The 122,766-nt window shown below is 41.9% G+C and overlaps 2 protein-coding genes across 3 annotated transcripts; one reads left to right on the forward strand and one right to left on the reverse strand.

The window, feature by feature from the left end:
- Window positions 1-43,257: 43,257 nt before the first annotated feature.
- Window positions 43,258-58,833, forward strand: CSRP2 (cysteine and glycine rich protein 2). 2 transcript variants are annotated; one of them, XM_083463120.1, is made up of 6 exons: window positions 43,258-43,707; window positions 51,719-51,837; window positions 54,471-54,639; window positions 56,086-56,215; window positions 56,561-56,654; window positions 57,090-58,833. In XM_083463120.1, the coding sequence occupies exons 2-6, from the start codon at window positions 51,726-51,728 to the stop codon at window positions 57,164-57,166; spliced, it is 582 nt and encodes a 193-aa protein (XP_083319246.1). In that variant the 5' UTR covers window positions 43,258-43,707; window positions 51,719-51,725; the 3' UTR covers window positions 57,167-58,833. The 2 variants fall into 2 exon arrangements, with proteins under 2 accessions (XP_083319246.1, XP_083319247.1); XM_083463121.1 differs by having other exon boundaries at window positions 43,553-43,691; window positions 51,705-51,837.
- A 761-nt stretch (window positions 58,834-59,594) lies between these two features.
- ZDHHC17 (zDHHC palmitoyltransferase 17) lies at window positions 59,595-110,982 on the reverse strand. Its single transcript, XM_083463100.1, has 17 exons — window positions 110,841-110,982; window positions 99,105-99,208; window positions 96,606-96,728; window positions 94,507-94,584; window positions 92,778-92,922; window positions 90,900-90,964; window positions 89,280-89,442; window positions 79,828-79,953; window positions 79,327-79,469; window positions 77,661-77,763; window positions 71,142-71,264; window positions 69,906-69,968; window positions 67,980-68,073; window positions 67,002-67,085; window positions 66,596-66,753; window positions 64,480-64,574; window positions 59,595-62,688 (listed from the first exon to the last, which is right to left on the reverse strand). The coding sequence occupies exons 1-17, from the start codon at window positions 110,901-110,903 to the stop codon at window positions 62,550-62,552; spliced, it is 1,869 nt and encodes a 622-aa protein (XP_083319226.1). The 5' UTR covers window positions 110,904-110,982; the 3' UTR covers window positions 59,595-62,549.
- Between the last annotated feature and the right edge of the window lie 11,784 nt (window positions 110,983-122,766).

The following is a 122,766-nucleotide window of genomic DNA, read 5'->3' on the forward strand; positions in this document are numbered from 1 at the left end:
TTCTGACCTTAACATGGACTGGAGCTTGGGTCGCCTCAGTCCTAATTCAACTATCCAACCGCTATACCACGCTAACACTTCTTAGCATAATTGCAAGGTCCTCATCACCTCCTATCTCTGGTCACCTAGCCCACTAGGAGTCTTACTTATTCTGGAAATTCTTCAGTGTCGAAGGGCCTTCAGTCTGTTGAGAGCAGGGCTTGCTTTGAGCACCACAAGCATGTGAGTGTCTTCTGCTCACTTCCTTTAGCACAAATGCAATCATAGTCTTGCTCATTGAGCTTAGGGAGTATGAAACAATAGCTCTCAACAAGATTTCAATAGCTCTCAACGATATTTCTTATTGCTTCCTTGTGCTGAAACAGTCTACTAGCAGCATATTAAACTAAATCATGCTGAAACGTCAAGGCCAAAGTCCAACAGCTGACTTTTAAAACAATTCTTGCCAATATTCTCACAGATTCAGCACTAGATAAAGGCACACATTTTAAACTTACTTTGTTTTAATGGTTGTTCCTGGTTCTAAATGGGATTTTGCTGCTAGCCAGGGAAATTAAATGCTGCAGGATGCATGAATCATTCCTTATAGAAATGATTTCTAGCAAATCATGTTGAAGCTTGGGGAAGATGACTATTCCCTTGTGCCCTGTATTTTTCTTTTAAAAGATCCAGGTAATTGATTGTTTTAATTAATGGCTGCAATTACTAACGGAATTAGGATAACATATGGGAACATGCAACAGATTGGTGGAGCAAGTAGCATAAAGCGCAGAGGTGCAACTGACCCAGAGCCAATGGTGCCCTTCTGCGTTCTGAGGGTTTTCTGCTTGGTGCAGCCTGCGTGAGCTTCATTAACTACGAACCCCAAAACTTGGGATCCCCTCCAAACCTGTGCCAAAGTTTTATTGTTGTTTTGCAGCAAAACTAACCCCCGGCATTTTGCAGTGCCCTCAAACTGAGTAATTGATACTCAAGATATGGATCATAGGTATCAGCCAAAAACCCAACCTTGTCCAATTCACTCCAAAAACTTTGGCACAGGTTTGGAGTGGGAACCCAAATTTTGGGGTCTCGGCCTTCCCTGCCAGTATAGAGTCATTCTCAGCTTATCCTATGCCCCTCCTATGGCTTGGAGGCTAGGAATTGCACTGTAACTAGCCTCCAGGCCATAGAAGGGGTATGGAGATATCTACTCACACCTAATCAGCACATCTCCCTTGCTAAGAAAAAGCATGACTGGTTGACCACCATAACTTTGCCTGGACATTTTTAAGGTTATCACCCACACCTTGAATTGTGCCTAAAAGCTGACATCCGCATTTCTCTACAGATAAGGGGCAGGTGGGAACTTTCCAATATATATTTTATATAGCTTGTGAAAGTTCATATGGAGAGAAGTGCTAGCTAAATTATCCTGGAGCCAGGCCATAAAGGGCTTTATAAATCAAAACTAGCACCACAAATCGTGCCGAGCAGATAATCAGTAACCACTGCAGTTGCCACAAAGGTGGCCTTTCACAGCAGCCCTGACCTAAAAACATAAAGCACCTGAAACATTTCCAATTGCTTTTTCTCCCTGGGGGGCAAGGGGGAAGGGAAAGAATTCTTCATGCCTTTGGATTATGCCTTTGCTGTAATCACAAAAGCAAAGTCAGAACGAAGGTGGCAGCAGGCTGGATATGTTATCACTGTCTCCTTACCTGTTACTGTAGATGATGATGATGACGATGACGATGACGATGATGATGATTTCTATACCACCCTATACCTGTACATACCAGGGGAGTTAACAATGTAAAACTTCAATATAAAAAAACACAAAATACACAATAAAAATATGAACAAAAACAAACCAACACAGTAGTACCTTGGTTCTCAAACTTAATCTGTTCCGGAAGTCTGTTCTAAAACCAAAGCGTTCCAAAACCAAGGTGTGCTTTCCCATAGAAAGTAATGCAAAATGGATTAATCCGTTCCAGACTTTTAAAAACAATCCCTAAAACAGCAATTTAACATGAATTTTACTATTTAACAAGACCATTGATCCATAAAATGAAAGCAATAATCAATGTACTGTACTATAAAATAAATAAGACAGTATTGTAGATGATAAAAATTAAAATTATATTTTCCGTACCTGCACTGATGATAGTCATTGTTTGGATGGTGGCTTTTATCCATTTCTGCAGTCACACAATCAATCAATCAATCAGTAGCTGAACTGGGTTCCACACAGTCACAGAAACAAATTAACCGAAAAAGCCTCAAAAAGAAACACACAAATAGCAAAAACAAAAGCGCCAAACTAAATCCGTTCCAGAAGTCCGTTTGACTTCCAAAATGTTCGGAAACCAAGGCGCAGCTTCTGATTGGTGCAGGCACCCCAGAAACAATAGCTGAAAGCTGCATCAGACATTCCGCTTCCGAAAAACGTTCAAAAACCAGAACACTTACTTCCGGGTTTTCAGCGTTTGGGAACCAAGGCGTTTGAGTACCAAGGCATTTGAGAACCAAGGTACCGCTCTAATCCCTCCTTCTACAACCAGTGCTATTCTTCTAGAAAAAGAGGTATCACCATGAATGCATCCCTTGCTTTCTTATAATGACAATGGCAGCCCCTGTGAGGAGCCAGAACTGAGTTCTGATGAACTCCAGCTGAAAAAATGCCCTGTCCACAACCCATTTAAAAGGGCATTGGGTGTCAGTAGCCAAAGGTAAAGGGACCCCTGACCATTAGAGCCAGTCGTGACTGACTCTGGGGTTGTGGCGCTCATCTCGCTTTATTGGTCAAGGGAGCCAGTGTACAGCTTCCAGGTCATGTGGCCAGCATGACTAAGCCGCTTCTGGCAAACCAGAGCAGCACACGGAAACACTGCTTACCTTCCCGCCGGAGTGGTACCTATTTATCTACTTGCACTTTGACCTGCTTTCGAACTGCTAGGTTGGCAGGAGCAGGAACTGAGCAACGAGAGCTCACTCAGTCGCGGGGATTCAAACTGCCAGCCTTCTGATCAGCAAGTCCTAGGCTCTGTGGTTTAACCCACAGCGCCTGTTAAAGGATGCATGTCTTTGCTTAGCACTTAAAGGTGTATAATAAAGGTGCCGGCCGAACCTCTCTGGGGGAGCCACTGCAGAAAAGCCGCTTTTGAACCAACTTCCATCACCCAAATAATGTTCAGTCTCATATTGCTGGGCTTAGCAGACAGAGAGATCCTCAGTAGCTAGAGCAGTTCACACTGGGTAAAAAGGCATGAATGATGGCAGCAAGACCCCTGGCACAACCTGTAAATGATGGTACCCTGTATCCATCTCTTGCAGGATGTGGCCAAAACCTTCCACACCAAACCAGTTATGAAAACCAAAGTCTGCTGATGAGCTGAGCGACAGAAGAGACAAAAGAAGTCACCAACTGGAATCAGGCTTTTGCTTTTTTCCCCTGGTGTTGCAGCCTCCTAAATGCAGACTGTTCCTGGAACTTTAATCACAAAGCGTATAAAATCAAAACAAGCTCTTTTGTCACCAGGAGGATATTCATCAGCATTACTTTGTTATGTAAAGTGCCTCAGGCAGTGGTGAAGATTGATCTGGCTGCATTTATGTGGCTGTTAACTGTGGTGTTCTTCCCCCTGCTGTCAGGCAAAACAAACAGGGGCTTAAAAAAATAATGAACCACACACAGAGAGAGAAAGGCCGGTAAAACAAGCCTCTGGTGTCATTGGGAGCCACTGGCATGGATAGTTACAACAAAGAGTTACACTGCTTAAGCTCTGCTTCTCTGACAGGCTTCTGACATAATAATCCATCCTTAATTCATGGATGTTGAGCACAACCACCCTTTTGCCACCGGAGCTACAGGCAAACACATCCTACAAACGCATTTTTTTTCCTTGGTGGCCTTGTCCTCTGGGTCCTTGTAGCACCACCAGGGGGCTGAACGTGGCACTCACTTGCTGGGCAGCTTTGCTTGTGCGCTAGCAGAGAAGTTAAATGTCTTTTCTTTATCATTCAGAGGAAATGTGTATTACAGTGAGGGGAGCAGCCTTGCAAACCTGATCCTTTAAAATGGCTTCGGCATGGCGAGAAGACAAATTAAAGTTTGTTATTTTGTACTTCTTATAGCACATATTTTTGGATGCTCAAGGTAGCAAACACCGGTCTTCCCACCTCCATTTTATCCTGGCCACAACTCTATGAGGCACATTGGACTGAGTAGCAGTGAGTGGTGCAAGGTCATGGGAGCTGAAGCCTGGGTCTCTGTGATCCAAATCCAGCATTCGTCAAGGGCTTTTTTTCAGCAGAAACTCACCAGAACTCAGTTCCTCTCAGGTGGGCGCTATTGCCATTACAGTCAAACCTCGGCTCCTGAATGGCTCCATTTCAGCTCCTGAACGACGAAAACCCAGAAGTAAATGATCCGGTTTTCAAAAAAAAATTGGAAAACGAACATCCGACGCAGCTTCCACTTTAGTGCAGGAGGCTCCTGCAGCCAATCAGAAGCTGCACCTCGGCTGTCGAACATTTTAGAAGCCAAACAGGCTTCCGGAACAGATTAAATTTGACAACAGAAGTTTGACATATAAGAGAATAAGGAGGCATTTGTGGTGAGTTCCAGCACCTTTTTCTAGAAGAATAGCACTGGTTATACCAAAAGCCGGGCATGTTGGTAGCAGGTGGCCCAGGTCCCCCAAGTGGCCTACATGCCAATAATAAGAATTTTTTTTAAAAAAACTTTAAATCATGTACACAAAAAGTCAGTGGGGAAAGGCCAGAGCTCAGTGGTAAAGCATCTGCTATCCATGCACATAGGCTCCCAATTTCAATCCTCAGCATCTCCAGGTAGGGAGAGACACTGGCAGTCAGTTTGACCAAAAGTCTGCCTCTCTATTAGGCAGCTTCCTCTGTTCCTAAAAAGCCTCTCGGTGAGTTAAAATGAATATACAGCATATAACGCCTTCAAGTACAAACACTAACATATAAAACAAATACAGTGGTACCTTGGGTTACAAACACCTCAGGTTACAGACTCCGCTAACCCGGAAGTAGTACCTGGGGTTAAGAACTTTACCTCAGGATAAGAACAGAAATTGTGCAGTGGCGGCACAGCAGCAGCAGGAGGCCACATTAGCTAAAGTGGTACCTCAGGTTAAGAACGGTTTCAGGTTAAGAACGGACCTCCGGAACGAATTAAGTACGTAACCAGAGGTACCACTGTATTCAAAAATCAGCAGATAACTGCATGATATGCAAGACAAATCCCTGCCTGAGATTTAACAAACTTTATAAATTATAAACTAAAATGATGGCTGACAAAAGACTCTAAACTGGCAAAAATGCTCAAATCTGTTTAAAAGCTGGGGAGAAAATAAGTCTATCACTGTAAAAATAGCAAAGTTCTCCAGAGGAACTTCCCTGGGAAGAGCTTCTTGCAGCTGGGGGGGTCATCACTGGAAAAGCCCTCTCCATGTATGCAACAAGAGGGGATTCTCAGAGGAGGGACTCTGCAGATGAAATTAATGCCACGACTATGAAATTAACTATCTGAAATATACTCGGAGTTGAGAGTGGATTTCATGCTCTTCATTCAGCTCATTTGTGGTGAGGAGGAATGTCTGCTTTATATACATTATTTACACAATTGGCCCCATGAGATTGGCTAATTCCGGGATTCACCTGTAGGCCAATCAGGTTGCGGATTCACTTCCACCTGGAGCTGGATTGGGTGGCTCCTGTGGACCAATCAGACTGCTGCATTCTGTATCCTATTGTTCTAGGACCAATCAGACTGCTGCATTCTGAATCCTATTGTTCTAGGACCAATCAGACTGCTGCCTTTTGGATCCTATTCAACTCAGTACATAACACTATCCATTTTCCTTAAGTTTAGACTCAGTACATAACACTATCCATTTTCCTTAAGTTTAGATTTTTACTCTCTTGTGGTGGTTATATTTTTGGAGAAACGAACCTTCTTGATCATCTATCAAGTCATGTGAAAAACTATCTAGCAATACTAACACAGTTACCAAAAACATATGCATTAATTAGATAATCATGTATTGCAGTGTAAATCTATATCTATGGCTATTGATGTTTTTATATTTTTTTAAACAAAATACTTTCTAAACGTCATAGATAAAGAATTCTTAGCTATAAATAATATACCAGGCACCTGATTTTAAACAACATGGTGCTGAGTTTCCATTTGACAGAAAACATTATTGAATTTTAAATGTATCACACTTCGCTGAAACGCAATTCAATTTTAAAATGTAATCTAAAACATCTCAATTACATTAGACATTGGCATGGAGGCAAATTCTGTCTCCTAAGAATATTTAATTATAGTAAATCACATTCCACCTCAGAAATGGAACAAAAACACACCTGGGGAATGGAGGAGACTGTTTCATGAGAGATACAGGAGAAGGAAGTGAGAAGGCAGAAGTAGCTATCAATGGCTACTATTCATAGAATCATAGAATCATAGAGTTGGAATAGACCACAAGGGCCATCGAGTCCAACCCCCTGCCAAGCAGGAAACACCATCAGAGCACTCCTGACATATGGTTGTCAAGCCTCTGCTTAAAGACCTCCAAAAAAGGAGACTCCACCACACTCCTTGGCAGCAAATTCCACTGTCGAACAGCTCTTACTGTCAGGAAGTTCTTCCTAATGTTTAGGTGGAATCTTCTTTCTTGTAGTTTGGATCCATTGCTCCGTGTCCGCTTCTCTGCAGCAGCAGAAAACAACCTTTCTCCCTCCTCTATATGACATCCTTTTATATATTTGAACATGGCTATCATATCCCCCCTTAACCTCCTCTTCTCCAGGCTAAACATGCCCAGCTCCCTTAGCCGTTCCTCATAAGGCATCGTTTCCAGGCCTTTGACCATTTTGGTGGCCCTCCTCTGGACACGTTCCAGTTTGTCAGTGTCCTTCTTGAACTGTGGTGCCCAGAACCGGACACAGTACTCCAGGTGAGGTCTATGGTTTCCCTCAGTTCTCAGAGACCCTTTGACTTTGAATACCAATTGCTGGGTATCACAAGGGGAGCAAGTACTATTAAACTCAAGTCCTTCTGGACTTCCAATAAGCATCTGGTTGGCCACTGTGAAAACAGGATGCTGGGGCTTGGTGAGTCTCTAGCTTGATCCAGCAGAATTATTCGTATGTTCTTATCTCTTTAAAGCATCAGATGCTCTTATATGTGTCGATTTCTAAGTGAGAAGGCTTTCTCTGTTGTGATACGACCTCGGAGAGACTCGCTGGGCATTCCAGCGCCGGATGAACACTTTTTTAATCTCCCAGGTTTAAAAACAATAAGCTGTGAGTTTACTGTTTTGAACCTCTCTTTATTTTTCTCTCTGCTGGGAATGTTTAGGCTGCAGGCTGTTTTATTATATTAGTGGGGGGGGGTTAATTGTATTTTATCATGTTATGCTTCTGAGCTGTTATTGAGCGGCCTTCTATAAATATAGTGAATGATATAATGAAATAAATAAATCATGACCATTTTCTGATATCTGTTGAAAGCTGCTTGGGGGATAAATCCCGGAACTGAATATATATATACGGTATATTAAGCCCAAAGAGATACAGTTAAGGATTTGATATCAAGACACATTAATTACATGTGTGCCATGAGATTTAAATACATCATGGCATCCAATGATACAGTACAAGCAAAACACTGAACATAGTTTGTAGAAAGGCAAGGAGAGCGTTAAAAGGAAGAAAAGTGTTATTTTTCAATAGTTTTTCAAGACTTCACAAGCTAGTTAAACAAACAGATAAAAGAGACCTAGAAAGGAAGCATATCCTATCACCAAAGAGCCATTTTAAATAGTAAAAATATACATCTGGTAAGAAAAGAAGGAAATGCGTATTTTGTACATTCTGTAAACTTCTGGGCTAGTGTGAAAGTTGATATCAGAACAGAGAAGTCCCATATATCCTGCAAATGATAACAATTCAAACAAACAATCTGAAAGCCACCCGCACGCTCCTCCCTACTCTTATGAACACTGACATCAATGCCTTCAAAAATGTAGAAGTGGTTTGTCTTTGGAGGGTTATAGAGTGGGTCTGTATTATATTTATATTATGTAATTTCTTCTGTAACAACCAATCTGTATTGCGAATGCACATAATTTGCATAGGCGAATTTACAACTCTGTTGTCTCTTGCAAGCTCTGCTCACTTTGTTCTTTAAATGCATGGTTCAAACATTTTTTATTTCATTTCTATCCCACCATTCCTTCAATCAGGTAGCTAACATGGCGTCCATATTGCTGAACCAGAACTCCCATCAGCCCCCATATGACCCGAGTAAGTCAGCGATTTGGGGAGTTGTAGTCCCACAACATGTTTTAGATTATGTTTGCAATTTTTTAAGTGATAACATTATCTTTTTATCTTTTTTGAAAAGCGCTTTGAGGTTCTCTATAATCAAGCGGTATATAAATTTTATGAAACAAACAAACAAACAAACCGCAGCTGTAGGGCACCGTGTTGGCTGTCCCTGCACTACCTTCTGACAATGTTGTAGCTGTGGGAGAGACCAAAGAATGCAGTGCACATTCTCAAACCAATATATGCGTAGGTTTTCTATCTGTGCTGCAGATCAAACTAGTCATGTGAAAGCAACTTTGGCCTGTGGGTGGTGTCTTAATGGACTATGCATTATAGTAATGCTACAGTGTGCTGCGAAAAGAACCAGTGGGAATGCAGGAGAGAAATAAACAGAAGCTAGGATTTATTTCAGAGACAGGAGGAAGCAAGAAGGACAACTCAGGTAGGTATACAATGTAAAGTTAAGCCACAGTACAGGAATGAACAGGATCCAGTAATGGCATTAGACTTAGTAACAGCATTAAAAGTCTCTTTGATGTGCCTCTCACTACACTGTCCTGGGATGTGCAGTTCTATGCCTCAGGCTCTGTCACACAAACCCTGGTTGTATACAGCTGTGAGGAAGCAGAAGGTGACTGCTGTTCTCTCCATGGTTCCTTTCTACTGCCCTTTCTTTCTGTAATCTCCTTATTCTCTCTGTCTATGCTAATATTCAACTCTCCTGGGAATCACCTTCCAGTCTCCTCAGACCAATCCCTTCCGGGCAGCTGCAAAAGGGTGGGAAAGGTTTCTGTTATAGTTATCCCACAGAGAGGCTGCACCAAACAGGATTACACTTACAAGTGAGCTATGCTAATTTGAAATAGATGAGTTCTATGTGCTGATATCTCAGATATCACCACCGTTTTGTATACGTGTGGGGAATGAGAAAGCAAGGTAGGATTTCAGGGAGATGTAACTGTGGAATGAAATTCACACACCCACACACACACATTCAGGACAAGTGTGTTTGTGTACACACACACTTATCCTAAATTCCACTGAAATCAATGTGAGTTTCATCAAGATAAGTTTAGAATTGTGGTGCTATGCTACTTTTCAAGCAAGGGGTAGGAACAGTAATGTCAAAAGCAGTTTTGTCAGAATATAGGCATTGGGGGAAAATATTCTGCAATTGCAAATCAAGGCTCACAATCTGCCCAGTGGGGCATATACAGTATCATGTGTGCATTTCTCGAGAGTAACCCACCATTAATACCACCACATGGCAAAGCACTTTTGAAACTGAGGGGGAATTTAAAACTTATTGTGGGTGGTGGGGCTGCTGTTCAAGGAATCAAGCCTAAATCCCACTGAGTGCTCTCAGGCTTTTCGACTGCTGCTAAAGCAGCTCCCTGGATTGTGGCCATGGAGTTTTACAAGACTGAAAGCCTGCTTCGGGTCTCTTTCCGCCACTTGTTCCATTTTTATTTTGGAAGAAAGGACAAACCCTCCTTTTTGTCTTGTCTGCCTCACAGAGCTCCACTCAGTAAGTCAGAAACCTGTTACCATCATATGTAATGCTTCCTGCAGCTTGAAAGGTTTTTAAGGCCTCCTTCCTGCCTTTTATATCTGGCAGCATGATTTTAACAGAGCTGCCTTTGTTGGCTTCTTTCCTTATCTTACTCACACACAGGTATTCTCTGCCTCCATCAACAGAACTGGGTGTTTCTTGTACCAAAAAGAATGCTGGCGTTCCCTTCACCTCCACTTGCCTTCTGCCACACAGTTCAAGGAATCTTTTCAGTCAGGCTGGCACCTGAGCAATTCCGCTCACACCTGTCTCCCTGGATGCTCTGGCCTCACTTTAACCAGAAGGCTTGTTTTTCAAAAGAGTTTCCATCTTAATCACCTTGCTGGTATTTTTATTTTACCACTGCAATAAAAAACAAAACAGCCATGTAAATAAGCCCACAGGGGCTAACAGCCCAATTCACACAATTACTCTAATGCCCCCTTATAGCCATACACATACAGAGAAAGGTTTAAGAAAGGAGCAGAGGAGGGAGAAGGAGGCATCTGAGAGTCACAACTTTCAGCTTCTCGATGAGGACTAAGGGAGAGAGAAGAGTCCCAATTTCTAAATTGGCTAGTAGCATTTTTATGGGCAAATCTGAACTTAATAATCAGCACAACAGGAATATGTTATTGCCGTCTGATAGCTGTTGGGGTACTGAAAGTTTTCAAGGTTGTGATAGCAAGAGAGAATTTGTTATCTAAAATGTGGATCTTCTTCCTGCTATCCTTCCTGCAGGTAAGTGAGGAGAGAGATTAGCCTGTCTTTGGGGCCTCTCTCTGGCAGGAGCCCCAAGGCATTCCAATTCGTTGTCTGGTCGCTGTAGGGAGGGAAGAGAAGGCAGGAGAGATGTTTCATTAACATTTTATTTCCTGGCTTTCAAAAGAAGTCCTCTGTCTGGTGCTTTTTGTTTGTTTGATTAAGTATAAATTCAAAAAGTAATAACAGGAAAGAACGACAAAGTTGTGCAGTGCACATTTTACACAAATGAGACAGCATTCAATGGATTTAGCAAGAGCTGGCTTCCTGGCTTCCATAACAGAGGCCTCTTTTTTTTGCCTCTTCAACCTGAAATGGACCTTCCTTCTTAGGTGTAGGCTACCATTCGTACCTGGTGCCTTTGTTACATATCTTTATGTAACATTCCTCAACTCCCAGGCCTTTGGCTAATTAAACAACCTATGGACTTTTGAACTGGGGGAAGGAGAGAGAGAGAGAGTATCTTTTTTATTTGTTGCAATAGTCTGTATTTCTGTGTGTTTGTATCGTAAACAGCCCTGAAATCCTCAGATAAAGAGCAGTATAGAAATTTAACAATAAATATAGCAAAAGCTGCCTTTTAGGGTACAATCTCCTCACTCCTGCTGTATCTGTGGATCCTCATGAAGATGCCGACAGGACATGGAAGTACAAGAACCATGGCACGTGAAGGTTGTTTTGCACTTACAGTGATCCTTGGATAAGGATTAGGCCAGGCCTGTAGAGCAAGGATGTGGCACCTGCCTTTCTCAAGCTGTTGTTGGACTACAACTCCCATAGGCCATGCTAGCTGAGCCTGAGAGGACCTGGAGTCCAAGAACATCTGGACAGCCACATGTTTCTCATTACTGCTATCCAGAACCCTGTACTAGCCAGAAACAGACTTAGGAACTCATTTGCACCAATGTTGCAGTTCGTTATGGCTCAGGATTTGAATATAGTGATTTAAAGTCATGTCTGAAGCCCATGGCATAAACAACACACATAAATCATAAATCAGTCACATAAATCTGAGCAGGATTGCAGCTGGAATTATTTTTACACAGAAAACAATAATATTTCCAAGATGTACACTTTAATATGAATCAAACTTATTTCAACTAAAATATGATGTACTAGGATACATGTATATGCACATATAGGCATATACATGCACACAAATACAGAGTTCAGTATGTTATATGACAATGAACTTGCTAGACTGATAAGTGAAAATCACTTCCAGGATTGTGTCAGTTTGTAATTCTGCATGATTGATGACCCAGTTATAAAGAGGACTTCTCTACTTTACGCTGATCAGTCAGCACAGCACAGCTTCAACTCATTCAGTTTTATTTTAAGCACAGTGAAATGCCCTCTTAAAGAAAAGCTCATAGGGAGCTGTTTCATGGTTATATACTTTTGACATTTATTAACTTGAAGCCAATTCATAGGTCACTTTTTTCCAACGCTGAGATTAACGTTCACCTCATTAAAAGCACCATGTGAAATGTTCCTTGAGAAAAGCCCCATAATCATCTGTTTCACTCCCACCATGCACTGGGAATCCAATATGGATATTGATTTCTCAAGGTGTATATTGAGAACAGCCAGCCATACAGCTAAGTAGAGCTTAAGATTTCATTTCTGAAAAAATACTTTCCTCTATCAGAAAAAACACGAAATTTTCAGAGCATTTCACAAAACAAGCAAACTTCATTTTAAGATTTATTACAAGTATCAAATCAGAACAAAGCCCATAATTAGAAAGACCCTAAAATGAAAAAACATGAAAATAAATAGGGTGTTTTACCGCAACTTTATAAAGAGCCAAACTTAATGGCAGTACTGCTTGTTAAAATTGCTGAAGGATAAGTACTGATGATACTGTCTCCAGTGATAACATTTTATTTAAAAGAGGGTAGCTTTTTTTTTATCTTGCTCCCATATCTTTAACAGCACCCTAACATACAAAAATTAAGAAGAGAATGAAACTATGCAGAAAGCTTCATCAACTAACTTTCTCTGTTTCTGGCCGCTATTAAATGCCCAGGAACAGGGCCAGTAAAAACCTGGCAAATATAGTTAAATTGCAGTTGCTGTTAAGATAAAAAATAAATCCTTTCATTATCTAGTCTATAGTCTGAATACATAAAGATTGCTTCCTACATGAAAAGTTTATGGGTCCAAGCAAAATATTCCAAATGTTTGGATAATGGGTGTTATAATCCCACTATATATTCCCTATCATGGTTTTTAATATGTTGTGGGAATCTATGTTAATCAAAACTTCTACCTGTTTCACCATGTTTACTATTATAAAGTTAAAGAGATGTTTGGGGAGATGGAGGATTCAGTTAGTCAGTTCGGTTAATTGTGTCTAGCAAACAGCCATTACACACATAAAAATAGTAAGAACAATGCTACTACTACTCACAGTGATTTACATTCCTACTCCTCGATCTTTAGTAGGAGATGGAGAATTGCGTATTACACATTACACATGAACGGCATATTAGTATGTACATTACCGAGCTAACTAGTATAACATATTCAATATGTTTCACATATCTAACAGGACTCGAAAAGTTCAACACTGGAGGCAAGTACCCTGGAAAAATATGGCATAATTCAACCCCCTTGGCTGGTGCATGGTAAAAACAGTTCTCCAGGGCTATCTCCAGGGCTATCTGGAAAATGTAAGGGGTGGCCAGATCCAGTTGTCCAGTACTGCTCAGAGCACTGCTGTTGCCACCTACCATCACTGCCAAGTATCTCCACCAAAGCCTAACTCTGGAATGCTGGGGGAGGCCGCATGAGAGGACACTTTGCCTAGGACTCCCTCAAACCTGGAACCAACTGCTTTTGTTTTACACTGCAATTATTGACACATTTTTCTCCCTAAATGTTTCTGATGTTCTCCAGAAACAGGGGGCTGTGCCTTCCGCCTCTGTTTGTTGTACAGCTTAGCATTCACATGCAGCATAGCCAGATATCCTCTAGGGCATTAGTGAATAATAATTAAGCGTTTTGAAGAAGAGGTGTGTGTGAAAGAATTGTACATGTGGAAATCATCACTGCAAACCTTCCCACAATTTGGCTACCTTTACTGGAATAATGCTGAAAGGTACTTCTCCTCTGAGCAGACTATGCTCCTCTTACTTTCCACCCACCATATTTTAATACTAAAGAGCTGCTCAAGAATTCCTACAAATTGTGTGTGCGCCATCTGCATCAGTAGAGGCCTGCCCCCTGCAACACTGCTCTCCCAAGTGAAAATTCAAGGAAAGTTGGTTAAACTCTCCACCATCCACAGCTCAAATCCACACCCTTCCTGTCCCCCTCCCCCACTTGTATTGCTTCCATTTGTACTTAAAGAGACTCCTGGAGATATTTCCATCAACCTCCTGTTCTCTGGCCAATTTGCTCTCTGCACCACTCAGGCAAACTGAATCCAAAACGATATTGCTAAGGCCAAGACAGTCCCTCCCATCCATCTCCAGGCAGAAAAATCACTTGTTTGTAGCATAAATGTTTTTTTTTTACTTAAATCGTTTTTGTTTTAAGAATGGGGACTGAAAGGACTTAAACTGTTTTTAAACACGTGTTTGCCAATCCTGCAGTAGTTTGCTTCCGACTGATACTGATGGAATTGGAAAAGTCTTATTCTGAGAGGGTGGAGGGAAAGATGCCTGAAGGATTGCACCCAGATGATGAGCAGAGGGTTCAATCCTGCTGAGTTTGATGTTGTGTGTGGTGTGTGTTCTCCTGCTGGGAACAGGCACATGCAGCCAAAGCTCGCTCTTTCTGCACAACATGCCACCACCTGACAGCTCCAAGAGGTCCAAACTGGAGCAGTCCGTCTTCACTCAACTTGGCCAAAGCCCAGTTCCATCCAAATCAACCCAATTTGGTTCAGGATTTGGACGAATCCAGTGCCTCCCCCTTTAAGAATTCTGGGCACTGTTGTTTACCCCTCACAGAACTACAACTCCTAGCAACTCTGAACAAGCCATCTTGCAATCCTGTACATATGCATTGGAATTCAGCAAGGACTACTTCTGAGTAACGTATGGTTATTGTGATGTCTCTAGAAATTGTGACATCTGTTGTAAACTACAGTATTAGGTATTTATACGAACGAAATGTTGAAGTGTTCACTAGCCTTTCTTTGCACAGGTAGAGGACAGGGAGAGAACCAGAACAGCGGGAGGCCACATAATTTTTTCTGCCAGGAGACAAGCAACTGTGACAGCAGAGACCGCTTCTGAACCCAAGTAAGACAACTTGCAGCTTAATTAGGTGCTGAGTACAACTGCAACTGCTTAGGTGACTACAGTATCTTTGCAAGGGAGGAGGTTGGGGAGAAAACCAGAATAACTGGGCCACATCTCTGTGAGATCCTAGAGCACTGCCACATCTACTGATTGCCAGCCACCACTGGTTTGCATGCATATTTATGTGCATGTGTATGTCTATATTAAGGAACGCGGGTGGCGCTGTGGGTTAAACCACAGAGCCTAGGACTTGCCAATCAGAAGGTCAGCGGTTCGAATCTCTGCGACGGGGTGAGCTCCCGTTGCTCGGTCCCTGCTCCTGCCAACCTAGCAGTTCGAAAGCACGTCAAAGTGCAAGTAGATAAATAGGTACCGCTCCGGCAGGAAGGTAAACGGTGTTTCCGTGCGCTGCTCTGGTTTGCCAGAAGCAGCTTAGTCATGCTGGCCACGTGACCCGGAAGCTGCACGCTGGCTCCCTCGGCCAATAAAGCAAGATGAGCGCCGCAACCCGAGTCGGCCACAACTGGACCTAATGGTCAGGGGTCCCTTTACCTTATGTTTATATTGATAAATTGATAATTCTTCATTTACACACTCCAACCATTTGGGTTTTGGCCCTCAGGAAGAAAAAGGCTGGAAAATTTCAGCTTTGGAAGGTGGTGGACATGTCAACAAATTATGAACAAATTAAACAGGCCTTAAAGCAGAAATGATAGCTGCAGTTCAGTTACATTCTCTCTCTCTCTCTCTGTGTGTATATATATATATATATATATATATGCAGGTTTTGGTGTCTTCGGGTGTCTTCCCGTGTAAGAGTTGGGGTGTCTAGGCGACGTTTCGACGAGGTCTCACTCGTCATCTTCAGGCTGGTGCTTTCGGCTTCTTGTTACTGGAACAGAGCAGGATCTCAGTGTTTGAGTTCCTATAAATACTGTTGAGGGGGTGTGGTATATAGCCTCCAACGTTCTGGGCAGAGGGGAAGTTCCCAGGTTAGTGTGTCTTTTCTTCTTTTGTTCCTTAATTACTTGAGGGATATCTTGAGTGATTTCTTGAGTGATATTCTGAGTACCACTTAGGTGGGTCATTAAGTGTGGATTAGTTGCTAAAGCTTTCGTGTCTTGACCTCTTGAGCTTGTGAAGAGTTTTTCTGAGAAGATGGCTGTACTGCACTTAGTTGTGCTCTGGCTTGGCTTCGTGTATAGGGGCGAGCTGTGGTTTTGTGCCCTGTGCCAGCCAGATCTGTGTAGGGATTGCAGAGGGGTGCAGCATCCGGAGGTGCCACTATGGTTTGGCTACTGGATGGAGTCTGTAATTTATCTGTGGAGAGGGTCTGGGTTTGGGTCTGGTGTGGTTGATTGGTGATGGCGTTCTGTGTGCCTCTGGTTCTGGTGTCGGTTTTTGTGGGGAGGGCTAATTTCCAGATGTCTGGCAGGCGGGACGTGTCGTCACGCTTGTTCATGTTGTGGGGGTGTTTCTCTATCTCGATGGCTTCCATGATTATTCTCTTGTGGTGATGTTCCATGTTAAAGAGCAATTTGGAATCCGCAAAATTAATTTCGTGTCCTGTTTCTTTCATGTGTTGGAAAAGAGAGGAGGTTTTTTCTTCTTTTTTGACGGCATTCTTGTGTTCTGCGATACGTGCATTTATTCGTCTGTTTGTTTGTCCAATGTACGTGGCTGGGCAGACTTTGCAGGGTATTTCATAGACCCCTTGGTTTTCCAACTGGATTTTATCTTTGGGGTTTCTGAGGATATTGGCTATTTTTTGGTTGGTGCAAAAGGCTGTTTTGATATTGTGTTTATGGAGGATTTTGCTAATTTTATCTGTAGTGCCCTTGATATAAGGAAGGAGGGCCATGCCATTGTTTTCTTCTGTGTCTTGGTTTTTGGGGGGTGTTTCTTTTTGGATTAGCTTCGTAACCCTGTTTTGCTGGTATCCATTGGCGATTAACACATTTGAGAGATTCTGTAACTCAGTTGTCAAGTGGTCTTTGTCAGCCAGGCGTTTGGTTCTAGAGATGAGAGTCTTGGCTACGGAGTTTATTTGTGCAGGGTGGTGGTGTGATTGTGCATGTAAGTAGCGGTTGGTGTGTGTTTTTTTCCGGTAGATAGTGTGTCCTAAGGAGCCATCAGGTTTTTTGTAGATTAGGACGTCAAGGAAGGGAAGTTGGTTGTTGGCTTCTATTTCCATAGTGAATTGTATTTTGGGGTGTAGGCTGTTGAGATGTGTGAGGAAGCTATCTAGTTTTTCTTTCCCGTGTGGCCAAATTACAAAGGTGTCGTCAACATATCTGAGCCAAAGTTTGGGTTTGTGTTCTGACTTGTCTAAAGCATTGGTTTCAAAGTGTTCCATGTACAAATTTGCGATGACAAAGATACAAACAGATAGAAGGAGCACCTATGGGATCACCCCTCTCACCGGTCATCGCAAATTTGTACATGGAACACTTTGAAACCAATGCTTTAGACAAGTCAGAACACAAACCCAAACTTTGGCTCAGATATGTTGACGACACCTTTGTAATTTGGCCACACGGGAAAGAAAAACTAGATAGCTTCCTCACACATCTCAACAGCCTACACCCCAAAATACAATTCACTATGGAAATAGAAGCCAACAACCAACTTCCCTTCCTTGACGTCCTAATCTACAAAAAACCTGATGGCTCCTTAGGACACACTATCTACCGGAAAAAAACACACACCAACCGCTACTTACATGCACAATCACACCACCACCCTGCACAAATAAACTCCGTAGCCAAGACTCTCATCTCTAGAACCAAACGCCTGGCTGACAAAGACCACTTGACAACTGAGTTACAGAATCTCTCAAATGTGTTAATCGCCAATGGATACCAGCAAAACAGGGTTACGAAGCTAATCCAAAAAGAAACACCCCCCAAAAACCAAGACACAGAAGAAAACAATGGCATGGCCCTCCTTCCTTATATCAAGGGCACTACAGATAAAATTAGCAAAATCCTCCATAAACACAATATCAAAACAGCCTTTTGCACCAACCAAAAAATAGCCAATATCCTCAGAAACCCCAAAGATAAAATCCAGTTGGAAAACCAAGGGGTCTATGAAATACCCTGCAAAGTCTGCCCAGCCACGTACATTGGACAAACAAACAGACGAATAAATGCACGTATCGCAGAACACAAGAATGCCGTCAAAAAAGAAGAAAAAACCTCCTCTCTTTTCCAACACATGAAAGAAACAGGACACGAAATTAATTTTGCAGATTCCAAATTGCTCTTTAACATGGAACATCACCACAAGAGAATAATCATGGAAGCCATCGAGATAGAGAAACACCCCCACAACATGAACAAGCGTGACGACACGTCCCGCCTGCCAGACATCTGGAAATTAGCCCTCCCCACAAAAACCGACACCAGAACCAGAGGCACACAGAACACCATCACCAATCAACCACACCAGACCCAAACCCAGACCCTCTCCACAGATAAATTACAGACTCCATCCAGTAGCCAAACCATAGTGGCACCTCCGGATGCTGCACCCCTCTGCAATCCCTACACAGATCTGGCTGGCACAGGGCACAAAACCACAGCTCGCCCCTATACACGAAGCCAAGCCAGAGCACAACTAAGTGCAGTACAGCCATCTTCTCAGAAAAACTCTTCACAAGCTCAAGAGGTCAAGACACGAAAGCTTTAGCAACTAATCCACACTTAATGACCCACCTAAGTGGTACTCAGAATATCACTCAAGAAATCACTCAAGATATCCCTCAAGTAATTAAGGAACAAAAGAAGAAAAGACACACTAACCTGGGAACTTCCCCTCTGCCCAGAACGTTGGAGGCTATATACCACACCCCCTCAACAGTATTTATAGGAACTCAAACACTGAGATCCTGCTCTGTTCCAGTAACAAGAAGCCGAAAGCACCAGCCTGAAGATGACGAGTGAGACCTCGTCGAAACGTCGCCTAGACACCCCAACTCTTACACGGGAAGACACCCGAAGACACCAAAACCTGCATTCCTGTACCCGTGAAAATCTACGAAAGCATATATATATATATATATATATATATATATATATATATATATATATATATATATATATATATAAATCAAGGACACCATGTGAAAGAGCTTTAAAATTAATACTGCCAACTTTTGAAAGTGTTCAGGCTGAGAAGAAAAGACATCACAATCTCTTTGGCTGTTGCAGGGATTCCTTGTTTTGCACATATGCAGTTCATTTGAAAGGCTCTTTCTATTCATATACCGTAGGAACAGTAGGGAGTTGTTCGTACAGTATATGAATCTGTTATGTTAATGATGTAACTTTCATTAGATATTCTGCACTAATGGAAGATTTCTGTAAACTGCAGTGAAACAACAAGCCACACCATTCATAACTCCATGCTCAAAAGTACTGATGTGCACATTTATAACATCACATTAAGACCTCAGTATTGATTTATTTATTTTAAAAACCCAACAACCTGGAGATGGGTATTAACAGCCCTCACACCTGTAAAAAGCACAAGCCTCCATTTTGTCTGTTATGATAACTAAGGGCTGGTAACATTTGCTCCTGAACCATTCGGGTGATTTTTTTCAAAAAGCACATAAATACCTGTATGCATATCCAGGACAGAAAAGGATAGTGAAGGCTCAATAATTGAGGGAATGGGAGAAGGGAAAACACTTCCAGATACATTTTGTCAAGTTCTGCCTGTTGGTATGGATGTCAAACAGATGATTAGGAATAAATATTTAAAACTGTGGTGCGGGGGGGGGGGGGAGCAAATGTTTCAAAACTAATATGCCAATCACACACATATTGAAAACAAATCTGGACAATTCATTTTCATTATAAAGCCTCCATCTAAAGGCAAGCAGACTGTGGGAAAAGGTACCTCAAATCTGAATAAGTTTTCCTGCCTGTGCAACCTAGCGTGCAAGGCTGAATGAGCCCAGGCTGAAACCCACTAGAGTTTATAGGCTACAGCCTGTATTTTCTTTATTCACTATACATCATACAGCAAAAAATAATAAATAAATAAATTAACAATACAGTAGGATAATCCCTGATAACATTGTGGGACTGTACTGTGAGCTGTCTTTCTGAAGCTCTACGTCCTCTGCAAGAGTTCACACAACTGCATTAAGCAGTTTTTTCTACTGGATCTAAACCTATAGTGACAGGTGTTATTTGGGACTCCAGCATTTCTTGCCATCCCAAACACATTTGTTTGATTGGGGTTTTGTACTGTGGCGCTGGAGGAATGACCTACCCGCCCTTGATGGGGAAAGTGATCAAAATACGCAACTTAATGCTGTAAGGACAAATGGCAAAAAAGAATTTAACAGAAATGGTGCTTTTCAAGGATGGACCTTCTTGAATAATCTTTTTAAAGGATTTTGGGGATTTACAGCAGGCTATTTGACAAATTACACCTTCAACCTCTATTCCACACACAAAAAGGTCCCTTTCATTAGAGGATTTAATGACTGCTAAGATTCATTAGCAAAGGTAATTTTGGCCTAATTAGCCCTCTAATGTATCTGTTATTCCTTGCAGGAATATGCCCTTAGAAATTAGTAAAATGGCTTATAATTTATGTTAATCACCTTAATCTGATTTGTCTTTAATTATACATGCAGTGGGGGATCTAATAAGAAAATGAAGGGTATTCTGAAAAGGTCCAAAACTTATGTAAATTAGAATAGAAGCAGTATTTTATTTCTTCTTAAAAGGGAATGTGTGGGATGTGCGTGTTAAGCGAAGAATAGTAGTTCAGTTGCGGAAATGTAAAGCGACTTTGTTACAAGGACTTTACTGTGTCGAGTCTGGTTTATAAATATTATAATCATACTTAATACTTGGAAATTTTTACAGTATGATCATTCAGCCCACTTTATGTACATTATCTGGTAATCTTGTTGTAAAGGGATGAAAGTTCCCCAACTGCGTAATTAACATTCTGTTTTAGCATTTGAGTAGTAGGAAGTTCTGGAAAATTTAGCAGTTTGTGACGTAAATAGTTACCATCAGCTCTATAAACTAGACCTCACAGACAGATATGTTTCATGCTGCCATTGGAGTATGAATGGAGGTCATTTTCAAAACTCTGCTACGAGCACTTCCCCCAGGTGAAAAATTTATTCCAGGAAAAGAAAATTGCATTAAATATGGATCTGTAACATCTGGCTAGTTTAAGGAATGACTGAGTCAAATACCGTAAGTCATAGGTACACATATAGATCATCCACTTTTATTTATGGTAAGGCTCCTGTGTCCTTTTCTGCAGAAATTCAGCAAGCCATTTCCCAGTTGTGCGAAGAAAAGCATCATTTGCTGAACTGCTTCTTGTGATTAGGCACTAAAGATGCAGAATCCCTACCTGATAAAAAGTACACATGCACCCTGATTTATTATTAAATATCTATCCCACCCTTCCCTCCCAAAGGAGCCCAAGATTTGCATCTTTGGTGGGGTGTACATGAATGTTGAACTGAGTACACAGCTAGAAGGTAGAGCCAAAACAAGAGAGACTCATGGCCAGAGCAAACTGCCTTCATCTGGGCAGGGAATCACTGTCAACCTTTTCCAGCTCCAACTGCTGGCTTTTGCTCCATGCTGAGTTTTGACGTGCGTTTCAAAGGGCTTTCCCTTCTGCTGCTCCCTTTGTTTCACATCCACCTCCGTTCTATTCCTTTCTCGGTTATGTCCATTAAGTGCAGTCCACAGAAGGTCAAGGAAGGCCAAAGGCAAGCAGGAACCTGTGGCTGCCAAACCAGAGTAAATGGTTCATGCTCCGAGGAGGGGCCACGTGATTTTATTCTTTGCAGAACCATTTGAACTGGTTATGGGATTGTAGACAGACGGAGGACTGCACTTTGGATGACATCTGCTAATCTCTTCAGCAGAGTGAATTATGCAACAGGAACTGCAGTAAGTTTGCAACCCATCAGTAATTTTTCTTTGCTTACTTTGTTGTCGTCATGATGTGCCATTGCACATTTGCCAATTTGGCATTAGACAATGCTGTTCCTTTGATTACCACCAAAACAAACAGAATTGTCATATTTGAATAATATTTCTTACATACACAAGAATTTGTTTATAAGTGAATAATTGCAAGGCTGCTCTAGTGTTCTATGTGTGTTAAACACAACACAGAGAACAGCAGGTGTACGGTATATTTCTAAAAACAATACAAAGTCAACACATGTGGCAGAGACCCATTCATTCAGCTGGGAAAGCCCATCAGAACCAAAATGTCTTCAGTTGTTTTCAGAAACCATTGCGCCTGTTGTATCTCAACAGAAATGCTATTCCACAGAACTAATAATGTACTAATAATGTACAAATAATGAATGAAGTTTTGACAAACATTATTTTCATTTCTTCATTTTTCGGGCCTTTATGCCCAATAAGGAGATGGTGGTAGTGGTAGTAGCAGTAATTTTATTATTTGTACCCCACCCATCTGACTCGATTGCCCCAGCCACACATTGAGCCTGCAACCTTTGGAACACTTGGAAGTAAATTCCATTGAATGGAACAGGATTTACACGTAACCATGTATAACCACATTTACATGTGTAACCATGCGTAGGCTTATGCAGTGCAGTTAAAATAGAATATCGGTCAGTGGGCTCCCCAGGTGTCTACAGGTGGCAGTTTTTGTGGAGCTGCAGTCCAGTTTCCAATTGACAGAAGAACCCCAAGACACCAAGGTGACTTCATGCTTTCCCAAAGAAAGTCTAGTAAGGAATTCTTATAGCTCTGAAAGCTAATCACATCTCTGAGGCCATTCACATGCTGGGTTGCCTCCGAAGTTCCACTGTGCGAACTCAAGCACCACAGATTTATGAAAAATCAGAATACAAGCACAGCTGTGGTGTGGATGTGAGTAACTGTAGATGGCATTTGACATTACTGTTAATGGCTGTTATTGTTATTACTAAGTTTTACCATTTAGGCTGTGGAAAACTTGTGCCTTTGGGAATCCATTTACTTGGAGCCTTTATCTAGGCAACATGACCATTAGTGGCAAATTCTCCTTCGCTCCATTATTAACAGCAGTACTATTAATAAAGTCTGATATTATGCATGTGGCGGTGATGTCATAGGGGAAATCTGTGAAAAGCCAGTGTTTGCATGGCATGCAAGAGTGTTAACAAAAGGCAGTGCTGTGCGGCAATAGGGCTGTAGCATTTCGGAACTTGGCAAATGTGAACCAATTAAACGTCCCTTTACCCTGTGAGGTACATCTATAAGCAGTTTAGCTCTCTAAGTAAATTAATCCCAATGGCTAATCTGTTAATCCTGGTTCTCGCCAGTCATTCTCTGCTAAGCACATTGCTCTCCAATCCAACACCAGTATTACTGGCACATCGGAGGACAGATTCAATATTGCCTGCAGGGGCTTGGAAAAGATCCTTACATGCAGAGATTCTTGAGGGAAGGGAGCAGGGATCCAGAGCCAAAGAGTATTAGCAGTTGGGCAGGGCTTCCAAGCTGGCAGCAAGCACAGGCCTTGGATTCGACACTGGTGAATACCAAAGGGAAGACAGGGTTCCAGAATGGTGGGATAACAACAAATATTGTCTAGGAACCCTTGCATTATTTTATTATGTCTTTCAGGCATCAGATGCGTATAATCTACATGTTATCTAAGCAAATGTAAATGTTAAATATGAGTTTCTCGGTCACTCTATGATGAAGATACTTCCTTCTTCTTTGGCGATCGCTTGTAGCCGAGTAAGATTGTCTTCCATGAAAACAGTCTTAACCATGAGTCCGTGACTGTGGAGGCCAATTCTGGATCCACGTGTCCTTCCACAGTGGGATCATAGGTTTCCGGGTGGGAGTTGATCACGGTGAGGGTTTGCCAGATGTGCCTTCCTCTTAGCTCATTCTTCTTTTCATTCTGAGTTCGTGCTTCTTCAAAGTCTGCAACACCTTTGGTAAAGGCTATTCTCCAATTGGAGCACTCGCAGGCCAGTGTTTCCAAGTAATCAGTGCTTATACTACATTTTTTTAGATTGTGCAGTGGAACTCCCCCCTACCCTTCCCGTGCTCTGCTGCTGAAACATGGGAGGAACCCAGAACAGATTAACATGGGAAAGGAGAAGAAGTTCCATTATGCAGCCAAATGTCCTTGGCTGATGGGATGAGTTAGTTGAAAACCTCACAATGCTTTGTTTTGTTGTTTAAATTATTTGTATTGTTCCTTTCTATTATTTGTAGCACCTCTACAAATACTAACACTAACACTTATTCCAGTCTAACCTGGTATAAGGCAACTTACTATGAAAGATCCTGATGGGCAACATTTTGGTTTTAAGAAATACATATCGGCAGCATGATCCAGCCAATATTAAACAGTTTTAATGCCCTATATAAGTGTGTCCATAAATGTCCCATTAAAATAAATAGGATTTATATGTGTTTGGGATAGATTATGGTTGGCACACAGGCAGTAGTTTTACTTGTTTTATTTTATTTACTTAATGGGATTATATGCAATTTAATCAACAAATACCTCTAAGCAGCTTACATAAAACAATATAAAATATTCATTAAAAATACCAATAAAAGCAAACATGAAAAGCAAACATATGTGCTGAACTTTACTTGCCTAAACAAAGCATTTGTTAGCGGGAGCCAAAAAAACAAAACAGAGAAGCTGCCTACCTAATATTCATAGGCAAGGAGCTCGAGAGAGCAGGTGCTGCAGCACTGAAGGATTGATTCCTTGCAAGTGTGGAATGAACATTATGTGACACTTGTTTTAGGCATTATGTTTGAAAAGAAGGAAAACAGATGCAGAAGCCACTTGGGTCTTCTCTTCCCGCTTTCCATGCAGCTTTTAAAGCACTATTATTCCTGAAGCTGCACTTGGTAGGTGTCAGCCTACTTTAGACTGGGGTGGAAATAATTTCACAAACCAGGGGTTTCTGTCTATCTTGCCTTTAGTGCTTCACACAAGAAGTTGATAGTGGACGTTCAGGGGGAATTATGCAATTAGCACTTCTCTTTTGAATTAAGCTGAAGTCTCTCTCTGTTAAAAACAAACCAACAAACCCCAAAGCAATCTAATTCTTCACTGAACAGAGGAGGAATGGTATTTGCTTTATCACTACAATAGAGGAGGAATTTTAGCATTTCTAGATACAGGAGGGAGGGAGGAATTCCCCTTGAACACTCCTGATGTCAATCGCTCCTGTCAGTAATTTGATTAATGTGGAACCTACAAAGGCAACAATGTAGTCCGGAAATCTTTATTAGCTGTCACTTGCTACCTCAAAGTTAATGATTGTTAATGATTTATTAACAATTGTTCCAACCCCAAAATGAGTTCCTCTAGCAATTGGATGAAATTATATAGGAAATTACTATGCTGTGGCACATCAGATAATTGATTCCCCAAGTGTACATTTAGAGATGTAAATTGCACAGGAAAAAGCAGCACAACCATTACCAGAACTAATGACTCCTGGAACTTGTGATCTTGTTTACCTTTCATTTTGTGTTTCTGGAACAGACCCATGTAACAGCCATGAAAGGCAGCATTATGTAGAGCAACATCTGATGACGGCCAGCAGTTTAGCTCGGGTCTCTCTCCTGAATAGGAGAGAATAGTCTTTTCATGCTACCTGGCAGATGTCAGGACAAGATGCATAATTGCAGGGCCACTTTAAAAAGAATATTTCTGCTCTAATAAAAATTAAAGAATGGGATGGGCTATTCATCAGGTCGTTTTTGCCTACGTATTAAGCAACAGTACTGCACAAAGATCAAAGTCTATTATCTGGATTGTTGTGTTCTCTACATATTGCTATGAGTTTGGGGGACAGGGCGTCAGGCTGAATGCCTCCCCCCCCCCCCTTCTAAATCCTGGATCCAGCACTGATTCAGTTGCTGGAATAGTCAGGCCAGCCTGGTAATAGCCTGCTAAAGTTGGATCATTAAGGGAAACAAAGGAATGACTCTGTGCCAGAGGGCAAATGAATGGGTCTCCATCCCTCAACTGTCTGTCAGTTAGAAAGACAAAAGACCAGAGTTTGCTGCAATGTGAGCTAGAAGCTGCGAGGGCAGGGAGGCGGGGGTGGGGGGACAACAACAAGCGGATGATCAGAGAGCCATGGCTGATTTCTGCTTGAATCAAAGGAAGAATGAACTGGGAGAAGCAGGAAACTTGTGGGGTGTTAATGCTTTGAACCCCTCCATCATAGGCTCAGGTTATATTTAAAGGTAAAGGTAACCCTGACCGTTAGGTCCAGTTGCTGACAACTCTGGGGTTGCGTGCTCATCTCGTGCTAAAGGCCAAGAGAGCTGGCGTTTGTCCACAGACAGCTTCCAGGTAATGTGGCCAGCATGACTAAGCCGCTTCTGGCGAACCAGAGCAGCACACGGAAACACTGTTTACCTTCCCGCCAGAGCAGTACCTATTTATCTACATGCTTTTGAACTGCTAGGTGGGCAGGAGCTGGGACCGAACAATGGGAGCTCACCCCGTCGCAAGGATTCGAACTGCCGACCTTCCGATCGGCAAGCCCTAGGCTCCGTTGTTTAGACCACAACGCCACCTGCGTGGTGTATGTGTGTGTGTGTAAATAAACCATGTATGATAAAGACACCACACTCTCCACTGTGCCTTATTCTCAAAAGGAAACACAGACCCTGGGTAAGCACCTGGAACCCCTGGAATTTCACACAGCTCTGAGATTGGGGTGGGTTATTGCCCTTTTAGATGTTCAGCTTCCATTACATGTAATGAACTAGTCCATGATGAGTGCTGGCAGAATATTTTTTCCCCATCTGGCTGTTGAAATCTGTAAGGGCTAGCAGAACATCGGTAGCTTAGAAGGCTGCCTGAACCCGCCTGCACATGTCTGTCTGCACTGGAGGTCCAGCTGTGTGTTCCACCTCCATCTGAGGTGCCATTGATGGGCATGAGGGACAGTTGCACCCAGCTTGTAGAACATCTGACTATGAGAATTCACTAGCCTCTTCTGTATAAGTCCTCAAGTGCAACTTGTGCTTTTTTAGATGCGCCTTTCTGTGATGAAAGCAACTATTTGTATTTGTAGTTATGATGTTCACTTGTTGTTTTTAATATTTGCTACTGCCACTCATGCTGCTGTTCCACAGCAATATACAACCTTGTGCAGATTTACCTGGGAGTAAGTCCACTGAAGCTAGACTTCTTTCTGAGTAAACATGTATGGAATGGTGCTATGTTTTTTATGTTTGTCAACTTTCCTTTGGCTTTTAACGTTATTAACCACCCTTCGTGGTCCCATGGCAGCAGACTAAACATATTTTAATAAATGAAAATAAATACCTAAATATTATCTGAAGTGCTACATAAATTGGAGAAAAATTAAGAAATATAAAAAACTTTAATTTGTAAATCCAAAATAAGAAGAAACATATAAAGGTTTTCATCATGCAATTGGATCATGTTTAGCAAAATTGGTTCCTGAACTGAAAGGTGAGTCACACCAGGGGGGCGGGGATCTTCAGATTATTCCACCACTTCCAGCAAGCATTGTTAAAACATGTCAGCTGTAATTTTAGCAAAGGCTGCCTGGCTCTGGTATTTATAAGAGCTTCAAGGGAAACTTGCTGGAAGTGAATAAAAGTCGTATGAAAACGAATCACAGTTTAAAGAAACTGAACTTAACCGAACTTTTAAACACTGATCAGCTGAGGAACTAATTTGTGCTGCAATCCTATCCACATTTAATTTGTGGATGGCAGGACAACAATTCTGCTCTAAAGTAGGCCCTTTTGAGTTCTATTGTTATTATTTTCTCCAAGGAGCTCAGTGGGATATATGGTTCTCCCACACCACCCTAATTTCATCCCCACCACAGCCCTTTGGTTAGACTGATGATGATTGCTCCAAGGGCACCCAGTAAGTTCCTTGGGTGTCTCCTGTCCTAATCCAGCACTCTAACTGCTACATCACTAAGCAGCTTAGAAGCCTGTTTTGGCATTAAGCAGCATACCAATTAATAATAAATAATAACCACACTGCCTTACTTTCTACCGAACTCCAGAATTAACTGTAGGCATTGTGACCCTGGAATCAGATTCCTCATCTTCAGGGGATGAGGGCAAGGACTCTGAAGCAGAAGGGTGAGGTCAGCCCCAGAAATATGTCCCCCAGAGGATTGTTGTCATGGGCCTGATACAGCATTGTATTCCTCAGGCGTGGAAGACTCTAGTGCCAAAGGCCCAGTCAGACCAGAGTTTCTCCTGCCCTGTCACAGTAGCTGATGACAGAGAAGGCTGAAAAGCAGAACGTTGCAGGAAAGGTGGTGCTAACAGTTAGGCTGCACCTACTGCTTGTTGTTGTTGTTTAGTCATTTAGTCGTGTCCGACTCTTCGTGACCCCATGGACCAGAGCACGCCAGGCACTCCTGTCTTCCACTGCCTCCCACAGTTTGGTCAACCTCATGTTCGTAGCTTCTAGAACACTGTCCAACCATCTTGTCCTCTGTCGTCCCCTTCTCCTTGTGCCCTCGATCTTTCCCAACATCAGGGTCTTTTCCAGGGAGTCTTCTCTTCTCATGAGGTGGCCAAAGTATTGGAGCCTCAGCTTCACAATCTGTCCTTCCAATGAGCACTCAGGGCTGATTTCCTTAATAAGTAGCACCTACTGCTACTTAACCTATAAGGGGTCAGTTTCAGCTTGCTGCTTGCTGGAGCTCTGCTTTCGCATGTTTCATAATATAGTGCAGCACCTTGTCTCTTGCCTGCTCCTTGCCTTATGTCCAGTTTGAGTCCAACCTTGCCTTAAGTCAATGCTTGCCATGTGACGGTAAGTTCTGTCCCTGACCTGGAGCCCATCAAGGTGTGCAGGAGGAATCAGAAAAAATGCCTCCATAAAAACAGAACTTCATAAATGCTAACTAGTTTGTGTGAGTTCCCTAGCTCTAGGCCAAATTACAACCCATGTCCAATCGCAAAGAAATATAGTTTATTACAGAAGTGCAGTTGGATGGATCAGGTAGCGAATGGAACAGATTCATATTAAATGACAGCAAATGTAAACTTCTAGGCAAGGAGTGGGGAACTTTTGCCCCTCTAAATGCTGCTAAACTACATCTCCCATAATCCCTGACCCTTCCTTAAAGTGAGGAAAAAATATCCTTTTCTATTGTGGTTGCTGACCCTACGGACCTGTTCACAAGATCACACTATTTTATTTTTTTTGCTAATACTCTCTTATTACAATAAGCATGCTTGAATTATTAACAGGAGGTATTCTTTGATTGCTTAAAGTGCTAGTTTTGGGAACATGCCCAGGTCTCAATGTCGAAAGAGACCAGAAGGGGTATCAGGGTTGTACGTGGGAACTTCAGGCTTGCATGCCGTCTTGCACAATCCATAACACTTTTCCTAGCATAATATTCACTGCCACACGTTGGGTCAACATTTCCCTGTCTCCCTCCATAAAGATCTGTTTCATCAGCTGTACATTGCACATTTTAAAAAATCCTCCCACCTCCAGCCAATGAACAGCAGTGGCTGGACAAGGAGGAGGAGGGAAGCGATTATTGAATATACTCAGCTGATGAGTGCAGTAAGCTGGAAGCCACCCTGAAAATTAAGCCCAATGTTGGCTCGATTCCCTTTTATTACCATGCTCCTTCCAAGTATGGGCGTGTCTGCTTAACATACAGCATCATTCCATTTCCTCTGCTCTGTTTTCCTAGCTCAGTTCTCCCCACTCCTTGCCTCATTATTCACTTGGCTGACATAGCCTGGATGTTAAGTTGTGGGTGAACATATCAGACGACACAGCGATTCTTCAAACAGCTCTTGTTTATTCACAGGCCAAAACAGAACTGACTGAAGGCTTCAGGCAGCCTGCTTATATAGTGCTCCACTAGAACGCAACAGTATCCATTTTCTGTAACTATCCAATCACTGAATGTCACTTTCGATCCCTTATTTGCATATGTGGACCTGAGTGAAAACTATCTACAGTATCCCCCTGCTGGCCCAGGGTGAGAACTTCAGTACATAACACTGGACATTTACTTTTGTGTATGCATCAACTCAAATATTTGATTGTTTTTGTAATTTTGAACAATATATTTGCACTAAGATAACCATTCCCTCATTTGAAACTGTTGCCTTCTTAATTTGTATTATATATTTTCTTTTTTAAAAAAAAGTTGTAGAAAAATTGTATCTGAAGAAGACAGAACTTTGAAGAAATCCCACTATTTTTCCAACTTTCATTTTCAGAGCCTGCTCAGAGGGAATGGGAGGGATCAACTCAAGAACATGTAAACAGATCATCACTAAACTGGAAGTCACACACAATTCCCTCAATATCAGGAAGCAGCACCAAGCTTGGAATATAGCCGAAATGCATAAAATGAGTGACATCCAGATTGATCACTGGGATAAAGTTCAAGACAACAAGCTTAATTGGAGTCTTCTTTGTGAAAACTAAATAAAGCTGACAGTCCTGAAATGACAACTTGAGACAAACAGCAACAGTTGCTGCACCAGTGAAGAATACAAAAAAGTAGGTTGGGCTATCCCTGCACCACGTGCTCAGTTTAGGAGTGGAGATAGTTTCTAGGTCAATTCACATGGCAGAAGTGCTTGGGATATGGAAACTGTACTAGGGATCAGGAAGCTGTGTTCCTGGAGGCACTTCCAAACCTATTTCACATCCCCTTTGGCAATTAGGATTAATATCTGTTCAGGAAACTTAAGTCATACTCAGACTATATGCACTGAAAATAATGAGCTTAAATTAAGCCCATTGATTTCAGTGGTCCTGTTAGAGTAGGACTAACATTGAGCATCAGCCACATTTTGAAATACAGTAGAGTTTACTGGAATAGATTTATTCCTAATTATTGTGTGTTTGTGTTTTATATGAAGTTTGTAGATTGTTTTATTATCTTTCTGGCTAAGATTGATTCAAGGTCCCTGCAGAATCTTCTTCATCACCCTCTTTCACTACTTGCTTTGCAAATTGTACAGGGAGTCCTGTCCACGGGAAACAAAAGCTATAAAATTTCCTTCTGGCCTAGAGCAAGTTTCTGAGATGTCTGGAAATAACTTAAATGTGTATTTGATACTGAAAGACAGTAGCAAGATTGACAGTTGCTACTCCCGAAATAATGAATACTGGCATTGCAAGGAAACTGGTACATTATTACATGGGTTCTGAAGACACTGTGCACATAAACCCTCCGAGACCCCAGCTAATAAAAGTACACCTAATACTGTCTGTGGGAGGGAGTGTTCAGAATAGTCAAAGCCCTGGCGTATCATAGCAAATCTAAAGTCAACAGAAAGTCAGAAACAGAACAAAGGAAATTCATAAATAGCTGCGTCTAGTGCCAAAAAAAATTAAATGGAAGACTTTATCTATTTTCCCAAAAGTACAGTGCTCTGTATTTTGAGCAGCTCTGGAAAGTATCTCATTTTTGCCAACAATAATAGACACCTTTAATCAAATATAATCCCTTCCCTATGACTTACGACATATGGCTACTTAAGACAAAATACAGCAGGCATATCTATGTTCTATAACCTTAATTACCTATATAGTCATATTTAAAACATAATAATTCATGATTATGCTTCATCTGTGTTTTCCATTATACATTTATTTGTCCAGATAGTCTTCGGTATTTTTTTTATATCTGAAATGGAAACAGGGACTTTCAGTCCATCAGTACGTTGTGCTTTAAAGAAGCGGGGGGGGGGGGGATGAACTGTTGCAAGCAGATGTGAACAATGCAGCGACTTGCTCTGAAATATTTGAAATCGTAAATGAATCCCTCTCTCTTTCAGTTCCTCAGAAAAAAGAGAGTCATTCAAAACTGTGAAAGAGAAGAAAAAGGATATGGGCTACATGGTGAACTGAGTCAGCATTCAGCAGAGGAATAAGAGGGCATGAACCTAAGGTAAGAATAGTTCCCAGCTCTGAGAGGAAAAAAACATTGGAACAAAGGCTGAATTGCTTTCAGAATGGAAATTGCCACAGGTCCTCATAGGTTATCGCTGCAGTGACCCTGGGGTTTGTGACTATCATTACTAGAAGTGTCATTTATAGCCTATGTGCTAGATCTGGGGTTCATAGTCCTGTGTGGACATTAATGCTCCTGTGTTACTCAACACAGGAACAAGGAGTTGCTGAGTAACCCTGACCCCCATCCTTTGTGTGAAGAGTGCAACCATCTGTCGCGACGGGGCTTCAGTGCAGACTGCTGTAAGTGGCAAAGGCTTTTACATAAACGGGAAGCATGCACAACTGGAGTTCTGGGTCACATTGATGCCTTCACACATACAACTGTACGCTGCAAGCCTATCACTAAAAAACATCAAGCTCTTCATACAAAAGCTAAAGGGCAGGTCTACCTTGGCAATGTCCCCCTCTCCAGTTTTGAGTAACAGGAGCATTAAGGCCTGGCTACTGATATACTTTGGTTTCTGTGAGTGCCCTTCCAAATGGTTAGCCTTACTCCATCTTGCACAGTGAGACGAATGAGTATCAAGTGCTTCAGGTAGTTGTTACAAAGGGTACAGTTATGATTTTAAAAAGGTAAAGGTAAAGGACCTCTGACAGTTAAGTGCAGTCGCGAAGGACTCTGGGGTTGCTGCGTTCATCTCGCTTTCAGGCCGAGGGAGCCGGCGTTTGTCCTCAAACAGCTTCTGGGTCATGTGGCCAGCATGACTAAGCCACTTCTGGTGAAACCAGAGCAGCACATGGAAACACCGTTTACCTTCCTCCCAGAGCAATACCTATTTATCTACTTGCATTTTGGGCATTCTTTCGAACTGCTAAATTGGCAGGAGCTGGGACTGAGCAACGGGAGCTCACCCCATCGTGGGGATTCGAACTGCCAACCTTCTGATTGGCAAGCCCTAGGCTCAGTGGTTTAGACCACAGTGCCACCCGCGTGTTATGATTACTCTCACACAAAAACATTATCTTAAACAAGAAGTGTCAACTTAACCGCTGAATCTTGTAGACAATCAGGATTTTTTTTTTCTGTCCAGGAAATGAGGGGGGAAATTCTTCTTCCAAACTAAAAAGGGGGGGAAATGGGGAAGGGCCCTAGTATTCATTGGGAACAACCTCCAACTGAACCTGGCAAGAAGCACTCTAACTACACACTTGAGAATTGATCTGGCTAAGGTAGGTAATTGAACTTGGAATGTACAAAGCGCAGCAGCAAACACAGACTCTCACCGGAGAAGCAGTGAGAGCAACAGGATTTACAAATTAAATAAAGCTTGTTTTATTTTAGGAATAGGGGAATAATGCCATAAACCACGAAGAAAAGGATAAACGACACCAAAGGAGGGAACAGTTTATGTGTGTGTATATCCAACGAAGAACTAAAATGGAACAATGGGTCATACGTGATACAGACAAATAGAAAGTGAAGGGAGTTATTGAAGAGGAGCACAGAAAGCAGTACATATTATCCCATGTATGAAAAGCAATACAGCGAAGCTCATAAAGTGTATATACCTTTTACACTAGAACATCCTAAAATAAGACATGCATGCATGTCCTGCCTTCTGGGCTTCCTAGAGACATCTGGGTGGCCACTGTGGATGCTAGATTGGATGGGTCTTAATCTGATATGGCAGAGCTGTACTGTTCCATGCTTTTAACTTCTTAAAATGAATCATTAGCTTGTTTATCTTGGGGCCTGATCCTCAGTTCAGCAAGGTGTGCTAGAATTGAGATCCTCTAAAACAAAAATTCATTCTCCGGCACACCTGTAAAACAGAACTGTAGCAGAAAATTCTATGACCTTGTATTGTGTGTCCAGTAGGATGGTTAGAATGTGATTGTCTAAAACATCTGGATTTGTTTGTTTTCCAAATATTGCTTAAGATAGTTTCAAGGGAGGAAAAGGGGAAGGGGAAAGAAACAATAGAAAGGAAGTAATTAGAAAAATCTATGGAGAGTTCTGAGAATTGCCGCTAGTGTGGTGGCTCTATTCATTTTTACTCAGAAATAAGTCCCACTGAGTTCATTACGGCTACTCCCAGGTAAGTGTGAAAAGGACTGCTGCTGGAAAATTGGATGAAGAGCAACAGAAGAAATATTGTGGGCTGTTGTTTTGGATTGTAGCCTAAAGCAGAAAAAACAGAATAGGGAGAATAATAGCTCAAAAACATTTCCATGGAATGTAAGCCATATTTCCAAAGGATTGGTGAGCAAAAGAACTTTTATTTAAACTGTCAGCATTTATTTCGACCAAGAGCTTCAACAGAAAGCCTGCAATACTCTGCACACCTGGGGATTTCGAGTAAATGAGACTTTATTATGCATATATCAAAAGCTATTCAATGTTTTTCCTGCAACATCAGCTTCCATAAACTTTACATTTGCACAAATTTATTTTGCTTTCAGGGAATACACTTCTTACAGGTGATGGTAATAGAAAGTCTATAGATCACTCAGCTATTTATTAAACCTTTTAGGTGACAATGAAGGTAACACACATGCAGGCAGCTGGGAAAAGATAGAATCGGATAATGTCCAGACACCAAAGCTAGCATACAGTCAAGTGCTCAAGCCAAATGCCTTCCAAAATAAATGTGTTCCAAAATATGATAAAAAGGTTTCTGAACACACGGCCTGAGTTTGGAGCGATCAAGCTCAGACATCCTATCTGGTAGGGTTGCCATGGTGGAAAAGAGAGTGAACAAAGAAATCATCACCCAAGATGAGGGGGTGTGACCTAGTCAAGTCTAGCCAAAACAGCATACTCTACTATCTTAACCCCTTCATGCATGTTGGTTTATATGAAGCTAAATTTCCCAGACCAATCAATCCAGTTTCTGAGTGAAGGCATTCCAGAATGATATAACTGCACAACCCTGAGTTGGGAGATTTAGAAGCAGAGATCCAACTTTTGGCAGGTGCTCACAAAGTAAATCAGTAGCTGCCCAGGGCAGCTCAAGGACTGCATTTAATAATTTGGTTACTCCCTGTCCTGACTGAGAGGTATGAACACTGACCCGTGACAGATTCTGTTGCTTAATACTGCAAAGACTTTCCATCCCTCCAACAAGGAAATAGCAGCATGACCAAATAGCAGTGCAAGTGTATCTTACAATATTGTTCTGTCCTATCCCTTTTGTTGTTTAGCCTACTGAACATTTATACAATTAGACATTATTTCCACAGAAACTGCATTTGCTCTATTTTCTTCTGAGCAGTCTCCATACAAGTTTTTCCAAATACAGAGAAATGCACTGCACATGCTCTGATCAGCCACAGAAAGCTGCCTTTGTACAGCATTATAGGAGTAAGTGTTACATAACTAGTCCCTTTTCTAAGTGGATGGCGTTGCTGGAGGACAATTACTGAGCAAAGTGTTGAAAACAGATTATCATCAGTACACAAAAGAAGCTCTTACTGTCCTTGTCACTCTTCGGCTACTCCAGTTCTCTTCACAGTAAGGGGGAATTGTTGCCAAGGTGGTGCTTTGACAAGTCCTCTTTTTGGTACAAAGCTGCTTTACCTCAATAGCTGAGTCAAGAAGTAGAGTGTTGTATAAACTGCAGGAAACAGAAGTTTCCGTGGGGTGTAGTGGCTTGTATGTGGGACCAGGACTCAGGAGCCCTAGATTCAAATCTCCACTCAGTCATGAAACTCACTTTGAGTCTCTCTGCATCTGCCTGTCTTTCTCTGCAGTAGGTTAAAATGAGGTGTGGGAAACCATGTACACTGTTAAGTTGTGGGCGAACATATCAGATGACACAGCGATTCTTCCAAAGCAGCTCTTTATTTGTAAGCTGGAACAGAACTGAACTGAGGAGCTCAGTCAGCCTGCTTATATAGAGCTCCACTAGAATGCAACAGTAACCATTTTCTGTAACTAGCCAATTACTGAACGTCACCTTCGATCCTTCATTTGCATAACTATCTACAGTATCCCCCTGCTGGCCTAGGGTGAGAACTTCAGTACATAACACACACAATCCAGAACACCTTGGAAGAAGACAAGTTGTCATCTGGCTCACCAGCAAGGGAACATCAACCTACTGCTCCTTCTTCTATCACTAGGTGGTGAAACAGAAGTAAGTCACTTTAAGTCAGTAGTACTACCAGCTTCCACTAGCTCCTGAGTTATTTCACTGGGCAGCCTCCTCACGTGAGGCCAAACTAAGTCTTTGAGCATAGGTGCCAACTCCCTGGGGCCCTGGGTGCCTGAGCACACACAACAATTTCCCATGAAGATGCTGAGCACCCATGAACTCTGCATGGCACCCATGGCCCCAGGCACCCACAGTCATGGGACCAAGTTGGCACTCCTGTCTTTGAGCAACAGGTCTTGCCCCAGCTGCACATCAGTAGTTCCTGCACCCCCATCCTCCTGCATGATCAAACACTTAAGCTGCTGGTAGTAGTCCTATTGACCCCTTGGGGTAGAGTTTTATCCTCCCAGATCTCCAGATAGGGCTGTGTACCTGCATCCCAAAGCACCCCACCGTGTCCCCTCTGAAGCCTCCAGAAAAAGCTTGGTCTCTTCTCTCCTTCTTTCCTCTCCACCTGCTCCACCTTGCTCCCTCTGGCTCCTAAGGCAATTTAAATGGCCCAGCGCTGGTGAGCAGCCGTCTGTGTCCATCGTTCTGTTATGCCGCCTATTGACTAAAATAGACAGTAGACCCACTTTCCGTAAATCAGTTTTGTGGGTGGCAGCCACTGGTGATCAAATCACAGCTTTTTAGAAGGCTACTGGGGGAAGGCAGCATGATTAACTAAAAGTGGAGTCAATGATTGACACTTGTGGGTTTCTTTTAATGATGCCACCGCCTTTTCGCCCATAATTCAAGACCTGACAGGCCACATTAATGTAGAGCGGAGTATGTTTGCCTCTACTCCATACAATATTTTTCCTGCTGAAGAGGCATACATGCTACTTTCCCAGGGTTTACTGAAAGTATAGAAGCCGATATAAACAGGTAATTTAGCCATGACCTTCCTAAACAAGATTAAAGCTGTTAACGTGTACACCATCAGAATAAGTATAACTGCCTTTTAGAAATCAGTGGTGCTATTTCACCTTCCCCTTCAAAGCAGTGGTTAAGATTAGCAAGTGTTGAATTATGCTGCAAAGGGATTTTGAACTATATCTTCCTGGTATCAGGAAATGCCAGAGTCCCAAATGCCCGCCATAAGGCCAACATGCATGTCGGAAATATCTGAGGAAAACTAGATATTATAGAATCATAGAATTGTAGAGTTAGAACGGGCCACATGGGTCATCTGGTCCAACTCGCCTAATACCCATGACATCGTTTCTATTCTCTAAAGTTACAGATATTTTGCTTAAAAGAAAGAAAGAATTTAAGCTGGGCAGTGGAACCAATCTTAATAGGTCCCTATTATTATTATTATTATTATTATTATTATTATTATTATTATTAATATTCTCCCACCTCTTTCCCTGACAGGGGCTCAAGGTGACTTACATATGAAATAATAACAGCTAAAAACTTGGGGTTTGTCAATAAAAATAATTGAACACACATATATAAATCTGTTCAAAACATACAGCTAATTACAATAAAGACAGCACAGTACCAGCCTTTCATTAATAGCAGTCATTTCCACCAAGCCTGTTGGAATAAAATGGTCTTCGTCTGCTGGCAAAAGGGCAAAGAGAGAGTTCCAAAGTTTGGGTGCAACCACTGAGAAGGCCCTACATTCCTACCAAGCATTCCTGTGAGGGTGGCAGGACCAAGAGAAGGACCAATAAATCTCAGAACCTAGGCAGGTTTGTATTAGGGAATGCAGTTTTTCAGATAGCTTGTACCTAAGCCTTATAGGGTTTTATAGGTCAGCAGCAGCACTTTGAATTCTGCCTGGAAACAGACTGATAGGCTGTGGAGCTGTGGTAACAAGGGAGTTGCATGCTCCCTATAACTCGCCCCGGACAACAATCTGGCTGAAGCTCTTTAAGCCAGTTGAACTGCACTAAGTTATCAAAATCAGCAGCAGAATTGGGCAATTTCAGAGAGATTAAGTTTTAGCCCAGGAGCTAGCAACCTTTAGCCTGGAGGGAGAGAAGAAGTGCAAGCAGAGAAACATTGGGACAGGGGGAGGCCTATAACAGATGGAGGGGCCATTCTGTAAACAGTCAATCAGACCTCTGACTAGAGCAATCTATACCCACCCCAAAAGCCTGCTGAGTGGATTAGAGGCAAGAGAAAACGGTTGAGAGAGAGAGAGAAAAGATGGCTCTGCCCAGTTCTGGCTGCTGACTTTTGCCTTGCATCCAACTTCTATCAGTGTTATAAACTAATGCAGTCTTAGACTAAGGTCCTCCCCAGACAACCTGTTTATTGATCATTCATCCTGGTTTGCTTGTACAGAGTTTACATGGAGGTTAAATTATATCCAGTCTTTATTGCACATCAGTTCCAATTCGTTTGTGGGGCAGTTATATGGCAATGAACAGGCAGAGGGCCTTCTCAGTAGTGGCGCCCTCCCTGTGGAACTCCCCCCGCCCTTCTGATGTCAAGGAGATAAAGAATTACACAACTTTTAGAAGATATCTGAAGGCAGCCCTGTATCAGGAGGTTTTTAATAATAATATTCATTCATTCCCTGCCCATCTGGCTGGGTTTCCCCAGCCACTCTGGGAGGCTTCCAATAAAATATTAAAAATACATTAAAACATCAGTCATTAAAAACTTCCCTAAAGAGGGCTGCCTTCAGATGTCTTCTAAAAGTCAGTTGTTTATTTCCTTGACATCTGATGGGAAGATGTTCCACAGGACAGGCGCCACTACCAAGAAGGCCCTCTGCCTGGTTCCCTGTAACTTCGCTTCTCACAGTGAGGGAACTGCCAGAAGACCCTCAGCGCTGGACCTCAGTGTCCGAGCTGAATGATGGGAGTGGAGGTGCTCCTTTTTATTGTTTGATGTTTTTGTAAATCCTGTAAGCTGCCCAGAGTGGCTGGGGAAACCCAGCCAGATGTGCAGGGTATAAATAATAAAATTCATTCATCCCACATTTTAAAAAATGCATTTCCCAATCACTTTCAACAAAGTGGGTTTGTTGCATTAGGATGTCACGGACCTTTAATAAATGTCAACCATACTCACCTAAAGTTCCAGCATGTGCTTGAATACCTTCCACAAAACAGTCACACCCTGGAGACTCCCCCACCCAAAAGGTTATTCATCACTGTTTTAGCTAACAGAATTCTTCACAGTACAATATTACAATGCTATAATAAAACAAGCTCAACTTTTTAGAGAAATACCTTGTCCTAAATTATATTCCCTACTGAGAATGATTACTGGAGATATTGAAATTCTATGGAACAGGTTCCTTCAATGGAGCTTGTGTTGGGCTAAGCTATTCAAAGAGTTCCATCCAGGGTTCTCAGATCTTTAATTTAATAACCTCCTTATTTTGCTGTGCTTATCACATTCAGGTGCCATGATAGCATCTGTACCTGCGGTCTGCACTACACATTGTTTCTCTAATTGCATTTAGGATTACATATAAATTGCATGCTGCTCTCACCTTCTTAGATAAACCTACTAGCATCTCAAGTGGAGTTAAACTATGGGCAATTTTTTTAAAAAAAAGAATTTAAAAAAGATATCATCTCTCTAAACATGCTTCCTAAGTTGCTGAAATATTTTTTCTTTAACTTTGTACTCAATACATTTAACAAGCAGCTCTGTTCTTCATGAGGATGTACCATATTTTTCGCTCTATAGGATGCACCGGACCACAAGACGCACCTAGTTTTTAGAGGGGGAAATCAAGAAAAAAAATATTTCCCCTCCCCAGCCCCAAAGAGCTGCGCACAGCCTGTCCGCTTCTCCCAGAGCTTCTCGGGGCTGCGGGGGGAAGCCTGGGTCCCCCCCCAGCCCCAAAGAGCAAAGAAGCCAAGACAGCGAGCGGGATCCATCCCGCTCGCTGTCTTGGCTACAGCCGCGCAACCTCTCCAGCTGGGAGCTAAACCTCTCCAGCGCGGCTAAAGAAGCGTGGCTAAAGAAGCCAAGGCAGCGAGCATGATCCATCCCACTCGCTGCCTTGGCTTCCTCTTTAGCCTTGCGCAACCTCCCCCGGCTGGAGAGGCTGCTATGGCAATTCCCCCACCTCCTGCAAAAGCCCACAGGAGCCGCGCACCCTTTAAGGAGTGCACGGCTCCTGCGGGCTTTTCTACGAGGAGGGAGAAGGGACTGACTGGCCGTGTCAGTCCTTTCTCCCTCCTGGGGAAAAGCCCGCAAGAGCCGCGCGAAGCCCCCCTCTTGGGGGCTTTTCCTGCCTGCCTCCCCCCTGCATTCGCTCCATAGGACGCACAGACTTTCCCCCTTAGTTTTTAAGAGGGAAAAAGTGCGTCCTATGGAGCGAAAAATACGGTAAGTTTTATTACCGACAGAATCATTCACTTTTAAGATTGTTATTTAGCCCAGTCTACTGGCCAGTCTTCTTTTGCCACATTTAGCATTTTACTGTACTCTGTGTGATGGATGCTAGGATATAAAGAGCACCATATTAATTGAAACAAGTTTGTAAATCAACCTGGAAAACTCCAGAGCCGATAACAGATTTGAAATTACTCCAATACATATAATTGCCTCAGTTTTAACAAGGTTGTGTCCATGCTAGAGACCTTTAGGCATTGCCTTTTCTTAGTCACCTAGATGTGGAATTAAAACAGAGGTTCTTCACAGCACTGTCCCAGAATTTAGAGGCTTTTATGATGTTTACTTGCCATGGCCTTGGTCTTAAGCTGAGAGTAGGAGTAGGAGACCGCTGAGCCTAGAGCTGTGGTGATACCAGCTGAGGAACTTGACTTACGGCTACAGATGCACCAAACAGTGCCTGGAGCACACCAAGCTGGTGGTCACAAAAAGGCAAGTGATTGTGCTCCTCTTCCCTTTGCTAGATGGTTGGGGTAACTTTCAGTGGCTGTGTGTGCACTGTAGCTTTAAAAGCATATGAAAAACACATTACTTCCCTCAAATGATTATGTGCACTGTAGTTAAGGGTTGCTTGGAATTGTAACTCTGTGAAGGGTAAACTACAGTGCCCAGAATTATTAATTTGGGGGGGAGGGGAATGTGCTTTAAAGGTACAGTGTGTACATGGCCAGCAACTCATCATCCTACGAAAATAGGTCTATTCTGCAAAATTCTGCAATGGAAGTGGGCAGGCCAGCAACAGTTGCTTCTAGGTGGGAAACCAAAGAGGCTGCAAGTATAAATTTACCAGGGTTCTTGATATTTTCATCTTTCCACAGCAGGACAAGTGATGTGGATTTTACCCTGACTTGAGATTTACCGGTATACTCAAATACTGCCATTAATTTTGTACATGTCCCATAAATGTATCACAAATAGGAAACAAAACAGCTTGTTCAGCAGCTTCCCAACTGCATAGAACACACAAAAAAATAATAATTTAGAGTGAAAAGCATATTAGCGTTCATCCTTATTATCCATATGCCTTTTATACACGAATCCATTCATTGTTTATATAAATGTGATTACTTTGGTCTCTGCAATTCAACTCCCCCCCCCCCCAATAAATAATAATCCTTCACTTAGAGCAATTACATTTTTGTATGAAAATACTTACCTTCAACAGAAGGCAATAGTTTTCTATTGCGGCATTATTCAGAAGTTATGCCTGTGTGACAAAATAAAACAAAAAGAGCTTTGTGTTTAGAAATACTCAGCTGATAGAAAGACTGATCCTCAGAAGTTCTGTTGGCACCACCCTCTACAGACTGAATTAGGGCTTTTTCGTATATCAAGAAGATAAGTCTAGCTGCAGGGCAGCTAGTCTTACTGTGTAGAAGTGGCACGGGAGGAGGAGCCACATTCCTGATCTAATTCTTTTTATTCAATTAATTCTTACATTAATTTGCTGCTGTGCAAAGACCCAGCCTACATAGAAATTTCAAAAAGAAAATGTTCACAAAATGGTAGGGCATTGTTCTTGGGGAAAGGACAACAATATTTATCTTTATGTTTTTCAAAGGGCTGGATGAGCACTCAACTTGGATATTACAACTAGGGAAATTCAACCTCTAAACTACAGGTGGGGAACAGCCCGTGGCCCACCGGGTCTCTCCATTTAGCTTGCATGGCCATTTTGACCAAACCATACCAACCTGCCCTAAACCTGACATATGCTATCAGGTGTGGGGGCAGGTAAGGGCCTGTGGTTTGGTTGAAAGGGTCTTTGCAGACCCTACTTCCTAAGTGCTGATTGTCCCAATGGGACAGTGGTCCGTCTTGGCATAAGCCATAAGGCATCTTCCTAGGTCTCATCTGGTTACCGTATTTTTCGCCCTATAGAACGCACTTTTTCCCCTCCAAAAATGAAGGGGAAATGTGTGTGCTTCCTATGGGGCGAATGCAGGCTTTCACTGAAGCCTGGAGAGCGAGAGGGGTTGGTGCGCACCGACCCCTCTCGCTCTCCAGGCTTCAGGAAGCTATCCGCAAGCCTTGGGAGCCCGCATGAGTTCCCGCCAGGCTCCCTAGGCTTGCGGATAGCAGCCTGCATCCCGAAGCCTGGAGTGCGCTGAGCAGTGCGCCCCGGGCTTCAGGCAGATATCCGCAAGCCTGGAGAGCCCGTCGGGAGTTCCCATCGGGCTCCCTAGGCTTGCGGATAGCAGCCTGCTCTGGGGGCTGGGGTCAGGGGAAGCTCGGGCTTCCCCCGCCCCAGCCCCGCGCCTGGGGGGAAATAATTTTTTTTCTTTATTTCCCCCCCAAAAAACTAGGTGCGCCCTATGGGGCGAAAAATACGGTACATTTGTTTTGCAATTCAACCGTTACACAAGTCGCTCAGAGAGCGTTATGTTTTAAGGCAGCGTACAAATATTGTAAATATACGATAATATGAACAATAGTCCAGCACAGTGCTTGCCAACCAGGTCCCTTCAGGAAGGCCACAAGCAGGGCTCAGAAGGCAATATATTTCTCCTGCTGTAACTTGCTTGTCCCCAGGAAACACGTTTGACTCGTCTTCTGATATTTGAGGAGAAAGGTATCTCTATAATTTTGAGACACTTGACAGATGTCAGATGAAGGAAGAATATTTTTGTCTGTATTAATGATTTTACTTTTTAAGCTGTAAGCAGTACCAAAGAAAAAAGACATTCCAAGCTGAGCCACAAATTTGAATCTTTATTTCCAGAGGGCAGTCAACACACAAATGGAGAAGAGAGCAATATTTTCCTTGTTCAGCAGGAAAAACACACCCACCCACCACAAATTCCGACTACTAGACGCAAGACATTTTTTTTATTTCTTGGGGACCTTTATAATATAGAGGAGTTTGGATCGTCAGGAAAGGCTCTGCTTTGGAAAGCAATGCATGCCGAGCTTCCTCAGCCCTCCCCCTCCAGTCTGTACTGTAAAAGGGGACAACATCTAAGGCCTATTTCTGTGTGAACAGTTGAGGGCCGTCAGAACGCTCGCGCGCGGGGGCGAGCGAGGGAAGGCAACCCTTTTGGGCGAGGGCGCGCCGAGCTCCTAGGCGTCGGCCGCTTGAACGCGCAGGGCGGGGCCTCGCGGGCCGCGGAAAGAGAAAGGGCGGCCCAGAGGGAAGGGGCTTGCCCGGCTACGCTCCGTCGCAGCACCGCCCCCTTGTGGGACGCTATAAACAGCTGCAAGGGAAACCCGGCTGGCTTCTGCGGGGCGCGCGCTTGTCGCACTTGTGGCGGAGTTGGTGGGGAGCCCTGGGAGAAGGAGCCTCCGAAGCAGCTGGTGGCCGCGCGCCCAGGTAAGACGCGGCGGCGGCGGCGCTGCTCCTCTTCTGTGTTCGTCCTCCACAGTCTCGCCTTTCTGCACAGGCTGGGCGCTTCGCTTTCCTGGGTTTTTAACGGGGGCGCGGGCCACGCTGGGCCGGCGCCCCTAGGTTTCCATCTCTTTCGGAAGCGGGCGTCCAAAGCGGCTGGAAATCTCCTGGCGGTGGGCATATCCACGACCCCTGGAGCTGGGACGCCCGGCTCTGTTGCTCCGCGCGTGTGGATGCTCCTGCTGCTCTTCTGCGGGGGGAAGAAGAGGAGTATAAATCTCTGCACATGCTCGGAGAAGCGAGTTGGGTTCAGTGTATTCCCGTGTTTTCGTGGGCTCTCTTGGAATGGAAGGGTCATAACCCTAGTCAGAGGCAATTTTATCTTCTCCCTTCTCCTGCCGCTTCTCCCCACTTTGCGCAGCCATCGCAGTTCATGGAAGCCGGGTGTTAACCCAGCTGTAAGCTGTGCTTCTCTCAAAGCTTTGCATATAGCGCCCAGCAGGGCCCAGTGTATCTGGAAAGGTGAACGTTTCAGAATTGAACCCATTTTATGGCAGCCTTTTCTTCTGCTCCTGAGCACCTTTTGGAAAAGTTTCACTGGGAACTTCGGGTGGGGTGAGATAATGAGGTTAAAGGAATTTGTTTAACTCTTGCCTGGAAGCTGCTCTGTTTCCCAGCTCCCTGTGCTCATTTGTAAAGTTTGGCTTATTGGTGAGAAAGCAGGAAAGCTACTCAGTGCACTTCTTGTTTCTAAATGATGCTAAGTCTAGTGATGTGAGCGAGCAGTGTGTCTGGAAATGGGTTCCCTTTAACGTGCATTGGGTAGAGTCTCTTGGGGACATACAGCTACCTATGGATAGTTGACTGCTATCCTGTTAATAAACCAATTCTTAAAAGCTTATTCAGGTTGGCCCTGCATACTAATCTATAATGGAAGAAACTACTGCTTGGTAAATATCCATGTTATGCTGTAGGCAGTGGCGTAGCGTGGGTTGTCAGCACCCGGGGCAAGGCAAGTAATTTGCGCCCCCTAACCCCAGATGTTGCGCCCGGTGCGGCCGGGCCCCCCCTGCACCCCCCACGCTACGCCACTGGCTGTAGGTATTCTGCTTCATTTATAGATCCTGTTGAACAATCTTTGGGCAGTTTGTTTTTCCAAGTTTGTGAAATGGCTCTTTTAATAGGCATGGATTAATTAGGAAAAGACCAGCTACTTGTCATAAACCCCTTAGTGCAAAGAGAAATGCTGCAGGTAATGGGATTTAGTTGCAAGTCACATGCCCTGACAGCAAGTTCAAGTCACCTGCTTGTTAATTGTCTTGACCCCAAAATTAGCTACTGCCAGGTTGAAGATAGGCTAGTGGCAGGTTTTTAGTCTTCTAAAAATGAGTGTGCAGCTGTTGACATAAGAAGTAGAACAGAATTGCTGCAAAATCCATTTAAAGTAGGTGACTCTGGAGACTTTTTATTCCAGTGTCTGGATATATAGAATTTAGAATGTATAAATGTTTATTGGCTATATGCCAGTGTAGTAGTAATCTTGGCCAGTATGCAGTATTCTGCTTTTCAAGAAGCCCTTTTATGAGAGGCAAAATGCATAACTGTCTCCCTCGCTGCAAGGGTTTGGTAAACTTCATGCAATACCCCTTCTTCCACACTTTTAAACCATTTTCTTTGGGTTTTGTTTGAAATTGTTGTAAGCAGCGCCAAATTGCTTTTTGACTGAAGAGCGGTGGTACAAAATATTGTAACAGATAATAATAGATGCAAGAGTTATGGCTTTTGGGTTTATAACCCCATAATTGCTTACGAGGGGGGCTCCCCAATTTTTGCAACAGATTTTTATTTCTTCAACACCTAGAACAGGTTCTGTCATGAACTGCAAGAGTCAGGAGGATGGAAATGGAAAACTGAATCCCATTGGCCCTTGAAGGTAGTTGCATAATTCCTTGGCTCTGTCATGCCTGATTCTTCAAACTTGTTTAACAGCCTGGATACTATCCTGTAGAACAGTGTAGCTTATTTTCTAGCCTAGATTGCCTTCTCTGTGACTGTTGTTGGATTAGCACTCTTAAAGTTACTCTTAACACTTTTAAAGTTTAACTGTTAATATATTTACATATTTTGCTTTGTTTTTTAAAGCATTTTTACCTTGCCTTCTGTCACCCTCAAGGCAGTTTACAATGCAAAATTATATGCCACAAATTAAAATAACCAAAACACAGACATAGTAGCACCACAATATTGTATGGACAAACAGAATCAAGTGTGTGGGGACTACTAGAATTACTGAGATCTAGAATCTGTAAGGAGTTAGACAGGGTCATTCTTTTCTAGCACAGCAAATAGTACATCCCTCCAAGCTGGGAGAACTGGCATTGAAATGGTAAATACATAAGACAAATTCATTGAGAATAAAGCTCTCAATGACCACTAGCAATGCTGGTTCCACTTTCTGAAATTAGCAATGGAAGCTTCCTCCTTGGCGGAAAAAAAATAGTAGCTTCATGAGGACAGGGAGGTATTCCTCAGAATGACAGCATGAAGCGAGGTGTTTTTTTTAAAAAAAAATGCATCCTGTAATCTTGGTCCTGATCTTGCAGCTGCTACTTATCTTTCTGTTAAATATGCGTGTTAATTGCAGTTGTTCAAGTAAGGCTGCATCTAGTTTAGCCCTGAGAAATGCCAACTTGCTGAAGATCTCCTACTAAACTCTTTGCCAAAGCTGACTTCTTATTCCCAAATCATATGTACTGCTGAATGCAACTGCACTGGCAGACACTTTCTGCTTACTAGGAATTTCAAAATAGTTCTAGAGTTGTAATCCACAATAGATCTCTTCTCTAGAGAGAGATTTTACAAATGGAGCAAGTTGTGTTCCAAGATGGACCGCTTGATGTTTCTGAAATCTCTCCTGCAAGTGGTTTGTGAGTGCATTATTATTTATTATTTAGTTAATTTTCTGTACCAACCCTCATCCGATTTTATCCTTAAAATACTTTGCAAACAAGTGACAGCGAACTACCATCTCTTCTACAACCTCCTTCAGACCAGACTATAAAAGGCCCCATACTATCTGGAAAAGCTCTGGTGGGCGGCATAGTTTGTTGCCTTCACTGCAACTAAGTAGGTTTGATTATGAGTTCACACCGATGTTAGATTGCATTCGACTGGAGTTTTCCTCCATTTGTGTTCAAGCTGTCTTCCAGCTTGTCTCATTGCCTGAAGCTGTGGAGTATACTAAGGAGCCGAAAGGGCTCTACAAAGCAGGAGAGGTTGCTTAGGAGTGATCATGTCAACAGCCCAAGCCATTTGAATGTACCAGAGATCAGCCAGCACTTTGACAGGAGTGCAAATCATAGCAGCCAGAAAATCCCCCAGAGCTGTCTGGAGACCCATTGGATCCATCAGCCTCAGAAGGGTGGACCATCCTATTAGGCCTATGCAGAAGGGAAAAGGTACTGGAAGCCTAAATCTCAACAGGAAGTGATGTGACCATGACAAGGGATTGTGATAGCAATAGCACCCTCTTTCTGCCCAGCAGAGAAAAAAAGGTCCAGAGTGTTGCCTGCTATATGCAGGGGCCAATGGCATGTTGGAACAGCCCCATGGTCAACATGGCAGCCACCCCAGAGCCGGTTACCTTGGCATCGATGTTGAAGTCCTCCAAAACTAGCAGTCTGGGAGTCCTCAACATCGCCTCTGAGACCAGTTCTGTCAGTTCAGGCAGGGAGACTGCTAGGCAGCGAGGTAGGTGGCGTTATTGAATACTGCTTGACAGGTGTATCAAAGCACTGTATTGTTAGGGAAAGGATTTGAAGAATGGTAGCTTAGAACTCTATGCTGCAGAGCACAATTGGCTCCACATCATGCAAAGCTTTACTGCAGTGTTCTTAAATACGTTATGGGCTTGCAATTACTAGCTGAGGGCACATCAGAAGTGGAAACAATTACTATAGTAAACCAAATCTGGATGTATATTAAGCACATTCATCTTGAATGTAAAGCCCAAGTACAGATATTGGTGTTAATACTGAATGTTGACCAAGTGCCCTCAGCTGCTTATTAGAAGTCAACTCTCCTGACATCTGTTGATAAAATTAGTTCAACGCCATTATTTCCTCTTCTGTACCAAAATGAGTATTTACATTAGCACAGACATATTGTATGGCAGTTGTGCAGTTCTGAGAGGCTGCGTCAGTGCATCAAATGATGCTACACTTGCCACATGTGCTTATATGCATGCAAATATAAATGCAAAAGTTTCCCAGTGCAATCTTGTTCTGATGACTTGCTTGTGGAATGAGTACCAAAAGCAGGGCCAGCCTACTCATAGAGAATTGCTTTTATGGGAAAGAGAAATAGCCAGAGCAGGCATTGCCATTTCTTTGTCCATTACTGTTACTATTATTGTACACATTTGTACACCACTTTATGGCATAAAACCATTGAAGCAATGTACAGGGTAAAATACAGAAAAAAATACAGAAGCACAATAAAACCAATTTAACAAACTCTTAAAAAGAACATTTCATGAAAACAGAGAATTGATCTTTCATAAATAACTGGGTGACACCTCAAGGAAAGTTTTCCTAAACAAAAAATCTATTCAGTAGGTGCCTAAATATCAGAATGCTATGTGCCTGTCTGATAGTGGCTGAAAAATGAATCCGGAGAGTTGGGGCTAAAAGCCCAGTGCAGACTAATTGAACCTCTGTGTCAGACATATGGTATTCTCAGCAGTTTCCTATCTGAGGAGCACAGTTACTGGGCAGGAGTGTCTTCGGCAAGACGATGCCTTAGATATTCTCGTCTCAAGTTTAGGGCACTAAATATTAAAAACAAGACTTTGAATTGTGCCTGGTAGCATTTTGGCAGCTAGTGCGGCTCCTTCAGCAGAGGGTCTGTGATGTTGATGGGGTACCCCAGTCTAGCTGCTGCATTCTGCACCAGCTGCAGCTTCCAGGTTTAGTCCAAGTGAAGCCCCACGTAGAACACATAGCAATAATCCAGTCTTGAGGTTACCAGTGCCAAGGTGAATTCCTTAGAGTATGTGGTCTTTAAAGTGGAAGGAAATGAACTTATACATACACATTAAAGTTGGTTGCCAGCAAAGGAACAGCAGAACCCCAGTTAAAATTAAGTTCCTAGTGGGTTTACTCTTTAGGAGATGCTATAAAGTGGGAAGGAATCTTATACTGCAAAGTTCTGGAGAAAGGAATGCAGCTTATATCCGTCTTAGGGTCCTGTTTGCTATGATTGATATCAGCGGCTACATAGCAGTGCAGCCAAACCCTTGGATAAATGTAATGGAATCCTGACATTTTAGATTCCAGTGGTGCCAAGAATGACAAAATAATAGTATATGTCATAAGTAACCGTTTCAACCTCATCTTGACCATTATATAATGCCAAATCCTGGAAAAGCAGTATTAAACTCTTGAGGACTCTTAAAGGGATGTGCTAAGTAGTTAAAATTAATGTTGCTACCTAAAATGGAGCTACTAGGGTCATGCAGAAGACGACTTGTAATTGCTGGGTAGGGAATGCACTAAAATGTCCTGATCTGGATTAATCATTAATCTTCTTTTCCTACATTCCAAGAATGGTTTACTCTAGACAATGGTCACTTAGCTGTGCAGCTTTGCTTTGTAAGATTTTCTGGGTCACTCTCTCCATAACGACTAAGCTGAACTTGGGTTCAAGCTATCTGAAAAAGCTAATAGAAGAGCAGTGATTTATAGAAAGATTCTTTTATTTGTACACTTAAAGGAGTTGGCTGCTGTTGTTTTTCGCTGTTTATCCAAAATCATTAGGAGTTGGGCCAGGTTCACAATGTGACCCGACCCAACACACACACACACACACGGAACTGTGTATCAGAGCAAGCTTGTCTGCAAGGCAGCAGCTCCAGTATTTCAGCTACACAATATGTGTTCTTGAAGCATCAGCGTCAATGGAAGTGGTTGCAGTTGCTATTTCATCTGTGAACTTCTGTCTTACGTTGTCTGGTTTGTCCAAAGGGCTATTTGTCAGCAAAAAGAGCTGTTAGATAAGGATGTATGGATAGGTATCATTATTTTCTGGTGACTGGAATGCTGTGCCCCTTGAAACTTTACTAACAGAGGTTAATATGAGAAAAGGCGATTTAAACCAGCTAGTTGTTAAAGTTAAATAAATGATTAAATAAAATAAGATTCCTAATAGAGGAAAAATGATATTATAACAGACCTCACAATCAGCTTCAAAATCTAGCACAGTCGTTCGTACCTTGGATCCCAAATGCCTTGCAACTCGAACATTTTGGCTCCCGAATGCCGCAAACCCGGAAGTGAGTGCTCTGGTTTGAGAACGTTCTTTGGAACCCAAATGCCTTACATGGCTTCCGTGGATTCTGATTGAGTGCAGGAAGCTCCTGCAGCCAATCGGAAGCCGCGCCTTGGTTGTTCGAACATTTTTAGAAGTTGAATGGACTTCTGGAATGGATTCCGTTCGACAACCAGGGTACGACTGTAGTTGAGTGAAATTGAAAAACTTCCCATTCAAAAATTAATGGCTCATGGAAGACAGGCAAACAAGATTGCCTTATCAGTAGCTCAGAGGGAGTTTAGCTTCATTGAGTATCAATAGTTTGAGTCCAGGATATCTTGGGGGCAATTGCTGCTTCCAATGTGGACTTCACTTGACTTAGACTCTTCTAGTTGTCTCTCTCACCCACCAGACAAATGTTTAGTGGGACAGATGTTCTCTCTGCCCCACATCGCCCCCGCTAAGCAAGCAGAAACTGTGTTTCAACAGGCATATTAAAAGATTTTTTAAAGCACCTTTTATTAGTTTTTCCTTGTTTGTTCTTGGGCTGCATGTTAAAATGGAAAACAAAGGTCACCTTTTCGCCACATAGAGATGTTCCATGTACCAATTTTAAAAGTTTGGATACACCTTTCTAAGCAAATACCCACTCCAGGCAATATTTTAAAATACCTGTTTTCCTTTTTACACTTTCTTGCTGTGTCCTAACCCCCACTGGAGGATAGAAACTGGCTTTGTGTTTTTGAGGCATTTCTCTCAAAACTAATTTGTGTCCTTGGTCAGTAGAGTTTAATAACGTTCCTTGCTCCTTTCCACTCCAAAATATATTTTCTTCTGGGCCTTCAGGATCTGCTCATGGTTCCAGATTGCATCCTTCTCTCTTCTATGGAAGAGGGAGCTGTGGAGAGTTTACTGATGTTGAATTAGGGAGACTGCACCAGAGACATTTAGGAGAATGAGCCATTTGCTGTTGTCCCTTGCACCCCTCCAGTGGGTATGGTGCTGCACATGTTCACTTCCTCTGCTGATTGGAAAATAGGTGTGTGAGAGAGAGAACATGCACTGGGGCATACAGTTTCTGGTTCCAGTTGTGTGATTGAGGGTGAGGTTACTCCCCTGCTTTCTGAGCATGATGGAGTTGTCTGGAACAATTGCTGCACTCCAGTGGATACTCCCAACTCTGCTTTCATCACATTGCTATAATCATTCTCTTACACGGAATATCTATGGAATGCTCTCACGATGTTGTAAGAAATCTATGCATGACAAATGATTTGTTCCCTTAAACCTAGTATGAAGGCTTTACTGTTTGAGAAATGTATGAAAACTTACCTCAGCCTGCAGTTACTCTAGGCTGTAACTCCCAACTCTCTCCCCCACCTTCCCCCCAGCAGCAAGATATCTATGACAAAAGTGTCTCTCATTTAAATGTAAACGAATTGTGAAAAAGACTCCTAGGAATTGAAAATGGAGACGATAGACGTACCCTTCCCTGTTCATTTGTTTTGTAACACACACAAAAATCCTTAATAAAACGTAAAACTAAAACTGATGGGAGTGGAAGTTGGAGGGAAAAATTAAGATTGTTCTAGAAAAGTTATTGTTATTTTCTACAAATGTTAGCAAAGCTTCTGCTGTGGAAACACAACCTTTACCTTGTTGCTAATTGCTAGCATCTCTTTTGCAGACTCAAAATGCCAAACTGGGGAGGTGGCAACAAGTGTGGGGCCTGTGGCAGAACAGTGTACCATGCAGAAGAAGTTCAATGTGATGGGAGAAGCTTCCACAGATGCTGCTTTCTTTGTAGTAAGTACTCTTTTCAGTTGAAACAGTGAATGCGAAGTGCAAGTCGTGAGCAGCAGGACCATAATTTTTGCTATTCATCTCCAAAGACAGACATCTTATGGCCTCAAGGAACAAAGAGTGTAAAATACCAAGAACTATCTATGCTGCCTTGAGCAATCTTGAGTTCCTTTCTTCCCAGGATGACTCAAGAGGACTGTATCTTCAGCAGAGGAATGCAGTAGTCTTTGTCAGGAGAGCATTTTCAGACACTGCATGACCACCACAGGAAGTGGACCTACTTGCATATCTCATATAACTGAGCACATAAACAATAAGAAGCTGCTCTAGCTGTTCTTTGGAAGAGAAGTTGACCAGCTCTGTCTAGTACTGAGAGTATTAAAAGGACTGGAATTAGAAGGATTCAAGACTGAAATATATCACCATTCTTTGCAAATGAAAGGCTTAGGTCAGTGGTTGGCCAGTTATGGTCCTCCAATTGGGGCTGCAACTTCTATTGGCCTCAGCAAGTATGGTCAATGGAGTTGTAGTCTCAGAACGTCTGGAGGGCCACATGTTCCCCATGCCTGGTTTAGGTTTTCACTTTGCTACACGTTGGTCACTTCAAATCAAAGCCACCATTTCAGTTGGCTCTGAGCTGAATTTATATTCTAAGATTAAGCGTGTTAACAAAATACCAACTTTAATCCATAAAAATGCCTGTTTCACACTGTACGTTGTTCCAGCAGTTTACATTTTAAAGATCATTTTGTGAGAATTCATTAGTTGGCTCTCTTCCTCATCCATACCAAATAAGTTAATTGAATGATCTGGTTGATTTTCTATTTCAGCACAGTGGAGCCAAAATTCTGTTGGGCTTTGGCACAGGAGGCTGTTGATTGTCTTAAATGAGCAGAGTCTATGCGATTATGTTTCAGGCCAACAGCTTATTGAAGAATTGCATTTTTGTACTAAAAAGCATGTTCATTAGATACTAAGCAAAGGATTGCATCAAATAACTGCTTTGTGATGCAATATTGTTGTGACATTAAATGTGGATTGTAGTTTACCCAAGCTCATGTCATGAAATTAGTAAGAGCAACAAGCAATTTGGGTGAGGGAGGCAGGGCCTGGAATTTTCAGTAGCTGCACTTCAGGAAAAGCAGGGCAGTTGATAACAGCTGTCAAACCTCATGGTAGCAAGAAAGTCAATGAGCTAAGCAGCAAGGCTGGGAAGGTAACAGAATAAGCTTAAACTATTTGCAGTTTAGGTTCAGGATTGCTTCTTCCTGTTTAGGCTTAGACATGGAAAATATGAAGGAATAAGTTTCTGAGGATGCATAAAGAACTCAGCTGTGAAGGAATTGGTTATCTCATTTGGCCTCTACAAATCTGGTATTAAAGGCGAGAGCCCTCCTAGTCAGAAGGCATGGCTTTTCCTGACAACGTTTTTCATGAAACTAAACAGTGTCTTGTGAGATAATAATGGAACACATTGTACACTACACAATTCGAATACAGGGGTCAAAACCCAAAGTGTGGCACTGCTCTGCTTCAAAAGGAAGCAAAAACGCACACAAGAGAATCTAGTTCTGCAGTGTAGCTTGACTCACATGTGATGTGGAATAGTGATGGGCAGACAAGACATGAGCAGAAATGCATTTCTGTCTTTGTAACCTTTGCAATGCCAGTTAAAAGGTGGGTACTGTATTTTTATTGGGTGTGAGGAATGGCTAGTGCTGGTGTCAATCCTCTGTGCTGTGATCTTGACTGCCACTCCCCTGTGGCTGCGGTGTGCAAAAAATTATAGAGTGGAGATGCATTTGTGCACCTATTGTTATGTCACATTTTGTCCTGATGCAGACCATTAAATGCAAAAGCTCTTGCAGTCTTATGGATCAATATATATATATATATTTCTTACTAGGTGAGTTCTGAACTGCCTGTTTCTGGTGATAGGCAAAAATAATACTCAATTTTGAAGTTGTAATGGTGTTAACTAAAGCATGTTGCCCTGAAGTAAACTTCTTGAATGTGAATGGTGGAGAGCACATGGACTCTGTTGTGCTGAGTGCTCATATAGAACTGCCCATATTTTCTCATTAACAGAGAAATTCTGGCCTCATTCCCAGGAAACAGAACAAGCAACTTAAAACTGTAAAAGCAGAAATAGGTTACTAATGGTATTTCAGGACATGGATTTAAGTTGGGTCAGTATTCCCAGTAAGTCTCTCAAATGGAGTATCCATAGAAGGTGCATTAATTATTTTGTTTAGTTCCTCTAGTTATTGATACTTTGTAAACTAAGAGTGGGAACTGTTACATAACTAAACATGTTATGTGGTTTTAAAAAAGCAGGAGGGAAAATTGCTGACCTCAGTTCCTGGCTGCTTTTGCAGCCTTGTTAATTAAACTGCATCAAGCTTCCATTCTGTAAATGTCACAATTAAGAATGGGAATGAGGGACAAGTCCCTCAGTAGAGCAAAATATAATCCAGCAATTCAAAAACATTCCCCTCTTTTAATTTTCCAGTAGTCCGCTAAGGTTTAAGAACTACCAGAGGCACTCCCCCCCCCCGGTACTTAATGTTCCTTTCTGTTAATAAATAGGCATCCGTTCTTTGAAGAAGTAAATTATTTCTTTCTTTCTTTTCCAGTGGTCTGCCGGAAAAACTTAGACAGCACAACAGTAGCCATCCATGACGAAGAGGTCTACTGCAAATCATGCTATGGAAAGAAGTATGGTCCAAAAGGCTATGGCTATGGCCAAGGAGCAGGCACTCTTAATATGGACAGAGGGGAGAGGCTGGGCATCAAGCATGACAAGTAAGTATAACTTGCATGCTACTTGTAACTGCAGCTGGCAGTGTGACCCTACATGAAACAGCCTGCAGCCATGCTTTTGTCATGTCTGTATTGTGTATTGTCCCTAAGCAATGGTGGAATGGTAAAGTTCACTCTGATTATATAACTAAGCCTTCGTTATTAGCAGCTGTCCAGGGAACAAACATCTCTGGAAATGAGTCAACCCTGGTTTGTTCTCTGTGTGTAATAGTGATTCAGTTTTCTCAGAAAGCTGTTTATTATGGAAGTGACGCAGCTAGGCTCTATTGGTAAGTGTTTTATAATTAAGGGTCCACCTCTTAAATCATGTTATGTTACTTTAGAATCTCATGAATATCCAGCCTAATATATACGATGGGGCAAACCAATGCCTAATTCACATGTGACACCAAACCATGGTTTGGGCACAATGAGAATTGTGCTTGCGTGCGCTTCCTCTTCTCTTTATGCACTCGGCTTCAGTTGCTTCCTCTTGAATCAAAACCAGTGCACATTGGCTTGTGCAGCAGCAGCAGTTATGGCTTCCAGTATGCCAGGAGCATTGGGGGCGGGTAGTAATTGCGAGCAAGGCTTGGTATTTCATTTGAACAGTCTCAACATGTTGGATGCTGAGCAGTTCCTTCTGTTCAGATGAAGGCTTCAAAGCCTTGATATTATGCCTCAGATGAATTTATAGTTCTCAAGGCTATAGAGCACCTGCACTGTAAAATGAAAAGCCATGATGCAGTCCACCATAACCTCATTTATTGTAGTAGGATTTTCAGGGCCCTCTAAATGGATAAGAATACTTGGATGGTGAAGGCACCTCCCTAAATGACAGGGGATATGTTTTAAAGACAAACAAGCCACAAGGCAAAAAGAAACTTAGATCTGTAGAACGACTGCATTTTAAAGAATACAAGGGAATACTGTGGCAGTCTTTATCATAGCCAGAACTTCAGACACAAATGAGGCTGTATTGATTGGGGCTTTTGATAAAAGTTGTTTTTATAAACTCCAGTAAACTTTAGAGCAAAAATCCTGATGTGAGGCAGTCTTAAATAAGTACCGGTACATTTTTAGCAGTGCTTATTTGTAAACCTAGCCATTGTTCAAACTAAGGAATAATTTGCGAACATGGCTGTCTTTAAAAACCTCTTTCATATTACAGGTGCAAATTGAGGGAAAATCATTACAACAGCATTGTGAGAGTTCAGTGAGCCAGCATATAGAAGTATAACTATGGGCTAGTATGCATCTAAACCAGGTTATTGGTTTGTGCCCCCCCCGTTGTTTTTATTATGTATTTTGTGTTTTTATTTTGTATTTTTATGTTGTGAACCGTCCTTTGATCTATGGATGAAGGGCAGGACACAAATTTAATAATAATAAATAATGGATTCCACTGAAATTGGATATTCACGCTAGGGCACCTTTACTTTATTTTAGTGCACCTTCTCACCGACCTACAACAAGTCCAAATACTTCAAAGTTTGCCCAAAAATTTGGAGGAGCAGAGAAATGTTCCAGGTGTGGTGATTCTGTGTATGCAGCCGAGAAAGTAATAGGAGCTGGAAAGGTAAGGTAGCATATTGTTGCAGATACCTTGCCAAGCAACACTGACATTTTTCAGATTCATTAATTGTAGATAAAATCTTGGCTTGTTAAGAGTGGGGTAGCTTGCTCTCTTACAAGAGGTGAGCAAGTAGATCTCTTTGAGGAGGAAGAGATTTGCAGTCTTGAGACAGTGGCCAGCTGAATCCATTTTCTCAAACATTTGTACTTAAGTGCTTTTTACTAATAGATCAAGCTCATATGAATAGCAAGATAAAGAAGACAACTTTTTTTGAAAATAAAGATTTGGAATTTTTTTTTAATGGTGCAATACAGAAGCCTAAAATAAATGTGCTCTCTTTCTATCTAGCCTTGGCACAAAAACTGCTTTCGCTGTGCCAAGTGTGGGAAAAGTCTTGAATCAACAACTCTGACAGAGAAGGACGGTGAAATCTATTGCAAAGGTAAGAGGTTAAGGCAAAGGGCATAAAAATTGCTTGTTCCGGTGAAGAGTCGTATGGTTTGATTCCAGGAAGGGGTGGTCAACAGGTCAAAGGAATCTATTCTGCAACTGTTCTTTAAGTGGATAAATATTTTCTCAATTTAAGTGATAGTTGGAGAATAATGAAGGTATCAGGTTTTCAACTAAGGAAGTAATCTTAAATCATTGCTGTGGATGGTGTAGGGACAACTATTTTACACCAGCCAAAAGGATTTGTATAGCAGTTTCCTTCTTTCAGAGGTGACGGTTCTATAGGTATAAGGAATAGTTTTGCCCTGGAAAACAATAGAAACCCATTTAAAAAAATGTTCTGTAAATCTGCTTGAGTACCTGATTTTATTATTTCACCAAAACAACTGCTAGAATTGAACTGATAGTCTACTATTTATCCTTGCAGGTTGTTATGCGAAGAACTTTGGCCCCAAAGGATTTGGCTATGGGCAGGGAGCTGGTGCTCTGGTTCACGCTCAATGATTCGTTAGTGCCATTGCACTGAAATGGTTCTGTAGTTACAACTTAAATGCCACTAATTACTGTGAAACTGATAACTAGTGTCCTATGCCGTTGCTTGTCTTAAAGTATTGCATTTTCTCAAGCCTTAAAAGCACACTTTTTACATGCACTGTCAATTGAGTTCAGTAAATCTTTTTTTGTTTAGAAGATTAGTGTGTTGAAAGGCCCCCTGGAGAAAATTGTTCTGTTTCTACTGCCTACAGATCTGCATCTATATATTGCTTTGCCTGCAACATTTGAAGCATGGTATGAGTTGCTTGCTGCCTAAACAAGCACTTCATCAGGTAATGGGAAGACTGGGAGTAAAAAGCATGTTAATCCATTATAGCCAAGTCTGTCATTGTAGATTTGCAGTAGCCCTGCTCAGGCATTAACCTTCCCAATTATGCTCACTGGTCTTGCCTACTCCACTCTGGAGAAGTAACTTCTAAAACAGGAACCTGCTCTACTCATGGAGTCCATAATTTAGAACCCTGGTGTTACTCCACTAAGTATAGTAGGTTCCCTTCTAGGGAATGATGGGATAATGGCAGAGTTAAGGCCAATAAGCTGACAACCACCCATCCCTTGCTCTGCCCCTTTTATAGGGGATGAACACCTGAACAGGGCTAGTGCAAATGGCCATCATAACACTATGTTAACTGTCCATCTCAGTAGTTTCACAGACAACATATGTGAGGTTACCTTGATGTCAGAAAGGCAGCAACTTCTAAAAATGCAACTGAGGTATCTTCTGCAGTAGATCTCTGCTCTGGCTATTCTAATTCATGGTATCCTAAAGAGAGACTGGGGGGGGGGGGGCGGGACAGGACCATAGCTTGACTCACAAGGAAGTTCCCTCCTCTCTCCTTCCCTACTCCCATTTCAGCTGCACATGCTGTTTGGGAAGAGGTTGGATGGAGCACAGGGGGAACTCTATGAACTCAAGTTTACTATAATATCCAAGTCTATGATATATACTGCAGTTATGAGAACATTAAGAGTCTGGAGTAACTTCTAGAAAGCCTCAAATCTTGTTATTACTCTTTGAATACTGATGTTCTGAATTGCTTGTAGAGTTAGCCCTACAACTATTGCTACTCTATCCATAATTGGCCAGGGTTATGACATTTTGGAATATGCACAGTAACAAAAATGTCATTTGTGATTCAGACTTCTGCAAAGGGACCAGTACTTCTAACCACTTACTAGGGTATCTTCAACATTGTGGATGAGGCAGTTCACCAAGGCACTAATTTCTGGGGACAGGGGAAGAAGCAGACAGGGCAGTAACTAGAAAGCGTAGGGAAACTAAGGTTTCACTTGTTAAACAGTTTCTTGTGTTATAGACAAAAACAATTTTTGTCAGATTTTATTCATTTGGTAACTTGTTCCCATATCCCTACTCCATAGTAGACTTCACTACAGAGATTTTAGACATCTAAGTATATATGAACTATGGGCTTTGCTATTTTTGCAGTATGAACTGGGATAATGGACATCTTATTTCAAGCCAAGATGCTATTTTGCTTTTGTTAATCATGCAAGTTTGCTTGGTATGCTTATGTACATGTGGGTCATTTTGAAATTCTTGAAGCAAGGACAAAGTATGCATGTCTCAACAATAAATGGTTAGGCTGCCAAAGAAATGACTTCATATCTCCTTTTAACGTCATCTGTGTGCACAGCACAATTCTGAACAAGGATCCCCAAATCAGAGTACCAATTATTCTTTAACTGTGTTCTTACAACCATATAATTAACAAATCGAGGCCAAGGGTTACTATTCTTTCATAGCAAAAAGCAGCTCTGTCACCCACTTCAGAAATTATTCTTTTGCCTCCCCAGCTTTCAGTTCAGGCTGGGGGTGCAAAAGGAGAGACATGGCTTTAACTTTGCATCACCTCTTCTCCCTGTGATATCAGGTGGGTGCAGTGCAGGGCCGGGCCTGGACCAGTTCTTGATTCAACTAGCCCACCCCCGCTATAGAGCATAATTGCTATTAAAGCCTTCCTGCATGATCTTGGCTCTCAAAGGCTGGGGGGGCAGGTGGGAGAGGGAAAGTACAAAGTTGGTTTAAGAATAACCTGTGGATCAGAGCTCCCCAAACTGTTTCTCGCAACATGTTAAGTGTGTCGCATGAACGCTCCCCGCACTTCTCCAGAGGCTGTAAAACCGAAGAACTGTGTGGTGAAATGATGCATGTCTACAAAGTGTCACCAACATGCAAAGTTTAACTCCAATACTGGAAAAAAATGCTCCGCTAGTCTACTTACTGAGGTAGCAATGGGCTCTTTGGCTCCTTTTCTGCTAATTAGGAGGTTACTCCAATCTGCTAAGAATAAATTCCTGAGTGTTCTGAGCAGGAGAACAAAAAACTCTTGCTGAAGTAAAGACAAATGCTAGCATCTAGGAGACAAGTATTTATTTGATTAATAACTTACAAAAAATGACAATTTTAATTTATGTAAGGAGTGCTATTTTTATTAAACATTTTACAGATTTTGTTCACCATGTAATACATCAACATTTTGACAGTAGTAAAATAATGCTTGGCACAGTTATAAATAAGGTAAATTAAAAAAATACTCAGTTTTAAACAATGATGCTCTTATGCATATTAACTGTTAAAACAACTTAGGAGAGCATTGAGAAACTTAAAAACTGCAAAAAGAAAATAGCTTATCTAGGGCAGAAACAAATTTTTCATTTGCTTGTTCTGAATAGATCAATGAACATCTATCCAGTATATTTGGATCGTTTCCATGCAGCCCTCTAGAATGGTGTGGTTTGCTGCAATAAATAACAGAGTTCTTGGTAGAAAAAAATGCTGCATAGATACTCCCCCCCCCCCCAATCTGCCAGATTTCAGAAAAAAAACCTTCAGTATTTCAGACTACTAGAATTATTCTAGCTGCCTCAGATGTAGAACCTTCTTCTGGGCAATTCTAACTCCATTATATTTTCTTTTTGCAGCATAGAGTTAAGCAAAATTTACACCCAAGTATTTTGGCTCAACTGAAGTAGGATTTATTTTCACTATCAAGGACACAATTATTTGTACAAGGAATCCATATGGTGCACATTACTGTAACTTGCAAAAGAAATATAGATGTATATTACACAGATTTTTCTGGAGCTATGAAATATATTTAGCAAATAGATTACGGAGGGCTTTCAACATCAAATGAGATTCTGCAGAGCTACGCTTTCTCCAAAAGGGAGTCAACTCCATGTAATGTAAAATAAGAAATAGATGGCTCTGCTCAAACATGTTCAGCTTGAAACTAAAGTTTACAAGTAGTGTTGTAAGAATAATATATTCTTATTATAGTTCTAAGTTGTATCTGACAAAATGGCACAGGCCTCTTTTGCCATCCCTGCACCCAACTTCATTCTCTTTCCCTCAAAAATAGTGTGTCAAAGACAAAATTGATTTTTTCCAGTATTAAACATTCAAGTACACTAATGTTGCACTTCTGTAAATCTTGATATCTGGTACTTGCAAACTATGCACACCTGGTGATCAAAGAAAAGAAATGGCTAGAGGGAAAATGCCTACTTGAAAATACTGAACATCAACTATTTACAGTTTCACTGCTCCTCTTACTAAGGCAAGGGGCGGGAATACCACTAGATTGCTTTAATACCTGTAATCTGCATATTACAGGAAATGCTAGTTTTGCCAAGCATCAAACATGCAGTGAAGTTGCAGGGTACAGTGCCTATTAACAGCAATATTGATCATTACTAACAAGCCCATTAGATATCTTCCTACATTTTTGGTTGGATAAAATGAAATGAGCAGCTTTTAAATATACTAACACACACACACGCACACACACACACTCACAAAGAGAAAACTATTTGATAAATTATGTATATACAGATAAACATTCTTTACACTGGTCTCGATCATCTGTATTAAGGTCCCCTCCCCAAATCCCCCTCACAGGATTCTCGAACCACTATGTTGCTACAGCACTTAAAAAGAGAACTTAACCGATTTTTCAAGTCTCTCTGTAAACAATAGTTAAGGAAGCAGTGAATAATTCACAAGGAATATATAAAAATGCTGTAACATAAAATCAGTGCATCACATTCAACAACATAAAACTCTTCTGGAATGCAACTTCACACCACTCCTTACCTTTCAAATATATCTGGTTCTGGTAACTTTGAGACAAACAAAAGTTAAGGGTGTTTTCCCACTTGCCATTACCATATTCTTCAAGAAGCCATGTAATGTTTTTTCCACTTAAATCTGCTACAAAGGAATTATAACTTTCTTTAGCTTGAATTCCATCATTTTATGTAAAGTAAAAGAGTTATTTGTTAATCAGTTTTTACTTCTCCAGCAGCCACATTCAATTTAACTGCAGTCATATCCTTCCCCGCTCCCCTATTACTGAGAGTTGGCCCTTTCACTCTTTGGTTCCACCTACATGACTTCGAACATCCTCCAATGACTGTAGACTACATCATGCAGAACTCTACCTACTACTTAGGTACCAGCATTTCACTGACTGCATATATTATACGTTTTTATTTAGTTTTTGCAGATTATTATGCTATATTTTGTTTTGTGGTCTAATTTTCAAAAGTCGTATCATGCACCTAAGTAGGGCTTTATACTGGACGAGAGAGATGTAATTTTGTGCAACTTCACCCACCCTCCCCGAATATACATCTTCACACAAGGCTTATTACGAGTAATTCAATATATCGGAAACAAGACAGCTTTAACAGCCAACAGCCATTACATTTACGTAACAGTTTTGTGACTAACATCCTTCTGCGTCCTGCTTCCAACAACTTCACGCTTTATGGTGGATTCCCAGTAAGACCACATGATTCTTCGGAGTACTGAATGCACATTTTCAATGCACATAATACTATAGCAAATCTGTACAAAAATTCCATTACAGGAAATATAATACATTGATCTCAAAGTCTGGCTGCTTTGTAAAATTTGACTTTAATTCCAATGAAATTGTTCAAATTATGAAATAAATATTAAATGTTCAGCACAGCATGACTTTAGTATGTTTGTATTTTAACAATCTCATGCTCCATTGTGAAAGCAGTTAAAAGGAAAGAAAATGGCGTGAATATGTCTTTGTGAATCATTCCCACGGTAAGGACAGTTAAAATCCCTTTCTCATCTTCCTCCTCATTGTCAGGATTGGCAGTTTATTCTGTCCTTTGATTACATCTGTTAATAAAACTGATGTAGAGAGGGTACCATTAGATTCACTGTTAGCTCTATTCATAGCATGCTACTGTTCAAGGGATGTGGATTTGAGAGAAACAAATTTTCAGGCACCACTCAGATACGATATGCTCACAGGTTTGGAGGTGGGTGTTACACTAGCTGGTAGCCACTTCCAGTTGTTTGGTCATATTCTATTGTATACTGCCTTGTCCAGTCCACAATAACAGGACGAAAAAGACCGCAGCATCTGAATTCAAAGAAGTCTATAATGTTTCTTATGCATCCATGGCTAAAAAATACAAACAAAAATGGTTACATAAATATTATGTAAGTCCAGCAAGTGCAACAATGTTAATAGTTAACATTAAGGAGGACTTCCCCACCCCCATACATATAACTGTGCTTGCTGATACTTACAGAAACATTCATTGCTACCGAGGAGTGAAACGCGTCAGCTATCAACCAAGAAACCACACAGGGTTCGAAACTCTCAATAGGAAGTTTTAGGCAAGCTATGATTTCTTGGCTTCAGTTTATCTTCCCCCTTTATAATGGGGAAAATACTTCTGACCTATTGTATTGGGTTTGGGGAAGGACTGATTACATAGAACACGTGAGCAATTACAAACACCCAGTTTAATTGGCTAGAACTGAGTGAATTCATGGTTTCTGGTGGAACACAATTCACGTATCTAATGTGGTTGCACAGTCTGGCCACTTCCACAAGTGAGGGTATGATCACTATTTCATCAGATATTCTACAAGTCTCTGGATGCTACTTTTCAACAGCTCTGGATATGGTCATGTTTTCCCCTAAAACAGCTTTCCAAACTTTTAATGTTGGTAACATACTTTTTAGACATGCATTATTTTGCGGCACAGTAATTTAGTTTTATTAGCAAACTGGAGGTTAAACTAACCCATTTCCCCAGGAGGAGCGTAGGGAGTGTTTGCATGGCACACCTACACACTGCAGCTGACACACTAATGTGTCACGACACATGGTTTGGAAAGCTCTGCCCTAAAAGTTCAGGTCTGTGTTTTGTGGCTTCTCATGGATCAATTACTATCACCAGAGACAAAAGTGGTCTCAATGGCTTGAGTGCCTTTATGGCTTTGCCTGATGGCCCACTCCTTATGGATAATCCGGCTTCAGTGGCTTCATCCTTGGTAACCTCATTTAGACAACTACTGGAAAATTGTTATATGTAGGGCTGCCTTTGAAGACAGTCCAGAAACTGCAGCCTGTGCAACCAGACTGCTGATTAGACTTTTACTTTTTGATGTTATTAGATTGCTGCTGTTTGATCATACTATTGGTGCCCTTAATTCCAAAGGAAGAAAGATACACAAGAGGAAGAAGAAGGCAGGCTGAACGGGATAAAGAGGTTTGGGGAAAGAAGAAAATGTAGGAGTCTTTGTCAGTTATTAATGGGATTGTAGAGAAGAGAAAACGGGACCAAATTAGGGAAAGAGAAAGCAGATGTCTGTGTACTCTAAAGTATTTTTTCCTAAGGAATAATCTTTCATTTATGATAATGTTTATTTTGAATGTTACTAGGTAGCTAGGATTTTTTGTGCATGTCAGTACTAATGGCGTGATTACTTCCAAGAGAATCCAAGTATGTGAACAATATGAAATGGTAAATATTTGCATATGCATGAGGGAGAGAGAAAATGAACTGTATGCTTTTTAGTTTTAGGATTTTGTTTTGTTTTGAATTTGAGGGTGCTAAAAGAGAAATGTGTTTCTGCTCATGTTCCAGTTATTTGTTTAAGGAAGTTGTAGTTCACATTTCAATTTGTATAAAATTTCCAGAGCAGGTAAACTATACAACAAAAAATACTTTGATGACCTTCAAACAGTTTCCCCAATCAAGATCACAACCCTAACTCAGCTGCTTTCCTGGGAACATGTGGAAAGAGATTCACATTTCTGTGGCTACCTTTTAGGAAAGGGGGGAAACAACCCAGTACACAGAATCCATTCACATGCGCTATTTAAGCTTTCCCTCACTTGTGAATACCACCCGCACGTTTGTATAAACACATTTCCATGTTTCTTTATCTATGTACTTACTTAAATGGGCTTTCGATAGATGTCGTTGTAACTTTAAAGTGCTTATATCGTCTTGCATTCATCCTTTCATTTGTAGTAATACCTAAACAAGAGATCTGGGAGAAATGGAGGAGGGGAAGTATTCAGAATCTTTGAAGATGTAGTACAGTGGTACCTCAGGTTACATACGCTTCAGGTAACATACGCTTCAGGTTACAGACTCCGCTAACCCAGAAATAGTGCTTCAGGTTAAGAACTTTGCTTCAGGATAAGAACAGAAATCGTGGTCCGGCAGCGTGGCAGCAGCGGGAGGCCCCATTAGCTAAAGTGGTGCTTCAGGTAAAGAACAGTTTCAGGTTAAGTACGGACCTCCGGAACGAATTAAGTACTTAACCTGACGTACCACTGTATATGAACCCGCTAAAGTAGGCATGGGGAACTTCCAGCCCCTAAGTCTTATTAGGCCTGGAACAGGTCCCAATTTGGTCCACAAGGTGGTTCCACCATGTCCATCTGCCCACATCTGATATCATATATGCATCAGGTGTGGGGTAGGTAGAGATGTAGCTGCCAATGTACAATAGGGAGCCTTTAAGCACTTTCCCAACTGCTAATTAGGAAGGGAGACTTCCTATCACCACCAATCGACTGTCTACTGGGACCAGCAGGCCTGCTGGGATAGATTGTGCTATGCAGCTTCCCATGGGGTACTCCACAGAACAGCAAACCGCCTGCTGAATTCGATAGTGCAGTGAATCCAAATGGCCTTGAAGTGAGAACCTATCAGCTGACAGGTAGTGACTTAAAGCCCACTGGAATAAGATGCACTATTAAAACCCCTACAGGGAAATCTATAGCATAGGCAATCCATGCAGAAAGTGGAGGTTGAAGCCAAAACTGTTCTGCTGTAACTTCAAGACCACCTTTGACAGCTTAGTACAAAGATGAAACAAGTTATAGCTAAATGGAATACTTTTTCTGTATTGCATGCTAATGGAGTTTGCTGTTAATGCACAAAAAACCTCTTTGATACACTGGATCTTTGATACACTGGCTCTGAACCATGGTGAACTTAATAATAACTGAGTTAACAGGTTTAATGATTTATTTTCAAAAACAGTCAAGCAGTAACTTTGGGCCTGCTAAATAGAAAGTTTACCATAAGATTATTCTCTGTCATGTTAACATTTTCCTATTCCTACCCGACAAAACATTGTTAGTGTTAAATTACCTTTGCCTATTATTTTGAGACACTGACACAAATAGGCTGTGCTTGGATTATCATAGTATATCTTAATAATCCAAGATAAGAAAGAGCTTAGCTCCTCCATTTCTGCAATTGAGGGAACATGCCAGGATGTCCCAGTTAACAATAGTTTCTTTTTGTGTCTTAATTGCTGACCCTCAGTACCTAAGCAAACCCTCACCCCCAAACACTAATGGCTACTCAGATCAATTTCTTTAGTGAGACTTTGCATGTTCTGAACTTGCCTAGATAAAGTCTTTATTAACTGTGTAAAAACAGTCAATTGCGTTTCAGTGATTCAAATTCCTTGCCAGCAGAACAGCTGCATCCAATATGTACTTGACGCCAAGTCTTTTCTATTCTCCTGTGTGTTTATGTCACTCATGATCATTTATGATAAAAGATACATGAAAACAGATTTGAAACTAGCCACTTATTTTTTTCAATGTTTTTGTATACCAAACCCAACCAAGTTCCATAGTGCTGGCAATCAAACCTGGTGGCACCCAAAGGCTTGGGAAATAAGTGCATTTCAAGTTTGATGCTTTGCATTAAAGAGAGAAAAAGGCAAGGGCTTCAGTATGCATTCAGATCCTCACATATGCAATGGAATCAACCCCCGGATTCTCAGGAAGGTTTCTGTCAGCAGAATGAGGAGGTAAGCACTTTTCAGTGATTTCCCATCTCCTCTGCAGCCCTCCCTCAACCCCAAATCTGCTCTGGAGAATCTCCCATCCTTCTGAAGCAGATTTAGGAGGCTGGGTGCAAGGGGAAGGGTGGGGAAATTAAAGTTCTCTTGTCCCTATTCAACTGGCCTTGCTGCTTTACTGTCAGTGAGCAACACTGTTGAATGCAACCCTGCTTGTTTGCATATTAAGTGCTTTCTCCTACCTGATACATCTGACACATTAGCAGCACAGCCACCCACATGAAGTGAAACACGCTATTCAAAAACATCCAGAACATCCAAGGTGAACAGGTGGCTATTTGTGTAATATATGTCCAAAATCCATCTGCTGTGTAAGTAGTGTGACAGTGGATTCCCCAGTCTGGAATTAAAAAATACGTATCATTGGATTAGAAAATGATATCATTGGATTAGAAAATGTTCCTGAACATGAGCCTGCAGAATACAGGGCATGTTGCATGGGGAACATTTCCAAAAACATTTTTTATGAGAAAAGAAAAACCCTACCAGGCAACAATCAAGGTATAGGTCAATGTTCACACAGAACATTGCAGGCACAGTAGGACTTAAAGTAGGCATTAAGAAAATGGTTCAGGAAACAATACTCACAAGAGATACATCCATAAATCATCCAGCAAATCATGAATAGTAAAAAGAATAGATAGCCCATGAAATAACGATGGTTGCCAGCTCCTGAGAAGAAAGAATGGAAGTAAATGTATTTGCTTTTAATGCCATTTTAACAAGAGACCAGAAAGGGTCTTCTAGTAATACATAATATATAAAGCATAGCTTTCTCTGCCACAAGACTAGAAGAGTCTAGAAGAATCTTATTTCAGCACGGCAATGCAGTTCATCACATGCTTTGCAAATAAAGCACAAGCTCCCCTGGGGAAAGAATTGGGAAGTATTCAAGAAGTAAATGAGTAAGTGAGCATAAATATGCAAATATATAATATAAAGCTGACCTTCAGGCCAGTAACCTTTTCTCCTCCAAAATAAAATTATTTCATTTGTTTATGAATACTAATATTACCCTGAAATTTATTTATTTGAATATTTATAAACCACAAACTCAAAAAAATGAAAGTGCTACACAATAAAACTATTAATGCATCATAAAACTGTAAAAGAAAAAAAAGACCAACACTATATCAAATCAGTTCTCTAAAAATGCTCAGGCATTCTGATGAGATGAATCCAGCTGGAAGTGCTTCAAATGCAAAGCTCAAAGACTGTGTCTTAGCTTCACAGTCACTAAGATTTGTGACCATACTTGCTTCAAGATCACCTACCAAACATTCACATGAAAAATCTGCATTCCCACAAAAAACAACAACCCTGCTCTCTGCTGTATTCATTTGCTATACTGCTTTAGCTCCTAGTGACGAAGACTGTTGGAGGTCAAGAGGCTGGCTGAGCTTGCTTATGCTTCTAAACTATAGTATAAATTTTTTTGGCATCTTCTTGGTCTGATAGCAGTGGTGAATACATGAATACTAAGAAACATGCTATGCTAAATGCACACACTATTTCAGATTGAAAGCTAAATGCGATGGAAATTTTCTATTCCTTATCAATACTTACCTACGCAGTTACCAACCCAGGGGCAGTGATGATCAAACTTGGCTATACATCGATTGCACACACCACAGTGTTTGGACCTCACGGGTTTCCGTATCTGTTCAACAGATTTTTATATGCATACAATGTAACCTGCTTTTCATATTATCAATCTTTAATATGAATTTTGAACACAACGTTGCTATTGTTGTTGCTTCTACTACTCATGCATGTCATGATACCAAGAATTTAAGAATGTAACCACGTGGAGCCTGTAGTTCTAGCTTCACCTAGCAAAAACATACTTCCCTTACTTTTAACTTTCCTCTAAATGGAAGCTTTGTATTTGTCACCAACACCCACTGGACAAGTCTTATATACTATACACAAGTCTTACAGCATTTGCAATCACCAATCTCAATTAAATTGAAACAAAAAAATTCTCCTTTCCATTGCAAAACAGAATTTCCCACCGTTCTGTTTACTGCTGACAGTGAAACTCTGAATTAGAGATCAAAGAAACTGATGACGATACTGATGGAAAAGCTTGCAGAGTTTACAAAAGATTAAGTATTTTGGTGATTTTTATCGTCTGCAGTTAGATCAGTTACTTATGGGTGGATGCAGAAAAAACTGAGCATAACACTGCTGTAATGTTGTCGGTGAAAACATTTCATCAAAACAAATGTTAGCGCAAAAAAGACATTTTATCTTGAGAATGACACCTACAACATTTAACATTTGCATTTTAAAAACAGTGTATCTATCATGTAATAAACAATTTGTCTGAAATACAAAGTACTCAGATCTGTAGTCAAGATTATCTTATCAATGTCCCAAAGTAAGAGAACACTTATGTTTCACCATATCTCAAGTTCTTAAAATATTTTCATACAGAGCAACAAGTTTTTAAATACCATTATAGTAGCAAATAATTTATGCAGCATGATATATGGTATTTAGTTTTAAAGGTTTTATATTAAAGAGTCCAGAGTTGCACGTATTTAGATTCTGGATAGGAATATAAATGTATCATAACAATCTCACAATTCCTGTATATTTTGAGAACATTATTATATAAAGCTCATTCTGCTTACTTCATTACAGATGTTTTAGATAAGGCAAAACTTTTACTGAAGTGACAGTTGATAATAACTAATGTTGATATTTACTTTATACACACCACAAACTGAACAACTAAATTTCCTACAAAAAATCCAGTATAAGAGGTGTGTGTATCTAAAATGGCACTGTAAATTTAATCTGAAGTTGTTAATGGAAGTATTTTCATTTTGCTCTACACTCAGAGATCTATGCACTTGTTTGATTTAGTCACAATCTGAAGTAGTCCTGTTCTCTCTCCTATTTTTAGGATTCTAATCAAGGATTGTCATTAAGATACATAGGAACAACAATAACTTTAAGAATTACTAGGAACTCTTGTATTGCTCCTGCTAAATACTTTGGTAGTGGGAAGTCTTACCACAGCGAGTGGCAACACCTAGTGTACTAGAACATATATTTTTCTATTTGAAGGCCTGGAACAGCCTGCTGCCCAGGTTTCTATACTGACTTAAGAGAGCCACTGTATTTTGATATAAAAACCTGTGGGTGTTTTAAGTTAAGCTTCTACCCAAATCCATCTGAACTTGTGTCAAGGACATCCCACTGGAATACAGAGTCCTAACTCGGTGGGACAGGGACTCCAGTAAGGAATTTTGATATCCTGCTTTCTTCTGGATCCATCACAACCACACTATGGACTTGCCTTTTCTTATTCCTAGGAAGCATGGCATTCATATGCCCAAATACTGGCTTAGTATTTTAGTTGGCAGAGGCTCACTTATACCCTGTATGAATATCGCAAGGTCAAAGAATACACTCATTTTCTAAACAGACATGATGTTAAAATTGGTAATTTAATTACATGTAAGCAAAAAAGCATACTACCAAACAGGTACTGCAGAATATACTGAGGTCCAGACTTCCTGTCTCTGCAAGTTCCACTATTGTCTGCAGAAAAGAAAAAATAAGAATATTTAATCATTTAAGAACCATATTCATACATGCTTCATAAGTCGACTCTAGTCAACAAACTTACGGTATGTCATAAAACAATTTGTTAGCCTTTAAGGTGCCAGGAGATTCTTGGCTGTTTTTACTGCAAAAGCTATCCCACTGGAAATCCCAACTTCTATTAACATACTCCGATTAGTTTAACACCATCTCAAGCTCGGACAAAAATATCTTAATGCCATTTTATTCACATCAAAGAAATTCGGCACCATTAGAGCCTACATAAACACACATGTGTAATTGGTTCTGCCCCAATTGCCTCTAAGATACAAGGGGACTCTATCCAGCAGCAAGATCATTAGTTTCTGGCTGCTTCTCAAGATTGCACCAGCATTAGGGCAGTTGGGCTGCTCCAGTAACGGGCATATCCTTTCCAATCTCAAAAATGTATCCCCTTGCATTCAGTTTGAAGCCGTTACTACCACCCTATGTTCTGCTGCGGTGACATAAAGAGGATAGCTGGGATACATTAAAATCTCCCAATACACAAAACACTATATCAGGAAGGAGAGTGTACAGCCTAGTCTTTTTCTGGACATGCTGGTTTCCTTTCAAGGATGACATCTTCACCTTCATTTTCAACTGGTCCAAAAACAATTACACCATGTGATGAGTAATCTGTCTGGGCTTAACCTTCAAGGTGCCACAACTCCTTCCACAATTATTTCTTGGAAGTTAAGATGCATACTTGAGGGATTGTGTGTGTGTGTAAGAGAGAGAGAATGTGTGTGTGTGTGTATGTGTGTGTGTGTGTGTAGATACACACACACACACACACACACACACACACACACACACACACACACACTTTAAACAAACACCAGAAATATCTGGATGACCTCAGCAGATTTCTCAGTAGCAAAGCATTCACTCTGCTTAGACTACAATTACCTCTGATGTTCTTAAATGGAACAACTTGGCAAAACAGAGACAGAAACAATTTTCAGCAACTCTCTGTCTCCTCTGCAGCCCCCTGTGCCCCTCTGCGGGAGGCTGGGTGGGGGACACTTTCCTGTAATTGCTTTGATTAGAAAACACTTTGAGTGTGTACACAGAAAATCTAAACAACATCTTCAACCATTAACAAGAATGGACTGTTTTGCTTTTTACCTTTTTCTTTTGCTCTTCTGTGGCTTTAATTATTCCTGGGTCTGATTTCCAAGATTTTCCAAAATTGTAGAAAAGTGCAACACTATTAGCAAGAAATGGAAGGTGGATGAACACAAAATTTAGATGTATTAAATGTTAAGGAATTTAAATATGTTTTCTTTCCTGTTAAAAATAATTATTATTTGAAAATAATAGAATTCTGCAAGACACTTTTTTTGTTGCTAATGCATTTCACAGGGAATGTACTAGATGCATGTCAAGACATCTAATAATCCTTTTTTGTCATTATATGCTGTTCAAGTGTATCATCTTGTCTTAATTTGTTTGATAGCTCCAAAATTAACAGTGCAACATTATACATGTTCTCTCAAAAGTCTGAATTCAGTTGAGCTTATTTCCTAGTCAATGTGTTTAGGACTGCAGCTTTTGTATCTCTTTAAATCATTTTCTGACATAAAACATTCAAATAGTCAACCATTTTTAATATATTTTTTACTGTTTATGCCTATTAGTGGCCTGAAATTCCAGTTAAATCACAAAAAACACTCTATAATAATAAAGAGATTATACAGGGAATGATGAATACAATAATAAACTCTTTTGGGGGGATGGATTACATTCATGTTAAAGATTCCTCCTCTTCTTCCCCTCTTAATAATTTACTGAAAAAAGGAACATGTACTTTACCTGGAAATGAAAGTGTTGGAATAAATTGCAGACCCTTGGATTTTTTCCCCAGTATTTGAATTCCAGCTGCTTCACAATTTGAAGTTAACTTTGTTAATACCTAGGTATCTGTATTTTCTTAATTTGCACATAGTAAAAGCTAATTATATTTTAACAGATTTAAATATTTTCTACCATGAAATTACAAATGGCCCCAGTAGCACCTTTTCTGCTTCAGTGCCTTAGCACTTATACACTCCATTGCCAAGGGAATGGCAAGCTCTAAACACAAACACGTCAACAGGCTCATCTCAGCTATCTGCCAATCTCCCATTCCCACCACCCTTCTGAGTAATACCCCTCCCCACCTTCTCACTATATAGAAGGATCTGGCAACTTCTGTTTCAGTGTATCTGAAGAAGTGTGCATGCACACGAAACCTCATACCAAGAGCTAACTTAGTTGGTCTTTAAGGTGCTACTAGAAGGAATTTTTTTATTTTGACTATGGCAGACCAACACGGCTACGTATCTGTAACCTAAAACCTATTTAGCTAACATCACAAATTTCAATGGTAACCCATCAGTTTCAAGTACAAATATGACACATTGGAAAATTCTTAGCATATGTAAAGGGGTTCCATAGCACTGAAATCAATGTGGGAAAGAGTTCCCTAAAGTTAGAAAGCCTGAAAACCACTGTGTTGCTGCAGATCATCAACAAAATACTGACATCAAGAAAACAATGAGCCTTAAACTTACAAGCCTGGTTTGCACATTAGTGCCTACACACAGGATGTTGGTGCAACACGGCTGAAACTATGGGTGCTTCATTCCGTGCTTGTTCCTGCCATGCTGCTATGCGTTATGTCCAGATCCGGACTCATGATCTGTTTCTCTCAAACAAGCCATGAGCCGTTACCAAGGCTTATTCCTGGCTTTACATACATAGGTTGCTTGGACAGAAACAAACTGTAACCTCAGATTAAGACAAACAGGGCAGTCTTTAGCAGATGCAGTGCTGGGGTGCAAATTTCCGCCCAGCGCCCCAAATTACTATGGATAGTGGGGCGCATGTGCAGCTGCGCACTGCCAGCCATGGGGGGGGGGACTCTCCCCCATGCAGCTGTGGGACAGCAATCCCCGCAGAGGCTTGGGAGGGAAGCTGCGCCCAGCCAACCATATGGTTGGCGGGGCACAACTTCCAGCCTAACCCTATGTGGGGATCGCTCTCCTCCCAAGTAGGCTTGGGAAGGAAGCTGCATGCCCGCCAGCCATATGGTTGGTGGGGCGCAGCTGGCGGGCGTGCAGGGAAAGAGGAGGCTGCTGGCAAAGCCGCACAGCTCCCCCACTCACTGGGGCGCCCCTGAGAGGCCAGCGCCCTGGTGTGATGCACCACTAAGCCCTATGGGAAAGACGGCTCTGCAGACAAAACACCAAGTCAAACCATGCGCTTGTTTCTCAGCAGTCTGGTAGGAGGAAGGGAGAGCACACTGCATGTTCACATTAAACCATACTTGATTTAATGTTATATGCAAAGAAAACCATGGTCACTTAAGCCCATTTTTTTTTAATATAATTTTTATTAAAAATTAATTTACATTTCAAAATATTCATTTGGATAACCTTAAATCAATGACTTCCCTTCTCTTTCCATGGTTCATTCCACATACCATACACCCCTGCATATTTTACATGAACTAAACCATTCAGTAATCCATTGTTCCATGCATCAAAACTCATTTACACTGTTGGATTTATCTTAATGCTACCAGCATTTTTAAATCAACACAGTTTTCACCCATATATTCAGTAAACATTTTCCAGTCTTCTTTAAATGTACCATACATTCTTCTTGTTCTCTTATTGTCTTTTTTTTATATATAATTTTTATTGGGTTTTCCGCTTTTATAAAAACAAAACACACACAAATAATAACACATAACAAAACATGTATAAATTCAGCCAATCCTCGTTTCATAACCTTGTTCCCTGACTTCCCCCCATCCCCCCTCTTGCATCCCAATTCCCAAAATTATATCAGCAAGTTGGTATTTCTCCTCTTAACCATCTAATTCGTCTTATTACCTCTTTTATAATTAAAATTGATATTCCTAAGTTGGACTTAAATTCTCTTCCATCGATTTTTCATTTTGTCTTAATTAGAAGTCATATCAACCAAACCTAAAAGTCTTAGGAGTTTCTGATAATCTCCTCTTCCCTCCCTCCCATCCCCGGTTTTTGTCCTTTCCCAATGAAAGTCCAAAGTCGAAATTCTCAGCCTGGGTTCCTCACGTCCGAGGCTTTCAAATCTCTTTCAGTCCCTCTCCGCCGGTCTTGTTGGTAGTCCTTTATGTCAGTCGTCGAGCCTGGAAAAAACTCTTTCGGCATCCAAGTATATTCTCTTCCCACAAGGAGGTTTGTAATCAACTGTTGGTAAATTTCCACAAAGCCTGCATCCTCAGAACCAAAGTCCAAACGGAGGCCCCAATCATATCTCTTTATTTTAAGCTCCTGTATTCCATATTGTCCCAGGGCCTCCTCCTTCTTCTTCTGCATCTTTCGCAGACTTGTGGTAGATGTGTTCCCAAAGTCTCCTTGCTTGTATTCCACAGATGTCAGCTTTTGGATGTTGCTTCCCAAAGTTACTTTCTCTTTTTCTTGTTTAGTCTCTTCCACCTCTGAATATGTTGTTTCCCCTTCAGCTGTGGATTCTTTCTCATTCAGGTCCTCAACACACACAGCAGAGTTGCCTGTTCCCAAGGTCATAGTCATAAGTTGTTTATTCATGGCCAAGCTCTGCTCTTGTAAGGTTCCCACCAATTGAAACATCCTTTCGATTTCCACTAGTAACTTTCCATCCACAGCCATTGTATCCATTGTAATTTCACAGAATTCCCCCTAGGGGGAATCTGGTTACTTGTTAGTCTTTTGCTCAACAACCCTTTAACTTCTTATTATTACTTTGTTTCCAACAATTTTAACTCAATTGTAGCTCGTCTTAGTCCAGGGGGGTCTTAAACAACAATTTTTCCGCTTTAAACTGCCCGTTTGACAGCTTTGACAGCTGTCAAACTCCGCAGCTCTTACACAGGCACAAAGGCAGGACGTTCCCGGACCCGGGAGGGGGGGTTGTTTAAAACAAAAAGAAGGCTTCTGAAACTCCACTCTCCAGCATAAGATTTCCCTTAGCCAAATCTTGAAAGTTAGTGTCCTTTTTAACTCACCCCACCGAGGGTAGGCTCTCCAGCTTAGCTCTTATGTCGTTGCTTAGATCTTTTGCAAGGGGGGGGGTGCGGACTTCCTTTTAGCACACCCCCCGGTCGTCTCTAATTCAAGGTAAAAAATTTTAAAGTCCCAATCCGTCTTACTCGCGGGTAGTTCTTTCAATCCAAATTTCCAAGGAAGGAAGTCAGCGCTCTCTGGTCATGGCTCGCGGCTTCGCTCCACCGAGGTAGCGATCGACTCTCAGTGCCACGCCACCCCCGTATCCCCTCTGCAGCCTTTAAAAAGGCTCTTTGCGAATCAGGGGGGGCGCTTAAGGCACCCGCCGAGTCTTCAGTCCGCAGGCATCCGCGCCTGCGGTTTTTAAGGGTCCCCGCGTCGCCGGCGCGGCAAAGACCCGTCCCCGGTGGAGCCGATTCCCTCCGCAACTCGGAGGGAATCCGCCATTTCCAGATCGCGTCAACCCGGAAGTCCTCCCCCTTAAGCCCATTTAGCCAAGACATAAATTTCAATTAGACTTCATCACCTTTGTGTAGAAAAATGTCATTATAACAGGGCTTTTGAGTCTAAGTCTCATGAAGTTAAAACTCCCAAAAGAATATGGTTTGACTTCCAAAATGTTTGGAAACCAAAGTGTGGCTTCTGATTGGCTGCAGGAAGCTCCTGCAGCCAACTAGAAGCTGTGGAAGTCCAGTCAGATGTTCAGCTTCCAAAAATAGTTCGCAAACCGGAAGAGTCACTTCCGGGTTTGCAGCGTTCGGGAGCCAAAACGTTCAAAAACTAAGCTGTTTGAAAACCAAGGTACGACTACATGTTTTCTTAAGTACCAGCATTCATTTCAATTACTAAACCACATATCTGGACCACTAAAAAGAAGCTAGCAGAGAAAAGTGTATTATGTTCTACTACAAAAAAGCTAGATGTCCTTAATTGTCTGTCTGGCATTAAACCTCTGACAGAGAGATGCTTTCAAAACTGGACAGTATGTTCCTGTGACTAAGAAGCAAGAGATAGGTCCAAGCCAAAGGAAGAGATAAGATGGTTCCCCCCTACCCTTGTATGGTCACATTTGCCTGCTTTTAGTGCTCTATACAACGTGCTAACAGAACTACCTCTGTGGCTGGGCCTCTGAGCTTATATAAGTGGGGAAAATTAAGAAGACTTTGCTACATGAAATGCAGACATCTTGAAAAGCACTTGCTTTAACAGGAATAGAGGACAACATATCCTTTATCCTAATAATGGTGAGGAAAGTTTGTAAGAGTACTGAGGGGGGTCGCATGGTATCATCCAACACCAATTTCTCTTTTATAGGTTGTCTTTCCTGCTGTTGTAGACTATTACTGAAGCTAACCAGATTCCCCTCTTATGTAAGGTTTATAAAACAGTATCAAAGCCTGTTTTGATGCAAAGTTAGAAGGCAATCCTAGACAGCACAGAAATAACTAAACAGACCTCAATTCCAAGATCACCCAATTGGAATGCAGTGAGTAAATACAAAATATTACTTTTCATCATAATTCTAGTGACAAGTTAAAAGTCAATTCTAGATATTTAAATTAATCAATCTGGATGCCCTTTTATTTCTGATCAAAACATATTCCAGAAGCAGATTTATAAAAGGCTGCCACAGAGACATTTAGTCAGATATCACATTATTCTTCCTACAGAGAAGAAAGAAGGCACTGTTCTCTGATGCAATTGATTTCATCAAACTGTAAGACATATGAGAATAAATTCTTACCCTGACCACAATTTTTCTACTTCATTCTATAAAACAGAGCACATGTCATATATTTTTTTCTAACAAGTTGCAGACAAGCTGACTGACAGCAGAACTTGAATGGCTAGAAGAACTAATAATTGAGGCTGGCAACATTAATCAGTTAAAGTAAACTGACATGTAGGATTTAGAGGGGACTGTTCTGGCAGCACCCACATTGCAAATGTAGTATCTACTTGTACTCTGCTATAATGTCATTAAATGTTCATAAATATTAACTTCAGAAGGAGCCAGTAATCGGGATATGACAATCAGCACAGCTACTGAGAAAGCAAAGTCAACATGAGCAAGAAGGAAACACTTATGTTGAGCCAAAGAAAATGAAGAGATTGAAAGCAAGGGGGTAGAAGACTAGGACTAAATATTGCTAGGTTTAAGGACTTGTTCGAAAACATCTTATTTTAACTTATTTTGCCACAAATCAGTAAAACCTGTGAGCTTGTGAGCAATTTAACTAATGGGCATACACACACACAATTAACCATGTTGTCTGGGGATAATGGGAATCCAACAACAGATTCCCCATCCCTGCCTTATGTAATTAGTAAAAACTGTCCCCTCAATCTGTATGTCCTACTATCTGCTTTTACTTGTTCCATTTGGCCCATTCCCCTTTTACTTACTATCATGCTTCACTCCCTCCCGTGTTCGCTTGTCTCTTGCTTCAGCTTCACTGAAGTCCCTTAAACCTTTCCCATGACCAGTCTGAACCATAAAACTTCCACATCCTCTTGCTAAAACTTCAATTTCTTAAAATTCTAGCCTCTTAATTTTCTTGAATGTGAGCACTGGAATATAACCCACTAAAATTAAAAAGATTCAAATGCTGAGCACAATATAAAGGATATCATTCCAAAACCAGAAAAACCATGTCACATACATCCAGAATTTTGTTGCTAGGTAGATTCCAAGGGGCAGTGCACTATGCATTGAGTGATCAAAGAATGATCTGTGAAACAAAGAACATAATAGGTTATTACATATTCAAATATGGGTGTGCTAGCTCATTCACAAACAAGTAAATATAGCCTTATTTTTAAAAAACAAAGAAACAAACACTAGAGCTTTAAATAACCTGTCCATTTGATACAAAAGGTCTTAATAATCTAAATTACTCAACAACCAGCAAGCACTTTTTTAGACCTCAGAAAGTTGCAAGAGTTCATAATTACTAGGTTCAGAACATGAATCTGTTCAGTTTGTAATGAAGATTTTACATATGCATGATCAGAATTCAGGATGACCAGGCTGCTCTGCAAGCATGTTCACCAATGTTGTTAACCACTACATTAAATTATTAATTTAAACTACGTGACCGCCTGAACAGACAGATTTTTGTTTGTTTCTAATTTTTGCTTTTTAGGTCAATTTTCCCAATTGTTACTTGCATACATATTACATGTGCTGTCCCCTAACCAGGTCTAGAACAGTTTCACACTCCTGCTTGCATGTGTTTTCTCAAAGTAGATTTGGAAATAAAGTTTTCTTCTAAAGCCACATTTTGACAGCAGTTAAAAATAAGGCTGAACAGCACTCTCAGCAAAACTCAAAATGATAGTTATTTTAACAGACTTTGAAGAAAAAGCCAAACCCAGAACATGAGCTGTAGTAATATAATCTCTTATACTTACACAAGAGATTCCAGTGTTTAAAATATTTATCTGACATGTGCTGTATTACACTGACAATAAATAAATTTAAGATACTCAACCATGCAAACTTTCTTTGTTTAATAATGTTCTTACTACGAATGCATTTCTCTTTGCCATTAAAATTAGTGTCATTAAAATTAAGAGGCATATAGAGGCTATCATTGCGTTGCACAGGGTTTCTGCTCCAAAACCCTGTGCTTGTCAGTGGAGCCCATGTAAGTCAACCCCACCCCTTTTGTGATGTTTTTGGGCTACTTCCAGGTTCAGAGCCATGCACATATGCACAATCAAGTGTCATTCGAACATGCCTAAACTGGGCAAGGCCTGTAATAATTCTTGTCTTTTTTATCCACTCACTGAATACTAAGATCCCTTTTTTAAAAATCCCAAAATATCCTCCTTAAATAAGTCTACTTATTGCAGACCATTACATTATGGAAATAAAAGAGTAGGGTATTTTCATTTCTATAGAAAATAAGCTAATCATTTTATAGAGGGATTTCAATATTTGGTTTGTGAAAGAGGAAACATTACTGTTGGGCAGGCAGACACATTTTCATACAACACAACTAGTTGATGATTCATAATGTGACTGATGTGGTATTTAAGGTTCTTTTTGCTCAGAGCTAAAATATGAATGCCACTTCAATCTAGCACAGTAGGTCTCCTATAAATTAACTGGAAGGCAGGATGGAAGGGCATCAAAACACAATTTTCTTTGCTTATCCTGAACAATCATTTCATGGAAGAGTGAATTAGGTAAAACATTTCCCCCCAAGAATGGGGCTTTTATACATCCGTCAGGATTTTATGTAAAACCAAACTATCTACTCCAACATATTCCCTAATTAAATACTTACTTGGAAAGAAATTGAACCATAGCCCAAACACCACCATACATTAGTCCTTTAATGAGCCAAGAATCAATATCAAGGTCGGCTATAAACCCAACTAGCCAAATAACTAGGAAAGGTGTTCCCAGCATCACTTTCTGACGAAATTCCTACATAAAAAGACAAACAACAATTAATTAACCTGGATATTTATGAACTGTATAAAAAGTTAGTGCTTCATTTTAACACTTAGATACTTCATAGCAAGTTTAATATGTACAAAGAGGGGTTTATCTGCAAGACTAGGAAGGATCCTAGATTCAGAAAAATGCAAGATGCCTAGGATTGGTCAATCATTTCTCACTGCAGTGAGAGGAGAATGGCAAATTTGGGGATGGGAAAGACACGTAAACCCAAGACTCCCGATACCTCCTGGTACAAATTATAGTGGGGTGTCATCTAAGCAGGGTCAGAAATTATTTTTAAAAGAACACATTACATGAGTCATCACGTAAAGATTCTTCTCACCTTATCAGCCCTCAGCTTTCTGAGAAATGATGGATTGTCATATCCCTTTGCCTGCCTTGCCTCCTGTAGATGGTTTATCATCCAAACATTTTTTCTTTGCTTTGCTAAATCAAGTGGTGATTCACCCTGTCAAGAGTATGAAAGAGTAACAATTTTAAAAAGGAAAAAAAGCACAACAATTTCACTTTTAGAAATAGTAACTTAAGCATTTAAAACTACTTAGGAGTTTTAAAACATGTAATATTACTATGTTGTTGTTCTTATAAAGCATTATCTTGGTTGCTAATTTATTTTATGCTATGGAGAGTTACTTTCTTCCAATCTTTTCTCAGTTTAATCAGTTTCAGCAAATGAAATAAAATCTTTGCTATTTCTGTGTATTGCAACGATGAGTTCATTCATTATCCTTAGTGTGCATATGTAATAATTAACGGGAGTTTAAAAGTTGCTTAGCTCTCTAGTTTGGAACAATTGGTTCTCCCTCAAATATTAACAAGCAGCAATATCCATTCATGGAATTTCACAAACAGTGAACAATGCTTATTGCTTAGTTATCAATGCCATGTACATTCAGTTGATACAGATGTTCAATCTGTACCTCTTGTGGACTGCATGTGTAGGTGTGTATTCGATTGTTGTTCTGATGCACTTACATGCAGCGAAAAATCAAAATTATACTTGCTTACCCTACTCCTACGAGATTTTCACATTTTGGATTTAACACTTTGATGGGTAGAGTTCCACACACCTAAGTTCTATCAGCATGTTCTATATATCTTTTACTGTGTACAGATTACACATCTGTAGGATTCTGTGTATGTAAGCCCTAAACCATGTGGTTGTTGGAAGCCTTTGATGGGGACCCAGAGCTAATCAGGATTACTCAAATGCAAAGAGAGAGTGTTCCTCTTGAGTTCAGGCATGCTCTCTGGCTTGCCTGAACTCAGCACTAAACAGGTGGCCCTGCTGTTTATTTTAGCATTGTTCCAGATTTAATGATGGTGGGAGATGCTTCAGAGAGATGGTTGGCAATCCACTCTCTGAGTGCCCCCTCCCTATTAAACGTCCTGGAACACTGTTAAAAGCAGGCTGGCATGTGCTTCAGAGAGTGATTGCAAAGCATTCTCTGAAGCTCCTCTTGCCCTCCTTTAATCATTGCTCCAGCAAGGGATTTTGACAGGTAGGTGAGGCAGTCCACCTGTATGCAGACGGAACATCTGCACACGTGGATCTGACACACACATTAAAAGCACCTGAAAACAGGTAGGTTTTTCACAATTCACTAGTACTCTAAACAGCCACCACTAAAAGTCTAAAAATTGAAACAAACTAATGTATTGATTGCGGATACCTGATTGGCAGTTTGTACTATTCACCGAGCATTCAGAAGTACCTTTACTAGCCAAGCAATGACTAATTTTTATAATCTCTTCCCCAATTCAGAAGGTTGAACAGAATGTCCTATAACAGGTACCTATCTACAGCTATTTTAGGCAAATGTGATTTTCCATTCTTCCTCCCCCCCCCCCCAGTGCATGCACTGCTAACAATTTGTGGTCGCTTCCCTGAGCAAGCCCCACCCACTTTGCGTAAAATAACAATGTCAAAGGACAAAGATATGTGAAGTTATAATCCAATTGCATGAGTTCAGAGCAAGGTAATTCCTTTAGATTACTCTATTGTAGAAATCCTCCCCATCTAAAAAGCAAAAGAAAAACCCAAACTGAAAATTGCCTCACAATATATGGGGTGGTACCCTAAATCTATCACAGTGATTTCTTACAGAACCATACTGCTGATTTACACCTCAAGAAAGAAAGAAAAGGTTGTGACTGTTCTTTTAGTATAGAGGAGGCAAAAAACAACCAACTGAAGGTACCTCCAGCTCCAGTTTTGCACTCCTCCACTCTTCTACTGAAGGTAACTCCCCTCCTAAACAAAGCATTCATGGAGGCTTGAAAAATGGCTGAATCCTCCATCGTTCGGCCCCCGCCTAAAAAAAAACGAGACAGGTACCAGAAACTGAAAAATCACCCAAGGAAAGGCAAATAGCCTTTGAGACAAGAGTACAAATGCCAAGGAGTACACATCTGAATTCCAGAATCAGTAGAGACTAGACACCTAATCAGAATTAGGCATTTAATTTCTATTGATAGGATTTGTGCACCAAAACCTTATGGGTGACTTGGAAATTTAGCCCAATGATAATCACTGGGGAATTTGAAAGCAGCGAAAACCAGGCAACAATATTTATTGGTCTCCAAAGGGAGAGTTTCCTTCCACCTGAACAGTGTATTGAAAAAGCTTAGGCCACAAAGATATCAATTTACCAAACAGGACTTTCCCCAGCAGAAGCAAAAGAAATGAGCTCAAAAGCAGCTAATGCCCTGCTAGTCAGTACATCCACTCATTTCCTACATTTGCACAGCTTTGGAAACCATTATCAATGATACAGGGTGAGTCTTTTAAAAGAGGCCCCATAGAACATCTGTACTCTGTATCCACGGGGCCTCTTTTAAAGGACTCACCCTGTAGATAGAGATAGATGATAGACAGACAGATAGATAAATAGATAGATAGATGAGAGAGAGACCATACAAATCAACTAACCAAATTTGAGGCTTCTCTCAATAATATGAAGCCATGGATGGAGAACCCTCCAGAGCAGATGGGGGGGAGAGGGGCAGGGAATGGAGGACTGCCAAAAATTCCCTCCCTCCCAGTTCTGCTGACAGAAGCCTTATTGTCAGCTGTGTGACTGGATACAATAAGTGACTCTTACAAGTAGAATTGTAGGTTATTTTTAGAGGGATAACTAGAGTTGCAAAACCAAAGTTAAAAGTAGATATGTTTGCTTTTCTTTCAAATACATGGCAGGAAAAGACCACTATACATTAATTACGAATATGTACCGTGTTCCTATATCATAGCAAATGAGATCTGAATCACCAAAAAGCTTCCTAACATAAGCTTCTAGTGTATATTTGTATTTTTACCTAGCAAGTTCTTTAAAGCCACTCTTGTAGCACATTCACAATTAGTATGCATACTTTCCTATTATTTTTCCTGGTCCCGTCCCCCCCATAATCACAATATCCAAGGTAAAAAGGAAATAAAATTACCGTATTTTTCGCCCTATAGGACGCACTTTTCCCCCTCCAAAAATGAAGGGGAAATGTGTGTGCGTCCTATGGGGCGAATGAAGGCTTTCGCTGAAGCCTGGAGAGCGAGAGGGGTCGGTGCGCAACGACCCCTCTCGCTCTCCAGGCTTCAGGAAGCTATGCGCTAGCCGTGGGAGACGCTGCTCTCCCACGGCTAGCGGAGAGCTTGCCGACACCCAGAAGCTTGGGGCGCCCTGCGCTCAGCACGCCCCAAGCTTTGGGCTTCGTGCAGCGCTCCGCTAGCCCTGGGAGAGCTGCACCAAGTGGTGCGGCTCTCTCACAGCTAGCGGAGAGCAGCCTGTTCTGGGGGCTGGGGTCGGGGGAAGCTCGGGCTTCCCCAGCCCCACACCGGGGGGGGAATAAATTTTTTTTTCTTTATTTCCGCCCCAAAAAACTAGGTGTGTCTTATGGGCCAGTGTGTCCTATGGGGCAAAAAATACGGTATATCCATACTCAGGGCCTAAATTAGATCACACCCAGATACCTCTCATATTAGTTAAAAAAAAAAAAAGAGGTAGCATGCTTTTGCTCACTTCGGTGCCCTGATGTCTAACAAAGGCATAATACTGCCTGTTCAAAAAGAAATTTATGTTACTGAAGTCATGATGAACTTGCTATCCAATCAAAAAGGCAGGCTTTTCTTTTTATTTTTAAGTGTTAGGTTTAAAAGTGTCTCAGAGGAGATGTTCCAGTAAAAACAAAGAATTCTGCAAGTTAAGGGCATAATTTATTATAAGACTTATCACGCCTTTCAAGGATCAAGGGGGGGAAAAACCCTTAAAAGGCTAAAGAATGACAGTAACTTTATCCTTACAATTTCAGCTGAGTGTCAGAAGGCACGGCCAGAAATAAAGCAACAGTTTACAAAAAAAGTTATTACTCCCCTCAAAGGGTATACCACAATTCAAGGGGTATGATCTGCCATCCTGTTGCAGGGCTTAAGATTCTACAGGCTTCCTCTATTACAAACAACCAGCAACATGTTTGTATCTCTTACAATTTAGAGAGGAGAAAAGAGAGAGAAAATACTTAAACCCACCCCGAGGCCCTGGGACAGGCAGAAAGCCAAGATGATACTCATGAAAAAACTGAGATAACCTACAGAGAAGAAGCTTGCCAAAGTACCCTACTACTCACTTGACTATTTCATTACATACTTCTATTATATACTGGCCAAGGTACCCAGCCATATGCCTAGAAACTCCATGCTAAAACTAAAAACAGCTATTTGATTTCAACCCAATCAAACCGAAATGACATTCCTGACAGCTTAAAAGGCAAATTCAGGCAGAGAGAACATCCAACTTTTCACTCATTTCTCACCGCAGCCTGGGGAAGTTTGCTTTTCTCTGTCAAATCCCTCTGATAACCACATGTAGTGTGAAACACACACAAGAAACCTAACAGTCAATTTTAAGAAGTTTATTAAGGATGGTGGCAAGAGAACAAAGGGGAAAGGGAGAATGGTGATTTAGGAAATAAGGAAAACCTTTTAGAAAAAAACAGGCTAAGTCTATGATCTGTATACTCACAAAGCTAGGGGCTTCATCATAAATAATGCAGCATCTTGGGTGGTCAGAGGGGAGGGTAATGGATGACAGAATGTTGGTATCATTCCAGTTTTTAGGGTTCTCAACCCATGTAAGATTTGATTGACAGATGGCTTTAAACAGCCAATCAGATAAGTGGCACACAGCCAAGAAAGGTGTTACCACCTTTGGGAAGTTGGGAGATGGGGCTGATAAGACCTTAATGACTGCCAGATTTAGCCAACTTCCCTGCTAGATAAAAGGCTTTCCTTAGTTGGTGTATTTGGACTTGGTGTGGCGCTACATGGTATGTCTGCCTCTATGTCAGCAGTGGCAGAGGTGTATGGTGGCAGCAATGGCCATACTGAGTTCTCCCACCACCAAACTCAAACACATCTTCACTGCAGCAGCAGTGATGAGTTGCCTCACACTAGAAGCTAGCAGCACAACTACCATTGGGAGCAAGGCCAGTCCTACTACCAGAACCACCAAGAGTTCTCTTATTGTTAAGCAGGAGGGCAAGGCTGTGCCACTGGCTAATACTGGCAAGGTCAGCTTGTAAGGTGTGGAACTTGAGCAGGGTATCCCAGAGGAGATGTCAGATGCAGTGTATATCTCACCTGTCACCTGGGAGCAGCCAGACTGCCTCAGCGGGACAGATGGGAAGCACGGATCACTCCCAACAACCAGCTTGATCAGTCACCTCCTACCGCTGAAGTGTGCTGCTTGGTCATTTTAAGAACAACTGCTTAAGAATTTATGACGGACTTTGATTTCCCCCTCTTCCTTCCCCTTTTCCTTGTGCACCATATTTTTGTAGATTGCAAGCTTGTAGCCTTTTTTTAATTGATTTCATGTATGCCACTCTAGAAGCCTTTTTAGATGAAAAGCGAGCTATAAATCCTCTTAATAATAATGATGATCTTCAGTATCCTTTCAAGAGAGGCAGCAGCATGGCAGTGGTGGGCACTAGGGAGGAAAAGGAACATCAACCGGCAATTCTCTCTCCTATACTACCACCACTCATCCTGTGAAAAGGCACCAGCCCATCACACCAGCCCAAGCACAAGAGATGGGATTACTTTGAGCTGGCAGTGGACCCAAATTATGCCATCTGCCTGCACTGCAGGAAGCAGCTGAGTAGGAGGAAGGTTCCAAGGCATTGCATCACCAGCACCAGCAACTTTATAATGTACTTGCACAGGCAGCACCAGTCCTCTTGATTAGAGCCCAACAAGTCAATCAGGAAGGGCAAGAGGTGCACACGGCAGAATGACTCTCAAGCTGCCCCCCCCAAAACACCAAAAAAAGCAGCAGCTCAGGCAGGATACAATGTAGGATACACGGCAGGGAAGTATGGATCCACCAGATGAACGCTTCCAATTCCCATGCCAACCTACTACTAAATCACTTTTCTTGCCGCTTTGTGTGCACTGCTACCTGGGTGCCCATAAACAAAACCACTAGGAGAATACTGAATCCCTTCAGCCACCCCACCCGCAAAAAATCAACTTTAAAGGCGGCTAGTACAAAAACCTTCTTGTCTACAATTTGGCAGGTTCTAAACCTAGGGAGCCTCATACCTCCCCTTTTCATAACAATTGCTGACAAAACACATGGGGAAACAGAGAGAATCTTTTTCTTTTAGCCATTTCCCAAAAGGCTACCCTTTGTGGGAAGAGTCATCCCCTCAGTAAGGAACAAATTTTATCCAATTCTCTTAAAAAAATAACACTGAAGATTATCTATAAATATAATTTAAAGGAGCGCAGAACTAAATCTCCTGGATCTATTTGCCTGTATTTGCAGGCTTTATCCACTCTGAATAGGTTATAACACCTGCAAATTTTACATCCAGTACTGTCAAAAGGGGGGGAAAGAAAGGTACCATCATTTTTTAAATTTTCCTTTAACAGTGAAGTGGGTTCAGCCTCAGACCCTGCTCTGAATCAGTCAGACTCTGGTAGCACACACTCAAGTTGGTGTAACATCCTGACAACACTTTCCCAGCCTGGGCAAAATGGGGAGGTATGGTTAGTTAGAGTTTTCCTGATTTGTTTGCTCACACCATAAAGGGAGATTTGAAGTAAAAAGTTCATTCAGACCTGAGATACAATCAAAGATGGTCACTGTGTCACTTCAACTGAATTAGTCTTTTTGAAGACACAGTGCCCTGAAAAGTCAAAAGCACCTCACAACACATAGTTCACAACAGCTAACAGTTCAAGGAGTCACCTTTTTTCCACACTGCATACATCCAATTCTGCATTAATATACATCAGTGTTTTATTGAGAGTAGGATCAGTGTACTTTTTAGACATCCTAAAAAAGTAATTCAGCAACTAGCTCTGCAGGCAACTCAGCCAGGGGAAGGCAATGATGAATCCTTCTCCCCTGCCTTCTTTGCTTCTCTTCCCAGCCTTCTTTAAAAGGCCCAGAGGGAGGGAGAGGAAAGAGGCCACTTTCAAATTTTTGCAACCTCCTTTCTCCTTCCCTCAATCTGGGCCATTTGAGGTAACATGGGATGAGTCTTTGCGCAAGAGTTCTAAACATGGGAAAGGGAAGAAAAAATGAGAAAAGGTGTATATTCTTTACTCTTGCAACACTTGCTTAGCAATTTCAAGGAGCACAAACAAACTACAGCAACAAGTCACCTCAAGAGTCTGAATTTTGCTGGCTGCAACTAGTACTCGCCTGTACCTTACAGGTAGGCCTGCTATATGTCTGGAAAATTCCTGACATACCAGGAAATTGGATGCCTAAAATGGAGTCCTGGGGAAAAATTTTGAATTTTAAGAGACGTCTGAAATTTATCGTATGTATGGAAACCTGGTTTTTTATTTCTGTTTTCTGTCACCCACGCACCCCCCACTGAGTAGTGGAAGGAATGTCCCCACTTATGTGGGAGACCCAAAGCACGCTTGTGCCCCCAGCCTCCCAACACGAAGCAGCCCCAACTGAGGAGGAGGAGGGGAGTGCGGAGGACAGTGGAAAGAGGGCAAGAGCAGCCCAGAGTATCCACCAACCACCGGGAAAGGGAAATAAAGATGACTCAATTATCCTGCTCCCACTTCCTCCTCCCCCGAGACACACTGCGTTACCTTCTCGAAGCTGCCATGGTTGCTGCCTCGAGGAAGACAATCACTCCCCTTTTTAGGATGCAGAGCAGGAGGCAAGGAGTCCATCTAAAAGAGAACAGGGCACCTGTGGCTACTTGCTCTGGAGCAGGTTCAAAGGAACTTATCTCCTCAGTCCCACTCTCCCAAAGTGAGGGAAGGGGGCTCTCAACAAAGAATCTTCCTTTCTTTCCCTGCTAGAAGAAGAACCAACACTTGGAGATGCTGGGGTGTGTGTGTGTGTGTGTGTTAGTTTTTTTTTGTTTTTTGGGGGGGGCAGGCCAATGACCCTTCCCCGTTTTTTTTTTCCTTTGAGTGTGTCAGGAATTTCACTTTTTGAAATATGGCAAGCCTACCTGCTGTCCTAGATGCATTTAGATTACCATAGCTGTGAATTCTTAATACATAGCAATATTTTGTATCAACCCATCAATATTTTTACCAACAGGCAGTGTAGCAGAACCAGTGTGTACTGTCCATCATGCACAGATTAGGGTGTAGAGACAACACAGATATATGTTTACTCTACCCTGCGTCTACTAAGGATAAAGAAAAGAGAAAAACAACAGGTAAAAGGAACAAAACAGCATGGGCCGGCAAAATATGGCTGCATTCCTATGATTTTGCACAATACTTGCAAACAAAGAGAGAGAGCTTTTAATCCCCAATACAGAGTCAACAAAAGGCACAAAGATACATAATTTCTTCTACTGTACTGACTGGAAGGGAGGGATTATTTAGCTTCCTGGTGCAATCAAGTGTAAGTGGCCTGCTGGTGCCTTCCAAGAGATACCTGCTTCAATTTTTTGAGAAGTATTAGCCTGCAGCATTTTACTAATATTATGAATAGGAGCTTTCAGTTCAAGTATCTGACCACTTTTGTTTATTCTCTCTTCCAAACATTTCAAAGACTAAATAAAACATTCTCCCTGCAACTCTTATCTGCCAAGGTGGAGAAAGCTTCCTGAGCTTTCTCTATAACGTATCAATATGGTACTTTATTTATGTATGTGGTTACACGTTCTTATATGTTGTTTCTTTTTATTGGTATCCCATTGCTTCATATGAAAAAGTATGTCTGCAGAAAGGTACCATGGCATACTGCTGCTTGCCATTAACTGAAGAGAAAACACACATGTTCCAGACTAGAGCAGCTGTATTTAGGGAGATCTAGAAGTAAACGAAGACATATTGACAGTAGAGAATTTTAAGTGAAAATTGCTTTGTATGAAAGCAATGTTATAAACACTGGGTTGTATCCAACTGGATTTAGGTTAGTCAATAATTTAACTTGGTTTATTCTGAGAATAACCAATGTTGCATACAACTGGGGTGGCAGGAAGCTAAGTGGGAAAGGGCTCAAGGAGATAAGGGAGTTAAACTAGCCCAATCCAAGTCATGGCAGCTCAAAGCACAAAGGTGGAGTACTAAAATCATGAGTGTGGGAGGGATAGGAGTGTGTGCATGAAATGGTAGGGACTGAGGGTAGAAAAGCATAGCCGTGAGCATGGGTTTAGAATAAGAGGAAAGAGGGTTCATGGATGTACAGGATGCAAGTGGGAGAACCTCCCATAGTTGTATGAACCAGAGTACCTGATTTTCACATGGATCAGAACCAACCAACCAAATGTGCAAACATGATTTACCTTGATATTCTGGGCATCAACATTTGCTCCAGCTTCTAGAAGAAGACTAATCACTGTGGTATTTCCTGCTAGCACTGCCCAATGTAGTGCTGTGTTCTTATGATATTTGTCTCCCAGATTCACTGAAACGTTAAAAGTAAGTAGCAACCGAGTGGGGTCCACACTGCAAAATAAAAGCAAAATTAAAGCAATAAAAACAAGGACTTATCATTATCTTCATATTAATCCAGGGATCAGATCCCCTTGGAGATAATTTATTTGATCAATACTAATCAGATTTCTTTCTCCAGTATTAAAAGCACTAATGAGCAGGGGGAGGGGATTTTCTTCCATGGAACTCTATAAAATACTCTATAAAATAAGAGTTAATGATTAGGGTTGGTTTTTTTTACTTTCTGAGGCAGCATTTCATACAGAGAGCCCCAATTCCCAGAAGCAGTAAAAAAAAAAAAATCATTAGCAATTTTAAGACAAGACTAGATATTTGATCTGCATTGCATAAATTAATATTCTTCCCCCTCCTTATCTCAGATGCCCAGGGGTCAATTTCAACAAGAAATCACAAAAATGACATTTCAGCTTATATCTAGGATATTAACAGAGGGAGGGAGTGAGAACATAGTTCAGTGGTCCCCAAACTGCTATGTGCTAGATGCCTCATGATTCTTAAATGTATTGTACTACTTCTTTTATTTCTTATATTGTATTTTATTTCAGTGTATTACAATTTGAATTCCATATAATTAAAATTGTGTGCTATTTACAGCCACAGACCATAGTCTGAAAGCCCCCAACCTGGTTTAGACATACAATTGGACCTGCCTTCAAAATGTGATGTTCCTTCTTTCGAAAACAGTATTACTATTTAGCCCCTTTTCAAAAGTTTTATTTTTCTTAACACAGACAATACTGGTGATAGTTCAATCTGAAGAATATTTGACTACTCAGAAAACACAAAAAATAGCCAGCTTCTGCTCAGAGTAGACTACTGAAATTAGCAGGATTAGGTTAGTCATGTTCAAGACTTTTTTTCAGCCAGAGCTCACCAGAACACAGTTACAGCACCTTTCAGGTGGGTGCCATTGCCATAAGAGAACAAGGGAGGTGTTCATGGTGAATTACAGTACCTCTTTTTCTAGAAAAATAGAACTGATTATGTCCATTCATTTCAAAAGGGCTTATTGTGAATACGTTTAATATTGGATGTAGTCCGAAGATTTTGACTCTTCTTCTCCATAATAACCTAAAGTTGGGACAGAATTTTGAAAATGGGGGAGGTGTGCTGAACCTAGAAAATATCTTGTGTCTGTCTCTGAAGATGATAACTGGAAGGAAAGTGTGTAAAAAATCCACTTTGTGTAAATGCCAAAAAGACAGATATTTTCAACATATGTCAACAAAACATGCTAGGAATGTTGGTCTCAATGTGACATTCCTGTAATGCTGAATCAGTTTTCCTGCTCATGAATGCTTAGAAATAAAGCTCCCTTTACTAAAATAACAAAAGAAAAATTAATCACCTCTAAGGTAAAAACATATTACACATTTTGTATAGTTCATTATTCTATTTGATTAGTACAAAAAGCTTCAGATTGGTCTAGTTTTGAATGAGCAAATTACCTGTGTGTTCTATAAGCTGCCCACATCAAAGGAGTCATTCCATTTTGATCCATCATATCTACATCCTGATGAAAAGAGCAACAGTAATCAGACATGCACATTTCTTGAAGTTGAAGAAAAAATATCAAGGACAAACTTCCAGATGTCTAGTCTTGAAGGGCTCAATAAATCATTATAAACCAGGGGTAGGAACCTGTGGTCCTTTGGATGTTATAGGACTCCCAACTTACATAAGCCCCAGTCACAATAGCCAATGCCCCCAGATGAAGTGAACTGTAGTCCAGGAACATCTGGAGGACCACATGTTTCCCATCTCTGTTAAATGGTGTTAAATGGTACAGTGATATAATTAAGCAAATATTTTAAATAGTGAGGTTTTCACACACTGAAAAATGCATAATAAACCACATTGTATGCATGTAATATAAGAGATCAAACATCATAATATATGCTACAGCACCATCTGCTGTTACAACTCTGCCATTTTTGCAAATGAACTACCCAAATAATATGTACATCTTCCAATCAGAATTAACAATGAAGTAGGAAGAATGAAATAATCGCACTGGGCAGGATCCAAAAAAATGTTCAACTGGTTCTGTGGACCCACTTCTGTTTCTTGAACAGATGGCTTCCATGCCATGTTTCAAATAGCTTTCAAAGAGGAGGGAACCTTGTTATACATTATAGTGTTTTGTGCAATGTAAGAAAGTTAAGAATCAAGAATATTCCACTCTATAGGTACAAGACTTTGGCTGTTTGACTAAAGGAATCTTTGGATGTGAACAATAATCTGAAATTCCTCGTATTTAACAATATCGTATTGGTTAAAGTTAATCTACAGTTCAATCCTTTTACGAGTAACAGATGCTTCAGAAATAATCTGCATATGCAGGGACAAACTTGAAAACCATGAAGATTTGATACGGGTCCATTAGATGTAACTTTGAGCTCTGCTTGTCCCATGATAATGAATGCTTTTCAACTTCTGCAGCTCAAGGACATAGAGAGGATCTTTGGAAATCTGAGACTTACCACATCTGTGCCAGAACCCTGCCCTTCCTGGCTCATTAAAGGGCCAGTGGGTCATGGGTCGAGTGGATAAAGGGAGTGGTCAATGCCTCGCTTAAAACAAGACAGGGTCTCAGCATTTATAAGACCTATACGAATTGAAAAAGCCCTCCCTGAATCCCACCATATTGGATAATTATTGGTAAGTTTCCAATATCCCATGGGATATGGGCAAGGTACTGGAATGTGTGGTGGTATCTCAGCTCCGTGGGTTTCTTGATGAGATGGATTATCTAGATCCATTTCAATATGGTTTCAGGCCTGGCTATGGGAAACAGACAGCTTTGGTCACCTTGATGGATGACTTACAACAGGGAATTGAACTGGGGGAATGTCCTTGTTGATTCTGCTAGACCTCAACTCTGCTAGACCATGGTGCTGCATCTGCACAAACACTTCCGGGTTTGCCACTTTCACAACCCAAAGTTTACGTTACCCGAGGGTAAAGTAAGCCAAGGTGCTACTGTATGTGATCCTTGAATAATGAAGAGCTCAGAGAGAAACATGGAGTAAAATGTGGAGGCCCTACTCCATAGGTATGGTACAACTGATCAAGGGTTTTTATTCAAACAATGCAAAATTGATGGTGCAATCCTAAGCATGATTAATTCAGAAACAACATTTACTGAGTTAAACAGGACTTACTGTGAGGTAAGTGTGCAAAGAATTACAGCTCTAATAGTAGCTTATTAATCTGGAGAACAACTTCATTTTGTGATATATAAGGATGTGTTTAAAAACCCAGGAAGACTGGGTCTTTAGATTCTACCACCACTAAAAAGTACAGAAAGTTAAGTACATACATACCTGCCCCTTGGCTATTAAATAAGCAACTATCGAGGTATGTCCAAACTGAGCTGCCAAGTGAATACAACTACATCCTTCCCCATCAATTAATGATGGATCTGCACCATATTTCATTAGCTGTACAACCATTGATAAATGACCCTGTCTGAAATAATAAGAATATAAGATTGAAAAACCTTTAGACTGTAGTAAACCACATTAAGAACTTTACATTGACAAACATTAAGGTTCAACAAATCAAAGAATTCAAAAACAGGGTTTGCAATGTATTTTGAATTCTAGTTAAGCAACACAGGTTTATTTTTATCTTGGTACAAATAAATGCACATATAGAAGGAAGCAAACATGTATCTGATCCCCTGATACCTGGCAGGGTTATCTATCCACTAGACACCTTGTCCTAATTTAAGGAAGACAACAGGGTTCCACAAGTAGAAAGAAGATGCAATGGAAAAAAATAGTGCAAACTCATAAGAGTGTGGTCATTTCGACACCATAAATTTAAAGCAATCTTAAACCACTTTAACAGCCATGACTTCACTCTAAGAATCCTAAGAACTGCAGTTTGTTGTGGGTGCTGGGAATTGTAGCTCTGGGAGGTACCTCCAAATAACTCTCAGCACTCGTAACAAACTACAACTCCCAGGAGTTTTGTGGCAGGGCAAGCCATGACTGCCAAAGTGGTATAAGAGTGTTTTAAATGTATGGCGAGGATGTGACCTGAATAAGCCACACAATGCAATAGCTGTGTTTGGAGCACACCTGTGCCAGCTGTTTATTCGAGTCACACAATCCTGCGTGGATAGCACTCTACTTTTGGGTTTTGTTCCAAGAACTCAAAAACATCCTCCCACCCCAATTTTTTTAGCTGCTCAAGAATAAGCTACTTTAAATTTACTTAGTCAACTTGTCCTGCTGTCGAAACCACACAGAAGATAAGAATTTTATTTGGGGTATTTCTAGTCATTAAGAATTTGGACAGCCAAGCACCTGGAAGTTCTATCTTTCTGTAACTTAACCAATCTGTTTTTAAAACTTCTACATGGGTTTTATTGTCTATGCTCATGATAGATTTTTAAATATTTTGTTCTGAATAGCAGTATACAAATATATCCATACTATCTATAAACAGACGATCTATAAATAAAATCAAGAGAAGGACATGAGTGAAAGTGCCTTTCTGTCACTGTTGTTCCCCAGCAACTCATAATCAGCAGCATGCTGCCTCCAATCCTGAAGGCAATATATAATCATCATTAATATTAGGAATTGACAGCCTTATCCTTCATTAATTCACTTAATCCCCTTTTAAAGCTACCCAAGTTGGTGGCCATTACTGCATCTTTTGGTAATAAAAGCCTTAGTTTAACTATGCACTGTCAAGAAGTATTTCTTTTTGTCTGCCCTACCATTCAACATCACTGGATGAGCCAGATTCTAGAACGATGACAGAACGGAAAAACATCTTCATATCCATTTACTCCACACTCTACATAATTTTATTTGCATTTATCATGCCTGCCCCCATCCCTTATCTCCTCCCCCCAACTAAGAAACCCCAAACTTGTAACCTTTCTACATGAGGACATTTCTCCAGCCCCTGGATCATTTTGGCTGCATTGGCTGCATCTTTTCCAGCTCTTCAATGTCCTCTCTGAGATGCAGTGATTAATAATCAACAAATTTCCTCTGACAAAACTGAAGAGAAAAACGCTGAAATCTTCCCCACCTTGTTGCCCAGTGAAGTGGTGTGGAGTTCAGGTCCCCTCCTAGCTGATCAACAATAGCACCTTTTGATATGTAGTACCTGCAGTCATAAAACAGGTGCAAATGTAGTAATGCAAGATAGTAATTAAAGACATGGTTATAAAGAGGTGTAACACATTAAGAGCAACTATGGAAATGAATATAATTTCACAGCTTGCCCAGTGATTATGTTCTCCTTTATAACAGTGGCTTAAGATTAAGGAGAAACCAGGTACTTTTAAAGTGACTAGAGGTTAAATAACATATTTATAATTATCAATTATTTTAATATACAGCAATTAACTAATGAAAAAAGTTTTGACATGGGAGAGTATCCATGCTATCAGCATTACTTTTTGACTCAGGAAAGAAAATCACACCACACACAAGTCCATATCCACTGTAGAGAGGAAACACTGCAATTTAAAACATCACAACGCAAGGAGCATCCTCAGAAGTCTTACGGGCAGTGTAAAGCCAGTGTCCAACATCAACCTCCTTGTACACTGAGGTCATCTGCAATGCTTTCTTTTGAGTGCCCCTCACTGATGAGGTGGATGATGACTGGAGAAACGATATTTTCAGTTGTGACACACCATTTACGGAATTTCTCCCCCAAGAATGCTTGCCTGATGCCTATGCATCTATCTCTTCAGTGACAAAACAACACCTTTATATTCTTTGGGGCCTTAAAAGCAATGTTTTTCATTTGTTGGTTTTTCTACATTTATCTTCTTTTTTAAAAAATGGTCTCCTTATTCTGCTTTCTTGAGGTTTTTTGTTATTGTTCATAGAATATATATAATCTTATGAATAAAATCTCAGAAGTTGCATTTCTATAGAGCTCATCAATATAAGCAAACTGATATCTACAGTGCTAGTGAAATCCATAGCTATTAGGAGGCTGCATAAGAAGTCTGTTGATGGTCCACCTCCCCTCCGCACTAAGCAGTGTTCCTGGGATTCTCTGATGACCTGCCTAACGGCAGATCCTTTTCAGATCAGTTAACACATGCAATGGAACATCACTGCACAGGAAAATTGAAATATACTGTTAAAAAACATGACAACCAAAAGCCATAAGTAATGTTGACTTCATTTTTGGTATCATCTATATTTATTTATTTGGAAATATTTATAAGCTATTAATCAGAGCAGTATGCATCATAAAATTGTAGTTAAAATACACCTAACACCTTCAAAACTATTTAAAAACAATATACATGATATAATTATCATTACCACACAGATAAAATCAATAGGTAAGGAGTTGCAAAGGACATGTACTGCTACACTAAAACAGTGACTCCTTGCAAATGCAGAACAAATACTATGTGGCACCTGTAGAAGTGCAAGTTCTGCAGATATAAGCGGTCAACTAGGCATGTGTAGGCAATGTGATTCTTGAAGTAAACTGGCCCTAAGTTGTTATTGCACTAACTGCAGTTTCCAGATCAGCCACAAGGCAAGCTCCACATAAAAGTGCATTGTAGTAATGCAACCTTGAAGGAACCAATGTGGCCAAGAAGGGTCACACTCTTATACCTGCAGAAGTTGGTAGAATGAAGCTTTGGGGAGTGACACAAAACCATGCAGTATAAAAAGTCATAGCTATTTAAATTACTTTGCTTTAATGCACTCATTTATTCTAATATAAAGGTAAAGGGACCCCTGACCATTAGGTCCAGTCATGGCCGGCTCTGGGGTTGTGGCGCTCATCTCGCTTTATCGGCCAAGGGAGCCGGCGTACAGCTTCCAGGTTATGTGGCCAGCATGACTAAGCCGCTTCTGGCAAACCAGAGCAGTGCACGGAAACGCCGTTAACCTTCCCACTGGAGCGGTACCTATTTATCTACTTGCACTTTGACGTGCTTTCGAACTGCTAGGTTGGCAGGAGCAGGGACCGAGAAATGGGAGCTCACCCCGTTGCGGGGATTCGAACCACTGACCTTCTGATCGGCAAGTCCTAGGCTCTGTGGTTTAACCCACAGCGCCACCCACATCCCTTATTCTAATATAGCAGGGTTTTATTGATGTATGCTTCTAATGATGAATTCATTTTGGTAGGAGAATACTACTTACTTCACTAAATCTAATCTATTGTTGATTGCAGCCCAGTGAAGAAGTGTAACATTTTCTTTATCTGGTTGCCGTACATCGTAGCCCGCTTCCACCAACTCTCGACAACGTTCATAAATTCCATACCTAGACAAAAGATTCCATTATGATAATCAGATATTTTGGACAAATAAAGACAAAGCAGATTTGAATCCTAATATCTTATTTTATATATACTGTGACTGTGATTTTAAAAACATAGGACACAATCTATAAAAAATACCAGTGTGTCCCCATGGAGCTCAGTTACTTTATTTTCCTTCCTCAGATGTTCCTTGATGCGAGCTGTAGTTTATTCACAATCTACCCTTCACATACTTCCAAGGTCCCAGATGTCAAGTTGTGCTTGCCCTTCACAATCAATTATTTCAATAAAAACTGAATACATTTTCAGTACTAAAACCAAGGTGAGGCCAAATTTGTTGGTCATATTAATCACAGTAAGAATGTATATTTTATGATACTGTTGCAAGCCTTGCATTTTACTGTTTCTAAATACTTAAGCAAATGGAGCAAGATCTAATTAAGTCATACCTGGAGTAAACCTACTGAAATAAGTGAAAATTTACCTGCCCATTGATTTCAATAGTTCTACTCCAAGTAGGACAAACACTGGATATCACCCATGATTAATTACTAAAGCCAAAATTGTGTATTGTCAAAACCCATTTGATTCAATGGCAGGTGGGATTGCCAAAGTCATTTCCCCCCAAACCCCACCCTCTTTTCTTCTTTTTTGCCACTCAGATAATGTTGAATGTGCACAAGTTAAATGCATGCAAGTTGCAGGCTTACTGTACCACACTTTAAGTATCCTAACTTATTACAGTGTCTTGTAAGACTCCATACTACAGTGGTACCTTGGGTTAAGAACTTAATTCGTTTTGGAGGTCCGTTCTTAACCTGAAACTGTTCTTAACCTGAGGTACCACTTTAGCTAATGAGGCCTCCCGCTGCTGCCGCATGATTTCTGTTCTCATCCTTAAGCAAAGTTCTTAACCCGAGGTACTATTTCTGGGTTAGTGAAGTCTGTAACCTGAAGCATCTGTAACCTGAAGCGTCTGTAACCCGAGGTACCACTGTACTTCCGCAGTTTAGACAAAATGTTTTTCAGGTTTACTTTTACACATACAAATGCAAAATTGAGGTTTACCTTGCATCACTAAAGCAAAAGTAACATAAAGCTTCAATCTACTATACATCATTAATTTTGGGCTTTACTATTAACTAAATGCACAATCTTAGCTTGTTCAGGGACAGCAGAGAAGAAAATTAGTGTTCAGATATTAAAACACTGTAGCTATTTTTAGGCAAAACATTAGATGGTGCTCACTTCCACATTTCTCTTAAGTATGAAACACCTTTTACTAATATCCTAAGGTAAAACACTATCATCACCATTTATATTTGCATGAAATCTTTTTTCCAGCTGTTATCCAGTTTAACTTACAACCTGAAACTGGATCTTGGGAACAGAAGGGAGATAATTCATCTTCAATTTTATCTCATTCTGCTCTCTAAGTTATCACATTTGTAAGACAAACACCTTTATTCTAGTATTACAGCTATGGGAAGAACAATGCATACGCTGCATGACCGTGATTCTATTAAGTAAATCTTAACACTAGACTGTGAAGAGGGGGGAAATACAGAAGAGATTAAATACAAATTCCTCTTCTCTTGGCACTTCCATTATTAAAACTACTGTTGGTGGCTCTCTACATAGGTACCTGCTTGAATGAGTTAAGTATAATCACATCTGAGAAATGAGAGAAGGCAGAAAAATAGCTACATCAATCAAGGTGTACTGTTTCCATGGTGTAGTGCAGGGGTCACCAATGTATCACCTACAAGCACCAGTGTGTCTGCCAATACTTCCTGTGTCTGCAAAAGGTCTCAGTAAATGTCTTCTCAAAACTCCACAATGCACAAGTGACTGTTTGCTCTTCCTTTGTTTTCGCTTGTGCTGGGTCTCTCCTACACTGAACACAGCCCCTTAAACATGTCCACATTTCAGTGGATACCAGGATTGGACACCCACCCTCCCATCTTCCTACTTTCTCACTTTAACAATTGGTAGCAACAGCTGCAGCATTAGGAGAGTAACAGGGCAAAAGCATATATTGTAGTAATGGCTGCTGTCTTTGCAGTGTTAAGAAGGTGGCAGGAAGAGGGTAGTAGGGCTGGCAAACAGAGGACTGGTGAAATGTAACTGGGCAAATATACTCTGTGATGCTCTTATTCTAATTATTTTAACACTCACATTATTGGATTCTTAAACTGAAGCTACAGACAAACAAGACTGAAGTGTGTTTGCATACGCATTCTTTCCTCCACAGACTTTTCAAGATGTACCAGTCCAAAATTGCTGTTCCGTTCCTCAAAATCTTTATGCAGACATTTTCAGAGGATTGTTTTCCACATGGTGCCAAAATAGACAAGCTGTCAAATAAACCCACTTACTGTGTAGCTTTGACGATATCCCATGTGCTATAATCATCAATGTGACTTTTGCGCCCAAGAGATTCACTGTATCCATGGGTATAATGTGCTTGGGGCTTGATTTCCTACAAAAAGAAGTTCATTACACTATTAGATTCATTTTAAGATTTCTAAAACAGAAGAAAAGCTCTGCTGCATCAGGCAATTGGCCCATCCATTCCAGCATGCTGATTCCCCAGAGTGGTTGCAGCGAACCCCCTCTTAACTACAGGCTAATTTATCGTTATTTAAAGTCTGGCACTTGGAGACTTGGGGAAGTTAAGCACGAAAAAGATTTTGTTTTAGAACAAAACTGGTAAAACATAAAGTGTGCCAGGAGATAGAATTTTATCAAGAAACAGTTAAACTTATGCTGTATATCTTAAATTCAGGGGATGTTACAGACTTCATAGCAAGGTGGTAAACGCACAGTTTCTTCAGCTAATTATATAGGTGTTACTCCTAATACTTGGGTTCCTAAACAAGGTGGTTCTTTATTTGAGTTTCCCAGTCTTCTTTAAATCACACTCCTGAGGCTTCTCTAAGAGTATAACAGACCAAGGGATCACCACACCAATCCTTCAGGATGAGAAATCCATCTAATGTCTAGTAACAAACATTCAAATTCAGTTGGGAGAAGCTGCAACTGTAAAGCAGACAGCATATTGCAAGTACTAAAGGAACATCTTGATTCCACCTCCTAAGGAAATGGAAAAACACTGCACCATTGCTTTTATTTTTTTATCCAGAGAACCAAGAATAACTCAATCTACTATAATTCCAAGATCTTCTTTCCCTTGCTGGTGACCACAAAAAGTGACACTAATCAATACATTATTGCATTAAGCCTATTAGATACGAAGTGCCACTAGCCAGAGTTGTGGCTACTACCTTTCTAACAGTATAGCAGCTGCGTATGTAAACTCATCCTCCTCTTCCAGTGCATTGGATGCCCAGAGAACAGCTACCACAACTAGCACATCCCAAACACTTCCAACAAAGCAGGGTGTGTGGGAAAGTGTACAAAGAACACTGAGCTAAGGAGCTCTCACAGTCACCATCAATGTGTGTTGGAGTAGAAGTGAAAAGAAGAGAAAGGAAAGGCTTGCCCTGGCCAGCTACTGCTAGGAAGGTGCTAAGCACGCAAGCACCCTCTGCCTTCTTGTAGTTGTACCTTGGAAGCCGAACAGAATCTGTTCCGGAAGTCCATTCGACTTCCAAAACGTTTGATTTCCAAGGCACGGCTTCCGATTGGAAGCCGTGGAAGCCCCACCGGACATTTGGCTTCCAAAAGAATGTTCGCAAACCGGAACACCCACTTCCAGGTTTGTGGAGTTCAGGAGCCAAAACGTTTGACTGCTAAGGTGTTTGTCAACCAAGGTATGACTGTATTTTCCCACAGTCCAAAGACAGTGAGGTGGAATCAAAACTGATATGTACATCAATCAAAATGGAAGGTAGTTGCATGCAAATATGTGGAAAAGTCAACCAGACTGCAAGCAGGAAACAGTGGCTCAGTTTGCATGTCATTATGAAATAAAGTTAATCATTTATTAGGAACGCGCTGATTTCACCTGCTTTGCTCCTCCTCACTAGCATGACAAACAAACCACAATTTTTGGCTTAGCAGTACATCTGATTCAAAGTTTGTGGCTTGTTTTGCTCAAATAATAATTTCTTGTGTACAGTGGTGCCTCGCAAGACGAAATTAATTCGTTCCGCAAGTTTTTTCTTCTTGCGGGTTTTTCGTCTTGCGAAGCACGGTTTCCCATAGGAATGCATTGAAAATCAATTAATGCGTTCCTAGGGAAACCGCTTGCCAGGCTGGCGGTGCGGAGAAGGGCTTTTCTCCCCACCGCAAGCCTTCAGCACAGGTACGGGAACAGAGGGGAAGGGGCGCAGCGCTTTCCCTCTGTTCCCGGGGCTTGCGTGGGAGGAGGGTTTTTCCTCCCCACCGCCAACATTCAGAACAGCATTCTGAATGTTGGCGGTGGGAAGAAAAACCCTCCTCCCACCCCAAGTCTTCAGGAAAGCCATCCGATGCCGGGCGGCGGGAGAAGGCTTTCCCCCTCCCCCTCCCGGCATCGGAGCTTCGTCCCGATGCCGCGCGGCGGGGGGAGACGTTCCCCCTCCGCCGCCCGGCATCGGGGCTTCGTCCCGATGCCGCGCGGCGGGAGGAGACGTTCCCCCTCCGCCGCCCGGCATCGGGAGGAGACGTTCCCCCTCCGCCACCCGCCATCGGGGCTTCGTCCCGATGCCGCGCGGCGGGAGGAGGCTTTCCCCCTCCGCCGCCCGGCATCGGAGCTTCGTTCCGAAGCCGGCGGCGGGAGGAGGTCCGAGGACAGTGGGGAAGACGCGCTGCGCTTCCCCGCTGTCCCTGAGATTTCCCTATGGGCTGTGGTCTTGCGAAGCAAGCCCATAGGGAAATTCGTTTTGCGAAGCGCCTCCAAAACGGAAAACCCTTTCGTCTAGCGGGTTTTCCGTCTTGCGAGGCGTTCGTCTTGCGGGGTACCACTGTATTTAGTAAAATCCACAAACTTCTTTTTTAACACATTTACAGTTTAATGTGACATTTGAACAAAGCCAGTAGTTAAGAGTTTTGTTTTAGCTTACAAAGTTAACGTTAAGGCAGGCTTGCTCAAACTTGGTCCTCCAGATGTTTTTGGCCTACAACTCCCATGATCCTTAGCTAGTAGGACCAGTTGTCAGGGATGATGGGAATTGTAGTCTCAAAACATTTGAAGGGTTGAGATTGAGGAAGCCTGCACTAAGACTTTCAAAGACACCCCTTTTAATTATAATTATTTATTTGGGGGTTTTTTATTGTTAGTCAATGTTCTGTTAGAAATGTTCTGAGGCCTATTTGGTTATTGGGTGAGATACAAATATAATAGTGGATTGTATCTGCTAGAGAAAGGTCACCACTGGAAAGCACTTCAGCTTGGGTAAGTCAGGGCACCTGTTCCCCCCCCCCCCAAATTCCCATTATTAACTGCAGACTACGCTGCACCAGAAAAAAGCTTTTCATAAAAACTGAGACACACTCTTCAACAATATGGGATACAGTAGAGAAAGGTGCAGTAGATGTGGCCAGTGGTGGCGGTGGAGGCAGAGAGATCACTGAAAATTGGATGACATGCACTGCATAAGTAATTTCCACTAGTGCAAAGCCACAATGGATGTAACCCAATTGGCTACAGTTCAGTGGCCAATCACATGCTTTGCAAGCAAAAGGTCTCAGGTCTAATCCCTGGCCTAGAATCTCCATGTAAGGTTGGGGAAATATTTCTGTCCGATGGACCAGTGGTCTGACTTGGTATAAGGCAGCTTCTTATATCCCAAACCCAGTACAGTGGTACCTCGGGTTAAGTACTGAATTCGTTCTGGAGGTCTGTTCTTAACCTGAAACTGTTCTTAACCTGAAGCACCACTTTAGCTAATGCGGCCTCCCGCTGCCGCCGTGCCGCTGCTGCGCAATTTCTGTTCTCATCCTGAAGCAAAGTTCTTAACCCGAGGTAGTATTTCTGGGTTAGTGCAGTCTGTAACCTGAAGCATATGTAACCCGAGGTACCACTGTATACTGACTCGAACAATGTACTCCAATGCTTTGCTGTGATTACGCACAAATTATTACTCCTACTACCAATTATTTTTGTTTAACTAACAATTGTTTTCAGTTTGATTACAGTTATTTATTAGTTTACAAACTTGGCCAATTATTTTGAAAGATGGAATATGCTATTTAAAAATAACTGACTACATGTGTGTAACATGGGCAAAATGACTTTAGACTGATATTCTGTGAGTGCTAGCTTTGAATAGAGAAGAGAATATGCTAGAGATCCTTGGCTGCTTTTTTCTGCAGGAGAAAGTTTGTGCCATTATAAATATAAAAACTAAATTGTTAACTGCAGAAACAAGAAGCACAATGTTTGAAACAATTTGTGAAAGCAAACAGCACTAACAAATTGCATTTTTTCAGATATTCAAAAATAATTCTTACAAACTAATAGAAAACAACAGGGGAATTTTATTCAGCAAGAATCAGTCATTTAACTAACTGATTAATCCTGCAGATTCTCCAATATGCTTATGCTGTTTTTACATAACAAAGGAATGGACAGATGCATGACCAGAGCTTTTAATCCAAACACTGCATTTGGAGGTCAGAAAGATCATGTGATTTCATACACAGCTGGCATGGAATAAGCTGTCACTTTTTTTTTTAATGGACCATTTAGATTAGTTAAATTTTACTCATTCAAGCTGAAATACACATGCATTAAAATCAATGGGAGTTTTTGCTCTATTGACTTCACCAGTCCGTAGAATCTGCTATGTCAATCTATGTTTTTTTAAGAAGTATTAAAAGGGTCAAGTATTCTTGCCAAACTGTTTTTCTATACTTACATAACATCTTTAAACATTTGTTTACTGAGAACACCTCTTTAACAGCATATGGATTTAGTTAAATTTCTAAGAATAGAATTTGTTCATGTAGCATAAATTTAAATGGGGGAAATATAACAAAGACTTTACAAAAAACCTGGGTATAATAGAATCTACAGTTAAAGTAAAGGTAAAGGGACCCTTGACCATTAGGTCCAGTCATGACCGACTCTGGGGTTGCGGCGCTCATCTCGCTTTATTGGGCGAGGGAGCCAGCTTACAGCTTCTGGGTCATGTGGCCAGCATGACTAAGCTGCTTCTGGCGAACCAGAGAAGCATGGAAACGCTGTTTACCTTCCCGACGGAGAGGTACCTATTTATCTACTTGCACTCTGATGTGCTTTCGAACTGCTAGGTTGGCAGGAGCTGGGACCGAGCAACCGGAGCTCACCCCGTCATGGGGATTCGAACCACCGACCTTCTGATCGGAAAGTCCTAGGCTCTGCGGTTTAACCCACAGTGCCACCCGCATCCCTTAGAATCTACAGTTAAGCATGCTTAAATCCTGTTGATTTCAGTAAGATTTACATGTGCTCAACTATGTAGTGTATTATTACCATTCTCAAACTTGAGTCTTTAGCTACTGTTGAACTACAACTCCCATCATCCTAGCTAAGCAAGACCAGTGGTCAGGGAGAGTGGAGTGGAGACCCAACTACAAGTGGAGTGGAGATCGAAGTTTGAGAAATGTTGTCCTATTCCATTGCCCCACCAAAACCATCCCACTCTCTACTGTAGGTCTTCAGAAATGGGAGGCAGTGGGGTTGGAAAGCGGGAAAAGTTATGAAGCAGCAACACAACTAGAAAAGGAAGTTGGGGGACATGGAAGAGACACATGGATAAAAGAGCAGGGTTCTTCCATCTCTACATACACCACACAAAATTACAAGCAGTATCAGACAGTCTTTAATACGCCACAGAAAATCCTGTGTTAAACACAAAGAGCTATGTGAAGAATTAGAACAGCTGCTAGTGCTGTTTCACAGCCATTTGCACACAAAGAGTTCCTGGTACATTCATGCAGGTAAATTATCCAGCAATTCTTTTGATTCCACTTGAGCAGCAGCCTGCACACATGGAAAAACCTATCTGGGTTTTAGTTTCACTTTTCTAGTTCAACACACAGGAACAGCTTTGGATCCAACCTTCTGTTGTTTTCGTTGCAATAGAAAACCTGACCGCTATTCTAGCATTCATCACATTTTCTTTAAATCACTGCAGCCTATTTTGACATAAAAGCAACTGTCCAGCAGGGAACAATGGGAAGGAGACCACTGAAAAACTTTATGGCATGCACCAATGTTTTGTGCACATAGGCTAATGAATGTCTTACAAGCCAACTCTTAATAATTTCTGCTTCAGAAAATATACACTAGAGATGAGGCACAGTAACTCTTAACGGAATTAAACAGTACATTGCAGAGATAGTTCTTACACGGCAGACATGGGCTGGAGCTACCAAGTTTAGACAGAGGATCTTAGTCACATTTGTTAAATAAATACAAGAGTTTATCAAGACTACTTACTATCTCATGAACCATGTTTGAAGTTGTTTGTATAACAAAATAGTATGAATATCATATGTGCTAACGCCGGCTCCCTCGGCCAATAAAGCAAGATGAGTCCCGCAACCCCAGAGTCGGTCATGACTGGACCTAATGGTCAGGGGTCCCTTTACCTTTTAATGATACTCAGTTCCATCGTATCTCAGGTGAGGCCTAAACCAGGGTCCAGATACAGAAATGGACAGGATCCTGGCAAGACTATGGGTGGGTGGATTGCAATCTAGGAGTTGGGTAATGAAATCAACCTATTTTAGATGGAGTTGCACTCCCTGCAAAAAACTGTATATGCCATTTGAGAGTACACCGTGACTCTTCTTTGTTCATAGGAGTCCAGGTGGCTATGGTGACTAGGAGTGCCTTCTACTGGATTTGGCTGATATATCAAATGCTCCATGACAGCCTGGCTTCTGTGACCTATGCACTGGTAACTTCTAGACTGGATTACAGTACTATAATGCCCTCAATGCAAAGTTCCCTTTGAGGTTGGTTTGGAAGCTGCAGTTGGTGCAAGATGCTGCAGTGAGGTTACTTGGTGGAGCATCCTACTGTGCACATACTGTACCACTCATTAAGGAGTTGCAGTGACTGTCAATGAACTACTGGGTCAACTTCAAGGTTTTGGTTTTAACCTACAAAGCTCTGAAAAATACCTGCAGGAGCCCTACTACCCTGCTTAAGTACTGTGCTCAACTGAAGAGCCTTCTTTTATTTTTTTAGAAGGCTGCTCAGGATTTATTAGTTTCCATCAGACAAGTACAAAACAAGAATTAAGCGTTAATAAGGCTTTGTTGGGTGGGGAGAGAGGGGAGAAGATGCAGCTGAGGATGGTACAGAAGATTCCCCCCCCCCCTTTTGTTGCCATTTTTGCTTTTATAAAAACCTATGTCTAAGAAGTACTCAAAGCAGCTTGCTCTACTCTACAGGAAGGGGGAGTGGAAAATGGGTTCTGCTTCCTAGTGCTCAAGTCAGAAGCTTCTGGCCAGGGAGTGTCAGTCTCCTCATGCAGTGGAAATGGTATTCGGTTTGCTGGGCTCACTGGTGTAGCACTTCCACATCACATCCTGAGCCAGGCCACATGTAATCATGCAGTTCGCCATCTTTAAAGTTCCTGGGTTCTCTGGGGATTCCGACACAGTTGTCATGACTGGGTGGGTTGTCTTTCCAAAGAAGACGCTGGCCTACCAGTGCCCAGGGTCAGACTTGAGGAGACCTGGATGGTGAGGGATGTCTTCCCCATATTCAGCACTTCCACAGGAGCTGTTGCTAGAAGTGGAACCCAGACGCTTTCGGTAGCAGTTGTGGGTTGCCACAAGAGAGCAGCTTGGCGGTACTGCTGCCATGTTTCTTTGTTCTTGTGCAAGTTGTAAACCCTTTAAGACTTAACACTGCGCTCAGCAAAATCCTAGCCATTTCAGACCACAGGTGACCTGGCTCGGGGGGGCACACGCGCTAGGTGATGGAGATACTAGGAGTACACTCCACGCACACCCAAAAACACCAAGGCGTACATGGATTTCAGAGGCCCTCTTTGTTGTGCCACAATCTTGTTTAGTGACAACTAGTGTCCGCAATAGCTGCCCACTTCCTATAGAATTACTTCTTTATAGAGCTCCAATAAGCACAAAATGCTAAGGATATTTCTGTATTTCTTAAAAATACACCTGCACACTCAAGGCTCTTCTGATGTTTAATGTCAAGAATTAATTAATGGTGTGGGACTTTTACATTCTAGCTAATCACCATTCACCCACAGCACAGAGTTAGGGCTTCCATGTTACTGACCCAAAAGTAAAAGTAACTCAATTTTGAACTTTTTAGGGTGTTTAAAAATGTCCAAACTTACATTTTAATTCTGCATTTAAGAATGTGTGCATTTATTTCATGTCAGTTACTACTGACACAAGTGCTACTACAGTCAATCTTGATCACGTACCACCTGGAGATTAATAAAAAGTGTTATGCTGATATCAGCTGAGACCCACTCCTTCCATTAAAACCTCTACTCACAGTTCCATTTACTTGGCAGTCTCACACCATCTCTGTGTCTACAGACCATATGCTCCATCTCTATAATTACCTCTGAAGTTGTGAGACTGGAACAAAATATTCTTATCTGCCTCTGCCAGGTCTCATACCAGAAAAAGCAATGAAAGAGCCCTGCTGGATCAAATCAAACACCTAACCAGTCCAACACTCTGTTTTTACAGGGGCCAACTATGGGAAGCCTGCAAGCAAGACCCAAGTGGAGCAGTACTCTCCCCACTTGTGATGCCCAGCAAATGGCATCAGGTACAGTGCCTCTGACTGTGGAGGTAGAACACAGCCATCATGACTAACCGTTGTTAATAGATCAATCCACCATCAATTTGTCTAATCCTTTATTAAATCCATTCAAGTTGATGGCCATCACTTAATCTTTGGGGAGCAAGATCTAGAAGTAAACTATGTGCAGAGTGAAAAAGTATTTTCTTTTGTCTGTGCTGAATCTTTCAACAGTCAACTTTTATTGGGTAGCCACCAGTAGCATCTCTCCTACATAAAGAAAATACCTTAAGAAACCATGTTTTGGAAAAAGCTGAGGATATACATTTTAACTTACAGCAGCAATCTAGAGATTATTAAATGTCTCATGAACTCAATCACACTCTTGATCAGCCTCAATTTAGAATCAGAACCACACACTATAAGACTACTTAAACCAACCATCAGTCTTCCAGCTCTGCCATCTCTGTTAAGTTTTAGTTTGATCTAAAAAAGACCAGGAATTGAGAATGTTCAGATCCAGCCCCTCCTCTCTCCACCTGCTTCCCCATTATCTTAGTTTCCCTTTAACATTTCCTTATTATATATCCATCATTAAAATGATTTAGCTATCATTAAAAGGTTAATCAACATTCAATGACCGGATAGCCTTTAAATGTCTCATATGTGGCTTTCTCAACAAAAGACTACTTGTAGTGGAGCATGAAAATAAATACACAGAAAAAGTATTATGGCTTTCATTAATTGTAGGTACTTAACTACACCATGCTTGGACATCGCTGAGAACACAGGCCCAGATACAACAATCAAAAATTCTCTCTCTCCCCCCCCCCTTTTTTTCTTTTTTGACATTCAGTGAATGTGTTCTGGGATCATGCTAAACCACAGTTTAGCATCATGGGAATGAGCTGCAGTGAGCCTTAGACTCAAGGCAGCAATGCTTCTGAATATCAGCTGCTGGAAACCACAAAAGGGGAGAATGCTCTTGTACTTGAATCCTGATTGCAGGTTTCCCACAGGCAGTCACTATGAGAACAGGATACTGAACTAGATGGGCCATTGGCCTGATCCAGCAGGGTCTTCTTATGCTCTTACATGTTCCATCATTCCCAATCTTCCTCTGGTACAGCTGCATCAAGTTTGGAAGCTTTTGCTTCTTTTTTTATTTAACCAGTTTGTTGTAGTGTACAAACTAACAAACAGTGATTAATGTTAACTCTTCGTCTGAAACAAGCTAACATCCAACACAGTTCATTGGCTCATTTTCATGTTGGCACTCTCACTGGCAAAGTTCCCAACTAGTGGATTGTGTTGACGTTTCTAGAGGAGCTGGGCACATATCTGCTAATTATATGCCATTTTTAAATTTTCTGATTGTGTTTCAACCACCCGCTTCCAGGGCTAACTATACACTGACTATGGGGGTGATTACACTAGCACAGTGGTGATCTCCCCAGCTCCCCTTCCCAATTGGAATATAGGATTGCTATGTAAAATACTCCCAAGTGCATGGCATTTTCTTAGCCATGTCTTGCTACTATTTTACTTGTTTTTACCATAAATATTTTATTGTATACCTTCAATTACATTATTTTCACTGATGAAATCAAAAGGAAAGAAAAGGATTATTAAATTTAAGATACAACCTTAGACAAATCCTCAATAAGTTGACTAAGAAAAATACCATCTGCTCAGTAAAAAAACAAACCCAAACACACCCACCCCGATATTTGGCACACCTTTTAGTGACATAATATTTCATAATTAACCAAAGCATGTCCTTCATTATACTATGCAGGAAGCAGCTATAAAACTAAAAAAATGGCCTTCAAGAGCATTTATTATAGGGCTGCAGCCCTATAAAGAGATTAGATTTTGAGTACTAGAATACTGACAAGTTAACGTTTCAAAATAAGATGACTACCAAAGGATTTTCTTGGCACAGGTTATCTCTGCTACTGTTCCACCACCAGCATCTAAACAGCAAAATATAATATATCCCTGCTATACTGGACGACTAGTCTTTCTGGGACAGGAAAGACTGGATTTTTAAAATGTAGAAGACTTACAAATCTTCAAAAGAAAGGTAAGCACAATGGACAGAGAAACAGTTGGAATTTGTTTTTTGTTTTTAAGTGCAGTGGCATTTTAAAGTACACTGGCAGGTAACTGAGAAACAGCTAAGGCACCTATTAATGACAACATATGGTCATTATGACAATTCATTAGGTGCCCATAACACCACTGCAGTCATCTTCCTGATAGTCACGCTTATGAGAGTAGAAAACAAATTGGTGTTTCCCAGCAACTGATTGCCTGGAAGTCAGTAAATCTTACAAAGAAGTCTATTCTTTGTAAGTCTGTAACTACGGTAATTAGTCTGTAACTAATGCAACTTCCAGAAACTCTGTTAATCTGTCAGAGAGAAAAACATAACTTTGCAACACCTTTAAAAACTAACAAATATACAGGGTGAGTCCTTTAAAAGAGGCACCGTGGATACAGAGTACACATGTTCCATGGGGCCTCTTTTAAAACACTCGCCCTGTATTATGTCCTAAAAACCAACAAATACATTACGCCTTAAAAAAATAAACAAAAGTTTATCCCATAATTAATATGCCCATCTTCAGAGAGCTACCACACTCTTTGTTGTTCCCCTAATTTATAGGACCAAGCTGTAAGCCACAATAGGCCCCAAACTCTACAGCGAAAAGGGAGAAAGGAGATCAATAACCCCACAAGACCAGAGAGAGTATTGCTCTTGTTTAAGTCTAGCTCTGAATCCTTTTACCCAAACAGGCGGAGAACAGCCAAACCAGAAAGCTGCCCTGCGGGCCCCTAAATTGTGCAATTGCGCGCTTGGGCCATTAGCAGGTTCAAAAGCCTTTTTCAGCGTTTAACTAGAGGAGTGTGATACTTCTCTCTTGAGGTTTTTGAGTCTCAGGACACCCCCCTTTTTTCTTCTTTTTTCAAGTAAACTCAAGGCACCTGCAGTTCCTCGCTCCTTTATGTGTAATTAAGGGAAAGCGGTTCATCGGGTACGGATTGTCCAGGAGGACACCCCCTCCCCATCCAATTTCCACCCCAAATATCCTTGTGAGGGAATCAGAATTAACGAGGGGGACAGGGCAAAGCCTCGTCCTCTACCTAACCCACCCCTGCTGGGCACTGGGGAGCTTGCCTGCCCAGCCTGTTCCCTTCCCCTCCCCGCAGCCCAGGCAAGGCGCACCCGCCGCCGCCGCTTCTCCCTCCCAGACAATCCTGCCCGCGCCTCCGGGCCAACCTCCGCCCCCGCCTGGGAAAGGAGTGCCAAGAGGAGGGCGGAGGCCTCCACTGCCGCCGCCACTTTCCGCTCCTCCTCCTCCCTCTCGCCGCCACCCAGCTTCTTCTCCAGGCTGACGGGGTTGCGAGGGAGGCCTTAAAGCCAGCAGGGCCTCACCTCAGGGTGCAGGATAGGGACGCAGCCCGCTTCTTTCTCGTACTCCTCCAGAGGCGCCGCCATCTTGGTGCGAACGCGCCTCCCGCTGCATGCCGGGTAACGCGCTCCCTCGCGACCTCGCTCCTGCTCTCTCGCGCTCTGCGCCGGTGGAAGCGGGGGGGGGGGGGAGAGAGAGAGAGAGCGGATGGGCCGCCAGACGGGGAGAGCCGAGGCGCGAGAGAGGAAGCGAGCGCTCTCCAGTAGTAGCCGCTCGACCTCGCTCGCGCCTGTGCTTTTGCTGCGCGTGGATTCCAGATAGGGCCATAGATTGCGGGGGGGGGGGGAGGCCGCCTAGGTCCACCCACGTCACCCAAAGCAAATGACAGCGGCCCATAAGTAGGGGGGGTAGACTTCAGCAAAGTGCCTTGCGTGGGCCGATACCCCCGAAGCCAGGATGTCCCACACTCAGGTCATGCAAGCGAGTCAAGCCATGTCAGTGGCAGCAAAGAGTCGGGGCTTCCAACATGCCTTTTACCTTTTTCCACCCAAAAGCAAGTTTTTGCACTTTTTAAGGTGTTTAAAAATGTCCGTCTTTACGTTTTAATTCTGCATTTAAAGAATGGGTGCGTTTCTTCGGTGTCAGTGACTATTGACACAAGTGCTGTTACAGTCAATCACGATCACGTACTGCCTAGAAGTTAGTAAGTGTTATCCCGATATCAGATGAGACCCACTCCTTCCATTAAAACCTCTACTCACAGTTCCGTTTACTTGGCAGTCTCACTTGGCAGCTCCACACACACACACCCGCAGCTGTAATATTCAGACCTGCTCTGCCACTTTTGCCTTCTTTTCTCCATCTGGCAGGTTCTCTGTTGGCCATCTCTAGACTTAGCCCTGTAAGGCTTTGCCCCCAGCTGCCTTTTTTTCCCCCCTGCCTCCCCCCCCCCCCGCCCTAGGGCTAGGCAAAATCCTTCATGTAAAACTCCCCTGCTTCTATAGCCTAGTTTATTCACTGGACAAACCAGATATGGAACATTTCGTTGCCTTGTCTTCTGTCCTCATACACAGCTGTGTTCCTGAATAGGCTTTTGCCCATAAATGCTTGAGTCAGGAGGATAGTCAGGCCATTTCTAGTGCACAAGAGAAACTCTGCCTCAGATTCAATACATAGGGTGGGGGGAGAAAACACTTGTCACATATATGAGTGCAATGCATCACACAGCCATTGAGTTATATGCTTCAAGTGCCATGGGAGTTGCTGCTCCTTACAGACTAAGGGAGGCTAAGCTGCTGCTCTCCGGATGTTGGGCTAGAACACCCATCATCTACAACCATGCTGGCTGCGGCTGATGGGAATTAGAGTCCAACAACACCTGAAGGATTACAGGAAGATTCCCTAAGAACATATAACAACATAATAAGAGCCTGCTGTATCAGACCTATGCATCTCAATTCTAGCATCCTGTTCTCACAGTGGCCACTCAGATGCCTGTGGGAAACCAGCAAACAGGACCTGGCGCAGTGGCATAGCGTGGGGGGTGCAGGGGGGGCCGGCCGCACCGGGCGCAACATCTGGGGGGGCGCGCTCGCACTCGCAGCTCTCTGCCCCTACCTGGCTCACTCACTCTCTCTCACTGCAGTGCTGGCTGTGCGAATCCGATCCGAGCCGCTGGGTTGCCGCCCACTGTGGAGGGGGTGGGTGCCAGGCGTGCGGTGCGGAGAGAGAGCGAGGGACTTTCTGGGGGAGGGACAGTGCAGCGACCGTCCAACGCTGAGCGCGGGAGAGAACCACACCAGACCAGACCAGGCAGCAACAAGAAGAAGCTGGCAGCAGCGGCAGGTTAGGGGTTAGGGGGCGCAAATTACTTGCCTTGCCCCGGGTGCTGACAACCCACGCTATGCCGCTGACCTAGTGTACTCTCCCCTCCTGTGGTTTTCAGCAAGTGGTATTTAGAAGCATACTACCTCCTACTGTGGAGGCAGAAAACAGCTATCACGGCTAGTAGTCATTGATAGCCTGAACCTCCAGGAATTTGTCCAATCCTCTTTTAAAGCCACTCAAATTAGGATTATTTTTATTATTTTATTATCTATGCCCTGCCCACCCAGCTGGGTTGCTCCAACCATTCTGGGCGGCTTCCAACAAGTTCTATAGTTGGCTTTGGACAGTATGAAGAACTTCCTTTAATCTGTCCTGAATTTCCCTTACCCCTGTTATAGGCAAAGAGCCAATGTGATGCATGATTAGTATATTGGACTAGGTTTGTGGAAACCCAGGTTCACGTCCACTTGAGTCAATATGCTTACTGGGCAACTCTGAACCAATCACTCTCTTTCAGCCTAGCCTTTCTCACACGTTGGATAAAATGCTAATGACAAACTTGTGTCTGTCCTTGGATAAAATTTCTTGGATAAAATTTCTCTTCTTGTGAAGAGTGGGTTCTTACATAATTTGTATTATGCTATAATGCATTATGCTTATGAGCTTAAAAAGTAACCCGGATGATCCACCTCTTTATTACTCACTGTTTATCTCACATTGAATCTAATGTAAGAGCACGGGGGTGGGGTGGGGGAGAGAAAGATATAGAATGCCAAAGCTGTAGGTGTAAAAAAAATTTTTTTTGGGGGGGGGTAACTATAATAACATTGAAGAAATTGTTAAGCAGAAGTAGGCAACTGTATTTGCCAATAGATTACAGTGGTACCTCAGGTTACAGACGCTTCAGGTTGCAGACTCCGCTAACCCAGAAATAGTACCTCAGGTTAAGAACTTTGCTTCAGGGTGAGAACAGAAATCGCACGGCGGCAGCGGGAGGCCCCGTTAGCTAAAGTGGTACCTCAGGTTAAGAACAGTTTCAGGTTAAGAACGGACCACCAGAACGGATTAAGTTCTTAACCTGAGGTACCACTGTACTTGTGAACAAAGGCAGCAGGCTAAGCCTCACCATCCCTGCCTCTGAAGTGCAAGCATTTCCCTATAATTCATATTGATTCAGTGAACGCACAGCAGCTACCCAAAGCCCTCTGCGTCTTCACCTTTTGGGGCAATCAGCAATCAAAGACCTGGATGCACACACTATAGCCACTGGCATGTTCCTCGTTCAAGAAACTCTGAGCTGCTGGACAATTCTCTGCTTTGTGAGGAGTGAGGTGGTGGTAATAGTCTGGGCATGACATGTTTGTACACTTCCCGTAGGCCAAAGGTGCGGAACAGAATCTGTCCACCCCACCCACAAGAGTCATTTTGAGAAGTCGGTGGGGCTACAAACCTGTCAATCACAAAGGAATATTTTTTCCCTTTGTGGATGCAGCTCGAGATCCTTTGCACTTCAGGCTTGAATTAAAGTACAGTGGTACCTCGGGTTAAGTACTTAATTCGTTCCGGAGGTCCATACTTAACCTGAAACTGTTCTTAACCTGAAGCACCACTTTAGCTAATGGGGCCTCCTGCTGCTTCCGTGCCGCCGGAGCACGATTTCTGTTCTCATCCTGAAGCAAAGTTCTTAACCTGAAGCAATATTTCTGGGTTAGCGGAGTCTGTAACCTGAAGCGTATGTAACCCGAGGTACCACTGTAGGTGATTCCAAGGAAGAATCAAGAACATCTTCCTTTGCATTGTGACTGTGGGGATGGGAAGGAGGAGGTGCCAGTACAGATGTCTTGGGATCTCTGCTAACTTCAAGGGAATGTTTTAACTTGCACCACTTCGTTTGAAGGTGTAACATGATGTCAGGTGGAGAGGAATGCATGGTACCAACCTCTAAATAAGCCTAGGGTTTAAAGCCAGGCTTGTTCCATCCCCACCAAGCCCCAGCCACCTTGAGTTTTTCCTGTTGAACCACTAACGTAACAGTGGAGTTTACAGTCATGCTGGCATTATGTAATGCCTACACAAAAGAATTGCAACAGCAGTCTACATCTACAACCCCATTATATCTTTGTGTTGCACCCAGCAAGAGATTTTTTTTTTACCACAATCCTGTTCTCTTCTAGTACAGTAAGTGTAACTCGAAGAAAGGATTGCACTGTTAGGTTTTTAGAGATCTCATATTTAACAATGTTATTTGATATGTCGGTTGCCATTGTATTTTAGCTGCTGTGTTCAGTTGTAATCTTATTATGATTATGTTAACAACTTGGTGCATTTTATGTGTCTGGGAAGCATATAAATTTAAGAAACCATAAATCTTGAAAGTGGAATCTGTGTCTTTTTCTTGGTGGAGTTCCTTTGTCAATTTCACTCCAAATGGTATCTGACAAGCCCCGTACTAGTCCTATGGGATTTGAATAATGTTTTAAACTCTTTTTACCCATCTCTTTCATCCAATGGGAGGAAGATCTGTCTAACAGCCAGCTTTGTTTCAGCACCCTCCATAGCAGATCTTATCAAATATATGTCAAAGCCTTTGCTGAAGTCATGACAGCTGAAAGCTCCCTTCTCATATGTCTACATTTTACAGCTGTGATTTCCATTATTTGAATTGGAAACTGTCTTCATAACCTGGGTACTACAGGCTGTAAAATTATAAGAGAGTCCTTAAAATTAAAAAATGAATATATTGCATCTCTGGCTAAACATTTTCTGTCTATATAGGAAGGCTGATAGGTATTTACTTTTAATGTTTTTGTTAGTGTCTGGATGCTTTGCTAACACACAGTATACATGCAATCAACATTTTCTCACTTTACTTGTGACGATTACAGGTGTCAAGATGTACAGGCAAATTTACATTTTAAATCAGGGTTTCCACAATGTATACCAAGGGCATTTTTAGAAGTAGCACCAAGAACTTTCTGTTTCCAGAGCATCACTCCTATCAATAATATGAAACTGAAAATGGAAAGATTATTTTAAAATGCAAAGTCATTTTAAAAGGTTGTTTGTTTGTTTGTTTGTTTGTTTGTTTGTTTGTTTGCTTGCTTGCTTGCTTGCTTGCTTAGGAGAGTTATATCCTGCTTTTTTACTTGAGTCCTCAAAGTGACTAACAGCATTTATAAAACATAGCAGATACATTAAACTCCACTGAAGCAGTGTTCAAAAATATAAAACAAACAAAACAAAAAAGCCAGGACTCTCAGTCACCTTCCCCTGGCCAAAGGAACTGAGTACCACCCATCCTACTACACTAGTCCAATGGAACAGAGAGCGGAGCAGGTAGAAGGCTGAGGAACACAGACATGCCCATCTAGGGTTGGCCCTTAAGGATTGCAGTTCTCATAAAGTGGGTGGAGCCCAAGAGATGGCCTGGAGGCAGAAGGCCTTGGTCCACCTCTGTTAAGAGTTAAGTTGCTCACTCGGACATCTTCATGGTGCTGCTGCCTTGCCCAAACCACTCACCACACCACCAGTCTGCTATGTAATGGAAGAGTTCCAATGAGTAGATGCCAGATTTCCATATTCTGTATATTCCATATTGTGTGGAATCGACCTCTTGATAAGATGGTATCTGGAAGATGCTCTATCCTGCAGAGTTGGAAGGGACCATCCAGTCCAAGCCCCTGCAATACAGGAATCTTTTGCCCAACATGGGGCTCAGACCCACAACCCTGAGATTAGGAGTCTCATGCTCTTACCAGCTGAGCTATCCCACTGCCCTCAAGTTGAGTATCAGTTGAGTGTATATGGGATGAGAGCATCTTTCAGGTATTCTGGTCTCAAGTTGTATAGTTTCGTACACTTTGAATGTAGCCTGATTGCTGACTTGCTGCCAATGCAAATTGTGGATTCTATCACTTAAATTGTATGCATTTCAGTAGCTTACCATATTCAGAGAAGGCCAGTTTGTAGCACACCAGTAAATAAAGACAACAGAGTTGACACAAGACAATTTGTTGCCTGTGGCACATCAAGCAATGAAGCCCACCTACCTCAAGTCAAGGTGCAGTATCCAAAGCTGGTCAAGTAATTTTGGCACCCGAGGCAGAAAAGTGTCTGTAACAATAATATTACAGATAGCAATTTGCTATCCTTTTTGACACCCAAAAACAGCTACCTGAGGCGACTATCTCATTCTGCCTAATGGTAGGAGCATCCCTTTTAATCTTTTAAAAAATGTCACTTTACAACCTTTACGATCTCCTTCTTTTCCATTCCCAGTAATTAGGCCAGCATCACTACAGCCACTCCAGGCAATGACAGGCAGGGGCTAGCCAGTGTGTGCTGTGGTCCAGCCCATGCTCTATTCAGGCACAAAGCCTCATTGTTAGACAGAAAGTGGTAATTCATTTAAATAAATGAAATGTAAGGTGTTATTTTTCTTTGGACAGGGTACAATCTCCTGTTGAACATATATAAAGGCTCTGTTTACTGTTTGCCATCTAAATATTATACTTGCAACACCATGTTTCGATATCCATTTCTTCCTGTTCTCTGTTGAAGGAAATCCTGTGTTTGTAAAGGAAGCTTGTCGCAATCCATCACAGCTATGAATGCAAGGAGTGAGGTTTGCTTCACACAATAAATTGTGTTTGCCACAGCTACACAGGTGCTGCACCAGCATCTCCTCGCAGTAAATGTGTGTAGTGTGAAAGGCAGACATTTCCAAAATAAATAATAATAATAATTTTTTTAAAATTATTTTTACCCTACCCATCTGGCATGCATCAAGAATCCTGGCATGTCTTCTTGAATATTTAAGGAGATGGATTCAAGGTTCAAAGCAATGTAAGGAAAGATTATACCCTCCATAAATTATTAAGAGAATCCTTCATTGTGCCTGTCAATGTTACTGAGAATAGCCTGCCACCTGCTGGACTGTGGAATAGAGAAATACTTTCTCTCTGAAACTTCTGGACAATAGCAGAGATGAGGAACTGGATGAAGCGAGCTTCATGGCTGAGTAGAGATCTCCCCCCACCCCCAAACACAGGTCACACTGGTCCTAGTCTGAACCAGGATCAAGTTGCTGTCCTGACTTGTCAACAAATTGTGACTTCAACAAACCACCATTTAGATCTTTAGCTTTAGATCTCTTCCTCCTGCACATGATGGACAAGGAACAGCGTGCAAGTCCATGGCTCATACTGGCTTTTTCTTATAACAGCAAAACCACAATTACTTTTTAAGTCTCTCTTACTACTCAATAAGCCATATACTATAAGCTAATTGTGGTCAATTTTTAAACTCTTAGGCTGTGATCCTATAGTGTGTAGAAACCTACCTGGGAGTAAATCCCATTGAAGTCAATGGAACTTCTGAATAGACTGTGCTGTTGAACAATTTAATGGTCTCACTTACTCCTTTTTCACTCTTCTTACTCCAATTTTCATTCCTCCATTGGGCATTGGGTTTTTCCAAACCCCGATTCAAATTCCAGCTGTCTCATTGCAGTGATGCTGCCAGCTACTTAAATGGGTTAGAGATTCTCCTTTTTGTTGGAGTGATAATGTTCCAAACAATTTAGTTGGTTAAACTCCATGGCTAACTGAAAAATAAAATATTCTTCTGAACAAAAGGAATTCCTAATATAGCCCATTATATTTGTAGAAATTATTATAGATTCTGACAGACATTGGTGCCAACAATATTGGAAAGGCATCGAGCATAGTGTGGGAAAACCTCACTACTAAAAACTTGTAATCAACAGAGATGCACCTTCTGTACCTAACAATATTTTGTTTATGTAAGCAAGTACTACAGATAGTATGCCCCCAAAGGGGGGGGGGGCTGTAAGTGAAAAAGACTGTCAGAGGCTGCTTGTTATCATCTCCATCCAGCTGCAAAGAGAAGATTAATTCTTCCACCTGGCTGAAACATGCAAAATGCAGAGGGCAACAACAACAAATATATCCTTCCCTCTGTAGTGAAAAAAGAAGCAGAATGCTGATGCAAGCAACACACTGATAATTGGAGTAGTGACAGTTGCTTGAAATCTGGGTTGGGTTTCCCTGCTGCTTTATAACACATAGAACGCATGCTCAAGAGAACATCATACTAGAGACAGCCTGCAAAAAATTCGAACAATTTTATTTCCAGTAGTGATATAAACATAATAGTCAACTGAATCACTGACAGTAGCACTTGGAAGACCTTTTGATGCCCACAGGCCAATGCTGCTTCTTATTTTTATTTTATTAGCTAGTCACTTTAATGATTCTCTGTATTGTTTTTAATGGTGTTTTCTGTTGTACACCACCCCAATCTTTTATGAAATGACAATACATTCATACCTTTATAAATACCTTTATATAAAAGGGTCATGGCTCATTTGCAAAGTTCTGCAGATCATCAGCAGAAAATCTAAATACAGTGGTACCTCAGGTTACATATGCTTCAGGTTACATACGCTTCAGGTTACAGACTCCACTAACCCAGAAATAGTGCTTCAGGTTAAGAACTTTGCTTTAGGATGAGAACAGAAATCGTGCTCCGGCGGCATGGCAGCAGCAGGAGGCCCCATTAGCTAAAGTGGTGCTTCAGGTTAAGAACAGTTTCAGGTTAAGTACGGACCTCCAGAACGAATTAAGTACTTAACCTGAGGTACCTTTCCTTTTCTTTTTATTTTTTGTATATGCGGGGACGGGGATGGGGGTGGGATGGATGTTTAGTTGGGAATTTGTTTGATTTTAATGGATTTGTAATTTTTATAGTTTTTCATTTGTATTGTTTTTTGTTTTCTGGGTTTTTTATTGTTTTAAGGTCTTATTTTGTTCTTAAGGGGAAGGGTTAGGGCTGCCGGGGAGTGGGTCCCAGCCAACAAAATGGCTGGGGTATGTTCCACAAAGGGGGATGCGCTGGGACAACCGATCTCAGTGATCACGGGTAGGAGGAGGAGTTACGCTAAGACCAGACCATGTCATTACAGAGGAGGCAGGTTTAGTCGTTGTCTGAGGACTATCCCTGCCTCCGGGTCTGGTCCTATCCGGACGGATACTAGAATCAGCAAGGGATACCCACATAGCCTGAAGGTGCTGCTGTGCAATGCCAGGTCAATGATTCATAAGACCACTGCCATCCATGACTTGATCATGGATGGAGGATTTGACCTGGCTTGTGTAACAGAGACTTGGTTGGGTGAAGCAGATGGGCCTGTTCTTGCCGCTGCTTGTCCACCAGGTTTCTCTTACGCACAGCAACCCAGGCCTTGTGGGCGGGGAGGGGGGGTTGCAGTGATTTTTAGGAAGTCATTAGTTTGCACCAGGCGTCCTATTGGGAAGACCCAGTTCTCTGAGTGCATGTTCTGGAAGTTGGGCAATAGGGGCAGTACAGGATTCCTTTTGGTGTACCAACCTCCCCGCTGCACCAAGGATTCCCTGCCCAAGCTGCTTCAGGTCGTGGCGGATGTTCTCCTGGAGACACCTAGTTTGGTTGTCCTAGGGGATTTTAATATCCATGCCGACACGACCTTACAAGGGGCCGCTCGGGACTTCGTGGAAAGCATGGCCTCCATGGGGCTGTCCCTGAATAAGTTTGGCCCAACCCATAGCCGCGGACATGCCTTGGACCTGGTGTTTACCTCCATGGATGTTGGTGTTCTGACACTAAGTAAAGCGAAACAAAAGAAGTGCCATGGTCAGACCACTTCCTGGTGCAACTTGACTTCGCCGCGACCCTTCCCCTCTGCAGGGAGGTGGGACCGATTCGGATGGTCCGCCCCCGCCACTTAATGGATCCAAATGGTTTCCAGAGAATGGTAGGGGATGCTTTATCCCATGTTGATGGCCTTTCAGCTGATTCCCTGGTGGCCCGCTGGAATGCGGAGTTAACCAGGGCTATTGACTGTTTGGCTCCGAAGCGCCCCCTCCGATTGCATGGAGCCCGGACAGCCCCGTGGTTTTCCACGGATCTGAGGGCAATGAAACAATCGTTGAGACGGCTAGAGCGCCGGTGGCGGATGACCCATTCTGAAGCTGACCGGACACAGGTTAGAGCTCAGTGTCGAGCCTACCAAGTGGCGGTAGCGACGGCGAAGAAGGCTTTCTTCGCCGCCTCTATTGCATCTGCAGAAAACAGCAGCAGGAGACTTTTTCAGGTGGTCCGCAATTTAGCGGAACCACCTGCTACATCAGGGCCCAGTACGGGCCACATGATCTCCTGCAATGATTTTGCAAAGTTTTTTTGCAGATAAAGTCGCTCAGATTCGGGAAGAGGTAGACGCCACCGTGGGAGCAGGGCCGGGGCGGGAGAGTGCTAGAGTCCTGTCTAGTCAAATTGCGTGGGATCAATTCCAATCTGTTACCTTCGAGGATGTGGACAGGCTGCTTGGACGAGTGAAACCAACCACCTGTCTCCTTGATCCTTGCCCATCCTGGCTTATAAAAGCTAGCCGGGAAGGGCTGGGCGATGGGCTTCGTGGGGTGGTGAATGCTTCCCTCCGTGAGGGAGCCTTCCCAGACCCGCTGAAAGAGGCGGTTATTAAACCGCTTCTTAAAAAACCATCTTTAGATGCGGCCACGATGGCCAACTATCGCCCAGTCTCAAATCTTCCATTCTTGGGCAAGGTGATTGAGCGAGTGGTTGCTGAACAACTCCAGGCACGCCTGGAAGAAGCGGACCATTTGGATCCCTTCCAATCGGGATTCAGGCCTCATCACGGGACTGAAACTGCCTTGGTCGCACTGGTTGATGATCTCCGGCGAGCTAGGGACAAAGGTGAGAGCTGTTTCCTAGTTCTGCTGGATCTCTCAGCGGCGTTTGATACCATCGACCATAACATCCTTCTGGACCGTCTTGAGGGGCTGGGAGCTGGGGGCACTGTCATACAGTGGTTCCGCTCCTTCCTCCTGGGCCGTGTTCAGAAAGTGGTGGTGGGGGATGAGTGTTCAGACCCCTGGGCTCTCACTTGTGGGGTGCCTCAGGGTTCTGTCCTCTCCCCCATGCTTTTCAACATCTACATGCAGCCGCTGGGAGAGATCATCAGGGGGTTTGGGCTGGGTGTTCATCAGTATGCGGATGATACCCAGCTCTACCTCTCTTTCAAATCAGAACCAGTGAAGGCGGTGACGGTCCTGTGTGAGTGTCTGGAGGCGGTTGGAGGATGGATGGCGGCAAACAGATTGAGATTGAATCCTGACAAGACAGAAGTACTGTTTCTGGGGGACAGGAGGTGGGCAGGTGTGGGGGATTCCCTGGTCCTGAATGGGGTAACCGTGCCCCTGAAGGACCAGGTGCGCAGCCTGGGAGTCATTTTGGACTCACAGCTGTCCATGGAGGCACAGGTTAAATCCGTGTCCAGGGCAGCTGTGTACCAGCTCCATCTGGTACGTAGGCTGAGACCCTATCTGCCCGCGGACTGCCTTGCCAGAGTGGTGCATGCTCTGGTTATCTCCCGCTTGGACTACTGCAATGCGCTCTACGTGGGGCTACCTTTGAAGGTAACCCGGAAACTACAACTAATCCAGAATGCAGCAGCCAGACTGGTGACTGGGAACGGCCGTCGAGACCATATAACACCGGTCTTGAAAGACCTACATTGGCTCCCAGTACGTTTCCGAGCACAATTCAAAGTGTTGGTGCTGACCTTTAAAGCCCTAAATGGCCTCAGTCCAGTATACCTGAAGGAGCGTCTCCACCTCCATCGTTCTACCCGGACACTGAGGTCCAGCACCGAGGGCCTTCTGGCGGTTCCCTCACTGCGAGAAGCCAAGTTACAGGGAACCAGGCAGAGGGCCTTCTCGGTAGTGGCGCCCTCCCTGTGGAACGCCCTCCCACCAGATGTCAAAGAGAACAACAACTACCAGACTTTTAGAAGACATCTGAAGGCAGCCCTGTTTAGGGAAGCTTTTAATGTTTGATGTATCATTGTATTTTAATATTCTTTTGGAAGCCGCCCAGAGTGGCTGGGGAAACCCAGCCAGATGGGCGGGGTATAAATAATAAATTATTATTATTATTATTATTATTATTATTATTATTATTATTATTATTATTACCACTGTAGTAAAAGAAGAAAAGAGATGTCACTGCCTTAATTGAACCAACAATATGGCCATCAATTGTTAC

Source organism: Podarcis liolepis (assembly GCF_965112155.1).
Source record: "Podarcis liolepis genome assembly, chromosome: 10".
NCBI lineage: Eukaryota > Metazoa > Chordata > Lepidosauria > Squamata > Lacertidae > Podarcis > Podarcis liolepis.

Excerpts from the sequence above, each read along its gene's own strand:
- CSRP2 (XM_083463120.1), top strand. The coding sequence starts at position 51,726 with ATGCCAAACTGGGGAGGTGGCAACAAGTGTGGGGCCTGTGGCAGAACA. Across the intron at positions 54,640-56,085 it reads CTGGGCATCAAGCATGACAA|TGCACCTTCTCACCGACCTA; the intron begins GTAAGTATAACT and ends ACTTTATTTTAG. Across the intron at positions 56,216-56,560 it reads AAGTAATAGGAGCTGGAAAG|CCTTGGCACAAAAACTGCTT; the intron begins GTAAGGTAGCAT and ends CTTTCTATCTAG.
- ZDHHC17 (XM_083463100.1), bottom strand. The coding sequence starts at position 110,903 with ATGGCGGCGCCTCTGGAGGAGTACGAGAAAGAAGCGGGCTGCGTCCCT. Across the intron at positions 71,265-77,660 it reads TTTTCTGGTTTTGGAATGAT|CTAAATTTTGTGTTCATCCA; the intron begins ATCCTTTATATT and ends CATTTAATACAT. Across the intron at positions 67,086-67,979 it reads CTGGGTTGGTAACTGCGTAG|GAGCTGGCAACCATCGTTAT; the intron begins GTAAGTATTGAT and ends CTTTCTTCTCAG.